Source organism: Glycine max, chromosome 4 (genome assembly GCF_000004515.6).
Source record: "Glycine max cultivar Williams 82 chromosome 4, Glycine_max_v4.0, whole genome shotgun sequence".
In the NCBI taxonomy this organism is placed as follows: domain Eukaryota; kingdom Viridiplantae; phylum Streptophyta; class Magnoliopsida; order Fabales; family Fabaceae; genus Glycine; species Glycine max.
This window is the reverse complement of record NC_016091.4, coordinates 34,442,927-34,587,105: the sequence shown is the minus strand read 5'-3', so window position 1 is coordinate 34,587,105 and position 144,179 is coordinate 34,442,927. Positions and strand designations below refer to the sequence as shown.

The 144,179-nt window shown below is 39.8% G+C and overlaps 3 protein-coding genes across 3 annotated transcripts; 1 reads left to right on the top strand and 2 right to left on the bottom strand.

Annotated features, from left to right (window-relative positions):
* The first annotated feature begins 56,110 nt into the window (after positions 1-56,110).
* Positions 56,111-60,924, top strand: LOC100800976 (methyl-CpG-binding domain-containing protein 10). Its single transcript, XM_041014556.1, has 3 exons — positions 56,111-56,248; positions 56,363-56,454; positions 59,869-60,924. The coding sequence occupies exons 2-3, from the start codon at positions 56,368-56,370 to the stop codon at positions 60,643-60,645; spliced, it is 864 nt and encodes a 287-aa protein (XP_040870490.1). The 5' UTR covers positions 56,111-56,248; positions 56,363-56,367; the 3' UTR covers positions 60,646-60,924.
* Positions 60,925-75,223: 14,299 nt separating this feature from the next.
* LOC102659704 (uncharacterized) lies at positions 75,224-76,504 on the bottom strand. The gene has a single exon (XM_006579152.1). The coding sequence runs from the start codon at positions 76,502-76,504 to the stop codon at positions 75,224-75,226; it is 1,281 nt and encodes a 426-aa protein (XP_006579215.1).
* Positions 76,505-82,952: 6,448 nt separating this feature from the next.
* IQD11 (protein IQ-DOMAIN 11) lies at positions 82,953-86,204 on the bottom strand. The gene is made up of 5 exons (XM_014774691.2): positions 85,299-86,204; positions 84,862-85,221; positions 84,284-84,502; positions 83,981-84,112; positions 82,953-83,676 (listed from the first exon to the last, which is right to left on the bottom strand). The coding sequence occupies exons 1-5, from the start codon at positions 85,344-85,346 to the stop codon at positions 83,083-83,085; spliced, it is 1,353 nt and encodes a 450-aa protein (XP_014630177.1). The 5' UTR covers positions 85,347-86,204; the 3' UTR covers positions 82,953-83,082.
* Between the last annotated feature and the right edge of the window lie 57,975 nt (positions 86,205-144,179).

Genomic DNA, 144,179 nt, shown 5'->3' with positions numbered 1-144,179 from the left:
AGATCCTGCAAAAATTTCTGTTATTTCACAATTGCCTTACCCCTCTTGTGTGCGAGAGGTGCGATCTTTTCTTGGTCATGCAGGATTCTATAGGCGCTTTATAAGGGATTTTAGCAAAGTAGCCCTTCCACTGTCCAACTTGTTGCAAAAGGAGGTGGAGTTTGACTTTAATGACAGATGCAAAGAGGCTTTTGATTGCCTCAAAAGAGCGCTGACTACCACCCCCATCATCCAGGCACCCAATTGGACAACCCCTTTTGAGCTTATGTGTGATGCATCAAATTATGCATTGGGGGCTGTCCTTGCTCAGAAAATTGATAAATTGCCCAGGGTGATATATTATGCTTCTAGGACTTTAGATGCTGCCCAAGCGAATTATACTACTACTAAGAAAGAGCTTCTAGCCATAGTTTTTGCTCTTGAAAAATTTCGATCTTATTTGCTTGGTACCCGCATTATTGTTTATACTAACCATGCAGCTCTAAAGTACTTGTTGAAGAAGGCTGATTCTAAGCCTAGGTTGATCCGATGGATGCTCTGGCTCCAAGAGTTTGACTTGGAGATCCGTGATAGGAGCGAAGCACAAAATCTAGTTTCTAATCAATTGAGTCGGATCGAACGTGTATCAGATGCGGATTCACCCATTCGGGATGATTTCCCGGATGATCATTTGTATATACTGTATAGTATTTCTGACTCTCTTTCTACTCCCTAGTTTGCTAACATTGTCAATTATTTAGTTGCCTCTGTTTTTCCTCCCTTAGCATCTAAGGCCCAAAAAGATAAAATTAAAAGTGATGCTAAGCATTTTATTTGGGATGACCCCTACTTGTGGAAATTGTGCAGTGATCAGGTAATTAGACGATGCATTCCAGATCATGAGACTGACTCAGTCCTACAGTTCTGTCATTCTTTTGCACCGGGAGGTCATCTGGATGTTCAAAGGACAGCTCGCAAAGTGCTTGATTGTGGTTTTTATTGGCCCACCATCTTTAAAGATGCGTGGAAGATCTGCAGCACTTGTGAGCAGTGTCAGAGAGCAGGAAATACACTTACATGGCGACAACAAATGCCTCTGCAACCTATGCTATTCTGTGAGGTATTTGATGTCTGAGGTATAGATTTCATGAGCCCTTTTCCTGTCTATTTTGGTTATGTTTACATTCTCCTTGCAGTTGACTATGTTTCAAAATGGGTGGAAGCCAAGCCCACTAGAACTAATGATGCTAAAGTTGTTTCAGACTTTGTCAGGTCTAATCTATTTTGCAGGTTTGGAGTACCTAAAGCAATTGTTAGTGATCAAGGAACCCATTTTTGCAACAGAACAATGCATGCCCTGCTTAAAAAGTATGGGGTGGTACACAGGGTATCCACACCATACCACCCCCAGACCAATGGACAGGCAGAAATTTCTAACCGGGAAATCAAGAGAATTTTAGAGAAGATTGTGCAGCCAAGCAGGAAAGATTGGAGTACCAGGCTTGATGATGCTCTCTGGGCACATCGGACTGCCTACAAAGCACCCATAGGAATGTCTCCTTATCGGGTTGTCTTTGGAAAGGCATGTCATCTTCCAGTGGAAATTGAGCACAAAGCTTACTGGGCAGTGAAGACTTGCAACTTCTCTATGGATCAAGCTGGTGAGGAAAGAAAGTTTCAACTGAGTGAGTTAGATGAAATCCGCCTAGAAGCCTACGAGAATGCCAAGTTCTACAAAGAAAAGACCAAGAAGTTCCATGATAGCATGATAGTTAAGAAGGACTTCATGGTTGGGCAAAAAGTGTTATTGTATAATTCTAGGCTTGGACTCATGAGTGGTAAGTTGAGGTCTAAGTGGATTGGTCCTTTTGTTGTTACTAATGTTTTTCCTTATGGTACAGTTGAGATCAAAAGCGACTCCACAAACAAGAGCTTCAAGGTCAATGGACATCGACTTAAGCCATTCCTCACGAACCCTTCTTTAGTGGACGTAGTGGTGGAAGAGACTTCCTTACTCCACCCTACTCTTCCTCCACCATGACTTAGGGAGTTTTTCTTTTCCTATCTCCTTCTTTGCTTTTATTACACTTGTCCGATTCTATTTGATGATTTAATTGTTTTTAATCTTTTAATTGTGCTACATTGAGGACAATGTGTTGTTTAAGTATGGGGGGGAGTGTTCTTTGGTTTTGCGTGTTCTTTGGTTTTGCTAGTTTTGTTGGTTTTGTTAATTTGTTAGTTGTGTTAATTTGTTAATGTTGTTAGTATCGTCGGATTTTTAGTTTAATATTTTGGGTCAATTTTGTGTGCATGTACGACTTTGCATGTTTTTCTTTGAATTATAGGATATGTTCAAGAAATTGGTAATTGTTTTGAAAATAAAAGTTCTTGACATTTTGTGACTTGAAATCCTTGATTCTCCTCTACATGTCATGATAGTTTTGAAAGCTCCATTTGAAAGTGATGAGTTTACCTTTGTGAGAATTTGAGCCATCCATCATCATAATCATTTGGTGTGTTTTGCCCCATTGATTGCTTGCACAATAGCCTTGGCTTGATTCTTGTTGATGCTTCCTAATTCACATGCATATTTGGAAATGATTGAGGCAATTTTGTTCTTATAAGCTTCTAGCCAAATGGACTTACCTTGAATTAATTCCTTTGATAGCCCTTCTGAGCCTTGTTTCCCTTTCCTTGTTTTGAAGCTCACTACAAGCCTTAAATGAAAAACCATGATATCACCATATCCTTAAGGAATTTTGGAGCTTTGGAATTGTTTTGGGAATAAGTGTGGGGGGGGTTTTGTTTCATTGGATAACTTGTTTTGTTGGCTATGCTTCATGATGTATTTTGGGCCATACTTGATGTACATTGTATATTGGTTAAATGTTGGACATGCTGAATGAAATGTTGTTTCTCAAAGGCTATAGAGTAAAAAAAAAACAAAAAAAAAATCGAAAAAAGAAAAAGAAAAGCAATAAAGTTGAATAAGATCTTAAATGGCACAAGAATGATGAAACTCTTGGTTCTACTCTTTATGTTTAAATTTTATCTTTACTTCTTTTTATTTTCTTATTTTTTCTTAATATGCACTTATTCCCCATTGCTCCTCTATTCCTTTGGGATTTAGCCACTTATTCCATATTTTTCCATACCTTGTCCTTGGCCCCATTACAACCTTAAAAGTCCTTTTGATCCTCATGTGCTTGTGTTTATGGGGTGATTGTCAATTTTAGAATCTTGCCAAGTTTATGTGGTGTTTGTTTTCATGGGTGCTTTGAGGGTAAATAGTAGCCTAGACACTTGAGAGATAGAGTGTATATCTTGTGAGGCTTTATCACTTTTCATTCTTGAGCTGATTAACTGTTTTGCCATGATTGGGTTGCTTGGATGATTTTCATGAATGTCTTGACTTTTTGGATCTCCTTATGTTAGATGTTACCCATTCCTTTCATTCCTTGATGTTCATTGAGAAATATGTGAATGTTTTTGTTTGTCTCTCTTTGATATCCTTGGATTTTGTTCTTTGTTTCATTTTGCCCAGGAGTGCAAAAGGCTAAGTATGGGGGGTTTTGATGTGCCATCATTTTCTTCTATTTTCTAAACCCTTTTTGCACCATTTTAATTACTGATTGGTCTTAATTGTCAATTAATCAGGCAGTTTTATTATTTGGGCTCATTTAGCTAATTTGATGTTTTTAATCTAATTTCAGGAATTAATGAAACATTGGGCTTAATCCAGATTTTGGTTATGGACTTGAAGAGGGCAAATAAAGCAGCGCTTACCTTAGTTAATTTCTAATTAGGAAATTTCGCAATTTTATTTTATGTTGTTCAGTGTTTATTTCGTTTTGGGCCAGAGTATTGTAATAGGGCCCAGTGACTTTGAGTGACACTTTTTAAATAGCAGCCTTGGGATTCGTGCAAGGCTATTCTGTTATGCTATTTTATTATTCAGAGCTTTTGTTTTAGGTTTTTACATTTTTCTGTTCTAAGGCTACTATTTTCGTTCTTAATGCAATTTTCCGTTTTCTGCTTCTAATTACAATTTCGTTCTTGCTTCTTCTTCTACTTTCATTTACGTTTCTGTCTCATTTACGTTTCTGTTTCATTTACATTTCTGTTCATTTACGTTTCTGCTCATTTACGTTTCTGCTTCATGTTTCATTTGCGTTTTCTGTTTGAATCTATGGAAGGCTAGTTTTTCTGGTGTTGTTTCCTTTTGAGGACGAAGCCCAACTCTCTTTGAGGTTTCATTTGTAATGTGGTTTCCTGGCAGTTTTCCCTTCACCAGTTATCCCAAATTCGTGAACATTAATCAGTGCACGCTTCGTGTTCGATTAATTGCCTCTGAGCCTAACTTGCGTTCATGCTTAATGGACGAAGGGCTAACTGGTGTATGTGGTGCCTAATCACGTATTGACAACCCTAAGTTGATTTTCGCTTAGTAAATTAAAATAGGGTTGGATTAAGTGGTTGACTGTTAGGGACGAATTCTCCATAACCCAGGATGCATCGAGAAATCGAGGTCTATGTGGACCAAGTCTAAGACCGAGGAGGAACACCTTGTCAACTTGTGGAAGTTGTTCGAAAGGCTTAGGAAATATCAATTGAGGTTAAACCCTACTAAGTGCACCTTCGGGGTCAAGTTAGGTAAATTGCTAGGTTTCATCGTAAGCCAGAAAGGGATAGAGGTGGACCCCGAAAAGGTGAAAGCCATCCTTGAGATGCCAGAACCGCGTACTGAGAGGCAGGTCCGAGGTTTCCTAGGGCATTTAAACTACATTGCCAGATTCATATCACAGCTCACCACTATTTGTGAGTCGTTGTTCAAACTCTTACGCAAAAACCAATCCATCCGCTGGAATGAGGATTGTCAAGAGGCATTTGGAAGGATTAAAAAGTGTCTCATGAACCCTCTTGTGCTTATGCCGCCAGTACCCGGAAGGCCTCTCATCTTGTACATGACGATTTTGGACGAGTCGATGGGATGTATGCAGGGGCAACATGACGAGTCCGGGAAGAGAGAGTGCGTTGTCTACTACTTGAGTAAGAAATTTACGGCCTGTGAAATGAACTACTCCCTGCTCGAAAGAACGTGTTATGCTTTAGTCTGGGCGTCCCACCGTCTAAGACAATACATGCTGAGCCATACCACCTAGTTGATATCCAAGATGGACCCAGTTAAGTACATCTTTGAGAAGCCTGCTCTCACAGGGCGGATCGCCCGGTGGAAGGTTTTGCTATCCGAGTTCGATATAGTCTACGTTGCCCCAAAGGCGATAAAAGGAAGCACCTTGGCAGATTATTTGGCTCAGCACCCTCTCAACGATTATCAGCCCATGCATCCCGAATTCCCAGATGAGGACATCTTGGCCTTGTTTGAGGAAAAGCTAGACGAGGACAATCAATGTATACCTTTCACAGCCAGGCTGGGGTTCAACTGCACCAACAATAGGGCTGAGTATGAAGTGTGCGCCCTGGCCGTCCAGGCAGCAATTGACTCCAATGTCAAGCTACTCAAGGTGTATGGGGACTTAGCACTGGTGATTCATCAGCTGAGAGGGGAAAGGGAAACTAGAGACCCCAAGTTGATACCCTACCAAGCCTATATCAAGGAATTGGCTGGTTTCTTTGATGAGATCTCCTTCCATCACATTCCCCGAGAGGAAAATCAAATGGCAGATGTGCTTGCCACTTTAGCGTCCATGTTCCAGCTAACACCGCACGGGGACCTACCGTACATTGAGTTCTGGTGTCATGGTAAACCCGCACACTGTTGTCGGGTGGAAGAGGAATGGGACGGTAAGCCTTGGTATTTCGATATCAAGCGATACGTTGAAAGCAAAGAGTACCCACCGGAGGCCTCCGGCAACGACAAAAGGACATTGAGGAGATTGGCGGTCGGCTTCTTCATGAGCAGAAGCATACTATACAAGAGAAACCATGACATGGTTCTGCTACGCTGCGTGAATGCTAAGGAAGTAGAAAACATGCTGGGGGAGGTCCATGAGGGCTCTTTTGGTACACACGCTAATGGGAACGCTATGGCTAGAAAGATCTTAAGGGCAGGTTACTATTGGCTCACCATGGAGAGCGATTTCTGTCTCCATGTGAGCAAGTGTCATAAATGCCAGACATTCGCAGACAATGTCAATGCTCTGCCATTGCCTCTGAATGTCTTGGCCACACTGTGGCCGTTTTCCATGTGGGGGATAGATGTGATTGGGGCCATAGAGCCCAAAGCTACAAATGGACATCGTTTCATCCTAGTGGCGATCGATTACTTCACTAAGTGGGTCGAAGCCGCATCATACGCTAGCATCACCAGGAGTGTGGTGGTCAGGTTCATTAAGAGGGAAATCATCTGCCGATACGGTTTGCCATGGAAGATTATCACGGACAACAACACCAACTTGAATAACAAGATGATGTGGGAAATGTGCGAGGAGTTTAAGATCCAACATCACAATTCCACGCCCTACCGACCAAAGATGAGCGGAGCCGTGGAGGCAGCCAATAAGAATATCAAGAAGATTATCCAGAAGATGACCGTGTCATACAAAGATTGGCACGAGATGCTCCCATTCGCATTACACGGTTACCGAACATCAGTGTGCACATCAACCAAGGCAACACCGTTCTCATTGGTATATGGAATGGAGGTTGTGCTACCGTTTGAGGTGGAAGTCCCGCCATTAAGAATCTTGGCGGAATCCGGATTAAAGGAGTCGGAATGGGCCCAAGCACATTTCGATCAGCTTAATCTCATAGAAGGCAAGCGTTTGGCCGCCATGAGTCATGGGCGTTTATATCAGAAATGAGTGAAGAACGCTTTTGACAAGAAGGTACGTACGCGCCGGTTCAACGAAGGGGACTTGGTGTTGAAGAAAGTCTCCCAAGCTCTGAAAGACAACAGAGTAAAGTGGGCCCCGAACTATGAAGGCCTTTCGTTGTAAAAAGGGCTTTCTCCGGAGGGGCCCTGGTGCTCACCAACATGGATGGCGAGGAGTTACCTTCACCCGTGAACTCCGACGTTGTCAAGCGATACTACGCTTAGGATCTGGGGCAATTGAGGAAGTCGCTGCATGTTCTTTTATTTTTTGTGTGTCCTTCTTGGTTTCCCCCAAGGATTCCTGTCCTCTGTAATTTCTCATCGCAGTCTTTTAAAAGAAAAGAAAGTGGGATTGAGGTTCCGGTCCTCACTTTGTGTCTCATACTATGTCCAGAATTTGATAACCTGAGCCTTTTTACTCAGTCCATGGGATGCCCCAAGCGCTTAATTAAAACTGAACCTGACTAGTTTTCACTAAAAAGATTATTGCATTTGTAAACGATCATGTATACGCATACACATGCATATTTTGACAGGAGCAGAGTCGTCTAAGGCAATGGTCAAATGCTGGGCCGGATCCAAAGGTAGAGACCAATCAAGGTAAACGGTAACGCGGCCACAGTTTGCCGCGCAATGTCGTTTCCTGCTTTCAGGTACTTAGGGACGGACGCAAGTAAAGGCTAGGATCACGATCGATGGATCGTCATCCCATGCCCAGCTCTGGACAAGCGAAAAGCACAGCTGGGAGGCAACCTAGTATCCTTTAAATTCCCAGTAATTATTATTGTTGTGTCTTTAAAGTAAATGTCAGATGCCTAATCTACCCTAATGGGGTTTGAGTAAGCGAACGCCGACCCATAGAGAGCGCATACCTGTGTCTTCCCAAAAAAAAAATAATATATAGGGTTAGCTCGCCTGGCGAGCACCTATGCACTTGGAAACATAAAAATGAGGGAGGGGGAGTTTCTCTCCTCCCTCATTCAAAAAATGCAAATACCCACGGAATTTCTAGATTTTCGCCCCTAGGCCACCTTTTTTGTGCTTTTGCTTCCATTCTTAGTGTTTTTGGTCACTCCATACAAGTAAGTGCACTACCCTTTGGTTTCTAGCTTTCCATTGATACCTTTTATGCTTTGAATGGTACATAATTTTGCCAATTCTGTGAGACAATTTGGGGCAAATTTATGTTTTGTTTCTTTGAATTGAGGGGTTGTAGGGGATGGCCTTAGGCCTAGGGTGTGTTCTGCAATGATGGGGAAAGCCACATTGCCCCTATTCCCTTGTTATTAGTGCCCAATAGTGTGCCCACCAAGTGCTCGGTGAAATGCCTCAATGGAATTTGGGCATGGTTTTGTGAACTTTGGATTGTGGGGCTGACTTGTGTGTATATGGACAGCTTGTAGAGGTTAGAATAAGTGCCAAAATTAAGTACTTAGACCTAGGAATCCAAGCCTTTGGTTTTGAGTGCAAGAAAGCATGAAAATGAAAGCATTGTGATAGGGATTTCCCTTTAGGCCAGCAATCGATTTTTGGGCTGCACCATGATGTTTGCCTTACACCTAGATGTTTGAGAATGTTGTTCATCATGCACATATAGATGTAGAGTAGGTGGCAAAATACCTCACAAGATGTATGTATGTTTCATATAGATAGCAAAAAGATACCTCACCAAAAACCTTGTTGAATTGAAATGTAATTTGGATAGCAAGACACTTGAATACGCATGAAATGTAATGTTTTTTTGGTAGCAAAGACTCTTTGAATATGCATGTGTACAAGTTTATCAAAGACGTGCGTGTATATGATCTTTGGGTAGCAAAAATACTTCAAGTATGCATGTGTATAAGTTTAGCAAGGAAATGCATGTATGTAATTTAGGTAGCAAAATGCTTTGAATGTGCATGAGTATAGTTTTAGGTAACGAAGCATCTTGCGTGCATGTATGATCATAAAAGTATGTATGTGAGTTTGCCCTAAATTGATGTTTGTGTTGGAAGCAGTTGTATGCCATTTTTTACTTGGTCAGTCTTTAAAATGACATTTCCTTGTAAATTTACTTTCCAAACGTTGTCTTCGAAATGGATCCAAAAAAGCTTTCCACGAAGAGCTCTAGAAGAGACACCGTGACAGAAGGGTCCAATGCCACCCCCGAGTTTGATAGTCACCATTTCCGGAGCACCGAGCACCAACAGCGCTTTGAGGCCATCAAAGGATGGTCGTTCCACAGAGAGAGGCGCGTCCAGCTCAGAGAGGATGAGTATACGGACTTTCAGGAGGAGATAGCTCGCAGACATTGGACGTCGCTGGTGACTCCCATGGCTAAGTTTGACCCTGAGATAGTCCTAGAGTTCTATGCTAATGCTTGGCCCACAGAGGAAGGAGTGCGAGACATGCGTTCATGGGTGAGGGGTCAATGGATTCCCTTTGACGCAGATGCCCTCAGCCAGTTCCTGGGTGACCCGCTAGTTTTAGAGGAAGTCCAGCAGTGTGAGTTCGGCCAGAGGAGGAACAGGGCCGACGGGTTCGACGAGGAGGCCATTACCCAGCTGTTATGCACACCGGGGCAGGATTTCGCCCGGACCGCTGCAGGGAGGCGAGTGCGGATCATGTGCACCAGCATGACCACTTTGACCTAGACGTGGATGACACTGCTGCTCAACAATGTCTTGCCTAGCGATCATAACTCCGATCTCCCTCTGCCTAAGTTCCAGTTGGTGTACGCCATCCTGACACGGATGAGCGTCCACGTGGCCCAGGTGATTGTTGACGCCATTTATTAGTTTGCAGGTATGCCACCCACCAGGCACCCTCTGGACCTGGATAAGTCTAACAGGGCCCTGGGGTTTTCGGCATTGATCATGGGCCTCTGCCAGTCATTCGGGGTTCCCGTCACCCCCAGTAAGGTGATCCGACCGCCGATCACCCGGGCCTTCATCGAGAAGTACTACACGCCTAGGCAGGCGCAGGGTGATGCACATCAGGTCGCAGACGCACCGCCACCGCCTCATCAGGTCGATCCCACTGGATCACTAGGCATGGAGTGTTATCTACAGCACTTGGTTCGCCAGCAGGCGGCCAACCACCGGGGGCAGGTGCAGATACATGAGTGTCTCTACCGGTTCAGCCTCAGTCAACAGAGGCAGGGTTTCGCTTCTTTTGCATGCCCTACTCCAAAGCAGTTTGGGGCTGAGGTCGCATGGCCCAGAGACTGGCCCGAGGCCCAGGCAGGGGAGGAGCCCGCAGGATCCCCTGGTGAGGCAGAGGAGGCCCGTATGGATGAAGAAATGACTGACTTGCTCGGTTTCTTGGGAGGAAGCGGAGCTATGTGACCGAGGTCACCGCACTTTTGTTATTGACATTATTGTTTTCTGTTATTGTCTATATTGCTATTGACATTACTGTTTTCTGTTATTATCTATATGGTTACTAACGTTGCTGTTATTATTTTTTGGTTTTTCTGTTTGGCATTATGGCTCTCAATTATTTCGTCACTGTTTTTTGTGACTTATCATTTCGTGCGTTTTGTCGTTTACCTTGTTGTTAGATGTAAGTAGGTAGTGTGCGCCCTCCTCCGCACAACCTTTTCAGAGAGAAAAAGAAAAAAAAAGGGAGAGAGGAAATGAACAAATGATAATAACTTAAAAAGGGAGAAAGAGAGGAAAAAAAGAAAAAAATAATAATAAGTGGTCTAGCTAGAAAACCCAATATGCTTTTGAAAAGAGATAACTTCCAACTTTTCTTTGAAATTTTTTTTTTTATCATAACCAGTTTTTGAAAAAAATGTGAATACACTTGAAGGGTAAATGCTGTGAAAATTTTCTGAACACCCAAAATAGACTCGAATGAATGCATAAATTGATAAAGGAGCATATTTTGGAAACATTGGGTTAACTTAAATAGAGAAAATGAATCCTGAGCCTTAGTGTCACATGACCATGAAAACTTGATGCTTGAGTGTCCACATGGGTGCATGCATGACCAGTTTTGCATAAAATTTCCTAATCATCATTGTTGCATGTGTATCATGGAAATAATGTGAGACATTCCCTTTATCCCCGAACCGCTGGCCAAACCCTGACAGATATCATGTCCAGCCGTTCTACAAGCCTTGAGCCAAAATCCCAACTTACCATAAACCTTGCCCTCGGAAGAAAACAAAAAAAAAAAAAGAAAGCAAAAGAAGAAAATTCTCAATCAAAGAGTGAGAGAAAGCAAGAACACGAAAGAAAGAAAATTCCCGATCAAGGATTGGAAGAAAACAGAAGAAATATGCAGAAAGGTCTTTGGACCAGACAACATCTGAACAATACAGAATTGTCACCAAGTAAACAAACAAGAAAAGAAAGGAAACCACAACCTAAAGTGGTCCTCTCCCTTTGATTGCCAACCAAAATCCTGTGCGTCGGTGGCTTTTTCACCTCACAATAAACAAAAACAGAAAAGGAAAAGGCCAAAAACACTCAAAGCCAAATTTCCCACCAAAAAACCATTCCTGAGGAAAAGTCCTATTGATCCATGATCACGCATGTAATCTTTAATTTGATAGGAAATAATTTGCAAAATCAAGTCATGACATATCTATGGTTCGGAATTAGGATGAAACACTTACCCATGTGAGATTGATACACTTTGAGTCATTTAGAAGCGAAATGCTAACGTCCAAAATCTCGTTTATGGTTATGAGAAAATTTCATCAGCATACTCTCCTTCCTCGGTAGACACATTGCTTTTCATCCAAAAAGCATATGTTGCTCTGATCAGTTGGAAGTTTTGTCTCTTTACTAAAGCATGTTTGCATTTTTAGTGAAGAAAACACCGAGACTATTTTAGTCTCACAGTTATCCAGAACTACGTAGGTCTGAGAACCTCATTGGGGATACGTAGGAGCAAGAGCCTCGCTTTTTTCGGCCGCCCCACAATCTCTATTATATTGATCCTGAGGTCATGTGACATACGGAGACAAATTATGGTCATTCCGCACACCTTTTTGCCATTCAGAGACAATTGTGTCTGATTGCACGCAGAGACAAATTATGGTCATTCTGCGCCTTTTTGTCATCCAGAGGCGGTGAGCCCGATGACATGCGGAGACAAATTATGGTCATTCCGCACACCTTTTCGCCATTCAGAGACAATCGTGTCTGATGGCACGCAGGGACAAATTATGGTCATTCTGCGCCTTTTTTCATCCAGAGGCGGTGAGCCCGATGACATGCGGAGACAAATTATGGTCATTCCGCACCCCTTTTTGCCATTCGGAGACATTCGTGTCCGATGGCACACAGAGAAAAATTATGGTCATTCTGCGCCCTTTTGGCATCCAGAGGCGGTGAGCCCGATGACATGCGGAGACAAATTATAGTCATTCCGCACCTGTTGACATCCAGATACGATCATGTCCGATGGCATGCAGAGACAAATTATGGTCATTCTGCCCCTTTTGTCATCTAGAGGCGGTGAGCCCGATGACATGCGGAGACAAATTATGGTCATTCCGCACACCTTTTTCGCCATTTGGAGACAATCGTGTCCGATGGCACGCAGAGACGAATTATGGTCATTATGCGCCCTTTAGTCATCTAGAGGCGGCGAGCCCGATGACATGCGGAGACAAATTATGGTCATTTCGCACCTTTTGCCATCCAGATAGGAACATACACATTAGAGCCACAACTAACATACACAGTCATTGTTTCACTCAAGCTCAAGTGTTTAGGCTCATTCCATCATAAACAACTAACACAAGTCCCAACCTTTGCATTTCATCTCATATCATACAACAATGAACACACAAAATGAATCTGAAGGACTTTCTAGGCTTGTAATGGGGTTAGGCTGCCAACAAATCATGGTTTTTCTAGGATTCAAAAGCTTAGGTTCTAGGAGAGCATTCATCCATAGATAAACCTTTACTTTTTCATTCATTCACACCCCATAGTTGCCTTTTATTTAGGCACTCAGCTTCATTTCATTATTTTGCAACATACACACTTATTAATTTCATTTGTTCTTACAGTTTTTTTTACACAAGATATACAGAAATATTATGCGTATATACAGCAATAGTGTGTGTATTCTATGTACTTTGACCATTTCAATTCTTACCCAGTGCCTCCCCCAAATTTGGGACAATTTTACCTTGATAATTACTCCCCCAAATTTGGGACAAATTTGCTTTGAACCACATTTCCTGTGGATGAGGCTCTCCTACAACCTAATCCAAGGTAGCAGGATATAACATTGTATAGGCTCAGGGTTCAATCAATCAATAATTCATTCAACTCAAACTGGGAGCAAGGGATAATTCATTCAAGCACGTGGTCAGCTTTTTGGCTAAGTGGCTATCACAATCAAACATGGCCTTGATCATCCTCAATTTCATGCATTCAATCCATACTTCAAAGATTCATGCAAAAATTAGTACTAAATGATAGTCGTTTCTCTTAAAATTTAAGGATCACACTCTCACCGGGATATGGTCAATGCATTCCTTCATAATCAATCTGACAAACTAACTAACATTTTTAGTCATAATTCGAATCACATGCTCATTCTCTTCTAATGGCTGCAAGCTTGATCAAAACAATTATCTAATCATTCCAATCCACTTAAATCATATAGTTGCTCGTTCAAATCATTCATAGACACTCATTTCATGCAAAACAATCCACTACATATCAAATTCAACCAGTTCACTGTTCAAACACGCTTTTTGTATAAGCTATCAACTCAAAGTACTGAAATTTAAAGAACTAAAACATAAAACTGAAATTTAAATGACTGAACATAAATCATAAAATAACTGAAATAAACTAAAATGCTCAAAATGCACAAATTTAAATGTCTTGTTCCTGTGGATCCTCCCGTGCATGCTCATTGAGATCCAACACCTGAGTAGCTGGTGAATCCTGAGGGATAGGCTGCTCTAGCTCATATGCTAGTGCAGATGGTATGGCATCATCAGGTACGGGTACTGGGGATGGCTCTGGGATCTGATCTGTGGAATTCTCCTCGTCTTGAGCCATGTGTACACCTGCATCAAAATAAAAGGGCTCAGGAAGGGTGAGCTAATCCTCCCCCTATGCTGCTGCTGCTGGCTCCTCTGGCTTAGGATCCTGGGCTGTGGAGGCCCCACCCCCTCCAGAAGGAGAAGGCTAGGCTCCGAGCCAGGCCACCTATGCGTCAAACTCATCCATGCTCATGATGGATGCCAAGCCTAAACCCTGAAGGCTCTGCATGATAATGGAGTGCCCCCTGTGTAAGCTCTGGGGCATGGAACGAAGCATTTGTGGTGTAAATGAAAAATCTAAAGGTCCTGTAGATAAAGGAGCTAGAAGTGGTATCTTAGTAGATGGAGGAGGAATAGCTGGAATCTGAATGGGAGGTACTAAAGCTATGGAAGAAGAAGGAGTTGTTGTCTCTGGTGGAGCTGAAGCAGTGAGGACCTCTGATCTCTTGCCCCTAGCCTTCCTTGGCCCTCTAAATGTCATTGTTGGATCATCTAGATTCCAACATTTCTTCTTAATATATGCCAAGTTAATGGCAGGGCTCAAGTTCTCCAGGGATCTAGAATATGATTGGACTCCTCTAACCTTGCATAGAGTTGTGATCAAGGCAGGGAATCCAAGTCTAGATGTATCATGTTGTGCAGTAAAAGAGATCTGGTGGGAGATGAGGTCCCCCATATTCATCTCCATCTTCATAATGATGCCATAAATCAACTTGGCTTTGTCCAAGGTGACATCAGATGTGTGGGAGGTAGGAATCAAGTTAGAGAAGGAAAGAACACTCGTTGTCTGAGCTAAAGTGATCATATTCTTCCTCAATATCTTCAACGGCTGACCATCAGCATTTAGCTCGAATCTCGTCCCTAGGATAAAGAGCTTAGCAGCCAACTCCTGAGGATAAGGCCTCAGGAGTGCAAACCTGGAATAAGCACACAAATTTTCCCCCTCTTCCAGAATTATAGGGGTCTTCAGGAATGTGTTCAAAGTATTCTCATCAAATTTCACTAAGTGACCTCTCACCCTCACCTGCTTAGGTGATTTATCCTCGAGGTCGTAGAGGTTGGTGTAAAATTCCTTCACAATGCCAATGTCTATGCTGCTGTCATTAAAATCAGTCAACTCCTCATCGTAGTCTCTTCTCTCAAGTTCCTCCTTGAACTTGTCGAACTCAGTGTAATAAACTATCACATTCCTCTCTGGTAGTAGTTTCCTAGGCACCACAATATTTGTATACCTCTCACAAGCTTCTTGAGATGTGAACTGAGACAGATCAAATCTGACTTGGGAAGGTGTAGAAGGAGCCCTCCTTTTCTTAGATGCCATCTGCAAAATATAAGACAAAACACAAGAGATTAGCACAGGTTATTTTCACAAAAACATCAAAATAAAACTGAAATTTTGACTGGGCACTTAGCGCAGCAGGCTAAGCTTAGCGCACCTTAAAAAATTTTACTCAGCTGCTAAGCACAGCAGAGTGGCGCTTAGCCTGAAGACACAAAAATTATTTTTTTTGAAGATTAGGCTTAGCGCAATAGCTGAGCTTAGCCTAAGTCTACAATTTTTCAAAATAGAAGAGAGTCATAGCTTAGTGCAGCATGGCGCGCTTAGCTCAGCCTCATCAAAATGACACTCAGGCTTAGCGCACAAGGCGCACTTAGCCTAACTACAAAAACTTAAAAGACAGTGAGAGAGTTGAGCTTAGCGCAGCAGGGTGCTTAGCTCAACCTCCTCAACACATAACAAGGGCTCAGCGCAGCAGCTACACTTAGCCTTATTCAAAGGAAAACTTACAGAAGCATAGTGGCGCTTAGCCTAATAGGTCAGGCTTAGCGCTGAACAGAAAATTCCCAAAATCTTAATATCTAAACACTAGTGCCGCTTAGCGCACATACGCGCTTAGCGGGCTCATCACTTTCGTTCATCAGTAGGGATGAATGGGCTTAGCGCGACATGGTCCGCTTAGTGCGTTCATCTGGAAATCCAAAATTTTAACAGATACGATGAATAGGCTAAGCGCAGCAAGCGCGCTTAGCATGTTCATCGCAATTTCCAAACAGAACCACATGGGTCTTCACCCCTTTCAGCCACATTGCCCCTAATGGGCTTCTAAGTTACCTAAAATCCTACATTGATTAACCCTAAAGCTAGTAACCTTAATCTAACAACATACAACTAACAAAACGAGAAGTCGTCTATCCTAAGGTTTGAAGGATGAAAAATAAAAATGGAAATGTACCCACTTACTTGGATTGTTCTTGAAATGAAGCAAAGAAGATGCAGACAAGCAGTACACACTCGCAGTAGAAATACACACTTGCTCAAGGTTCACAAAGGCAGAAGCTAAAGGTATTTGGGGTAACACCCAAGTGCCTCAGCCTTTAGTTTTTTAAAAAACTGAAATTCGTATGGTGCGCTTAGCGCAGAGCTGCACTTAGCATGCCCATGTGATGTTTGAGTTTAAAAACCCAAGTGCTTAGCCTAGCCTCGCGCTAAGCCCAACTTGAAGGTTTAAGGTCCGGATGTAAGATCCATTGGAGCGTGTAGGCCTAGGATCTTCTTCATCAATGGATTCCATTGCTTCTTGAAAAGATGAATGGCAGCGGAATGGAGAAGGAAGAGAGAGAGGAGATGCCACTTCAAGGAGACGATGAGTCTAGAAGAAGCTCACCACCATAGGAGGCCATGGATAAGAGCTTGGAGGAAGAAGGAGATGCATGAAGGGAGAGGAAGAGAAGAGCATGAAATTTGGTGCTCTAAAAGAGCTCTGAAATTTAAAGTTTAATTTTCAAATGATCAAAGTTCGAAAAATGCACACACAGCCTCTATTTATAGCCTAAGTGTCACACAAAATTGGAGGGAAATTTGAATTTCTATTCAAATTTCACTTGAATTTGTGGAGCCAAAATTTCACTAATTATGATTAGTGAATTTCAGATATGGTTCAGCCTACTAATCCAAGATCAAGTCCAAGATTCTCCACTAAGTGTGCTTAGGTGTCATGAGGCATGTAAAGCATGAAGGACATGCACAAAGTGTGACTATATGATATGGCAATGCGGTGTAGCAAGCAAATGCTCACCTCCCCCTCTAAAATTTAATTGGATTGGGCTTCTCCCAATTCAATTAAATTTATTTCTCAACACACACATCAACTATTCACTTACTGCATGTGAAATTACAAAACTATCCCTAATACAAAAACTAGTCTAGGTGCCCTAAAATACAAGGGCTGTAAAATCCTACATTTCTAAGGTACCCTACCTACATTATGGAGCCCTAAGTACAAGGCCCAAAATTAATGAAACCTTAATCTAACATTTGTAGAAGCAAGCTTCATGATGATGAATCAAGATTGATTCAAGGAGTTTTGATGATAACAAAGATGATGACAAAAAGCCCAAGAGAATGAGTTCAAGATTGAGTCAAGAACACTTCAAGAATCAAGAGAAATTTGATTTCAAGATTCAAGAATCAAGTTTCAAGATTCAAGTTTCAAGAATCAAGAATAAAGAATAATCAAGTTGAATATTCAAGAATCAAGAAAAGACTCAATCAAGATAAGTACAAAAAAGTTTTTCAAAACATTGAGTAGCACACAAATTTTTCACAAAACCTTTTACCAAAGAGTTTTTACTCTCTGGTAATCGATTACCAGTTTATTGTAATCGATTACCAGTAGCAAAGATTGTTTTCAAAAAGTTTTCAACTGAATTTACAATGTTCCAATTGATTTCAAAATGGTGTAATTGATTACCAGATATTGGTAATCGATTACCAGTGTGTTTGAATGTTAAAATTCAAATTCATTTGTGAAGAGTCACATCCTTTCATAAAAAGCCTTGTGTAATCGATTATCAGTGACGAGTTTTGAATAAAAATCAAAAGATGTAACTCTTCAAATGGTTTTCAGGTTTTTCTAAAGGTTATAACTCTTCTAGTGGTTTTCTTGACCAGACATGAAGAGTCTATAAAAGCAAGACCTTGACTTGCATTTTAAGAACATTCATCACTTACTTACAACCTTTACAAACAATCATTACAATCTTTTACAACCTTTGAATCTCTTTGAACATCTTCTTCTTCTTCCTTTGCCAAAAGCTTTCTAAAGTTTTTTGGTTTTCCAAACCTTGAAAACAAAAGTGTGTTATTCATCTTTTTCATTCCCTTCTCCCTTTGCCAAAACAATTTTCCAAGGACTAACCGCCTGAATTCTTTTTGTGTCTCTCTTCTCCCTTTTCCAAAAGAACAAAGGACTAACCGCCTGAATTCTTTTGTGTCTCCCTTCTCCCTTGTCAAAGAATTCAAAACGGCACAGTCTGAGAATTCTTTTGATTCTTCCCTTTCCCATAAACAAAACATTTCAAAGGACTAATCGCCTGAGAATTCTTTTGTTACCCCATTCACAAAGTTTCAAAGGACTAACTGCCTGAGATCTTTGTCTTAACACATTGGAGGGCACATCCTTTGTGATAGAGGTAGAGGGTACATCTACTTGGGTTGTTGTGACTGAGAACAAGAGAGGGTACATCTCTTGTGGATCAGTTCTAGTGGAGGGTACATCCACTAGGTTGTTCAAAGAGAACAAGGGAGGGTACATCCCTTGTGGATCTTTGCTTGTAAAGGAATTTACAAGGTTGAAAAGAAATCTCAAGGACCGCAGGTCGCTTGGGGACTGGATGTAGGCACAGGTTGTTGCCGAACCAGTATAAAACTCTTGTGTGTTTGTCTTCTTCTTCCCTACTCTTTTAATTTGCGCTGTGCACTTTAATTACCGCTTTTACTTTTGGTTAAGTTTATATTCATGTTCTTTACTTTCTTAACAACATAGTAAAAGCCTAAGAAGAATTAGATTTTTAATTAGTAAAGGTTCGTTAATAATTAATTCAACCCCCCCCCCCTTCTTAATTATTCTGAGGCCACTTGATCCAACAAGTGGTATCAGAGCAGGTATCTTGTAGAAAGTCTAACCACTTCAAGATTCATGGCCTCTTCAAATCCTTTGTTTCCTGAAGGAAATTCCATTCATGGACCACCCATTTTCAATGGTGAGGGTTACCATTATTGGAAAACCCGTATGCAGATTTTCATTGAAGCCATAGATTTAAACATTTGGGAAGCAATAAAAATAGGACCTTACATACCCACAATAGTATATGCAAATACTAGCACCACAACACAAAAACCTAGAGAAAAGTGGACAGAGGAAGATAAGAGAATAATCCAGTATGATCTTAAAGCCAAAAACATTATTACGTCAGCCCTAGGAATAGATAAGTATTTTAGAGTGTCAAACTGCACAAATGCCAAGGAGATGTGGGACACTCTCTAACTAACACATGAAGGAACCACTGATGTAAAAAGATCTAGAATCAATACCCTTACACATGAATATGAATTGTTTAGGATGAACCCTAATGAAAACATCCATAGCATCCAGAAAAGATTTACACATATAGTAAACCACCTTGCCTCTTTAGGAAAAATCTTTCCTAATGAAGATTTAATCAATAAAGTTTTAAGATGTATAAGTAGGGAATGGCAGTCCAAGGTAACTGCTATTTTTGAAAGTAAAGATCTTTCTTCTGTGTCTCTTGCTACTTTATTTGGAAAATTGCAGGAACATGAGATGGAACTCCAACGACTTAATCGAAATGAAGAAATCGACAAAAAGAAGAGAAGTATAGCCCTTAAAGCCTCATCATCAATGCAAGAAGAAAATGAAGAAGAAGATTCAAATGATGAAGAAGACTTCTCACTCATTGTGAAGAAGTTTTAGAAATTTGTCAAGAAAAGAAGAATCGAGAGGTGTCAGAACTTCAACAATGGAAGAAAATCACAAGAAGACTCTCAAGTTCTTAGATGTTACAAATGCAACCAACTTGGTCACATCAAGGCTAATTGTCCTTCAAATGAAGAATGTCCTGAGAAAAGTGATAAGAAAAGGTATGATGAAAGAAGGACCAAGAAGGCCTACATTGCATGGGATGACAATGATTCATCCGATGGTTCAGAAAAGGAGATAAATCTTCTAACCAGGGATTATGAGAGTGATGAAAACAGTTCTCAAGAAGGTTAAACAAAAATCAAAAGTATGACTTTCATCTTTGAAGATCTAGACATCTTTAATCATGAAAAAGGTAACATCAAAACCATTCTCTTGTTAAAATTTGTTTTTGGTTGAAATTTTCCTTTCAATTAATTTGATTATGATGACTAACTAATTTTTTATTTTGTTTGTCCTGATTAATTGAAACTGTGAGTATGTGTTTATATGTTCTTGATTGAGTTTATTTTTTAAACATGAAGTCTCCTTTAAAAGTTTTGATAATATTTATGATCTTTATTCTTCATTACTTGAGTTGAGTTGATTATTGTGATATAATTGAATATATAAATATACATATTTCCTTTAAATAATTATGCATGATTTTGAATATGATATGTGAATTATTTGATTAAGATTCATTCATAAAGTATTTTTTAAATATATATTTTTCTTTCTAAGAAAGTATTTTGATACTCATTCAAATCCCTTTCCCCCAAAAAGTCAATCAGCTTTTATTTTTTTGGCTAAAATGCTCTCTGGTAATCGATTACCATATTAGTGTAATCGATTACAGGCAGTTATTTTTGGCTAAAATGCTCTCTGGTAATCGATTACCATATTAGTGTAATCTATTACAATGCATCCCTGCACCTATATATTCAAATTTCAAAATCAGAAATTTGTATCTTCTCTCTTTTTCGAAAACCCTCGTTCCCAATTCTCCCTTCTGTCATATCTCACTCATTTCTTGCCCAAATTACTCCCTACAAAGCCCAAACTTCATCTTTTTTTCATTCTCTTTCATTTGAACCGATTGAAATTTAAAATAATCCCTTCTAATGGCGGAACCATCAAAGAAGTGAAAGGATTCTTCGAGTTGGAGTCAACGACATTCCGAGACTCAGGAAACGCCGATTCATCCCTCTATTCCCTCTTCCTCATTGTTTTCATCCGAAGAACAGCGGATACGGTACACAAATCTCTTCTCTTCTCGTTCCATTATTGATCCAAAATTCATTAATATGGATTTCTTTTCAAATGAGAGTTTTGAATGCATTTAGGCATTTGAAAACTCCAATCTTATTCCTTTCATGTCTTTAAAATTGCCTATTTACTCTTATTTAGTCAAAGCCTTCTATTCAAACCTAGAAATCCAAGAAGGCACTTTAATTTCTGAAGTTTATGGGATTAAAATGGTCATTGACCAATCCCTATTCTATGATTTAACCCAATTATCCAGTGAAGGTGCACCATTTGAAGGTACACTAATTGATGATTGGAAATTTGACTTCTCTGTGCATGATGCCCGTCGGTTGGTTTGCACCAACCAAGCGGATAAGACCGGAAGGCTTCTTGCCGGTTCATTGGCTTTTGAGAGCCGCATCCTTCATTATCTCATTGTTCGTATCTTGCTTCCAAGATCTTCAAACCTTGCACAGGTTTCTGAAGAAGATCTTATTGTTATGTGGGCTTTTCATAAAGGTCTACAAATTGATTGGGCACACTTAGTTCGATATTGCATGCATAAGGCTTTGCGATTAAATGCTCCATTGCCATATCCACACCTAGTCACCCTCTTCCTTCAACACTTTAACATACCTCTTGTTTGTGAACCTTATGTTCCAATCAAGAGATCCTTTCTAATAGGCGTTGTTGTCATTGCATCCTTTGGTTATCAAAAAGAGCATGATGGCTCTTGGGTGAAAAAGGGTGCTCGACATGTTGATGAAGAAGGACATTTACATGGTGGAGAAGATTCCTCGCTTCTTCAAAAGATTTTGGATAGGTTCGATGGTCTTCAAACCTTTGTTGGTGAAAGGTTTGATACTTTGGAGTTACAAGTGGACATGCGCTTCAATGAGATGGAGTCAAGAATCACAAAGGTCGAAGAAGATGTTTCTTACATTCGTACAAGCTTTGATCTACCACCACCGCTGCCACCATCATCTTAGTTTTCTATTATTTTTAATATTACTAGCACTTTGTTTTCTAGCTGTGTATTTGGCTATATTATTATGACATTTGAACAATTTAGTATTTCTTTTATTTGCATGATATGACTGAACAATTATGAATTATGCTATATGAGTATGTGGTTTTTTATATATATATATTTGATCTATTCATGTTTCTTGCTTCATGATTGGCTTATATTCTTCAATGAATGTCTTGTGAATGATTAGTAGTGTATGTATGTTTTATACTTGTTACGCACTTTGGCTTTTTGTTGATGCCAAAGGGGGAGAGAAATAGGGATTAAATCAAGAACTCACATTAGTAATTTACTTAATTTCAAGTGAAGCATAAACTCAAAAACAACGGGGGAGAATGGAAAATTAAGTGAGTGGTCGACTAGGAAAAAGTGTGTGTATGTGTTTCTTGATTTCAGAGTTGTCATCATCAAAAAGGGGGAGATTGTAGAAGCAAGCTTCATGATGATGAATCAAGATTGATTCAAGGAGTTTTGATGATAACAAAGATGATGACAAAAAGCCAAAGAGAATGAGTTCAAGATTGAGTCAAGAACACTTCAAGAATCAAGAAAAATTTGATTTCAAGATTCAAGAATCAAGTTTCAAGATTCAAGTTTCAAGAATCAAGAATCAAGAATAATCAAGTTGAAGATTCAAGAATCAAGAAAAGACTCAATCAAGATAAGTACAAAAAAGTTATTCAAAACATTGAGTAGCACATGAATTTTTCACAAAACCTTTTACCAAAGAGTTTTTACTCTCTGGTAATCGATTACCAGTTTATTGTAATCGATTACCAGTAGCAAATATTGTTTTCAAAAAGCTTTCAACTAAATTTACAATGTTCCAATTGATTTCAAAATGGTGTAATTGATTACAGGATATTGGTAATTGATTACCAGTGTGTTTGAATGTTAAAATTCAAATTCATTTGTGAAGAGTCACATCCTTTCATAAAAAGCCTTGTGTAATCGATTACAAGGATTTGGTAATCGATTACCATTGACAAGTTTTGATTAAAAATCAAAAGATGTAACTCTTCAAATGGTTTTCAGGTTTTTCTAAAGGTTATAACTCTTCTAATGGTTTTCTTGACCAGACATGAAGAGTCTATAAAAGCAAGACCTTGACTTGCATTTTAAGAACATTCATTACTTACTTACAACCTTTACAAACAATCATTACAATCTTTTACAACCTTTGAATCTCTTTGAACTTCTTCTTCTTCACATATTCTTTCTTTGCCAAAAGCTTTGGAAATTTTTCTGGTTTTCCAAACCTTGAAAACAAAAGTGTGCTATTCATCTTTTTCATTCCCTTCTCCCTTTGCCAAAAAGAATTCGCCAAGGACTAACCGCCTAAATTCTTTTTGTGTCTCTCTTCTCCCTTTTCCAAAAGAACAAAGGACTAACCGCCTGAATTCTTTTGTGTCTCCCTTCTCCCTTGTCAAAGAATTCAAAACGACACAGTTTGAGAATTCTTTTGATTCTTCCCTTTCCCATAAACAAAACATTTCAATGGACTAATTGCTTGAGAATTCTTTTGTTTACCCATTCACAAAGTTTCAAGGGACTAACCGCCTGCGAACTTTGTCTTAACACATTGGAGGGTACATCCTTTGTGGTACAAGTAGAGGGTACATCTACTTGGATTGTTGTGACTGAGAACAAGAGAGGGTACATCTCTTGTGGATCAGTTCTAGTGGAGGGTACATCCACTAGGTTGTTCAAAGAGAACAAGGGAGGGTACATCCCTTGTGGTTCTTTGCTTGTAAAGGAATTTACAAGGTTGAAAAGAAATCTCAAGGACCGCAGGTCGCTTGGGGACTGGATGTAGGCACAGGTTGTTGCCGAACCAGTATAAAACTCTTGTGTGTTTGTCTTCTTCTTCCCTACTCTTTTAATTTCTGCTGTGCACTTTAATTACCGCTTTTACTTTTGGTTAAGTTTATATTCATGTTCTTTACTATCTTAACAACATAGTAAAAGCCTAAGAAGGATTAGATTTTTAATTAGTAAAGGTTCAATAATAATTAATTCAACCCCCCCCCCCTTCTTAATTATTCTAAGGCTACTTGATCCAACAACATTTACAAAGATAAGTGGGCTCATACTTAGCCCATGAGCCCGAAATCTACCCCAAGGCTCATGAGAACCCTAGGGCCTTCTCTTGCATGTTTGGCCCAATCTTCTTGGAGTCTTCTATCCAATGCCTTTGGGGGGGGGGGGGTAAGGATTGCATCGTTCCCTCCCCCTTGAAAAGTATTTGACCTCAAATCCAGAGGTTCTTGAAACTCATGGATTCTTTCCTCAACACCTGTAAAAAGAATAAAAACATATGTATTAGTGATGTTGGGTATGTTTGAGTACGGTAAGGACTAAAAACCCTTTTCCTGACCATCTTCCCACGAGAGAATATAGTTCTTAACCAACTCAATGAGTGGTGCTACAAGTATAGAAAAATATGGGACAAACCTTTTGTAAAAGTTTATTAAGACATTGAAGCCCCAAATTTCCCTTATACTTGGTGGAGTAGGCCACTTAGGAATGACCTTTATTCTCTTAGGGTCCATGGGAAGCCCTTGATCACTATTTAAAAAGTTAAGGAAAGTAATGGAATAAAACATACCTTTTTATTAATTTTCATGTTGATTATTCCTACAAAAAATTACGACAAACCTAAGGAGTCCCACATGAGCACCTAGGTTTGCATTGAAACAAAAAATAAGAACAAACCTACCTAATGAGTCCTTACATACACAAATCGTGAAGATGTTGGGTGCATGAGTGATTTTACAAAAGAGTGTTGCAACACTCAACACATTCATCATACCACCTATCATAGGGATTTGGTGCCTAATAATAGCTATTTTAGGCACCAACAAAGCACAAGGATTTAAGCTCTTGCAAACCAAACCCTCATCCAACAACTCCTTTACTTGAGGAATAACCTCAAGCTCAAGAGGTATGGCGGTGCTAAGGAATGTTTCCCTTGATAGGAGAAGGTAGAAAGATTGTTTAAGAAGGAGTGCTCTTTTAATATCACCTTTTGTTGCAAAATGATTTTCCTTCTTAACAATCTTCTTAGAGGAATCCTTTCCTTCCTTTTCTTTCCCCTTGGCCTTTGAAGGCAAGGCGTTACTATCCTTCTTTTTCTTTTGTTTTTCTAGTTTTTCTTCCTCATCCCTCTTATCTTTCATAGTTAGTTGATCTTTGGCCACCTGTGAAGGTGTTTGAGAATGCAACATAAATTTAGTGCCAAGATGGGTGAGGGTAATTTCATTAGTTAGGCCATTGTAAATGATCTTCCTATCAAATTTCCATGGCCTTCCTAAAAGAATATGTCTTGCCTCCATGGGAACTATATCACAATTAACTTCATCCTTAGATGTCCCAATGGAGAAAGGTACCTTCACTTATTGGTTAACTATCATTTCCGCTTGCTCATTGAGCCATTGAAGTTTATAAGGTTTTGGGTGGGGAATAGTGAGGTTCAACTTGGAAACTAATCTTGTGCTACAACAATTGCAACAAGATCCACTATCCACAATGAGAGAACAAGTTTTATCTAAAATTTTGCATCTTGTATGAAAGATGTTCTCTCTTTGGGATTGAGATAGATCACAAGATTGACCTCCAAGGAGCCTTCTAACCATTAGGAGGTCACCTTCTTCATAGGGGTAGACTTCCTCACTAGACTCTTCACCCCTTATTTCATCTTCACTTCCACTAAAGGAAAGGGAAGAACTAGTCTCCTCTTGACTACTATAAATGTCTTGACCCCTCATAATCATGGTTTTCTTTGTGGGGCATTGAGAGGCAATGTGACCTCTCCCAAGACATTTGAAGCATTTAATGTTTCTAGTCCTTTCTTGGGAACTAGTATTAGGGGTGGATTTCTTTATGGTCTTACACCTTATCTTCCTTGGGTTTTGAAGGTGCAGCCCCCAAAATTCCTTGGGCTTGGTCCTTCCTTGGATAAGAGTGAAAGCCATAAGATTTTGAAGAAGGATTTTTTTTTAAGTTTTTGCTCCACTCTTATACAAAGTTGGACTAGCTCATCTAGGTCCCTATATGGAAGGAGTTCAACCTTATCCCTCACTTCCATATTAAGCCCACTAAGGAACCTAGCTATGCTTGTTCTTTCCTCCTCCCTAAGTCCAGCTCTTAAAAGGAGTAGTTCCATTTGTTGTCTATATTCTTCAACACTCATACTCCCTTGTCTAAGCCTTTGGAGTTTTTCCATAAGCTCTCATTCATAGTAGGAGGGAATGTGCCTCTTCCTAAGGGCATTCTTAAGATCATTCCAATGCTCTACTGGAGGATCTCCATGAATCCTTTGCTCCCTAACAAGGGAAGTCCACCAATAGAGGGCATACCCTTGAAAGCTAAGGGTAGCCAATGGAACTTTTCTCTCTTCGCTAATATGATGGCAAGCAAAGAGTTGTTCAACCTTCATTTTCCAATCTAAGTAGGCCTCGACATTATCTTTTCCATGGAAATATGGAAGGCTAATTTTAACCTCTTGAGGCCTTCTATCCTTTTCTCTTCTTTGGGAGTGATGTTTAGTATCTGAACTATGGCGCCATCTATAATAGTCGCTAAGTTCTTCACTTAAACTCTTGAAAGATTCATGACTACTATAGGAGGCATGTTTTTCTCTTTTCATTTCTTTCATTATTTTTCTTCTTTCTTTCTCTCTTATTTTGTTTCTTTCATCTTGACTTATTTCTTCCACTCTTTTTTTACCTTTTTCTTTTCTCTCTTGTTTTTCTTTCCACAACTTAACGAATCTCAACTCATCTAATATCTTATACAAGGGGTCCTTAGGAGTATAACCCTCACCATTAACCCTAGATGAAGAATGAAGACTCATGTTGGTTCCTAAGTTATGATTCTTTGTTGTTGGGGGTTTGAAAACAAAAGGTAAAAGAAACTATGGTTGAAACTAGCCAAAATAAACACTAAAAGAGGTGTGAAAGATAAGGTAAAATCTAATTGCTAAAAAGGTAAGCTATCTAGGCGGTTTGACAATGGAAGGTAAAGGAAATAAGTTATGAAAGTAAGCAAGAAATGTAAACTAGGCGAATTCTAAGAGTGTTTGGATGACCACATTTAAGGTTCCCAACAAAACACTCACAATCCTAAGGGAAAATTGCCTAAAATTATTACACACAAATGGAAGTAGGGTGACCTATTGGAGGCTCCCAACTTACTTCCAATGAAAGGCATTTTTGTTACAAAATTTGAAAGCAATGAAAGTAAGTAAATTGTTAATTACAAAATTACAAAAAGGTCCTCAATTTTGGTGGTTGTGTTCTCTCTTTGGTGATTCAATCAATTTGGAGTGCTTCTTAGTCCAATAGCTCTTAAGGTCATTTTTCCCTTGCTTCTTGACTCAAATTCTTCAAGGGATGGCACCAATTCCCTATATGGAAACTCACAAACAAGGAAGCAAAGAGACAAGAAATAACCGAAGACCAAAAAAATGAGATGAAAGCTAAACCAATATAGTTTTAACAAGACAAATTTTCAAGGATGATTCAACAATTAAAGCAATGAAAAGAACATAAAAGCAAGCTAGGACTCAAAGAGAAACTTAGAATGGCTCTAGATTAAAGTAAAAAAAAAAACAAAAAAAAAAAAGACTCAAGAAACATCTAGTTTTGGCACTTGTTTTCACACTAATTTTCAATTGAAATTTCAAAACTAAGATTGGTATAAACTAGGCACCAATTATAGAACAAATTTTGAGCCAAAACAACAAGCATGTAAATCATGCAGATTTTGATGATGTCAAGAAGAATTTGCTTGAGAAAGGGGGAGAATGTAAATCATGCAAGCTTTGATGGTGTCGAGAAGAAATCACGTGTTTGTCATCATCAAAAAGGGGGAAATGTGAATGTATGTATACATGATTTTGATGATGTCAAAAGAAGAATCAAACAAAGTTGTTTCAAAAGATAAGCATGGCTTCAAGATTAATACAAGATTGCTTCAGCAAACAAAGCCTTGCTTCAAGATTAACTCAAGATCAAGCCTTTCCTTAAAACAAAGTGCTTTCAAGACATTCAAGGCTCTAGTAATCGGTTACCAGGCAGTGTAATCGATTACCAGAAGACAGGGTTGAGAAATAGCTGTTGAAAAGGGTTTTGAATTTGAATTTTCAACATGTAATAGATTACCATATGTCTGTAATCGATTACCAGCAATCAAACTCCTAAAATTCAAATTCAAAAGTCATGACCCTTCAAATTATAATTGTGTAATCGATTACACAAACATTGTAATCGATTACCAGTGGAGAGTTTTTAGAAAATATGCCAACAGTCACATTTTTTCATTGGATTTGTGAATGGTCATCAAAGGCCTATAAATAGGTGACTTGGGCATGAGTTTCATAAGAGAGTCTTTTTGGTCCAAAATGTCTTATCCTCTCAAAAGACAATGAGAGAGATTCCAAAAGAACTTCATTGTCAAATGCTCTCTCAAAAGAAATCCTTGGCCAAACACTTGCAAAATCTATAAGGATTCTTACATGGACTTCAATTGTAATATCCTTCTCTTCAAGAGAGAATTCTTCTTTCTTTCTTCTTATTCAATGAGATTGATTAAGGGACCGAGGGTCTCTAAAGTTGTAAGGAATGCTGAACACAAGGAATGGGTTGTCCCTGTGTGGTTCAGACTTTGTAAATGGATTTTTACAAAGGGAGTGGAAAATCTCAAGTGGGTTGCTTGAGTATTGGATGTAGGCATGAAATTTGCCGAACCAGTATAAAATTGTGTTTGTATTCTCTCTTCCCTTATCTCATTTATTTTATTGCAATCAATTTTGCCTTGCATGTTTAAAGAACATTATTAATTTGATTGTTGCTTCTACTTTTGCATTCTAAGCCTATCATTTAGAAGGGGGTTAAAAGGTTGTTAGTGGAAATTAATTCACCCCTTCTTAAGATTATTGAGGCCACAAGGTCCAACAAAGCACACTTCCCTTTCACTTTTTTTTTCCTGGACACTGATTTTTCTGCCAACTTGTGTGATTTTTCTTATTTTTTCCTTTAATCCAAATCGCTTAGTTCTTTTTTCATAATTTTTGTCCAAATGTCTAGAAAATTCACTAAAAATTTCAGCTCAAAAAACATAGTGACAAATTCCCAGTAATTTATACAAGTTTGTTTGTTCAAGCTGGCAGCACTAGCGATTTCAACCTAGAAATCAAGAGTAGTGTTTATGTTGCTTAAGGCTTGGATAGTTACAATTTGTGTTTGCTTATGCTCAATTATCTTGAATAACACAATTCAAGAGATCTTAAGACTTATTTTGATTCACAAATCCAGCCACAACTTATCACCACAACTCAACTTCATCATAGGCATCATGTAGGAAACTTAGAAAATAAATAAAAAGTTCAACAACAAGACTACTTCAAGGAATTCTTTTAGAACATGTTATGAACTAAATAACATGCATGAATTAGACTAAAAATTCAAAAGATAGGCTAAGAATGACAAGAATATATGAACAAATGTATCTAGAATTCAATCAAGAAAATAAAAATTTAACATAAACTTAGAACATAATGTGATAATTATTATGACTAAACATGGCTCTAAGACAACATGGATTAAGTGATTTACACTTAGATTTTTGTATTTTTTTTTCTAATCAATATTTTGGAAGAAAATTTAGATCTAAAGGTTCAGCACAAGAATATTATGAATGACAAATGATGGAACCAAAAATCAACACAAAAACATGATTCAAGAGTAGATCTACAAAATTTGAACCATAGAAATGCAAGAACAAGTGTAGATCTAAGATTTAATCGATTTATTTTTCTGAATCTACTCTAAACAACACCAAACCACAATACCATAGAGGATATACATGGAGAATAAGATGAAGAACAAGGACTTAAAGAGAATTCACCGAACAAAAAGATAGAGGAAGCAAAAGAACATCACCTAGATGAAGATGCTCTTGATACCACATGATGTAAGCTCCATTGGAGCTTGTAGGCCTAGGATATTCTTCATCAATGGATTCCTTTGCTTCTTGGAAGATGAATGGAAGCGGAATGGAGAAGGAAGAGAGAGAGGAGATGTCACTTCAAGGAGAAGATGAGTCTAGAAGAAGCTCACCACCATAGGAGGCCATGGATAATAGGTTGGAGGAAGAAGAAGATGAATGAAGGGAGAGGAAGAGAAGTGCAGGAAATTTTGTGCTCTAAAAGAGCTCTGAAATTTGAAGTTTAATTTTCAAATGATAAAAGTTGGAAAATACACACACGTAGCATCTATTTATAGCCTAAGTGTCACACAAAATTGGAGGGAAATTTGAATTTCTATTCAAATTTCACTCGAATTTGAAATTGAATTTGTGGAGCCAAATTTTGGAGCCAAAATTCACTAATTATGATTAGTAAATTTCAGATATGGTTCAGCCCACTAATCCAAGATCAAGTCCACGATTCTCCACTAAGTATGCTTAGGTGTCATGAGACATGTAAAGCATGAAGGACATGCACAAAGTGTGACTATATGATGTGGCAATGGGGTGTTGCAAGCAAATGCTCACCTCCCCCTCTAAAATTTAATTGGATTGGGCTTCTCCCAATTCAATTAAATTTATTTCTCTACACACACAACAAATATTAGCTTAATGCATGTGAAATTACAAAACTACCCCTAATACAAAAACTAGTCTTGGTACCCTAAAATACAAGGGCTGGAAAATCCTACATTTCTAGGGTACCCTACCTACATTATGGAGCCCTAAATACAAGGTCCAAAATTAATGAAACCTTAATCTAACATTTACAAAGATAAGTGGGCTCATACTTAGCCCATGGGCTCGAAATCTACCTTAAGGCTCATGAGAACCCTAGGGCCTTCTCTTGCATCTTTGGCCCAATCTTCTTGGAGTCTTCTATCCAATGCCCTTGGGGGGTAGGATTGCATCAGGTCCAGTGAGCATCTCGGGCTTAGCGTAGCAGGCTGCGCTTAGCACTTTCTGCAACACAAAATTTTTTGTAATATGCGCTTAGCCTGAGATGTGAGGCTTAGCGTACCATCAAGCTTTAACTTACAAAGAGTAGTTTAGGCTTAGCGCAACAGGCGCGCTAAGCGCACTTCCAAGAATTCAAAACCCGTAAGAGATTGGCACTTAGCACTTCCTGCCCTGCTAAGCCCAGCGTGAAAGCTCAACTTCCAGAATGGATCTGGGGCTTAGCTCAGGATAGCGCACTTAGTGCTGTTACAATAAAATTTTTCCAGAGAAGAAGTGGCGTTTAACGCATCATCCACGCTAAGCCCACTGCTTAAGGTTCAATTACAGTGAAGATATTGGGCTTAGCGCAGTGATGTGCGCTTAGCTGAACTATTCAGCCAATCAATCAGGGGTCAATGTGCTTAGCACGAGCAAGCTCGGCTTAGTGCATGAAGACTGAGCGCTTAGCGCTTAGCGGATAGACAATTGCTAAAAAAATTTAAGTCTTTTTTCTGTCTATCTCTTCACACAAGCTTAAAACCCCTTGTTCATTACTAAACAAGCTGAAATTAATCACAATCACAAGCAAGGTATCCTAATTACATGCAAGAGATAAGAAGGAAAAATAGGAAAGGGAAAGAAAAGCTAGGTTGCCTCCCAGTAAGCACTATTTTAACGTCACTAGCTTGATGCATCATCCTATTATCCAGGATCCAACAGAGTTCCTACTTCAAGGACCTTCTTCTCATGTCTCCTTTCCTCCATCACATGCACTTTAAGACAGACATTTTGACTAGGGTGATCTCTGTCCTCATGGAACAAATCAAAGCTGATCTTTTGATCTTCTATGCCCATCTGCAGCATCTTCTTCCCCATGTCTACCATGCAGCTTGCAGTAGACATGAATGGGCGGCCACGAATGAGAGGAATGTCAGCATCCTCTTCTATATCTATGACAACAAAATCAGCTGGAAATATAAGGTGTTTAACCTTCACCAAAACATCTTCAATGACTCCATATGGCCTTGTAATGGAGCGGTCAGCTAACTGGAGGGTCATGCATGTGGGCATTATCTCTATCTCTCCAAGTCATCGGCACATGGAGAGAGGCATTAAATTGATACTAGCTCCCAAGTCTATAAGAGCTTTGCCTACAACAACCTCGCCGATAAAACACGATATCGTGACAACTCCTGGATCTTGGTGCTTGGGTGGAAGAATGTGCTGAATAACAACACTATAGTTACCTTCCACAACAATTTTGTCACTATGGATGTACCAGTTCTTCTTGGTTAACATATCCTTCAAAAATTTGGCATAGAGGGTGTCGCAACCTATCCTTCAGCAGGAGGGAGATGCGAGACTCACGGGTGCGTCTTCCATGAGAGGAAAATGCGCGGAGTCGCCACCAACTTTTATTCGAGGAAAACGTCGAAAAAACCGGAAAGGTGTGGTCTACGAACTTTAAGTGTGAAAAGGTTCGGGAGTTATTTTTACGCATGGGGAAGGTATTAGCATCCCACGCGTCTGTCACAAAGGACGATAGCCTTTAACCAAGTGTACAATATCATGTCTTCGATTTGTTTTATTTTCCCTTTTTTACGTTTTTATGTCTTTTTATGCCTTTTGTATTTTTTTATCTTTTTGTGGTCGACAAGGGTGTTCCCCTCGCTCCTACGTATCATCAATTGCGATGAGGAAATCAGACCTACGTAGTTCTTTGAGAACTAAACATTGGTTAAGTTGTTTTGATCTTTTTCCGCAAGATCGATTTTAACCGCACAAAAGTCATTTAAGGCGTTGGACCATTTAAATGATCTTTTGATTCTTTTGAAAGGAGAGAAATGTTAAGGTGTTGGACCATTAACGATCTCTTCGTTTTTGAAAGGAGAGAAACGTTAAGACGTTGGACCATTAACGATCTCTTGGCGTGGTCGACAAAAGCGGGGCTTTTGCTCCTACGTATCCTCAATTACGATGAGGAAATCAGACCTACGTACTTCTTGCAAAAGCGGTAAAGTTACGTGTTGATTTTATGCTTTTGAACGGTCCATGTTAACCGATAAAAGAAAATAGGACCGTTTAAGGCGTTGGACCTTAAAACGGTTTTGAGTGACTTTTGCGGACGAAGCTTGATTTGTGAGTTGATTTTAGCCTTAGTTTCACTTTGGTTATTAGTCAATTCATTCAAGGAAACTTCCAAAAAAAAACGTCCGATTGATTTTTTTGATTATTTTATTCAAAGATATTTTGATTATTTTATTATTATTTTTCAAGATATTTTGATTATTTTATTATTATTTTTCCTTTTTTTGTTTAACCGTGGTTACAGTGTGAACGATCGGTTTGATTTTGTTTTATAGTGATTAAACGAGATTACAACAAAATGATTGGTTGAAATTCATTTTATCATTTATTAGGTGAGAAAACGGCTTAAATAAATAGTTAAAGCACGTTAAAAACGGAAGAAAACAAAATTGAAAGTAAGCGAAATAAAAGTGAAAGTACACCAAACAAGTAGGGACCACTAAGGGTGCATAGAATGAATTGAAAGATTCAATTTCGGGAACTTACCGGTTGAAGACTGAAGAACGACGAATAACGAACGAAGAACGGTGAAGAATTTCCACAGAATCGCTTACGGAAGCACTTTGACTCGATTTTTCTTCATGAAAACGTGTTTTTTGTCCCTTTTTACTTATCTTTCATTGGAGATAAAAGGGAAGTAAAGATAAGACAGTAATTTCGTTCGAGCTGAATCTTTACCCGACTGGCCACTAGCGCAAATCCAAGCAGTAAAACCCGTGAAGGCATGAGGATATTGAAATTCCTTCTTTTCTCATTTAATTCATTTTCATTTTCACTCTCCTTTTTTTTTAAGCGTACAAACATAGGACGTCGAGTCCTACAAAGCACAGGGGAAAAAGATATTGAAGTTTTTGAGGTGAAGACATCATTGTCTTCGAAATGCAAACGAAGACATTATCGCCTTTTGAAGGCATGTGACGACTAAAGACATTTTTGTCTTCGAAATGTGTGCAAATTACCGTATAGCGCGTCTCCGCATGCTACCTGACTTCTCACAGGTCGGGGTAGCAGAACTGTGTGTGTACGGATAACCACTTGGGGTATCTCCACCTGCCACCTGACTTCACGGGTCAGGATTAACATAAGTGTGTTTGTACAGATAACCACTTAGGATATTTTCGCCTGCCACCTGACTTCACGGATCAGGATTAACAGAAGTGTGTTTGTACGGATAACCACTTGGGGTATTTCCGCTTGCCACCTGACTTCACGGGTCGAGATTAACAGAAGTTGTCTTTGTACGGATGACCACTCGGGTACCTCCGCCTGCCACCTGACTTCACGGGTCAGGGTAACAAAAGGGTGAGACTAAAAAAAGTCTTTGCCAGAAGATGCTAAAATCTCCGGGAAAGGTGCAGGTGACGACGTTAATCACTGCATGCTATCAGGCTTTGAGTCTTACGAATAGCAAATGAGACTTTTTCGCAGTCTCGGCCAAAAGACGCTGACATCTCCGGGAAGGGTGCAGCTGACGACGTTAGTCACTACTTGCTATCGTGCTTTGAGTCTTGCGGATAGCAAATGAGACTTTTTCGTAGTCTCGGCCGGAAGACACTGACATCTCCGGGAAGGGTGCAGGTGACGACGTTAGTAACTGCTTGCTATCATGCTTTGAGTCTTACGGATAGCAAATGAGACTTTTTCATAGTCTCGGCCGGAAGACGCTAACATCTCCGGGAAGGGTGCAGGTGACGATGTTAGTCATTGCTTGCTATCGTGCTTTGAGTCTTATGGATAGAAAATGAGACTTTTTCGTAGTCTCGGCCGGAAGACGCTGACATCTCCGGGAAGGGTGCAAGTGACGACGTTAGTCACTGCTTGCTATCGTGCTTTGAGTCTTACAGATAGCAAATGAGACTTTTTCGCAGTCTCGGCCAGAAGACACTAAATCTCTGGGAAGGGTGCAAGTGACGACGTTAGTCACTGCTTGCTATCGTGCTTTGAGTCTTACAGATAGCAAATGAGTGTGTGCGGGTTACCGTCGGGTGTCTCCACATGCCACCGGACTCTTGGGTCACGGCAACAGAAGGTGGGGTGGTCGACAAAAGCAGGGCTTTTGCTCCTACGTATCCTCAGTCTGTGATGAGGAATTCAGACCTATGTAGTTCTTGACTTTGTGAGACTAAAATAGTCTCGGTGTTCTTTCACTAAAATGCGAACATGCTTTAGTAAAGAAACAAAACCTCCAATCGATCAGAGCAACATATAATTTTTGGAGAAAAACAATGTGTCTATTGGGGAAGGAGAGTATGCTGATGAAATTTTCTCATAACCATAAATGAGATTTTGGATGTTAGCGTTTCGTTTCTAAACGACCATTTAGAGGAAACACTGGGTCCAACAAAATAGAAGAAAATCACTCGAAGTGTATCAATCTCACACAGGTAAGTGTTTTATCCTAATTCCGAACCATAGATATGTCATGACTTAATTTTGCAAATCATTTCCTATCAAATCAACGATTACATGTGTGATTATGGATCAATAGGACTTTTTCGAGAATGGTGTTTTTTGGTGGGAAATTTGGATCCGAGTGTTTTGGCTTTTCCCTTTTCTGTTTTTGTTTAGTGCGGGGAGAAAAAGTCACCGACGCACAGGATTTTGGTTGGCAATCAAAGGGAGAGGACCACTTCAAGTCGTGGTTTCCTTTCTTTTCTTGTTTACTTGTGACAATTCTGTATTGTTCAGATATTGTCTGGTCCAAAGACCTTTCTGTATATTTTGTTTTCTTTCGATCTTTGATCGGGAATTTTTCCTTTTTTTTTTTTGCTTTCTTCCAATCTTGATTGGGAATTTTCTTCTTTTGCTTTCTTCCGATCTTTGGTCAGGAACTTTCTTTTCTATGTTTTCTTCCGAGGGCAAGGATGGACATTCTCACCCTGGGTCAAGGTTTATGGTAAGTTGGGATTTTGGCTCAAGGCTTGTAGAACGCTTGGACATGATATATGTCAGGGTGTGGGTTTGGCCAGGGGTTCAGGGATAAAGGGGATGTCCCACATTATTTCCATGACACATATACAACAATGATGATTTGGAAATTTTATGCAAAACTGGTCATGCACGCACCCATGTGGACACTCAAGCATCAAGTTTTTATGGTCATGTGACACTAGGGCTCAGGATTCATTTTCCCTATTAAGTCAACCCAGTGTTTCCAAAACATGTTCTTTTATCAATTCATGCATTCATCCGAGTCCATTTTGGGTGTTCGGGAAAATTTTCACAGCATTCACCCTTCAGGTGTATACACATTTTTTCAACAAAACCCTTTGTTTTGATCGGTGAATCTTTTTCAAAGAAAAGCTGGAAGTTAATTCTTTTCAAATGCGTGCTGGCTTTTAGTCAACCAAAGTATTTTTATTTTACAAAGTATTTTTATTTTACTTTTTTGTTTTTTGTTTTTTTTTCATGAGGTATTTTGCTACCTAAACATATGTATATTTTTGTGAGGTATTTTTGCTATATACATGCGTATCCAAGGTATCTTGCTACCTAAACATACATATATATATATATATATATATATATATATATATATATATATATATATATATATATATATATATGGTAAGGTATTTGTTTGCTACCTAAATTACATACATGCATATCTAAGGTATTTTCCCTACCTAAACACACATACATATATTTTGTGAGGTATGACTACTGATCGAGGTCGTACCCAAATGTTCATAATATACTTGCAGTAACAGTAACAATGGGGGGGGGGGGTTGTTTGTTTTGTGAATTAAAGAACAAGCAAACTGGAATACAAAATTAATAATAGTAAAAACATGTTGTTTCCTCTGATTCAGAAGCCATTCTGTTGTCCTAGGTTATGAAGAATTCATCCCTAACAGTTAACCACTTAATCCAACCCTATTTTAATTTACTAAGCGAAAATCAACTTAGGGTTGTCAATACGTGATTAGGCAACACATACACCAATTAACCCTTTGTTCATTAAGCATGAACGTAAGTTAAGCTCAGAGGCAATTAATCAAACACGAAGCGTGCATAGATTAACATTAACGAATGTGGGTTAATTGGTGAAGAGAAAACTGCCAGGAAGCTACATTATAAACAGAACCTCAGAGAGAGTTAAGCTTCGTCCTCATAAGGAAACAACATCAGAAGAAGGAACAAGAAACGAAATAGCAATAAGAAGCAGAAAAATGGAAAATGCATTCATGTAAAACAGTAACATCAAAACTCCAAAACATAAAACCCTAAAACCTATGCTCTGAATAATGGAATCCCCCTTACACGAATCCCAAGGCTGCTATTTATAAGGGTCACTCAGAGTCACTAGGCCCTATTACATTATTCTGGCCCAAAACGAAATAAACATTGAACACCATAAAAATAAAATTGCAATCTTCTAATTAGAAATTAACTAAGGTAAACGTTGCTTTATTTGCCCTCTTTATGTCCACAACCAAAATCCGGATTAAGCTCAATGCTTCATTAATTCCTGAAATTAGATTTAAAACATCAAATTAGCTTAATGAGCCCAAATAATAAAACTGCCTAATTAATTTGACAATTAAGACTAATCAGTAATTAAAATGGTGCACAAAGGTTTAAGAAATAGGAGAAAATAATGGCACATCACTACCTTCCGAGCTTATGCTTGTTTTATTTAAATTCCTAGGATCATGAGCAACTAGGTGTGTCCTACTATGACTTGAGAAACAAAGGTGATCAAATAACAAGCAGAGATTTAAAAGGTACTAGGTTGCCTCCTAGTAGCGCTTCTTTAACGTCTTGAGCTGGACGCGTGATGACTTGTTGGTCACGGACCTAGTACTTTTGCTTACCTTTGGCTTTGGACTTGGTCGCCTGCCAGTCGGCCACGGGTCATAGGCAACGCTCCAGCCTTTGTAGATGAGATGAGGGGCTTTGGAGGTGGCGCCAGTGCGCCTGTTGCCCGCTGTCGGCCATCCCCAGGCTGTTGTGGTGTCTCGCCCTACACCTGCCTGGGGGCGTAGTACTTCTTGATGAAAGCTTGGTTAGTAGGGGGCCTGATGACCTTGCTGGGGGCGACGGGCACTCCGTATAACTGGAAGAGGCCCATAATCAGAGTTGGAAACCCCAGGACCCTGTTGGACTTCTCCGGGTCCACTGGGTGTCTTGCGAACGTGATCCTTGCAAACAATAGATGACATCAGAAATCAGTTGATGATGTGCATACTTACCTATGTCACGATGGCATGACCTTCATAGGGGGGACGGGCACCCTATAGGACTCACAGAGGCCCGTAACCAGAGCTGGAAACCCCAGGACCCTGTTGGACTCCTCCGGGTCCACTGGGTGTCTTGTGGGCGCGATCCCTACAAATAGTGGATGGCATCAGAAATTAGTTGAGCCACGTGTATACTTACCTATGTCATGACAGCACAGACCAACTGATAATTGTGGTCGCTGGGCAAAATGTTGCTAAGTAGCAACGTCATCCATATCTGTGTAAGAGTGGTCATGTTGGTGCGCATGATCTGCACTCCTCTCTTTGCAACGGCACGGGTGAAATCTTGCCCTGGTATGCATAGTAGCTACGTGATAGCCTCCTCCTCTAGTTGTGCTCGCACAGTTGGCCGCCCTCCAATATTAGGGGGTGGCCCAGGAACTGATAAAAGCAAACTACTAGCCCCAAACCCGGGAGCATAGGCCTCGATTAAGCATTAAGGGTGGAGGACCTTGAATTCTCTGAAGGCGCAAATGTGGAGTCCTATAAAGGAGAGGGCGTGCAGCCCTACAAAGGCGAGGTGTTGGATCAAGTGGCCTCAAAATAATTAAGAAGGGAGGGTTGAATTAATTATTCCTAAACCTTTACAAATTAAAAATTACTCTTCTAAGGCTTTTACTATGTTGTTAAGTAAATGAAGAATAGAAAGGAAACTTAACCAAAAGTAAAAGCGGAAAATAAAGTGCACAATGGAAATTAAAAGAGTAGGGAAGAAGGAGACAATCACACAAGAGTTTTTATACTGGTTCGACAATAACCCGTGCCTACATCTAGTCCCCAAGCGACCTGCGGTCCTTGAGATTTCTTTTCAACCTTGTAAAAATCCTTTTACAAGCAAAGATCCACAAGGGATGTACCCTACCTTGTTCTCTTTGAACAACCTAGTGGATGTACCCTCCACTAGAACTGATCCACAAGAGATGTACCCTCTCTTGCTCTCAGTCAAACCCAAGTAGATGTACCCTCTACTTGTACCACAAAGGATGTACCCTCCAATGTGTTAAGACAAAGTTCTCAGGCGGTTAAACCTTTGAAACTTTGTGAATGGGGATACAAAATAATTCTCAAGCGGTTAGTCCTTTGAAATCTTTTGTATATGGGAAAGGGAAGAATCAAAAGAATTCTCAGACTGTGTCTTATTGAATTCTTTGACAAGGGAGAAGGGAGACACAAAAGAATTCAGGCGGTTAGTCCTTTGTTCTTTTGGAAAAGGGAGAAGAGAGTCACAAAAAGAATTCAGGTGGTTAGTCCTTGGCGAATTCTTTTTGTCAAAGGGAGAAGGGAATGAAAAGATGAATAGCACAGTTTTCAAGGTTTGGAAAACTAGAAAACTTTAGAAAGCTTTTTGGCAAAAGGAAGAAGAAGAAGAAGAATAAGTATCAAAGGTTTCTCAAAAATGGTTCTAAAGAATTGTTGGAAAAGTTGTTGTTTGCAAATCAAAGCCTTGCTTTTATAGACTCTTCAAGTCTAGTCAAGAAAACTATTAGAAGAGTTATAACCTTTAGAAAAACCTTAAAAACCATTTGGAAAAGATATAACTTTCAGAAAAGCTTGAAAACTATTGGAAGAGTTACATCTTTTGATTTTGTTCAGAAACTATCACTGGTAATCGATTACCAAATAAGTGTAATCGATTACACAAAGCTTTTATGTGAAAGGATGTGACTCTTCACAATTAAATTTGAATTCCAATGTTCAAACACACTGGTAATCGATTACCAAAACATTGTAATCTATTACAACATTTTGAAAATAATTGGAACGTTGTAAATTTATTTTGAAAGCTTTTTGAAAACCATTTTGCTACTGGTAATCGATTACAATAAACTGGTAATCGATTACCAGAGAGTAAAAAATTCATGTTGAAACTCTTTGTTAATAGGTTTTGTAAAAAAAATTCATGTGCTACTCAATGTTTTGAAAAACTTTTTAATACTTATCTTGATTGAATCTTCTCTTGATTCTTGAATCTTGAGTCTTGAATCTTGATCTTGATTCTTGAAAACTTCATTCTTGAATCTTTGGAATTTGCTTGACTCTTGATTCTTTGGCATCATCAAAACTCCATGAATCAATCTTGATTCATCATCATGAAGCTTTCTTCTACACGAGGGCGTGTAGCCCTCTGAGGGCGAGGACGTGTAGTCCTCTAAAGGCGAGGGCGTGTAGCCCTCTAAAAGCGAGGACATGTAGTCCTCTGAAGGTGAGGGTGTGTAGCCCTCTGATGGTGAAGGCATGTAGCCCTCTGAAGGCGAGGGTGTGTAGCCCACTGAAGGTGAGGACGTGTAGTCCTTTGAAGGTGAGCGCTTGTAGCCCTATGAAGGCAAGGGCGTGTAGCCCTCTGAAGGGGAGGATGTGTAGTCTTCTTAAGGGGAGGACGTGTAGTCCTCCGAAGGTGAGGACGTGTAGTCCTCTAAAGGCGAGGACGTGTAGCCCTCTGAAGGCGAGGATGTGTAGTCCTCTGAAGGCGAGGGCATGTAGCCCTCTGAATGCGAGGACTTGTAGTCCTCTGAAGGCGAGGATGTGTAGTCCTCTGAAGACGAGGGCGTGTATCCCTCTGAAGGCAAGGACATGTAGTCCTCTGAAGTTGAGGACGTGTTGTCCTCTGAAGGCGAGGGCATGCATCCCTTTGAAGGTGAGGGCGTGTAGCCCGCTAAACGCAAGGGCGTGTAACCCTTTGAACGCAAGGGCGTGTAGCCCTCTGAAGGCGAGGATGTGTAGTCCTTTCAAAGGGAGGGCGTGTAGCCCTCTGAAGGCGAGGACGTGTAGTCCTCTGAAGGTGAGGACGTGTAGTTCTCTCAAGGGGAGGACATGTAGTCCTCTGAAGGCGAAGGCATGTAGCCCTCTGAAGGCGAGGACGTGTAGTCCACTAAAGGCGAGGACATGTAGTCCTCTGAAGGCGAGGACGTGTAGTCCTCTGAAGGTGAGGGTACGCAACCCTCTGAAGGCGAGGACGTGTAGTCCTCTGAAGGCGAGGACATGTAGTCCTCTGAAGGTGAGGACGTGTAGTCCTCTGAAGGTGAGGGTACGCAACCCTCTGAAGGCGAGGACGTGTAGTCCTCTAAAGGTGAGGACGTGCAGCCCTCTGAAGGTGAGGGTACTAGTACCCAAGGGTCCACCCTTATGAGAAAGCAAGAGACTGACTCATTGAGAGGGCCGGTCATTCCAAATTCAAAAAGATTGGACAGTAGATGTAGGTAATCTATGCAGTTAACATGATTTTTATGGATCCAAATGCATGCAACCTTTGTCTTGAAATGCGGTAAATGCGGACTTCGTATGCACAATGCAATGTAATGGAAATTTGTACAATGTTCATGACATTCTTTCCCTATTTTGTGATTTGGATTTTTTTGGAAAACACATATTGACTGTCCTTTTGAAAGAGGTGATAATTCATGCAACCTTATCCTATCTTTTGCAAATCTCTCCGAGAACTCCCTCAGAGTATATGCCCTATTTGATTTACTCACTTGATAATTTTGGAGTGACGGTGATGGAGCCGTTTAATCAATCCACTGAAATCCCAGGGTTTTTCACTCCCCCTTTTTTGTTTAAAAACATCGACGAGTGAGAACTTTTGATCTGCCCCTAGGTTCACTTGAGGCTCATGCACGGTGCCCCTCATTTCCCCAGTGTAAGGCTTTGAGGTACCAATTGTTATCTTTCGTCATGACCTTGTGGGAACCTATTGGGTGAGAACTTATAATCTGCCCCTAGGTTCGCTCAAGGTTTATGCATGGTGCCTTTCATTGCCCCAGTGTGGTGCTTTGAGGTACCAATTGTTATCTTTCGTCATGACCTTGTAGCTGGGAACCTATTGGGTGAGAACTTCTAATCTACCCCTAGGTTCGCTCAAGGTTTATGCATGGTGCCTTTCATTGCCCTAGTGTGGGGCTCTGAGGCATCCATCGTTGTTTTGTTTTCACAACCTTGTAGCAAGGAAGAATGAAAGAGGCGGTCTATTCTCGCAAAAAGAATTTTTCAAGGACGAGAAATAGTTGAAGGATTTTTTTAGTTGACAGGTTAAGTCAAATGACTCTTATTCTTGATAACTCACTTCTCTCTAAAAAAGACAAACTTTCCAGAATGATAAAATGAGGTCACATGAACGTCTATATTTTACTTGAAGACACCGTCAATCAAATGCCTTTTTTCTTGAACTTTTTTTTTGCTTTACTCATCGTTTTACGGCACCCCCACCAACGTGTAGAACGAGTAATCTCTGTTTGAACAGTCTTGGAAGTCAACACTCAGGAGCGCAGGTCGCTTTGAGCAAACAAACCAATGGCTTACACTCATATTCCGGTGGAGGTTGAATAAGCAAAGATGTGTTTGTGAGAGGATGAGAGAGACAAGGATGTCAAATTTATCCATATTATTTAGCATTGTAATTGTGGTTTACAATAATGGCATAAACTTGAAAATCCTAATGAGTCATTAGAGACATCTAACAATAGCTTTCAAAATTGCCCCATGTGTGGTTTCGCTTGTCAATGTTAGGATTCACAAGCGGTTCTTTTCAAATTTCAGCCAGCCCGCATCAATTAGACTTTGCAACTTACGCTTCGAGGTTATACAGTGCTCAATGGAATGTCCCAGAACTCCTCCATGATATGCGCATGTTGCGTTCGAGTCGTATCCTCGGAGAAATGGCGGTTGATGAACCTTGGCTGGGGTTATGGCTACCATTGAATTATCAAGTAGATATGGGAGCAAGTCATCATAGGACACCGAAATTGGGGTGAATTCTACAGGTTTTTCGCTGTAAAATTCATTTCTTGGTTGGTGTTTTGGTTTATGCAAAAGGTGGTGTTCGTCAATGGAAGTGTGGTACACGGGCTTTATGGTTGATTTAGGGATGGCCTTTGTGGATGACTGGGTGGTGGGTAATAAGAAGGGCTGATATTGGCTGAGTAATGATGTTGTTGAGCTAGTGGGGGATTTTCCATGTAGGAACGGCAGTCGCAGCATGGGTTTCTCCTTCATTCTCACCCTTTTCATTTGCCCCAGTTTTCTCATTCGTCCAAGCAGGATGATTAAATTTGCCTCTTTTCAGACCCACTTTGATCCTTTCGCTGGCGAAGACCAAATCCGTAAAACTTGAAGGTGTGTAACCCACCATTTTTCATAGTAGAACACTATTAATGTGTCTCCTATCATTGTTATCATCTCCCTTTCCGTCATTGGGGGTGCCACCTGGGCTACCAGATCCTTCCACCTTTGGGTGTATTCTTTGAAGGATTCATGCTCCTTTTTGCACATGTTCTATAGTTGCATCCTATCTAGAGCCATATCAGAATTGTACTGACACTGCCTAACGAAGGCAACCATTAGGTCCTTCCATGAATGGACTCGGGAAGGTTCCAAGTTAGTGTACCAGGTAACAGCTACCCCAGTAAGACTTTCTTGGAAGAAATGTATCAGCAATTCCTCATCTTTTGTGTATGCCCCCATCTTCTGACAATACATCTTTAGATGGTTCTTGGGACAAGTAGTCTCCTTGTACTTGTCAAAGTCTAGCACCTTGAACTTGGGAGGGGTGATGATATTGGGTACTAGGAACAACTCTTCTAGGTTAGAAAAGGCATAATCTTCGCCTCCTTCAATGGCCCTGAGCCTTTCGTCTAGATGATCCAACTTTCCCATTTCTGCCATAGCATGAGGGTTTTTACCAGTTGTGGAATGCAAGAGGTGTGGTTGTGGGTGATACTGAGGGCCCTCCAAAGTGTTTTGCAGAGGTTTATCACCAACTCCTTGCTCTTCAGTGGCATATCCGAGGCAAGGCTCGAAGTCGGCTAGATTGTGGTGGGGCATTTCATGCGTCTCCCCCATGGGTTGAGAGACATGTGCATGATCAGATTGAGGTTGTTGGCTCTGAATGAGTATAGGAGCGGAGTTATTGACATTCTCATTGGGAGTGTACGCCACATTGGGTGGTGTATAGTTGGGAGGCAAGCCATATGGCGGGAAGGCGTGCTTATTTTGAATTTGCACATCATGTGGGCCGCCCGCACTTCCCAAATCTTTGCCTACCATATCTGAGGTTGGAGGATTCATTTGGTTGAGGCCAGATGGGGGCATCAGGTTCACCTCAGCAATAGCGCTGGTAGCGGCAACTGTAACCGCATTGGCTTCCATTATCTTTTTCATGCTCATCATGGCCTCCATCATTATGGCCATTTGCTCTTTCATGGCCTCCATGTCGGCCTTCATCTGCCCTTGCACCTCCTCTACTTCACCCATTACTCTAGCTCTAGCATGGGTTTGGTAAGGGCACCGTAAAGCGTGTTCTTTTCTTTTTAATAACAATGATTAAGTTCATTTTTTTTCAAGGAAAGAATGCAATAAGCAATGCAACCAATGAAAAACATGGATGTATGCAAATGATACACAATAGAAGTATTGCAAATTTTTACGCAGGACATGGGGTTGAATCAATTTAGATTTTCAACATGGTCCATGACATCTTGGTCAAAGTGAAACTGGAAGTAACAGGGACATCAACAGTCCTAAATGTGTTTGGCAATAAACAAAGTAGAGATGTAACTCAATTCATCTTTTGCCCCAATTTTTTGCAAGATGGTTACTTCCATACTTCAAAGGAGGAAAGATGCGCGGAGTCACTACCAACGTGCCCTTTTGCGGGGAGCGAGGCGAGGCTCACAGGTGCGCTTTTCAAAGGAGGAAAGATGCGCGGAGTCGCCACCAACGTTTATTTGTGGAAAACGTCGGGAAAACCGAAGGAAACCGGTCAAAATGAAAATTCTAAGTTCGGGAGTTGTATTTACGCTTGAGGAAGGTATTAGCACCTCTCACGTTTGTCTCAAAGGACAACAACCTATTTTTTAGAATTGTGGAAATTGTGTTACCTTAACTTTTATTTCTTTTTATTTTTTGAGGTCGACAAAAGCGGGGCTCTTGCTCCTACGTACCCTCCATCAAAGAGGAAATCAGACCTACATAGTTCTTCCTTAAGCGTGAATCAAGCGATTCTTTTTACTTGAAAGGTGATCACTTAAAGGTGTTGGGCCTTTAAAAATGATCCATTTAACTTGGTAAGAAAAGCTGAGATAAAACTTTCAAATCCTATTTTTTGTGGACGAGCTTGACTAGGCGAGTTGATTTTAGTCTTAGTTTCACTTTAGTTATTAGTCAATTCAATTAAGAATGAGAAATCCCAAAGATAAAATGTCCGATTGATTTTTCCGCTTCATTTTACTAAAAGATATTTTTTATTATTATATTATTATTTTACCTCTTTTTTGATTTCCGACGTGGTTACGGCACGACCGAACGGTCGGAATTCATTTTAACATAAATTAACGGATGATACAATTCAAATAATCGGTGGAAATTTATTTTATTTTTAGATTAGGCGAGAAATGACTTAAATAAATGACTGAAGCACGTCAAAAGGGGGTATAGAAAGCGAATGAAAACGAGAATAAAAATACATGAAACAAACTGTGGACCACCATGGGTACATAGAATGAATTGAAAAGCTCAGTTTGAGGTACTTACCCGTTGAAGACTAAAGAAAACGAAGAACGAACGATGAATGTTGAAGAACGGTCGAGAATCTTCGCGTAATTACTCACGGAAACATTACGGAAGCGCCTCGGCTTGGATTTTCTTCACGGAAACAATTTTCCTCAGCAATTTCGAGAGAATAAGAAGTGCCAAGAAGGCTGAACCCCTTCTCCCTTCACTCCTCCCCCTATTTATAGCAAAATAGGGGAGGAGCTTGCCACCCAGCTCGCCCAGGCGAGCAAGGTTGCTTCCTCCAGAAGCAACAGCCTTCTGGAGGAAGAATCTGGAAGGGCCAAGTGGGTCTGATTGCTATTTGTACCCCCCTTTTTACTAAATGCACCCCCTTTACCTTTTATGGTAATTCTTTTTCCGTAACGTTACGAAACTTTACGAATTTCGTAACGATACTTATTTTCCTTCCGCAAGGTTATGAATCCTTACGGATTATGTATTTACTCTTTTTTAGCTCTTGAAGAAGTTACGAAAACTCACGGATTGCGAAAAACACCTCCTTTCGACTTCCGTCACATTAGGGAATTTTCACGGATCGCGTAAGCCTGCTTCCTTTTAATTTTCGGCACGTCTCAGAACTTCACATATTGTACAACAAAGGGCGCCAAGTATCTCGAAGCGGCCAATCAAAGGTTGTATATCATCAAATAATAACCCCTGGACGAAATTAGGGTATGACAGTATTTTTTATCTTTTTGTGGTCGACAAGGGTGTTTCCCTCTCTCCAACGTATCCTCAATTGCAATGATGAAATCAGACCTATGTAGTTATTTGAGAACTAAACGTTGGTTAAGTTATTTTGATCTTTTTCCGCAAGATCGATTTTAACCGCACAAAAGTCGTTTAAGGCGTTGGACCATTTAAACGATCTTTTGATTCTTTTGAAAGGAGAGAAATGTTAAGGTGTTGGACCATTAACGATCTCTTTGTTTTTGAAAGGAGAGAAACGTTAAGGTGTTGGACCATTAACGATCTCTTGGCGTGGTCGACAAAAGCGGGGCTTTTGCTCCTACGTATCCTCAATTACGATGAGGAAATCAGACCTGCGTACTTCTTGCAAAAGCGGTAAAGTTATGTGTTGATTTTATGCTTTTGAACAGTCCATGTTAACCAATAAAAGAAAAGAAGATCGTTTAAGGCGTTGGACCTTAAAACGGTTTTGAGTGACTTTTGCGGACGAAGCTTGATTTGTGAGTTGATTTTAGCCTTAGTTTCACTTTGGTTATTAGTCAATTCATTCAAGGAAACTAACGTCCGATTGATTTTTTTGATTATTTTATTCAAAGATATTTTGATTATTTATTATTATTTTTCAAGATATTTTGATTATTTTATTATTATTTTGCCTTTTTTTTTGTTTAATCGTGGTTATAGTGTGAACGATCGGTTTGATTTTGTTTTAACAGTGATTAAACGAGATTACAACAAAATGATCGGTTGAAATTCATTTTATCATTTATTAGGTGAGAAAACGGCTTAAATAAATAGTTAAAGCACGTTAAAAACGGAAGAAAAGAAAACTGAAAGTAAGCGAAATTAAAGTGAAAGTACACAAAACAAGTAGAGACCACTAAGGGTGCATAGAATGAATTGAAAGATTCAATTTCGGGAACTTACCGGTTGAAGACTGAAGAACGATGAAGAATGAACGAAGAACGGTGAAGAATTTCCACAGAATCGCTTACGGAAGCGTTACGGAAGCACTTCGACTCAATTTTTCTTCACGAAAACGTGTTTTTTGCCCAAAACAGCCGAAATGCATAGCCAAGGGGTCATGAACATTTTGAAACAGCCCCCCGCCTCCCCTATTTATAGGAAAAATGGAGGTGCTTGCCGCCCAGAGACTTAATGAAGAAGATTTCTAAGCGCACCCGAATTACTAAGTTCACCCCCCTTTTTGTATTTTATGAAAAAGTTACAGAAGCCTTACGGAAGTGTTTCGAATTTGATTTTCATCTTTTTTTCTCTTCCCTTTCACCAATGTTAAGTGAAATATGCTTACCCAAGGTTTTCAGAAATTCTACGAAAGCATTACGGAAGCCACGGAAGCCCCAAAAACCATTTTTTAACAACGTGGAGGAGCTTGCCACCCAGTTGCTTCCTCCGTAAGCAACCCAACTTCCAAAATAGTCTGGAAGGGCCTAGATATGAATTGCTATTTACACCCCTATATTGGTATGTTCACCCCCTGTTTTTGTGTTTTTGTTGTTTTCTTTCTGAAATCTCACGAAACTTTACGGATTCCACCGCGATGAGTGTTAAGCCTTCCGAAGCGATCAACAATGGTCCTCGGATGAAATTAGAGTGTAACAGTTTATTTACACACACCCCACTTTGCTAAATACACTACCGTTCTCGTGTTCTTGGCCGGTTTCTTCCCGAAACATCTCGGAAATTGACGGATTCCACAATGATGGGTGTTAAGCATTTTGAGGTGGTCAAACGAAGGTTGCATGCCGACAAAAAATGGTCCCCGAATGAAATTAGGGTATGACAGAAGGGCATTTGCTGAAGTGCTTCTCCAAATGGCAAGGTAATTTCCAGTTTCTTGAAGATATCAAGAAATCTGGTCTAATGTCGCTCTTTATCTTTCTAGGAGGGTACCAACGGATATGGTACCTCCTTGCATTCAATAGGAGTAGCCTCTTTCTTCTTTTCTAAGTTAGCCTCACTCTTGCCCTTCTTCTTCTCAATCTCAACAACCTTCTCTTTTTGTTTTTCATTTTTCAACTTTTTTTCTTTTTCTTTTATTTCTTCTTCTTTTTTTTTTTTTTCTTTTTCTTCCTTCTTCTTTATTCTCTCTTGATAGTCTTTTATTGGTGTCTCTCCTTCTTCATCACCTTCTGCTTCCTCAACAATTTCTTCAAGTTCAACTAAATCATCAACCAATTCCAACGCCAGTTCATCAGCCAACTATTGTTTAAATCCCTCCACCTTCTTATCAGCTCTACTTTCCTCCGCTTGAATTGCCATTCTGCTTCTAGTCATCACAGCTTTGCACTCTTCTTTAGGATTTTTCTCTGTGTTTGTTGTAAAGTTGTTGGATGGTCTTTCAACTAACTGCTTTGCAAGCTGGCCCACATGGACTCCCAAATTCTTAATTGCAAACTCGGTGCTCTTTTAGTTAGACATTGATACTTGCATGAATTGAGCTAGAGTCTCTTCTAGCTTTGTGGTTCGGTCATAGAGACTTGGCATCTATTTTTGTGGCCTTGTAGATGAACCACCCTGGTCTCTATTGAATTGGTTACCAGGGTGATTTTACCATTGTCTCTGCTGTTGATACTGTTGGTTGTTCTGAAATCCTGGAAAGCCACTTGTATTGAAATTGCCTTTGGGCTGATTCCCCATATAATTGACTTCATGTGCAATTTGTTCTTCATTAGGGATACAACACCCAGATTCATGAGCTCCACCACAAATTATACATCCTACAACCTACAAAATAGAAGAATGTGAAGTTTGTGCAGAATGAACCTGAGTTGGCAACTTACTGATTGTTTTTGTTAATGTCTCTAGTTGTTTGGATAGCAACTTGTTTTGTGCCAATAGAGCATCCTGTGAGGTTAGCTCCAATAAACTCTTCATGGTAGGAATGTGGGCTCGGTCTCTCAAAATGGCAATGTCACTAGCAGCCATGCTTTCAATTAAGTTCATTGCTTCGTTGGGGGTCTTTATTTTGATCTTACCCCCAACTGAAGCATCCAAGAGCTGCTTAGATTGTGGTATCAATCCATCTATAAATAAGTTGAGCTGTATTAGTTCAGAAAAATCGTCAGTGGGAGTCTTCTGCAATAAACCTCTGAATCTTTCAAGTGCCTCACTCAACGATTCATCTGGAAACTGATGGAAGGAAGAGATGGCAGCTTTGCCTTCTACAGTCTTCAATTCAGGGAAGTATTTCTTTAAGAACTTTTCTACTACTTCATCCCATGACTTCAGACTGTTTCCTTTAAAAGAATGAAGCCATCTCTTAGCTTCTCCAGCTAAAGAAAATGAGAACAGACTCAATCTGATTGCATCCGCAGGCACACCCGCCAATTTGATAGTATTGCATATCTCTATATAGGTGGCCAAGTGAGCATAAGGGTCTTCATTGGGTAGACCATGAAATAGATTATTTTGAATCAGTTGTATCAAAGAAGGAAGATATGTAATTGTCTGAGCTTGAACTTCTGGCTGTGCAATACTAGGGAAAATTTGTGGCACAGTAGAACTTGAATAATCTTCCAGGGTTACTCTTCTTGGCTCTTTAGCCATGATTGGGTCTTCAACAAGTTCTATATGAGAGTGCCCTATAATAGGAAAACTAGAAGATGCATCGAAAGCTCGAGGTTCTTCTTCTGGAGTTGCAGCTGCTTCTAAATCCTGAAAAAAATTTCTGATTCTCTCTGAATTATGCCTTCTACAAGTGGCGTTAATCTCCAAGTCAATGGGGAGTAGATCTTCTTTGCATACAAGAAAACATAATAGCAATTATCCAGCTCAAAAGAACAATGAATGTATAGTAACTAAAATATGTACAAAAGAATCAATGAATCAAAGAGAAAAAAAATATAAAGCAATGTCGTAAAACTGAACTAAACTCTTCTTGAATCTAGTTCCCCGGCAATGACGCCATAAATACTTTGTTAGATTTCCCCTGCAGTTACTTTTTGGTCCATTTTTTCTTTATACAAATATGTTCAAGGGAAATCTGGTTTGCCGAAAAGTGCACCGGGTCATCAAGTATTTAAAATTTAAAACAGATGAATCCGAGTATCGAACTCAGGGAACTAGTGTTAGATAGGGTTAAATTTAGAAATAAGCATTGTTGAAAGAAACATTGATAATTGATGATTTAGAACATAATTAAACTAAGTCTAGGCTAAAAACAGTAAAAATGCAAGTAAGTAAGATTGACAGCAGTAGGTAAAGGTGTTGGGTCTTTCTAACAAACCAACTGATGTATATAAAGATGTTTCTCTAAGCAATCATGCTTTTATGTTCTATGTTGTAGCCTAAATTACTAAACCTCGATCCCTAGTTAGACTGAATTAATCCAAGCTTCATCCTCAAATCCCTCTTGTTGGACTAGGCTTAATTTAGACATCCCTCCTAGGTTTAGACTAACTTAAACTAAGTTTCATCCTCAGATCCCTCTTGTTGGACTAGACTTAGCTTAAATAGCTTACGACAGTTTATACTAATTTAGCCTAAGCTTTGTCCTCCGATCCCTCTAGTTGGACAAGACTTAGACCAAACAGCATTATTGTAATAACGTATATAAAACCAAAACTTAATCCGCAGATCCCTCATTTAAGACTAAGTTCCAATCCTGCTTCATTCAAGTTCTAAGGCAACAATACATTTCCCAATGCTAAAGTCACCTAACCATGCACACAAATGGTTGATCAAACCAAGAGCATACAAAATTTAAGCACTAGAAGAATCATTGAACACAAGAAACACAATCAATTAGATATTAAAGTAATTACATTAGTTGTTCTTTAGAAATCCCCAACAAGGGTGTTTAACCAGCCATTACAGAAAAACCCTAACAATAATGAGATTAAGAGTAGAGAATAATTGCTCCTTACACAAGAAGGGGATCCCTCCTCCTCTTCTCAGCATTTCATAATCACTCTACAACTCTCTAATCTCTCTCTAATTACAAAACCTAGGTATCTCTGCAAAAGCTACTCCTTTTGCTGCCTCCAGAGCTCTATTCCCGAAATAGGCACTACGGTGGGCTCTGGAATTCTGTGCAAATCCTCTATAAAAGTGTGTGTCTAGGGGTGTACCCTAATTTTGCACAAGACAGGCTTTAAATAGGCTCTGAATTCGCGATGTTGCGCTTAGTGCCACCATCGCGCTTAGGGCGAGTAAGTGGATTTGAGCTTAGCGCTAGTCGTGCGCTAAGCCTGGCTGAAGACAATTGTTGCGCTTAGCACACTGATCTTGCGCTTAGCGTGCGGCCCTGATATTGATGCTTTGCCAGATTCTTCTGTCACGCTAAGCGCGCTGAAGCTGTGCTTAGCGGTGGGTGCGCGCTTAGCCCAACTGATGAGCTCAGCTCAACTGTCACTTTTAGCACTTCATGACTTAGCCTCTTTTCACCTGAAATTGCACAGATTTCATCATTAAATCCAATGGAAATATTCTAGAGACAACATTAACAATAAAACAAGATTTATTTACAAAATTACTACAAAATAACCATAAATTGGGGACTTACACAAGTTTTGGAAAATGCTTTCTATACAAAAGTTAGTCGTATAAGACGACTAAGTCATAAAGTACTCCAGTGTGGGTTCTATTTACCTACCACCCATGCAAATGCTCATGCATTTGTGGTAGCTTGTAATAAATTCCAACTCACATGGGGTTTTGTTTAAGAAGATGGAAATGTCCTGAAACAACATGCTTGTGATTGAAGTGTTTGATGTTTGGGGAATAGACTTCATTGGTCCTTTCCCTAATTCCTTTGGCAATGAATATATTTTGGTGGATGTGGAATGTAGGTCTAAGTGGGTGGAAGTTGTGGCATTTCCCACTAATGATTCTTGGGTGGTTGTCAAGTTTTTAAAGAAAAATATTTTCACAAGGTTTGACACCCCCAGAGCAATCATTAGAGATGGTGGTTCTTATTTTTGCAATAAACTTTTTGATGGCCTTTTGGGCAAATATGGAGACACTCATAAAGTTGCTACTCCTTCCCACCCACAAACTAGTGGCCTAGTTGAACTTTCCAATAGGGAGTTGAAGAGAATTTAAGAGAAAACAGTAAGGACGCCTAGAAAAGATTGGGCAATGAAATTAGATGACGCCCTTTGAGCTTACCAAATTGCTTTTAAAACTCCCATTGGAATGTCTCCTTATAGAATTGTGTTTGGGGAAAATTTTCATTTACCTGTTAAAATGGAACACAGAGCTTTTTGGGCTCCTTAACTTTGATTTTGAGCTTGCAGGAAACACCAAGTTGATGCAATTGAATGAGCTAGATGAGCTTAGATTGACAACCTATGAAAATGCAAAATTGTACAAGGAGAGGACTAAGAGATGGCATGATGCAAGGATTAAACAAAGAAAATTCCAAGTGGGGGATAAGGTGCTTGATTACAACTACCACTTCCATCTGTTTCCTAAGAAGCTCTGATCAGGATGAGGTGGTCCATTTGAGGTAAACAAGGTATTCTCTTATGATAAATTTTGATGCAAGGTAGTGATCAGATGATCAAGGCCTTGATGAGTTAAAGCCAAAAGCTTGTGAGGTCATGATCAAATTATCATGGTTGTGCTAAATTATCATGTCCTCTGGCATTGTAGTTAAAAAAATGATCAAGGGAAATAGGAGTCATCACGACTTGCTTTGTTGTAGAAATCTATTATAAGTAAATTACAAATTGGAAGTTTTCTTTCTCTTTATAATGATTTTTTTCTTTGAATATGAGTTAATCCAATCCTTTAGAAATATGCTATAAATAAATTAAAGGTCCCAATACGACTAAACTCATTTTTAAAAATAGTTAAAAAAAATAGTTTGAAAATCAATTTATAAAACCAATTCAATTCTTAAAATTGGTTTGAAACCAGTCCAGTTCCAAACTGGTTCAGAATAGGTTTTTTAAAATTAGTTTAGTTTCAAACTAATTGCCAAACCAGTTCTCATATTCAAGTTAAAATTTAACATGTTTAAAGGTTCAAAACTAATTCAGTCCGATATTTTCAAAAATTGGTTTTTTGCATAGGCCTAGCCTCGTTCCTAGGAAGGCTTTTTGCCTTTCACAAACTTTTATAGTTGTCCCATTTGTATAGGTTTTCAATCTTGTCCTTCAACGTAGTTCACTCTTCTGTGTTGTGACTATGCACTCGGTGGTATCAACAATATTTGGACTTATATGCTTTGGGTGGAGAGCGGCTCCAAGTTGAGAGTTGTATTAACTCCACACTACATGCTTCCTTTAGAACTCAGCTCTTGCTCTCTTTTAGGGGAGTATATAAGCTAAACTTTGGTCAAGGTGGCCTATCAGTAATTTACTTCCCTATACTTTGACTACTTTCAGCTTTCTCTTGTTCAACCGCTTTCTTAGGTGCTTCTATGTGAACCTGTTCTTTGAAATTAGTCATCTCTTCCATTTGGATGAAACAAAAAGCCTTTGCTCTTAACTCGTTCATATCTTTTGGCAGTATTTTGCATAAGCTGTTTGAGAAGGGTTCTGACTTTTTGACCATGATCATGTATGTGAGATACTTGAGGGTTTAAGTCTTGACTCCAGACTAATATTGACGAGAATCTCTCCATGAAGCCACTGCAATCAAGTTGTGGGGTCTGCTCGTCACATATTGTGCTCCGAAGTGCGCTATCAAGTTGGCGAAGGAGTCGATGGAATTTCTCAACAAACGAGTATGTTACTAAAGTGCTGCCACCTTTAGGTGTTGGGTTTTTCCATAGGTGTTGGGTTTCCTCATTTGGGGATATCCTTGATGGGATTCCCCACATTAGTGGACTCATGTGCATGTGGATGTTTTCCTTGATTGTTAACAGCGGTCTTGTCATTGGTTGTTGCCATTGTTGTTTGAATTATCGTTGAAGGGAATGTTTTCCTACGGTTCCATGGCAAGCGCCAAATGTTCTTACATGATTTGGCAGAATCTTCTTACAATGATACTCCTCCATAAGCTCCTCCTAATACAGTGGTGGGGCGTACCTGTGAAGACACTCTGACACTTAAGTTAGCAACATAGAGGTAAGAGCAAATATCAAGATAGATTAGAATTTAGCTGGTTACCTGAGACCTTGGTGACCCCTTTTATAGAGGTGAAACAAAATCTATGATCTCAATTTCCCTAATAAGATTACATGATTAAGGTAAATATAATCTTATCTTATCTTACCTTGAATGATAAACCCTTTCTAGATTTATAGGTTATCTTAATCTTCCTTGTATATAAATCATTAAAGATATAGTTTCCCTCTTTCCTAATTTATTCGAACAAAATTTTTTTATCATTAAGTGATTTACTTGGCCAACCAACGAATATGAATTTGTTTGTTGTGTTTGAGTAGTACACTTATCATAAAGTTTACTTATGATAAAATTTAATATTAGAAGTATTTAATTTTACTAACACCTAAAAAATTAGTCGTTGGAACAACAATCGCAGATTGGATACAGCTAGTACAGGGAAGCCGATTAGGGCGATTAACATGGCTAAGTTAGGGTATATTGGTAAAATGACTGGGGCAAAATGCTTTGAATAATCCACAGACCATTTTAGAGAGCGTGGAAGTCAGCTTAATAGACAAGGAAGCAGTTGAAGGGATGATAGTCATGATCTCCTAGATTCTAGGTATTTTTAATAGTGTTTCAACTAATGTAACCGTTAATTGATCATTATAAATAGGGCCAATCACATTGTAGCATACACCCAAACATCAATACAGAAAAATCCAATTCATTTAAGTTTTTTATTACTTTTAGTCATTTATCATTTTCTTTTACCGTAATTTCACATAGGAGTAGCCTAATATAGAATCTTGAGTTCATCTATTGCTACAAAGCTCTTAGGAGTGGATTGAGAACCCAACCAATGAACATAGTCCTTTTCCTTGGGTCAATCGCCTAAAGAAATTCATTGCTTGATACTTAATTGTCACCAACAATGTTATAAAAATTAGTCTGATCATTGACCCGGGTCGAGATAGTGTGTCAGTGGTCCAATTGGTGAATCAGTAATTGGTCCGGTTTGACCCAATATATATTAAAAATTCAAAATTATATATGTATCTATTATATATAAGTATATAACTAACATTATTTGATTAAGAAAAGTCCATCCATACTCCAAAATAACAATTAATAATAATGAGACATCAAAATAATATCGTAGAGATAATCCATTATTTTTTTTTTTGCTTCCATAGCCCAGGCTGGGTTTGTAAAAGGGGGTCGGGTTGTTGGGTTCCCTCAAAATCGGCCGAGTTTGGCTGAGTCATTCCGGGTCACATGCATGAACGGTCCAATAGTAAAATCGGCTCGATTAAATCATTGTGTCTCGATTGAATTATTCCAATCAACCGGACTAAATTAGATTTCATAACATTGGTCACCAAGACCAAGGAAGTTTCACACAAACAAATTTATTTCAAATTTTTATTATATAAAGAATTATTATCCTATCCTATACAAGTTAAAAAGCTAGGACTTGAAATATAGAAATAATAAGAAAAAGGACAGTTGACAGGATAAAAGTTAAAAAAATAAATAAAGAAATAATGCAGAAAAATAAGGAAAAAAAATAAGAAGAAGGGACAGGTGGCAGGAGGATAGAGCACCTTGACGCTAGTAAGTGCCTAACACACAAATCGAATCGACCTGAACTGCTTCTTCACATTTTTTTTCTAGTGATTCCACAACGTGTCCTAACTCTGAAGTCCCCTTACTCTTGGTTATTCTACTCTTCTTTCTCCTCCTCAGAACCTCAAACACCAAAACCAAGCATTACAATTCCCAATTTCACAGAAACACCAGAATTAATAAAACACATAACAACAAAAGAAGTTAGTTTTCTCTGTTCCTTTTAAAATTTCCCTATCCGCGTTCATGTTTTACCATTTTCTTCTATTTTTTTTATGTTACAAATAAGGGGAAATTTCTCGTGTTGAATTTTGCAGGTGAAAAATGGCGAGCTCAGTGGAGAAGGAGGGTGGCGCGAGCGAGGAAACTTTCTCTGTGGAGCTTCCTGCTCCACCTGGTTGGAAGAAGCTGGTTTGCCACCGTTTCTTCTGTTTCTCCTTTTCTGCGTTTTTTTGCACTGTTTCGCTTTAACTATTTCATTTTGTTGAAATTCCCTGCTTAAATTACGGTAATTCGTTTGTTTTGTTGCGTCACCCTTCTTGCTTTGGCGTCGATGTGGGCCTTTTTTTCTTTCTCGCGATATTCGGTCTCCACCGCTTGATTCCGAGCCTCGGTGACCATACATGAATTAGGGCTTTTTGTGGATTTCGTTAGTTTGTGTTAAATTGTGTCATGTTGAATTCACGTGCTTCGAAATTCACATTCAAGTGTCCGTTAGGGTTTTGTGGTCGCGCCCAATATTTTTGTATCAAGAAACGCGTTTTGATTGATTCTGTTGGGTCTTACGTAAATATATCCGTAGACACGTTTATCACCTTTATTGGCGAAGTTGGTAATATATTCCAAGATATTGCTGCCTTCCCTTCTGTACTTTTTTTTTTTTTTTATCAGCTCCTTCCCTTCACTACTACTTGACTTTTAATTATGACTGCTCAATTTTTCAGGCCATAAATTTAAATTTGACATTAATATATTTTAGCTTACTTTAGTTTTGTATTTTTTAAAAATAAATCCAGTAATAAGCGGTTATTGCTGGATTGTTCTTGTTCTAGCGTATGTGTTTATTGCATTAAACTTGTTTGAATATGGCTGCCTGCATATTAGCTGCTGTTGTTTGATTTACCCTCCACAAACAATTATAGTGTGTATAAATTGCCAAATAAAGTACTTGTTCATAACGATAAGTGAATGTGCAGAACAGCTTTTCAGAGAAACAGAAAAGTGTTTATGTTGAATTGCTGGAATAAAGTCATTATTTTATGTTTTCCTGGATGCTTTTTTCAAATACGTAGTTTTGGGGGACTGTGGTTAGCTTTCAAAAGAGGAGAAAAGAAGAGAAGTTACAAAAATTTGGAGATCCAACGTAATTTTGCATTCTCAGAGTCTGGTTGGTCAAGATGTCTATCAAAGGTAGGGGGTGGAATTTTTCCTTGTTTAATAATATTTAAAAAATTTATTTTTAATAAATAATGACTTTTATAGAAATATTTAGTATTTATAGTTTGTTTAGTGGAAGTCACATTTACAAATTTATTACAAAAAGATTTTTATTAGTTCTCATTAAGTTTCATTAATCTTCATTAACTCTCATTATATACAAACCACCTAAAAGTGTAAAAGTCCAATGCGGGATGCAAGGCATTCAGTCATGCTAATTCAATAAAAAAGTGTCACAGTTCAAGTTTGCTGTGCATAAGCAAGATCAGCCTGTTATGAACACAGCAGGACCATATATGTATATATGTAAAGCCTGAAGAAGGGGACCAGGACTCCTGCCTGCCCCCTCTAAATGTCTTTATGTTTTTATGATGTTCTACTACCGCTATTATGCTGAGCTGATTATCTGATTTTTTTGTAGCGTTTATCTCACTTGAAATCACAGGGCATCAAATAATTCAGCAGATCATACTCTTGTTGTTGACTTTAGTTGTTTTGAATACATTGCATTACTGGTTGTGCTGAAAAGCTGTGTTACTCTAGATTTTCTCTTTCAAATTGGTGAGGTTAGACTCCAAGCAACTGTTGTTAAGATCACGATTTAGATCCTGTAATTGCACGATCTCATATACATCAGGAGCCCCCTTCCTTGCTAATTCATGCCACAGATTGTGAAGGAGTGGGATCTCAGTGGCATTGCAATCTTCATTGCTCAATTGTGGGATCAACGATCCCCTGCGAGTAGAAACAGAAATATGGGTCCAGTTTGCATAGTAGTCAATCATACTGTAATTACGGGGTGGTGGAGTGGAACGGCCCCCCACTGCTCTTGAGGCACTTGTTTCAGAGTGCCTGGCCATTGCGCTGCCATTTGTGGCGCTAATCATGGTGTTTTGCATCTGCTCATCTTGTTTGCACTGTTGCCAGACAGCCATTGTCATCTCTGTCTGTGTTCTCTTCTCTGCCATCTTCCATAGGAAATTAGGGTTTCAGTTGCACTTTGATTACAGCGGTGACACTCCGCTAACACTTACCAGAGAAGTTGATGGGTCCTAGGGTTTCAGGGGACTTGAGCCAAACATTTTTCTGTTCTCTTATTTTCTGGTTTGATTTGTTGGGCCTCAATTCGAGCCCTATTTTGCTTCTCTTTTGTTGTTTTTTTATGTAAAACATTACATAATATAATAAACTAAAGAATAACAGTAATAAAAAATATAATAAACTAAAAAAAATATATGATATAATAAATTAAAGAATAATATTATAATAGTATATAAAAGTATGTATTATATGCAAGTGTTTTAGGTAGGGAAACGTAGAAAGATGATCCTAGTTACTAACCCTGAGGTATGAGTTTCCATCCCCCTCCTGATCCTATGTACGATCTTGATTTCAACAACCTCGCTCCAAGCTGTGAGTATCTTTCTATATTATCCGATATAGCTTTTACAAATTGACATTCTTCTCAGAGTATTATGACTTGTTTTATTTATCAGAACCTTTCCCTAGTCCCTTTTCTCAAAAGAGGTTGAAAAATAAAAATTGACATGGGTTATAGAAAAATTGTGATAAATTGACATTTGGTGCCTTAGATGCAACAGAATTTGTCATTCATAATTTATGATTTCAAGATGTTATCTGATTTTCTTTTTCACAACTAATGTTCAAAACTTATTGGGCATCAAATCATTCAACTGGTCATTCTTGGCAATGATGTTTTAATGCTTCATGTCATTAATGAATTGGTTAGATTTAAACTTTTTGGGGATGCTGTGTGCCACACTGTTATTGTAATGTTTAATACAGTATCATAGAATCATGTATTGCCATATCATTAAAATGATTACACAGCCCACATCAGATTGACCTCCAAGCCTCATCTACAAGGGACAGAAATGCGAATAAGAATTTAGTTAGAGAAGAAATAAAGGATTCTAATGTCATGAGGAGAGATTGGTGGAGAGCCGGGATTCTTTTTTTTTTTTTTTGAGGGGGGGGGGGGGGGGGCGGGGGGTTCTATGTAATTTGATGAAACTGAACATTGAAACCAAGAGTCAGACAGCTCTGTAAAACCATGAAAGTCACTAAAATGTGGCTGTCATATCTTAAAAAGCTAATAAAACTGATTAGAAAACAATAATTTTGTCAAGAGATTTGCTCTTTATATCTTTAGATGTTACTGTAACTTTCTATCTGCAAGAGTTTCATACTATGGGATCTAAGTGTAATTGTGATGTGAAAGTAGTGAATATAGCTTTATTCTTATCGTTAGGGTCTACTTTAAGAAGTCAATAACAACCAAAATCTTGTATATGTTATGATTGTTGTTTTGTTGCTTGCTTTCTCCTGTAAGATGATTCACAAATCACATACTGTATTTCATTGCAGTTCATCCCAAAGAAAGCTGGTACCCCAAAGAAAAACGAGATTGTGTTCACTGCACCAACAGGAGAGGAGATCAATAACAGGAAGCAGCTGGAAAAATATTTGAAAGCACACCCTGGTGGTCCAGCTGTATCAGAATTTGACTGGGGCACTGGTGAGACCCCAAGAAGATCTACAAGAATCAGTGAGAAGGCAAAAGCAGCTCCTCCAATAGAAAGCGAGCCCCCAAAGAAACGTACTAAAAGATCATCAGCTTCACAAAAGGAAACTTCCCAGGAAGAAAAAGAAGAGAAGACAAAGGAAGCGGAAATGCAAGAAGCTGATTACACCACTAAGGATGATAATGATATAGAGAAGGAAAAGGATGTTGTAATGGAAAATCAAGATGTCAAGAGTGTGGAAGATACAGATGTCAACAAATCCACTCATTCTGGAGAAGCTAAAGCTGGAGAAAATGTTGAGGTACCTATTGAAAAGGACAAAGGAATTGAGGTCTCTGAAGTTTTTCTGAGAAAGGATGAAGAAAAGATTGAGCAACCACAGGAAGAGACAAAAGAATATCGTGGATCTGGGGAGCCAGAGAAATTGGAAACATGCACTATTGCTGACAAAAAGGTTGAAGTGGAAGGAGTGAATAAAGAGGAAAACATCAAAAGTACTCGTGAATTTGAAGCTGAGGAAATAGAAGGAACAAAAGTGAATAGTGAAGAATATCACAAGCTTGATGAGATAAACAAGGCTGAAGCAGAGTTGACCATGAATGGCAATCATGGGAGCTGAACTGGCGAGGTCAAAAAGCCTGGAGCAGGGAATAGATTAATAAGTTCTCGGCATCTCTCCTCTCATTCTGACCCCTTTGGATCTGTGTTTGAAGATGACTTTAGTTTTTGTTAATGTTATTTATCTGATTGTTTATTGAAACAATATACAATTTTAGAGCATAGACCTATAAGGTACCATCCATGGGTGTATTGGACATACGTGTAGCTTCTAGTTGCTATTGTAACATTCTGTTGTAAGATATGTAATATGGACCAGTAATGGATCAATTTCGTAAAAGAGCTTACTCGTTATTATATTAACGTTTACCACTCTAGTTAAGTCGCGTCCATACTTAAAATGGAAAATGATTTTATTATGATATACTTAACGTCTAACGGACTGTCAAATCAATTGCCATCCCTTATTGAAATTAAATAGTTAGTTTTCAAATAATTTGATTTGTGTGAATTAAATAATTTACTTATTTTTATTTTTTATCTATTTTATCTTAGTTTAAATTCTGAAATTTTATTGCAATTTTTAATTTTTAATTTTTTTTTCCTTATTCTGCCAATTCTGTTTTAATCCTTATTTTGTGTTGATAGTTTATGCTAATTCGATCTCAGAGGCCAACAAGCCAACATTTCTAAACAATCCTGAGATCAAAAGAGCTTGTCGCAAGAACAACACTAACACAAGGAAAAGAAGGATGGCTTGAGCAAATTGTGGAAACAATGGTAATGATAGAAATGAGGAGAATGGAGACAATGTGGTTGACATGATAGAAATGAGGAGAATGGAGACAAGGAAAAGCACACTTACACGACTATCTCACCCCCCCCCCCCCCATGGTGAGGATCACTACCAATATTGTGCTCCCTTACACTGGGGACCAAAATTGTGAGTTGAGGCATAGGCTAATCCACATGATTGAGAGAATGGAGTTCCATGGCTTGTGTTTGAAGATCTTGTTCTTCATCTAAAGAAATTCCTAAGGCTCACGACATAATCAAGAGACCAACTACAGCGCTAGACTACGTCAAATAGGTTGCCTTCCCATTCTCACTGATAGGAAAGATTGAAGACAGGCTCTATGACCTACCAGACCGAAGCATTAACACTTGGGATCAGTGTTCAACATAGTTCTTGAAGAAATTCTTCCTAGTAGCAAAATCTGAGCAACTGGTAAGAGAAATTGAGAATTTTGCTCAATATGAGCAAGAGTCCTTATCAAAAACTTGGGACAATTTAAGGGATTGCAAAAGAGTTGTGCATACCATGGCTACTCACCATAGAGGCCAGTCCACATTTTCTAGGGAGGCCAACAAAACTGGACCGGGCCCTGATGTTGTTATAGGGGAAAACCTCGTGCATAAATTAACTAATGTAGCAGTAGAAATTATTGAGGCCATGGCTTCAAATGCCTGTAAAAATACAGGAGATAGAAGGATTCTCAAGAGGCCAATTGGAGTGCACCAAGTGGAAGCCAGTTCATCTAACACAACTATTCATCAAAAGTTGGATGTTCTGGCAAAGCATATAGAAACCTTAATGAAGGCACTGATTCAAATGATGACACCTGCTCCCTTACCCTGTCTGTGATCAATATAGGGAGACGGGTCATACAAGAGGATATTGCTCATTTGCCAAGGCAGTTTAGGAAATGCATTATGCAGAACACTCCAATAGAAACAATTATGATCCCCACTCCAACACTTTCAATTCAGGATGGAATTGAAGGATCACCCTAACCATTTTTGGGGAGAGCAGAAGAACCAAAATGTGTACAAACATCTTGATAAACATCAAATTTATCGTATTTTCATATGCAATTTGAGACGTTTATTTGATACTTTAATATACTTTAGGCTTTGTTTTGAATCAAATTCGTTATGCTTTCAATTTTTAATATATTTTAGATTGGAATTACAATTTTTAAAGTTTTAATATGATTTTGTGAGTTTTTATAGAGAAATAGGGCAATTTTACAAAGTAGCCTCACTCAAGCCAGCTCAAACAGAGGAGAAGATGAAATTTTATAGAAGATATCTCGCTTAAGTGAGGAGCGCCCAAAAATTGAATTAATTCAAAAAAAAGATAATTGTGGAGATGTAGCTCGAAGATAAATCAAGAAAATCACTTGAAAGATAATTGCAACAATTAAAACAACTTATATCAGTTAAAGAGATAATTTCCTTGTATCGATTATATTATTTTGTAAATTAAAGAGATTATTTTCCTCTACTAAACACATTTATTGTTCTATAAATAGGGACGCATAGGCATCAACAAGAAAAATGCTTGTACACACCACCCTTCACTAAAAACCCTCTTCTCTTCTGTTTTCTTGTATTTCATGAGTGACTAGTTTCTTTCTTAACTAGAAGAGGAAAGGATTGAATCCTATTTGATGTAATTTTTTCACATTAATATATTTTTTATGTTCAATAATATATTTTTTTATGTTCATTATACTTAATGCTTTATGAGTCTGCACACCTCATAGATGATTCCAGGAACTGATGTGCACTTTGATGAGTCTCGTTGAAACCCGAACAAAATCGAATAATTAATTGGGGTTATCTCTAGGGATAGAATAATCTTGGTTAAGCCTCACTAATTCCCAAATGATAATGTTGATTGCTTGTGAGGGTTTGCCAATGGATTGAGAATCAAGGAAAGTGATTTAGGGTTTATCACCTAAGAGATTAGGGATAGAATACATTAGTGAATTGGGGATGAATGATATAACGATGTAGAAGTGTGAGGAATTGCATCAAATAGGGAGATTCTGAGTACAATCTTAACATCTCAACATTATTGTTTCCATCTACAATTATTATTGCGTCAACAAGTAACTTCTTAACTTGTCTTTTGATTTATGTTATTAAATTTTCAATACATTAATCTCTCTAGAAAAATATATATTTTATTTTCTGTTTTGATTAGTTTTAGATTTAGGTAGTTTAAAATATACAAATACAAAAATATCTTTATCTGAAAGGTTTTAATTTGAATATTCATCCTTGCATTATTCCCTTGGGAGATGACCTCAGCTTTGGTTTAGTACTACAATTGGGATTCGGTTATACTTGGATGACGTAAATCCTAATTAAAACGTTAACACATCCTCACCTACAAAAAAAAAATTAGAATCAGAGGCTTAGGCAGGATAAGAGGAGGCCAACTATGTAGGAGACGATGATGGAGCTTATGTCCAAGAGTGATCAAAGGATTAAGTCCTTGAAATCAACAGTGTCAAACCTTGTCACTCTTATGTCTCAAAGGGCTCATGGTACAATGCCTTCTCACACTAAAGCAAATCCCAAGGAGGAATTGAATGTTCTAACTACAAGGAATAAGAGACCAATTGCCAAGCTGAAGAAGAAGGACAAAGTGGCTCTGCCACCTTAGAAGAAAATTCTTACAAAAGAGAGTCCATAAAAAGAAAAGGAGAAGAAAAAAAAGATACTAACAACTCTTCAGGTAAGTGTTCCTTTCCTTCAAAGAGTAGAAGACAAGAGTGAGGATAGGCTATTTTCAAAATTTGTGAAAATGTTGAAATATTTGCACATAAATATTCCTTTCGTTGAAGAAATTGCTAAAATGCCAAAGTATGCCAAATACTAAAAAGAAATCATTTCAAATAAAGGAAAGTTGATGAAATTTGCAACAATTATCCTCAACAAGGAGCGCTCTGCTATGAGTTTAAAGAAGTTACCTCCTAAGCTTAAGGATCCAGGGAGTTTTTCAATCCCTTGTGTCATTGGAAACTTGTCCTTTTATAGAGCATTGTGTGATTTTGGTGCTATCGTTTGTCTTATTCTGTTTATAAGAAGTTGGGGTCACAAGAATCCCAACCCACTAACATTTCCATTCATCTTGTAGATAGGGCACTTACTTACCCGGGGGGAATAATGGAGAATTTTTTGGTGAAAGTCGGAAAGTTCATCTTTCCCATTGACTTTGTAATCCTGGACATGGAGGAGGATGAAGAAGTCCCAATCATTTTGGGATGACCTTTCCTAAACACTCGAGGGGCCTTGATTGATGTCAGAGAAGGGAAATTGACTTCGAGGTTAGGTGATGAGGTGGAAGTGCTTATAATACTTGGTTCTTCACAAAGCTCTTCCTCCTCCTGTAATTTTGTGCAAGCTAGACCTCACCCAAGTGTGGGGAGGAAAAATCCTCTAATAGATAATGTCACTCCAAAGAACCTAGAAAAGGAAAGAGGAATAAGAAAAAGAAAGATGACACCACCACTCAAGCACCTAGTTGTATAGTGGATGATCTTGCTAAGGGATTGTTGCGAGAAAGGGACATCAGCCTATTCAAAGGTGGTTGATTTATCTCCTTTTCGACTGCCAAGCTTGGGATGTTAAACAAGTGATATCCAAGAGGCAACCTGTGAATGCACTGGCCTTTGAGTTAGACGTATCCTTTTTATTTTATTTTTTCTACCTTTTAATTTTGCACAAACAAGCTTAGACAATTTAAAATCTTTGTCCTTTTGATAATTCTTATTTTTTGTGTTCCTTCTCTATTTTCAGGTTATGCTTCAGTTTACGCTTTTTGCATTTGGGGGCACTACATCTCTTAAGTGTAGGGAGGGGTTTTCATTGCGCACAGTTTGTACCACCCCATGACTTGTATTATTGTGGTGCTTGTGTATTCATGTGTCAATGTAATTGTTTTCATTCTATGATGTGTTTTATTTAATTCAAGAAATTTGTTTTTAAAGAGCCCCATAAAAAATGTGTGTTTTGGACTTGCAATTAGTTGATCGGTGTTCTCCTTGGGTTTTTGGAACATTAACAAGAAAATATATGGATGAATAGTTCTTCTTTGAGCTAAGCCACTAGAAATGAGAGTTTTGAACCTTATTTTATTCACTGTGTGATGTTTGGTTTGCCTGGGTTCTCTTGCACTTGGTTATTGTCATACCCTAATTTCGTCCGGGGACCATTTTTTTGGTGGGATGCGACCTTCGCTTGACCACTTCAGGGTACTTGGCACCCATCGTTAGACAATCCGTGAAATTCCGCAACATGTCGGGAGTTGAAAGGAAGTGTTAATGCGCAATCCGTAAAGTTCCCTAACATTCCGGAAGCCAAAAAGGGGATGATTGCGTAATCCGTAAGGTTTCGTGACTTTATGGAAAGAAAACAAGTATCGTTATGTAATTCGTAAAGTTCCGTAACTTTACGGAAAAAGAATAAGCAAAAAAAGGGGGCAGAGGGGGTGTATTTAGTAAATAGGGATGTGCAAATAGCAACCACCTTCCTCTTTTCCCCGGGGAAGGAAGGCAGAACAAATTCGTTCAACCCTCCTGGTATCTGAGAATCACTTAAAATTAGTGAGAAAAATTGTTTCCGTGAAGAAAATCCAAGCCGAGGCGCTTCCGTAACGCTTCCGAGAAGTTTCCATGGGCGATTTCGCGAAGGTTTTCCACTGTTCTTCATCGTTCTTCGGTCTTCAACCGGTAAGTTCCCAAAATCAAACCTTTCAATTCATTCTATGTGCTCTTAGTTGTCCCCACTTGTTTCGGGTGCTTTTATTTTTATTTCCTTTACTTTCTGTACCCCCTTTTGACGTGCTTTAGTCATTTATTTAAGTCACTTTCTCGCCTAATAAAAAAATAAAATAAATTTCCACTGATAATTTGAGTTGTAATATCTTTTAATTTCTGTTAGAATAAAATCCGGCCGATCTTTCATGCCGTAACCACGTTTAAAACCAAAAAGAGGCAAAATAATAATATAATAATAAAAAAATGTCTTTTAATAAAATAATCAAAAAAATCAATCGGACGTTTTTCTTTGGGATTTTCTTTCTTAATCGAATTGACTAATAACCAAAGTGAAACTAAGGCTAAAATCAATTCATAAACCAAGCTTTTGTCATCACCTAAAAAACCATTTTTTAAGGTCCAACACCTTGAAATGGTCTTTTCCGCTTTTATTGGTTAAACGTGGATTTTTAAAAAGCCTAAAATCAATACATAAGCTTTGTCACCTCTTTCAAAAAAATCCAGAGATCATTAATGGTCCAATGCCTTAATGTTTTCTCTCCTTTCAAAAGAATCGAAAGATCGTTTAATGGTCCAACGCCTTAAATGAGCTTTTATTCAATCAAAATATGTCTTGCAAAAAAAGGATAAAAACAACTTAACCAACGTTTAGTTCTTAAAGAACTACGTAGGTCTGATTTCCTTATCACAATTGAGGAATATGTAGGAGCAAGGGAAACACCCTTGTCAACCTCAAAAAGATAAAAAAATATAAAAGGCATAAAAAGACATAAAAAGCGTAAAAAAGGGAAGATAAAACAAATTGAAGTCATATTTGCACACTTGATTAAAGGCTGTCGTCCCTTGTGACGGACGCGTGGGGTGCTAATACCTTCCCCGTGCGTAAATATAACTCCCGAACCTTTCACACTTAAAGTTCGTAGACCACGCCTTTTCCGGTTTTTCCGACGTTTTCCTCGAATAAACGTTGGTGGCGACTCCGCGCATTTTCCTTCCTTGGAAGATGCACCCGTGAGTCTCGCGTCGCCCTCCCGCCGAAGGGTAGGTTGTGACAGTTATATTTTGAAATGCATATCCTTGAATGATTTTTCTTGTGTGCATGAATTGATGAGGCTATTTTTAGGCATTTATTATTGAACTCGGAATTTTGTTTTAATAGAACCCTTAGTTGCCTATGTTTGAGCCTTGTTGAAAAGGAAGATATTTAGGTTACTCAGAAAAAGCATTTGTCTCCTCAGTTAGTGTCATCATGTCTGGGGTGGGGTATGTGATGCGCCTTTTTGCTATCATGTTAGCTCTTTACCCGCCTTACATTGCAGCCTAGCCCCATTACACCTTGTGATGCCTCACTTTCATACTTGCTAGATTATTGTTTGAGTTGAGTTTATTGACAGGTATATTGAGTTGCATGCTTCCTGAGTGTGGTTAGAGTGCTTATTGTAATGCCCTAAAATTTCCCTAATTGTAAATTGATGTTTAATGTATTTCTTATGTTCTTTGATTATTTGATTGATTTGGATGAGTCGAGGTGTTGCGTGAACTAGCCATGCTGATGTTGAGTTATGTGGAGTTTTATTGACTTAGGTTGAAATTATGAGATTTCAAGTTTTACCTTAACCGTTCTTTGCTTTCAAATTTGGACTCTAGGTTCCTAACCCACTTCCCCACGGTTTAACCATTGGTTATAAAAAAGATGCCTCTTCAACACTATATTTGACCCCCAAATGTTATTATTAACCTTGTTTTTGAAATGTATATTAAATTCCCTTCAGTTTGGTATATGGAACACTATGTGATGTGATCCTGACTAGGAGCGGATCGCTTGATATAGGCTACGGAGATTTAGATGACGCCACTTCCAGTGAAGGAAGATAAGTCTGGGTAGATGCCACAAGGATTACCTTGATAAGTCTGTGATTGGTTCAACAAGGAACCTAGAGAGAAGCTCTCACCAAATTTTATGAAAATGCCAAAAGTCCCTTCATTGAAAACAAAAACCAATACTTATAGTGTATCTGAACAAAAAGATAAAAATAGACACGAGCCTTCTAAACAGTTTGGGCCAAAATTACAATAAATAAAAATGATAACTAAAAAAACATATTTAACTTGGGCCTTCAAATTAGTTTGGGCCTTCAGCAACAATTAATAGTCTTGGTAGTGCCTCTGCCTCTGGGCCTTCATCTTTCTCCACTTGGGCCTTCAATCATCATCAATGGCAGCTATACAAATGACTAGCCTTGTCTCTATGACATGTTAGGCCTGTTTAAGTCTGCCTCTGGTCATGGGCTCTTCAAGTGCTTCATGGTCCTTGCCCTTAGTTGTGTCCTCATCACTGTGTTGGGCTTGTTTAAGTCTGCCTCTGGTCATGGGCCCTTTAAGTGCTTCATGGTCCTTGCCTTTAGTTGTGTCCTCATCACTATGTTTAGACTGATGAACGTGAATGAGAGAGGTCTCTGAGCGACGTAGAGAGGAGATGATGGGGAGCTCACGATAGGTAAGGGAAGTTTATTATAATTTGCAGGTTTTGATACCATAGTTAAGGTCAAGGAACCTAACTATGGGGATGTATAACTATCCCTGTTGCATGTTGGTTTTCAAGAAAAATTGTGTTTTTGACTAATGGGATGTCGTATATTTGTTATTGATGAATGAAATTGTGAATGATGTTGTTGTTGTAACAATTGAATTTTTTTTGGGAAAAGTCTTAATTATAGAGGAGACTCTACCCAAAATTTGATATTTGTTCTTCTATTTACTTCTTTTTTAAATTTTTAATGGGCTTAAGAGTTTGTTTTGTAAACCACAGTTCCCATCTTTAATTTAGAATTTTTCCCTAAAATACTTGTCTTGCTATATTATGGATTGTGTTGTCTGAAGACTTAGGGAGTGTGAATCCCAAGCAAGAAATTTATATGCATATATATGGAATGTGATTACGGATGATGTTGTTATCGATGATAATGTTGATATGAGGTGGTGTTGTTATTGATGATAATATTAGTAAAGAATGATGTTGTTATTGTGATAATATTGATATGAGAATGATGTTGTTATTGATGATGTTGTTGATGTTGGTAACGTCATTGAGATGAAATGATGTTGATGATGATAATGTCATTGAGATGAGATGATGTTTATGTTTAAAATGATATTGAGATGACATGATGTTGATGTTGGTAATGACATTAAGATGAGATGTTGTTGACATTGAAAACGTCATTGTGATGATGTATGTTATGTATGTACATGGGGAGTGCAGTGGCCATGATGTGGTGGGAGAAATAGAGTAGTTAAAGAGTTTTAAGCATCTATGAAGAAGTTTTGGCTTTTACATGCCCAACTCCCTTGAGTGACATTTGTATTGGTTGTTATCTTGGTTGTTGCATCTTAGTACATTTGATATCTGTTTTGCATTGTGTATCATTATAGTGTGTGTGAAGAAAAGTTTCTAAGCTAGAAAAATTTCTTTAGAGGCAAAAACTCTTTGTTTTAATCGATTACAACCTCATTGTAATTGATTACAATAAGCTGTTTGAAGCTTGTAGAGTTAAGTCTCGTATCGGTTTAATCGATTACTGATATCTCGTAATCAATTACACTATTGTTTGAGACAATGACTAATGACTGATTTAGTCAAGAGTCTCTACTTTAATCAATTACCTAGTGGATTAATCAATTACTTCTCTCTCATTCATGTGCTCAGAGATGAACAAGAACACTTTAATCGATTACATTTTTCTTGAGTATTTTTCTAGATGTTGGATGAACACTTTAATCGATTACTTAGATAATCTAATTGATTACTTTGTTAAAATAATCGATTATCTTATAGATTTAATTGATTATATACAGTTATAACTAATTTCTCTATAAATAACAGTGTTCACATATACACATCATGAGATCATTAGAGAATACTCAATACATCTCGAAAATAATTTCTTAGTCTCAGAATGAGCAAGATTTCGTGTTTTCATTAGTGGATAATAGAAGAAAAGAAAAGAGCTATATAGTAACTCACAACTTCTTAAACATTTGATTATGAGGATATTTTCTTCAAAGTGAGTTGTGTCTTTTGAGTATAAGAAGATCAACTTCTCAATCCAACAAGGTTTTTGTGGAAATATTGGTCAGGTTGTATTTCTCCTACTTGGTTTTTCTTGTGTATGGTTTTTACATGGTTTTTGTTTTTATGTGTGAATTGCTTACAACATGCTAGAATATGGTTTTCTAGTTTGGGCTAAATGGTAGGGTTCTCTTAGGCTTATATTCACAAAGGATCCTAGTGTTGGGTGCCTTAGTCTCTTTTTTTGGGGTGGGAATTGTAGATTGGTTGTGATTTCTTGTAAGGATTCTTGATGCATAGTGGAAATCTAACTCGGGTTGTGGATTAGATAACTGGATTAGCTTCTTTAGAAATAGAGAGTGAACCAATATAAAAGATTATGTCTTTCTTCTCTTGCTCTAATCTTTTTCTCTCATTCAAGGTTTAATCAACTCATTCATGTATTAAACAAGTTTTTCACAAAGATTCAAGTTTTATAATTGTGAAAGAAAGGATGTTAACAAAGGATGATGTTTAAGAAAGGATTGATTAAGTATTGATTACGTTCGATTCATATTTGTTTTGTGATACGATCCAAGTAAAAAGTATTTGTTTACTATGTTTTTTTTAAAAGGTATATTTTGTTTTGAAAACTAATTCACCTCCCTTCTTGGTTTATTGAGTTCCATCATCTTTTTCAGATATGACGACAGGCACTCGACCCTTGGTTGAGTGAACGATACGCGATACCATGCCCAAGACTATAACAACATTGTACATCCTCCCATTTCTTTGGATGTGGGATAAATAGCTCCACACATTTCTCTACACAAATGTGTTAAACATGTCAAACCCTAGTTGTACAGGCCAGCCCGATCAAGATCTATTAACAAGGATAGATACATTAGGTGAACTTTGTTCCTTGACTTTTCCAGCATCAACACCCCATCAATCATTCCTAAAATATATGCCCCACAATGGGCTGCTAGTTGTTGTGGTGTAGGTTCTGCTGGTCAAAAAGGGAAGCAACCCTTATAGACTAGTTACAAAACTTATAGACTAGTTTATTTTTTCCAAATTTGAGTTTCGGAAGACCAATTACCAAGTCTTTCCTAACTAGATGATTTAAATGATGCATGTTAATGTGTGCAGCCCTACGATGCCACAACCAAGAATCATCTATTTTCTCACCAAGCAACTTAGCTCATGAAAAGATGCATGCTCAACATTCAACATAAAAATATTACCTATTCTCTTACCAATGTGGACAACTTTACGGAATATGGCTTCACTTATAAGACAACAATTTTTGTTGAATTCAATCTTGAAGCCTTTATCACAAAGTTGACTAATGCTAAAAATGTTATGCTTTAATCCATCCATATATAACATTTTTTATTTGAGTTTTGTGTTGATTCCTGATATTTCCTTCTCCCATTATTTTTCCTTTGTTATTCTCTCTAAATGTAACGACTCGCCTCATCGCAAAATAATCTCAACGTCATCACGTCGGCTTGGCGGCTCCACAAAAAAATCTCACTTCATGTACTCTACTCTCTCATTCTGCTCCCACGAACAAAGGTTCATGATCATCACAGGTACCAACCACACAGTACAAAAATTGCAAAGGTGAGTTTATTATAAAAGAAATTAACACAAAAATCAAATAAGCATAATTAGCGAGAAACATTAACAAATACCATAAGCATACACAAACATCCATTAGTCTAACATACACTCAACAAGTAGTCATCATCCATCCATAATTCCAATCAATCATGCTCAATATGATGCATGCACCTAACCTCAACTCTTAAATGCAATGTGGTACCATTCATCAAGGAAATATCTTAAGCGTGTCCACACGACACTCTTACTTTGGAAAACTAGGCAGTAAGTGTCGAGGTCACCCTGTCGTGCACAGGAAACTCCCCCCCCCCCCCCCCATAGTGATTAGCCTGAGTCTCAAGGGAGTTCCAAATCGAGTGACACACCCCCAAGTACAAGTATTCCCCCTCATGAGAAACTACAAGTACTTACTGACAAAGTTTATACTATTTCCATGCAATATGAAGTACGAAACATGGGCACCATTAATGCACTGACCGTAGATAATTAAAGATTCTAAGCCATCCCCCTTCAGAGATGTTTAAAACTCTTTAACCACTATATTTCCCCCACCAGGGATATCCAACATGGTCACTGCACCCCCCATGTACATACACATCACACATTATCACAATGACATTTTCAACATCAACAACATCTCATCTCAATGTCATTATAAACATCAACATCATCATCTCAATGTCATTCTCAAAAATCAATATCATCTCATCTCAATGTCATTCACAACATCAACATCAACATCATCTCATCTCATGACATTATCAACAACAACATCATCTCATATCAACATAATCATCAATAACAACATCATCTCATATCAACATTATCATAAACACCAACATCGTCTCATATCAATTATTATCAATATCATCTTCAATTACAACATCATTTTCTATCAACATTATCATAAGCATCAATGTCACCTTATATCAATTAATATCATCAATAACAATATCATCAGTAAATCACATTTCGCATATACACACATATGTAGTTCATGTCATGAGGCATGTAAAACATGAAGGACATGCACAAAGTGCGACTGTATGATGTGACAATGGGGTGTAGCAAGCAAATGCTCACCTCCCCCTTAGGCTGATCCAAAATTTAATTGGATTGGGCTTAATCCATGTGAAATTATAAAACTACCCCAAATACAAAAACTAGTCTAGGTGTTCTAAAATACAAGGGCTAAAAAATCCTACATTACTGGGGTACCCTCCCTACACTATGAGCCCTAAATATAAGGCTCAAAAATAATGAAACCCTAATCTAATATATACAAAGATAAGTGGGTTCATACTTAGCCCATGGTCGAAAAATCTACCCTAAGGCTCATGAGAAACCTAAGGCCTTATCCTACATCTTTGGCCCAATCTTCTTAGAGTCTTCTATCCAATGTCCATAGGGGGTAAGATTGCATCACCTTTATTGACATTCTGACCCTCATGTCCTCCATAAAACCTAGATAGATGATTATGACAACATCATAAACTCCTTCCTTCTTGCATCATCAACACGGCCTGCGCTGCGAGGTGCATCATGTGTGTCAAAGCTTTGGAAGCTGGCTTGACGATGGATCTTGGCAGAGGTGCGGGCTTGCTTCTCCCACTAGATCCCACCCAAGGAGGTGAAGAGGTAATGACTGTTGGAATCAACGAAGCCTTGGAAGCTGAGATATGAAGCGGAGGATGCAGAGTAGGGAGAAGTCAAAGCTGGGGAACTTGAAGGAGAGGACTTTGGTGGTGACAATGAAGCATAAGAGGGAGGCGAGGGTTTGGAGGAAGTGAGAGTGAGAGAGAGAGAAGGTTTGGAGGAAGTGTGAAAAGTTAGAAGGGAGCAAGAAAATTAACCTTTAGACAATGATGGTCTTGGTAAAAACTGTTGTCATTCATCTCCTTTTAATTACAACTTTGCCACCATATGTTATTTTAAGACAGTTTTCGAAAACCAACTTTAATTTGATGTCATAAAATATTATTATTATAGTAGTGTCACAAGAATGAGCTAAGAAACTTGTGGCAATGTGTATGGAGAAGGCACGCCGTATGTTATATTCTTCAATTTTATTTTGGCAACCTTCTGATATTTCTTTTGTCTGTTAGTGTGGGATTACTAATTTTACTTATATTTAATTTTCTTTTCTTATTTCAATTTTATATTTTTTTATACAGATAAGCAAGTCTCCTCAAAATTTTACAGTACTTGAGATTGAACTTGGTTTTGTTGTAGAAAACCATGTTGCAGGCAATGACCCTAGTGGTTATATTTCTCCCTCTTATCTCCCAAAATTTCATTCCTTTCTCTCCCTCTCCTTCCACTCATCTTCTCCTACCTTCAAGCTCTTATTCATGGCTTCTTATGGTGGTGAGCTTGTTCTTGACTTATATTCTCCTTGAAGTTGCATCTCCAATCACCTTTCCTTTTTCTCCATTCCGTGACCATTGATCTTCATGAAGCAAAGGACACCATTAATGAAGAAGGTCCAAGGCCTACAAGCTCTACATGGAGCCACATTAAAAGGTTTGTTCATTGTTTTATTTCATTTCACTTTCTGCCATGTTGAGGAGTTAAGTACCAAGCTTTAATGCTCTACATCGATCCCTCCTCTCTTATTTACCAAAATTTTCTATTAATTAAGTTTGTTCCAAGGCAAATTAATGCAGTAACTTATTCCCTTGCAAGGGTCGCTGCATCTCACGCTAGTCTTTTTTTATTATCATACCATTCCCTAATGTATTGACTAAATTCTTATTAATGATACGAGTTAAGTTTTGTTCTCTAAAAAAAAGGTAATATGGGTTTAGAAAATTTGCTAGTGTTCCATCGTGTTTGTTGGGCGTTGGGTTCATTTCCTTAGTTATGAATATTATAAAGTATTGTTGGTTATTTTTAGTAAGGGGGGAGAAGGGTATATACTTGGTTCACTATGTATTTATGTCTGAATTTTATTTGTTAGTTGTTATTGTCTTTTGGTCTTTACATTGAGGAAAAACAAGAACTGTTTTTGGAAAACCCTCTTAGATTGTAGACATTCTAAGATAGTTTTTGGAAAAACTGTCTTAAAATTCTTTTTCTCTCTAGCACACTCACTCTTGCTTTTTCTCTTCTCTTTTTTTTTTTCTCTCTTTTTCTTTTTCATTTTTCTCATTTTTTTCATTTTCTTCTTCTTTTTCTTTTTCCTTCTTTTCTTTTTCATTTATTTCTTTTTCACTCAAAATTATTGGTGTCTCTCTCATCTGTTCATCCTCCTCCTCCTCTTCTTCTTCCTCTATAAGTTCACAAAAGGGTGGCACTGGTTCAAGTGTTGGTTTAATTACTAGCTATTGTTTGTTATCCTCCACCATTTTCTCCTTCTTCTTCTCCTCCTCCATGGTTACCTTCCTTCCTTAGGTCATCACAGCCTTGCATTCTTCTTTTGGATTATGCTCAATGTTAGCTCCAAAAGTACTAGAAGATTTTTTTGCAAGCTGTTTAGCTAGTTGCCCTACCTGGACCTCTAGATTTTTGATGGCTAACTCTGTGCTCTTATGATTAGTCAATGACACCTGCATAAACTGAGCAAGAGTTTCTTCCAACTTTGTTGTTCTCTCATATAAGCCAGACCTTTGTTGTTGTGGCCTGTTAGGTGGCCCACCCTGGTCTTTATTGAACTGATTACCAGGGTGAGTTCTCCATTGATTCTGCTGCTGGTAAGGTTGGCCATGTTGAAATCCAGAAAAGCCACCTACATTAAAATTTTGTCTAGGCTGGTTTCCCATGTAATTTACTTCATGAGATGTTTCTTCAGTGGGAATACACAAGCTTGACCCATGAGCTCCACCATAAAGTGTACAACCTGTAACCTGCAAAACAGATGAGGGTAAAGATTGACTAGCATGCAATTGAGTTAGCAACTTACTTAGTGTTTCAGTTAAAGCTTCAAGTTGCTTGGACAACAACTTATTTTGGGCCAACAAGGAATCTTGTGATGAAAGCTCCAATAAACTCTTCTTATTAGGAATGTGAACTCTATCATGCAAAATTGTGTGGTCACTAGCAGTCATATTTTCAATTAAGTTCATGGCTTCTTCAGGTGTCTTCAACTTAATTTTTCCTCCTACAGAAGTGTCGAGTAACTGCTTTGACTGCGGCCATAACCCATCAATGAAGATGTTCAGTTGTATAGGCTCTGAAAAACTATGAGTGGGAGTTTTTCTCAGCAAGCTATGGAATCTTTCTAATACCTCACTCAAAGATTCATCGGGAAATTGGTGGAATGAAGAAATTACAGCTTTTCCCTCTGCAGTTTTAGACTTTGGGAAATATTTTTTTAGAAACTTCTCAACAACTTCATCCCAGGTCTTTAAATTGTCGCCCTTGAATGAATGCAACCATCTCTTGGCCTCCCCAGATAAAGAAAATGAAAACAGGCTGAGCCTAATAGCATCTACAGGTACACCGGCAAGCTTGACAGTATTACAAATCTGAATATATGTTGCCAAGTGTGAGTATGGATCTTCATTTGGTAACCCATGAAACAAATTGCTTTGTATTAGCTGTATCAATGAAGGTGGGTAAGTTAAGTTTTGTGCTTGAACCTCTGGCCGCGCAACACTTGAGAAATATTGTGGCACCATAGTACTTGAGTAATCTTCCAAGGTCACTCGTCGAGGTTGCTCTTCAGCCATGACTTCGGCTTCAAGTTCTGCTGTTTGAGATTCCTTGGATGTAGGTGAACTAGAAGATGATGACTCAGAAAAGTGAGCCTCTTCAAGGATTGATGCTACTGTCCTGTCGTGCAAAAGCTTTCTTTTTCTCTTTGCGTTGTTTCTTCTAAAGGTGGCTTCAATTTCTAAATCCAATGGAACCAATTCACCTGCAGAAGATCTACGCATACAAACACTAACAGGAACAGCAGTTAACCAATTCAAGAAGAAAATAAATTCTGAACTAAACAAATATTAACAAAAAAAAATTAATAAATCAAAGAATAATGAATTAATGCCTTCAAACTGAACTCAACTTTCCAAATGGAAAAAGTTCCCCGGCAACGGTGCCAAAATACTTGATGTTCGCCCCTAAGAATACTACTTATTTGTGTGGGCGCAAAATCTACCGGCAAGTGCATCGGATCGTCAAGTAAATAATTAAAACGAAATAAGCCGAATATCGAACACAAGGAACTTGTTCATTTAGCAAAGTTTTGTTAAGTAAGAAGACATTTGCAAACAGAAATTAATGATTGTGAATTAAAGCAAAAGTATGTTCTATCCTAAGTAAAAGCAATAAACGAGAACAAGTGTGGGAACAGATATCTAAAGGCGTTGGGTCCTCCTACTAAGTAAGTTGATGCAATTAAAGATGCTTTTCTAATTAGAGATGTTCATGTGTTCTATGCTGAGGACAAAAATACCAAACACCGATTCCTCCAGCATTTGGATTAATTTAAATCAAACTTCGTTCGCAGATCCTTCTTGTTGAACTTAGCCTAATTTAAATTGCATTATACTCACAACATAATAAAGAAAACTAAAACCCTACACACTATCCCTAGCAATGCAGTTATTCAGTCCCTGCTCTATCAAGTTCTAAGGAAACAGTACATTTCCCAATGCTAAAGTGCCTAACAGCACACACAAATGGGTGATCAAGCCACAAGCATGCATATAATAAGCATAGATAGAAGCAGTGAACACATAAAAAAACCTTAATTAGATATGAAAAAGAGTTTACATCAACTACTCAGTAAGAATCCCCAACTAAGGGTTTTAGCCTTTCATGGAAAGGAAGCTCCTTTTACATTGAAGAAGAGGAATCAAGAGAAATTGCTTGCTTACAAAGGTTTGGGGATGTCTCCTCCACCTCTTAGAATCTCACAATATCTCAAAAACTCACTAATCTCCCTAAAAGATGAAAACTAGGCCCCTTGCTCTGCTCTGTGCTCTCTGATATTCACACTCTTCAGGCCTCTGAGGGCTTTTCAGCTCTCCCTTAATTCTGTGCAAATCAGGCTTAAAAAGGGCTTCCTGATCTCGACGTCGCGCTTAGTGCGAGTAAGTGAATTTGAGCTTAGCACCAATCTTGCGCTAAGCCTGGAAAGCAACAAACAGCTCGCTTAGCGAGCTAATAACACGCTAAGCACGTGCTTGCAGAGCAGATGCCTTTCCAAATTCCCCTTTACTCGCTAAGCGCGCTGGTGCTAGGCTTAGCCTTTGATGTGCGTTAAGCGCATTGAGCTCGCTTAGCGCGATGACTCCTTTGGCACATCTTCAAAATAGCTTCTTTTTGCCTGAAATTAAAGAAAATTTAACATTAATTCCATGTAAAGAGGTTTCTACTGAGTAGAGATCAAAACAAAGCAATTTTATTTACAATCCTACCAAAAAGAACCATAAATTGGGAGATTTATATACATTTTGAAAAACTTTTCTATGCAAAAGTTAGTCGTAAACAACGACTAACATTAATTAAAGAGAAATAGGAAATGTTGTTCTAGAGATAAAAGCAAGCTTGATTTCAGAGAAGTCTATCTAATCGCTTCTCAATATGCTTGTTTCCATTTATACCATTTGATCACGTATATTCAGCACCCAAAATTTGAACATTCTCCAACGTACAACTTTCACTCCGTGTGCGAAATTCTTCATAGGAAATTTGAGATGGAAGAAGCCCTTCTCGTTTTTCACATGAACCCAACACAACATAAAAATTGTCAGGATAACACGACGGCCCATCCTTACTTTGCTACAACGAGGCAAGATCAAGACAAAGTTGTCTATGCTTCACATAATTAGTACTAGCATTGATAGCAGCAAGATAAAACTCTATATTACCTTGCATCAAAGAAAAAGCAATAAACTGATCTAATGATTGTAGAAAAAGAGAAAAATGATTAGCACAAATCACCCAAAGATTAGGAAGAAGATGATTTCTATCATCCGTAGCAAAGAGCTTGTAATGCAACCTTGTCCAAAACACTAAGAGATTGTCAAAAGACTTTCATGGCTCTGCCAAAATGATCAAATCAGGTTGTGATCTCTATAGACTTGTTTTAGAAATAACTATGTGTCTTGATTTTCCATGCCTCTCGCATTCCAAAAGAATGTTTTCATCAAGTAAGATTTGAAGGATTAACCAAAAAGCGAGCTTATGTTAATATTTGTTATTGTTTTTGCTTCTTTTTCTTTTTTCTTTATGATTTTTGAGGTCACCAAAGTAAACCCATCATTGTTATCATCCCCTACTCCAGCAGCATCCGCCTAAGAAGTGCCTATATCCTCCTCTTCAACCTCATTAACCCAAAGTCGAGACACAATTCTCAAGTCTTGTTGAACAATAGGAGAAACAAACTCATTGTTGTTGACTGCCCCATCCTTTTCAAGTGAGATAGTTCCCAAATTATTATCTATTACAACATCAATAGGGGGATCCTGTTACTATCAAACCCAACCTCTTCGTTCTCGTTATTATACAGGGAACAACAAACATATTCTTCAACATTATCCTTTTCACCCTAAGGAGACTCAGTGTGTAGGGGTTCGTAACAATAATTGCTAAGATCTCCATCAACATGTTAACTACCATCAACATGATTCTCCGGTTCAAGACAATCCATAGTACTTTATTATTGGTTTTCTCCATTTTGTCCAGAAGACGTATCCTCCACAATAGGCTATGCTCCTTCCATCTCGGATTGAACTTCTTTGTTTATAAAACTAGGACAAGGTGGTATGACGCCATCACTCTAAATATCCATTGGCTTATTCTTTGGTATGTATTACCAATTTTTTCTTTATTATCTCCTTTACTCATGTTAGACTCTAGAGGAAAAACACCTTTGTGTTTTTGATATTATCATCTAAATGCCCTATGGCTTTGCATCCATGATAGAATATATGCAAACACTCTTAAATATTATCAACAAAAGAAGCATTGCATGTCCTTTCCACCAAGACTTGATCCCTCAAAGTTTCAGCAAGATCAACATCCACCAGAACCCTAGCGAAGTGTCCAAAAGAACGATTTGAAGTCATAATGTTTGTAACCAAAGGAATATCCACACCTCTGGCTATGTAAAAAACGATAGTAGGTCTCCAATATTCTTGGGGGAGTCCAAAAATTCTAATCCAGCATTACACGTTAGTTTGACGTACTGTGCTAGGATTAAAATCCAACGACAAAGTGAAGAGCCACAAAATTCCTGGCTTTATATCCCAAGCCCCAACTGCAAGCACCCTACGTCAATCTTCAACGGAAGAAAACAAAAATTCAAAAAAAATCCCTTCCAATTAGAATCATCTTCGATTGCCCTAGCAATTTCTATAAAGTTGATAGCTTGGCCCCAAGTTTTGAAACCTAGATGGTTGATCACCCATTGAAAGAATAATTCTCCCATTCAAGTTATTCTTGCACTCCTCCAAACCTTCCTTGTACTCCTCCTTAAGTATAGTAACAGCAATAGCATCTTCGTTGATGCAAGGCACTGGGAGTTGACTCAGTGGGATATCACAAGCTTTGTTCAAAATCCGAGCAAACAATTTCTACATCTTGTTTGTTGGTTTCATAGGTTGGGGTTGCGAGGGAGTCTTGCCAAGGAAAATCCAGGGAATGTATGTGGTACCAGGCACCATGACCATTGAAACACCTAGGGTTTATGAAGATAAACTACTAAACCTTAATTATACATCTTCACCCCATAATTGTTTTTCTGATATGGTTTAGTTGTTTCTATATGTACAATGTTAGAACCAAAGTCATAGATGATGTTTAATCCCTCAATATCTCATAGTTTTAATGATAACAAAGATATTAAAATTTGATGGACTAATAAAGTTTATTGAGTATTACAAGATTACAAGTATAAGGTATTGAATTTTATAACTTAGACGTAAAAACAACTTAACTATACATGTGTCCTATTAGTTAAAATTGAACTCAATCCAAAGTTTTCTAAAGCTAAACTTAGGGTCCAAAGCACTACTAATGAATCAGTACCCAAATGTTTACTAGCATTCAACATGCTAAATCTTTTCTTCATACAAATAAGATATAAGAAACTTAGACTCTGATTTAAACTAACACTAAAGTTTCTTATGTCTAACAGTATGGTTACACACGTGCTTTGAATGAGGATGATTATATGCAAAAGTTTCATGTTCTTTTTGTTCCCTCGCCTTTTTGAAAATATCTCATCATTAGAATTTCAAGTGTTATTTATAAAAGACAGGACAAAAGCACAATTAGGATATTCTTTGGGCAAATCATTTTTGTACAAGTAGTGAAGACCAGATAAATGTTGCTTAGCAAAAATGAATGTATCTTTTTGTATTTTTCTCTTTATCGTGAGCTAACACATAGCAAGAAGACAAGAATATAAATGGGAAAATTAGAAGGCTCTAATCCCTAAAATAGTCATTTCCATTGAAACCTATAAAAGAAAGATTGAAGCTTTGAAGGAAAGACTTGCTATATGTGAAAATGAAGTGCAAAAAAACTATACTCAAAGCTCTCATCTCTAGACAATCATTTGCTTTGATAGTTCTATTCTTTGCTTTACAAAGTTGCTTTTGTATTTGCGTTGCAATTACTTATCCACCTTGTTGTGTGCTATCATTCAAAAGAATTTGAAAAACTAGGAGAAATGCTTGCCTCATGTTGAGTTTGCTTATAATAGGTCTGTTCATTCTACTACTTCTTATTCTCCTTTCAAAGTTGTGTATGGTTTTAATCCTTTGACTCCTTTAGATACCTTACCTTTGGCTTCTGATGAGTATGCTAATTTTGATGGTAAGAAAAAGGCAAATTTTATCAAGGAGTTGCATGGAAAAGTTTGTGCCATCACTAAGAAGAAGAATGAACAATATGCAAAGTAAGCAAATAGGATCACGTCAAAGTTATTTTTGAACCAGGAGATTGAGTCTGGGTTACTATAAGGAAGGAAAGGTTTTTTGCTCAAGAGGAGATAGGCCTTTTCAAGTTCTAGAAAAGATAAATGATAATGCTTACAAGTGAGACTTGCCAGGAGAATATGATAACATAAGTGTTACCTTTAATGTGGTTGATCTATCTTTATTTGATGTAGGTAACATATAAGATTTGAGGATGAATTCTTTCCAAGAGGGAGAGAATGATAGAGGTGCAATTAACCCGTCTAATGATCTTTTACATGGGATTGGAGGTCCTATGATAAGGTCCAAGACTAAGAGGATGAAGCAAGCAATGCAAGGTCTGATTCTAAAGATCAAAGAGAAAGAATACCAATGTGAATTAAGGCTTGCACCTAAGTGGATCACTTTCCTACAAATCGATGAAGATGCTTTGAGGCCAATTTACAAGACAAGAAGCACCCATGAGCTGAGTTGATCAATTTTGATAGACTATCCGTATTAGGCTGATTAGATAATAACTAAGTCCAATTTTTTTCATTTTATTTGTAATTTTTGTATTATTTGATTGGCTGAATTTTCTGGTGACTTTTCATTTTCTATTAGTTTTACTCAATGTTTTCTAGAATGCTCCAAGTCATTTAGTAGCTAGTGGGAATTTATTTCCATGTTTATTTTCATTTATTTTTACTTAGTGACATGCAATTATCAATGCATTTGGTAAATGCATATTTGTGGGAATTTATTATAGCATTTCAAGATTAGCCTATAAATAGGAAACTTTTGTACTCTCTAAAGGCAGAATTTGAAGATTAATGAAATTTAAGAGTTTTTCTATTGTGAGAATTTTTCTTTTGTTCTTGGTTAAGAATTTAATAATGTTGGTTCTACCAGTATGTCGCGGTTAGGGTCACACTCCTTTTGATAACTTTGATTGTATTGGCATGTTGCGGTTAGGATCAAGTTCCTTTTTTTTTATACTTATTTTCAAGACGATCCTAAGTCTTCTCTTATCATAAACATAAATACGATTTTAGTCATAACTTGACATTGTGGGAAATTGAGAACAAAAGCAAAGGTGATGCACTAAGAGTGACCTCAAAAACCTTGACGTTACCGCTAAAATTGTTGTCATGGACTGTTTTTAAAATCTTAACTAACACCATAAGATGCTTCTGATATGGTTTAGAACACACAAGTCATGAACTATTTGGTGAAGAAATTAACCACTTTATGTCACCTTGAAGTCCAATTCTCAACCAAAAAGAATATAAGTTTTATTCCCATATACACAACAAACAAACAATTTTCAAGGGCGATTAGGAATAATGGTAGTAACGCAAGAAGCATAGTATCTATCATTTGAAGGAACTTTGTTGATCTCAAATTGGCACTGAGCAATCTGAATTAATGCTGAGATCCCTCAATGTCTGACTCAATTTTACAGGACTTGGAAGGCCCTTTAAGCTAGGAGATCTTTGCTGATTACTACTGAGTTTGCCCATCCTACCATTACTAAACACTTCACCATTAATAGAAGTCACAATAGGCAACTTTTTCTTGCATAGTGAATAGCTATCAGAGTTGATGTCAAAACTCCCTCCTATCCTTGCTCTTGGGGAGCTTGTTGATCTTGCTTTTGCTTGTGTTGATTTTGTTGCAGCCATGTATGTAGGAATTGCAGGAGAGCTTGGAACTGAGTGATCTTCTGCCTCTGAAGTTTGGCTCCTGTGGGGAAAAGAGTTCCTTGAAGCAAGTGGTGGAGAATCGAATGCTTCAACCTGATTTTGTCTATGAACATTTCTAAGCTTTAGTTGACTCCTTTCACATTCCTCCCCTGGTCTAGAATAATGTGAGCTGAAAACTGAGTCTAAATCTTCAAGTTCTTTACCCTTAGAAAGTTGTGTGTCTACCCACTGCTCCATCCAGTATCTCCATCTTCCATTTATTTTATTTCTTTCTGATTCAGCTGACCTCTGAAAAGTATCTTGTAAGTTAGAATCAGAACAATCAGGCCTATTTGGTTTATGACATGTTTATGTTTTCATTTCTTCTTTTCACAAATAATTATTGAAGTAACACATCATTTTCTCTTTAAGTTCTAATTTGAAGGATTTATTTAAGAAAAAGTGAAAATAACAATCTTAATTTTACTATTTCTTAAAGAAATTGCGGGAAATATGAAACAAAGTGACCTTTTTATAATTACTTATAAAAATATAATATATAAAGAGAAAATGTTTTCTCAAACTAAGAGCAAAAACTGGTTTAAGAGCTTACTCTGTGGTTAAATGAGTATTCTTTTACTTTCTCTCTCTTAAGAACTGCTTCTTTCTTGCTTATGCAAGAGGCTTTTACCTCTTCCTTCAACAAAATGCTGTCATCCCACCTTCTCTCACTGTTTGAGTCCATCTGAAAATTAAAATATGAAAATCATGTTTCAAATTCTAACCGAGCAAGGGATAAAAAGTGAGAAGGTAAGCTTCCATTATAACATGTAGATTATGACATTAGCAGTGAAATTTTATTTCTGTAATGTGGTGAGAACATAACTAATGATCAAAAGTAACATTTTATCCCTACCCTTATTATCTTGTCTCTTGAACCTTGCATCTCTTCATGTTCACCACAATCCCATCTTCCTTCAACCATTTGGAGTTTCCTTGCAAAGACCTGTGACTGGATACTTACTATTGACTCCAAGCACTTTAGAGTATTCAAAGCTTGGCGTCTCACAGCTCTTCCACGAATGATAGCTTGAAGCTTAACTATTCCCTTCAATGCTCTCGAAGCTTTCCTTGCCTGTAAACTCTTACCAGTTAGTGAATGGTGTGCAAGAATCTACAGTAAGGTGGCTTCAGTTTCTTATTTTCATCTACCGTCACTTATGTTTCTTTTCCCTTAAAATATAGTTCCAGTTCAGAAGTTACCATACTCTTGATTTTGGGAAATCACTAATTGGTTGAAGAATTCTAGTGAAGTAGTATTTATTTATTTTATAACAAAGTCATAGTTCTGAAATTTGGTTGTGCTTCAGTTTGTGTATCCTTTTATGTTTGGTTTCTCAAATTTAACTGAGCCTATCAGTGATCACCTAGCTAAGAAAAGTGAACAAGGTGGAAAATGAAAGTTGAATGATGAGAGAGATTGGACAAACTCACTAGGTAACCTCTAAATGCTATTTGAATTTTGATGGCTGAAGATTCTTGAATCTTCCTCTGGCATTGGTGTGTGGAATGAGGAACATCATGGCTAGTTTTAACAGGTTGAAGTTGTTCTTGTTTTTCTTTAAGTTGTTGATGAGCAGCAGATTGGAGCTTAACAACCTCAACAGCAACTTGAGCAGCAGTAATAGCAGCTTCAGCAGCAGCAGCTGAAGCAATGGCCACTGTTAAAGCATGCTTGCTGTGTTCTTCCTCAACTTCACTTAGTCTTGTTTCTTTTGAAGGTGGTGGTGGAGCTGTAATTGAAGGCAATCTCTTGGTCTTAACTCTCCCAAATATCCAAGCCCTTCTTTTCTCCTGAAAAAAATAAGTTTTGTCTCTTGAGCAGCTCAATTTTCTTAAAAAGAATTAGTCCAAGAGGCAGAAACATTTACCTTCTCTTGCGAGGAATGTGTATCCCATAAAAAAAGCTTCTTAAACATGCTAAACCAACCCTTCTTAGCTATTTCACAATATCACATTGACCAACTTCAGTTTCTGTGATCTGAGACAATGCTCATAAGAATCTTCTCTTATACAGAAGATATCTTGGTTTTTGATTATCTAATTGTCCCAGGTCAGCTTGAACAAGTAGATGGGTAAAACGTACAAATTGATTTGTAAATAGACACTTAACTAATGGACTTGTTGAAACCTAAACATTAGCCTAGTCCGAAAAAGAAGGAACAATTTGCAGAGTTTGTCATAGAAGTAGCTTCTTATGGGCACTAATAGTCGTTAAAATGACCAAAACATGCACATTAATAAAAACTTTGCTTTCAGAGTAATTTTAACATCAATGCACATAAATCAAGATAGTTAAAAAAAATGATGAATGTGATGCAGATTGAGTTTGATTCAACATCCCAGTATTTTGCATACCCATCTTATGAAATCTCATTAACTCTTTAAAAAGAACAAGAATCACCGTTTAAGAGAACTAGGAGCCTGGGAAAAAAGCATTGTGTGGTCACTAAAATCAGATGGGATAGCTTTGAAACCAGCAAAACATTCTTTATTATAGTATTGGATACGGAAGAATGTGGAACTTTGGATAGATTTTACAATGAGCACCGATATCAAGATTTTTTATATAGTGTATTATTTTTCTTCAATAGTTAAAAATCACAAGCTTGCAACTTTTGGTGAAGAGGGTATGATTTTTATGTGGGTGCAGCTACAATCATTTCCCATTTTCCAGTTTTCATCTTTCTCATCCATGATGAGCTTTCCTCTGTTCTAACTTCTAAGTGTGGGCCTTCAAGAGCAAGCATTCCACAGGAAAGAAACAGACCCACTTTGCTTTCATTAAGAAAGCCAGTGATTAAGTAATAATGAGCCAGCTGCTCTCAGCTTCGTGGGCCCGCCTCCAATTTTTTCCAACTGGCACATCTTCATATGCAAGTTGAGTCTAAAATAGTGTAATGACACAACTATCCCCCACTCAAGTGTATATGTGATAGATTTACAAAACATAGTGATGCACGATTTTTATATGTTTAGAATTCCAACACACGAAACAATTATTTAGAATGTAAAAAATGTTCATATAAAGGAAACACTTGACATCCTGTCAAAAATCAAACATCCTACTTATTATATTTAAAAAAAGGAAGAGGTTGAATTCATCAGGTGAAAAATAATGTTTGGCAAATATAAAAAGAAATTTTCTGTTATTTTATTGTAGAAAATGATGCTTTTATATCTCAGTTAGATTGGCCAACAGTAAAATAATGGAAAATTTCCTTTTATTTGGCAACTAGATTTTCTACAACATCGAACACCAGAATACTATTTAATTGGGCAACAGTTTAATAGACTTAAAAGATAAGTAAGAACCCTCATTTAGAAATCAAGTGAGAATCCAAATTATTATGAGTTTATTAACATTACAATTTCAAATAATAAATATTTATTATCATAATTAAAATAATAACTAATAATCTTGAATTTGAGTCATGGGTATACAAATGCATTAAATATTTAGAGAAAAACTGTCACCTACATGTAGTCTATATAAAAATAATAAAAATAACATAGTATTTAATCAATATTATCCAATAATGAAAAATTAATCTAATAATTCAACATAATTTAATCAAGAAAAAGAAAATATATATAAAAGCAACAACAAATCCTTCATCATAATAACGGGATTGTCAATTTTTTGGAGGGTTCAGCGTGGTCTACACATGGATAAAACGCACACCCAAGAGTATGGCATTTCCTTGAACCAGCTTTAATTTGATATGGCATTGCACGAAAAGTCAAATTTATTTTATATATTAAAGTGGAAACTAAGAGGGTACTGTTGCTCACTTTTAATAATGGCTCTCATATCGGCTAAACCATCGAAATGGGGCATTTTTTTTCTTAATTATGATTTGGGAGTTGATTTTAAATTATTATCTAAAATGTGATTTTGAGTTGAAAGTGTTAATTGATGTTATCATTTTTTTTTTAATTGAAGTTGTAATTTTTTTAAAACTTTAGTTTTTTTTTTTAATTTTATAACTTCTAAGTCGTAGGACTTTTTTTTACAACTTTAAAATAATTTTTTAGAAGTTGCAAATTTATCTATGACTTCTATTTTTATATATATTTTTAAAAAAATTGTAAATAATTTTTTAATAAATAAATGTTTTTTTAACTTTTATCGTTGTATTTAATATTTTGTATATATTTTTTATTTAAGTTTTTTTTTTAATTTACAAAAACAAATAAAAATCTTTAACATTAGTAAAAAATATAGAAAATATTAAATAAAGAAATATTTTAAATAAAATAATATAGAAAAAATATAGGTAATATAGTAAAAAATTAAACATAAAATATATTAAATAAAATAACATATGAAAATTTTAAATAAAATCATTTAAAAATATAAAAAATATGTTAAATAACAAATATTAAAAAAATATATAAAATATTAAATAAAAAAAGTCGTACAACTTAGAAGTTGTAAAATTAAGAAAAATTCATAAAAAAATTTACAGTTAAAAAAAAATTGAAATTATAACATTGATTACGACTTTCAACTCAGAACTTATAATAAATGTTACAACTTATCCTGATAATAATCTAAAATCGATGTTAAGTAATAATTAAAAAAAATCCCTGTTTGGATCGTTTAACTCTTTCACATCATCCACTAAAGGTAACTAACCATTTAGATGGTTGTAGAGCTATCACATCAACAATTGTATATATAATCTAGTAACTTTTTGCACTTGAATGCATTAATATTACAATGTTACACAAGCAAAATGAGACACAGTGCATAACTTTTTTTTTGGTATTGAGACACAATGCATAATTGAACATGTGTGGACACCTAATATGCAAAGGGCATAGAATGTGAGGAAGAAAACAAAGGAGATTTGGGTTATATGGAGTAAAGACAGCTGTAAAAGGACCCAAAGACTGGAAGTGTCATAATACATTCTCTCATATCTCATCTTTTAATAAAGAGTGAAGTGAGGCTCTGGTCGGCTATTTGAAAACCAACAGCACTGACTTTGTCACGCTGTGTTTACTTTAAAATGACTTCCGAGGGTTGAATCCTTTGAATCATAAAGATGTTTGTCTAGTAACAAATAGCTACTCAAGCAAGGTTTGGTTAGCTTTGTCAATTAGGGCCTACTCTGAATGATGCAATGAACGTTTAAGGGGAAGCAATCTGAAAGCAAAATTGGGAGTATTTTTTATTGTAACTATTTTCAGTCTATTCAATTGAATTATCCTCAAGAGACATAACTATTAGGTTAAACCACCGATCAATAATTATGACTAGGTAAAGTTGTCTCTAGTATAATGCATATCCATGATTCGATTTCCTGCTATATTTTCATGTTTATTACAAGTTTTTAAAAAGTATTTCTAAGCACTATTGATTCCAGATAATGTTATAATTTTCTTTTTTTTAGCATCATTTCTTATATTATATTCCCTTATGAAGGGTGGAAAAGTAATATTCTAATGAGAATGTGAAAATTGTGTCTAGTACACCTATAACTTTCTTTTTTATTTAAATTACTTTAAATTTTAAAAACTATTTCTAGGAATATTAAAATGTAATTAGATATATTTTTTTTAAAAATATTCAAGAATGATATTCTAATATTATATTCCGAGGAATAATATTACCAGGAATGTAATAAAATTTCTTGAAACAAATGCCCCCTCAGAGTCTATTTCCTTAATTTGTAGTGACCTTTATTAATTTATTTAGTTTTAATTTCAAATGACCTATTTTATCTTTTATTTTATTTTTTTGTTCACTTCGATCTTTTATCTTTTAAAGAGTTCATTTTGGTTTTTTATTTATTTGAAATGTTCAAGAACAATTCCACATCTGTTTCGTGGTTTATCAAGTCATCAATGATCAACCATTCCGTTTGTTATTTGTTTGTGTTGCATTTTCAAGATTCTATCAAGAAGATGGTTAACACAATCAAGATTGGGAAATTCACAAGGAAGAATAGCTTAAACCTTTAGCGCATCAAGATGCGAGCCTTGTTGAAAGAACAAGGCATCTGGGCTCCTCTCTTTGGTCAATCATCAAAGATAGATAAGTCAGTGCTTTAGTTACAAGAGGGAAAGACGCATTCACTAATTCTCTTATCTCTGTTTGATGAGGTTCTTTATGAAGCTTCTGAAGAATTGATTGTTGTTGGGCTTTGGCTTAAATTGGAGAAACTCTTCATGACAAAATCTATCTGCAACAAGTTGCTTCTGAAAAACCTTTTGTTTGGCCTCTGAATGAGGGATGGTAGACTACTAGAACATCTTGATGAGCTAAACTTTGTTATGATGAAGCTACGTGACATTGATGTCAAGATGAAGGATGAATATTTGACAATTGTTCTGTTAGCCTCTCTTCATCCCTCCTATGAGAATTTTGTGAGTTCTCTTAGTGTATGCAAGGACTCCATCACACTTGAAGAAGTGAAGTCTAGTCTTTATTCTAGAGAGCTTTAACTAAAGGCATCTAGGAATGGTGATGAAGCCTCTATGTCTGGATTATCGATGACTAATTCTGCTAAAGTGTAGAAGAAGAAGAAGAATAAGAAAGGAAAAGGTGGTAAGAAGAAGAGCAAAGCTGATCCTAAGGACACCTGCAATTACTCCAGAGAACCAAGTCAATGGAAGATAGATTGTCCAAAGAAAACAAAGAAATTTTTTTGTTATTGCTCTTGTTAAAAATGACTCCTTATGGAAAAGTGATTTGGTTCTGGCTGTTGGTGAACAACTACAACAACATTTTGAACAATGGGTACTAGACTCAAGTTGTTCTTATCATATGTGTCCACACAAACATTAGTTTGTGACTTATGAAAAGAAGTATGATGGTAACATGCTCATGGGTAACGATACTCCTTGTAAGTCTATTCGTATAGGTTCTATACAAATCAAAATACATGATGGTATTGTTAGAACCTTAATTGAAGTTTGTCAAGTTCCAGAACTTAAGAAAAATCTTGTATCTGTGGGTGCCATGGATTTGAAAGGTTTTTCTTGTTGGGTTGAAGGTGGAGTTATGTAGATCAGAGGGAAAGGGAAGTTTGTGATAATTGATAACGATTATCGAATCGCTCCAAAACAAATAAAACTAGGAAATTCTATAATACAAGATTAACCTAGGTCAACTCAGAGATACAATTCATTTTGGTTCCTTCTTCAATTCACTTGTAAATAGCAAGGGGAATTTCATTGAATAGTTTGTAGGCGAATGTAAAGGAATGAAAAAACACAAAAACAAAGATGAAGAAATAGAACAGAAAAAAACAAAATACGAATCAAGTTTAATATCATCAATCCAATTCACCAAACTAATGCAAATAAAATTATCATAGTTACTATGAATGATATTCAGAGTGTAAAAGTTTAGTCAAATGCATTAGAGATAGTTTAATCGAATCAATCCCTAAATTGTTTGAGATCCCAAATTAGGTTGGATAATCATCCAAACAATCTGTGATTAAATTTCAAAATTAGGAAATGAATCCATAACCTAATCCATTTTTTAATCCTAAAGCTTGCACAACAAGTAACTAAATCTGTTTTTTACAAAATGAAATAACTAACTAAATTCCACTAACATGTAGAGTGACTACTTAGAAGGAAGGGATGGGCCTTAATTAGGCTCATCTAATCTATCTAATTAAACTAATTACACAAATCAGAGCCCACATTCGCAGCCTAATTATTCAAGTGCAGAGATTCTAACTTCTAAGCCCAATTTGACCCTCGAAATGGCAGAATTACCCCAAGATTATGTGTGACAAATTTGAAGATCTTTTTCTTAGCTTTCCGGGGACTACTCACATGCTCCATTTGGAGTTCTGTAGTGTCATATAGGCCCTGCACAAGGAAGATAGGTCAAGTAAGTGCAAAAATCCAAAAATAAGCCACAATTATTAATTAAGCTCAATCATTTGCCTAAGACCAAAAGTAAGTTAAAGTGAGAAAATAAGGATGAAAGAGATGTTAATTTAGCTAAGAAGAATAGAAAAATACTAAACTACGAATGCTCAATCAGTAATTCAAGGAATCAAATAAGGAGATTTGTACATCCTTCAGGGGTCCACTACGACAGGTTGTGTCATACCCTAATTTCGTCCGGGGACCATCTGTTTGTTGGGATGCGACCCTCGCTTGACCACTTCGAGGTACTTGACACCCATCGTTAGGCAATCCGTGAAGTTCTACGACATGTCGGGAGTTAAAAGGAAGTGTTAACGTGCAATCCGTAAAGTTCCGTAACATTCCGGAAGCCAAAGAAGGGACGATTGCGTAATCCATAAGGTTCGTGACATTACGGAAAGAAAACAAGTATCGTTACATAATTCGTAAAGTTCCGTAACATTACGAAAAAAGAATCAGCAAAAAAGGGCAAAGGGGGTGTATTTAGTAAACATGGGTGTACAAATAGCAATCAGGCCCACTTGGGCCTTCTAGGATGTTCCAACAGAAGGCGGTGCCTTCTGGTGGAAGCAACCTAGCTCGCCTGGGCGAGCTGGGCGGCAACCACCACCCTCTTTTCCCCTATAAATAGGGGAAGGAGGGCAGAACAAATTCGTTCAACCCTCCTGGTATCTGAGAATCACTTAAAATTAGTGAGAAAAATTGTTTCCGTGAAGAAAATCCAAGCCGAGGCGCTTCTGTAACGCTTCCGAGACGTTTCCGTGGGCGATTTCGTGAAGGTTTTCCACCGTTCTTCATCGTTCTTCGTTCGTTCTTGGTCGTTCTTCGGTCTTCAACCGGTAAGTTCCCGAAATCGAACCTTTCAATTCATTCTATGTGCCCTTAGTGGTCCCCACTTATTTCGCGTGCTTTTATTTTTATTTCATTTACTTTCCATACCCCCTTTTGACGTGCTTTAGTCATTTATTTAAGTCACTTTCTATACCCCCTTTTGAGTTGTAATATCTTTTAATTTCTGTTAGAATAAAATCCGGCCGATCTTTCATGTCGTAACCACGTTTAAAACCTAAAAGAGGCAAAATAATAATATAATAATAAAAAAATATATATTTTAATAAAATAATCAAAAAAATCAATCGGATGTTTTTCTTTGGGATTTTCTTTCTTAATCAAATTGACTAATAACCAAAGTGAAACTAAGGCTAAAATCAATTCATCAACCAAGCTTTTGTCATCACCTAAAAAACCATTTTTTAATGTCCAACACCTTGAAATGGTCTTTTCCGCTTTTATTGGTTAAACGTGGATTTTTAAAAATCCTAAAATCAATACATAAGCTTTGTCACCTCTTTCAAAAAAACCAAGAGATCATTAATGGTCCAATGCCTTAATGTTTTCTCTCCTTTCAAAAGAATCGAAAGATCGTTTAATGGTCCAACGCCTTAAATGACCTTTCATTCAATCAAAATATATCTTGCAAAAAAAGGATAAAAACAATTTAACCAACGTTTAGTTCTCAAAGAACTACGTAGGTCTGATTTCCTTATCACAATTGAGGAATACGTAGGAGCAAGGGAAACACCCTTGTCGACCACAAAAAGATAAAAATACAAAAAGGCATAAAAAGACATAAAAACGTAAAAAAGGGAAAATAAAACAAATTGAAGTCATGTTTGCACACTTGATTTAAAGGCTGTTGTCCCTTGTGACGGACGCGTGGGGTGCTAATACCTTCCCCGTGCGTAAATACAACTCCCGAACCTTTCACTTAAAGTTCGTAGACCACGGCTTTCCGATTTTTCTGATGTTTTCCTCGAATAAACGTTGGTGGCGACTCCGCGCATTTTACTTTCTTGGAAGACACACCCGTGAGTCTCGTGTCGCCCTCTCGCTGAAGGGTAGGTTGCGACAGTTGGCGACTCCACTAGGGATGATTGTTAGAGAGTTAGGCCAATCAATCAGTGTGCTTTCTTTACTATGACTTCTCTTCTGTTCTTTTTCTTTGTCTTTTCTTTCTTATGTTCTTGTGTATATAAACTCTTTGATGCTTTTAGTGTGCTTTAAAAGGTATGCATGAGGTAAATATTTATTAATTTGATGCACACAAACACCAACACTATTTGCACACATGGTGAGTTGAAAAAGGGCCCTATACCCGGGTTTGTGGGAACATAAGGAGTAGAGGTGAATCTGTGGTCATGCTAGGTCTCTGACTTGCTTGATTACAGTGAACCCTCATCTTGAGTTTTTCTCTTTGATAACATATTGTTGCTAGTAGTCCCTAATGCCGCAATATGTTCTTCGAAGGGGATGATACCTCTAGAGACCATCAAGAGAGATATGACCACCTTGGGAATTATCACTAAAAGCCCTTTTAGCTCCCTCCCATGTAGGTCCCTAAAATAGGGGCACGGAGCAAACATGTTGCGTGCCACTTTTTACACTGCCATGCATGTAGTCCTAAGTGTCATGTACCCCTTTGCTTATATTTGTTTGTGGATATTGCCATACTATGTACATCCCCGTGTTGTGCCTTTCACATATGCATCATGCACGGGTTTTCGTTTTGATCCCCTCACTTTGGCAAACCAACGGAGGGTCCGTGTCACCTTCTTAAATACATATGTCGGGCGCCGTGCTGCCCCAAACGTTGTATCTAAGAAGGGGATAATTTCCCGGGCTCCCGTATTCATAAATTGCATCTGTGTCATATGCATTCCTTCATGCATTCATCCATTCCACCCATGATAGATGTCGGAGTTTTGATTCGCACTGGGTTTTGTTTCACTTTAGTAAAACATGGGAACAAATCAAACTGGAAAAAGATTCTATCAAGTCAAGATTAAGGGCCTAGATGTCACCAGCCTTAAGGAGTTGGGGCGGTTGATGGGACCTCTCCAAATGCAAGCCTTCCGCAAGGCGTACGGAAAGATTTCAGATTTAACCATAGCGGAGATATCCACAGAAGCCGTTGTATCCCTCAACCAATACTATGACCGGCCTTTGAGATGCTTCACGTTTGGAGACTTCCAATTAGTACCGACTGTTGAAGCATTTGAGGAGATTCTAGGATGTCCTCTTGGGGGAAGAAAACCGTATCTTTTCTCCGGGTTTCTTCCCTCCTTGAGCAAGATTGCAGTTGTGGTCAGGGATTCGACAAGAGGTTTAGATCGTGTAAAGCAAACTCGAAACGGCGTAGTGGGCCTACCATGGAAGTACTTGGAAGGCAAGGCAAGGGATATGGTGAATCAAGAGGAGTGGGTCCCGTTTGTGGACATATTAGCATTGCTAATCTTTGGGGTTGTCCTCTTTCCAAACGTGGACGGTTTGGTGGACCTAGCCGCAATTGATGCTTTCCTTGCATATCACCATAGCAAAGAGAACCCGGTGGTAGCTATCTTGGCAGACTTATTTGATACATTTGACCGAAGGTGCGAGAAGAGTAGCGCACGGATCATCTGCTGCTTACTCGATCTTTGTGTATGGTTGGTTTCGCACCTATTCCAACAAGACATAAGACACCCATGTCCGCTCCGAAGCCATCGCTCGTGTGTCGAAAAGAGAAGAGTAGATTGGGACCAACACTTGGCTGGGATAGGAGGCAGAACAATCAACTGGTTTCCTCAATGGAAGGAAGGAAAGGAGGGAGTTCTCTTCTCATGTGGGGATTACCCAAACATCCTGTTGATAGGGACGAGGGGTTGTATTAACTATAATCCCACACTTGCTATAAGACAGTTAGGGTACCCCATGAGGGGAGCACCGGCGGAAGAAAGCCTCTCTCCCTTCCTTGTGAGAGATTTCGGCGCGCAAAGTTTCAAGATTATACAAAGAGTCCACAAGGCGTGGGAAAGCACGTTAAGGAAAGATAAAGAACTTAGGGGCATCTATAATGGCATCATCGGTGGATATCATGAATGGCTGAAAGTTCGTACACGAGGGTTAGATTGGCTCTCCAAATTGAAAGTTATCAACGAGGAGAACTTTGAAGCTCCGGAAGAGGATGAAGAAATCCAAGCTCTAAAAATAGAACTAGGAAAAGCAGGACTTGCCAAAGAAAAATTCAAGTTAGTCGCTACAGACGTCCGGAAGGAGTGTGCCGGGTTACAAGAAGAAAATGCAACTACCGCAAGAGCCCTTGAACAAGAAACCAAGAGGGCTCGCAAGGAAGAGCATGGCCGATACAAATTTCGTGGAGCTTTGTGGGGCAGCAACAGTGAGATCAAGCTTCGAAGGGAAGAGAGAGACCAATCACGAGCACATAGCATGGTCTTGAAAGAGGAGTTAGCTGCTTGCTCAAGGTCCAAAAGAAACTTGTCTCAGCGTTTATGCGAGACAGAGCCCAATATGTTAGCCATCGTCAGCAAGTACCAAGAAGAATTAAATCTAGCCACGACCCATGAGCACAAAGTGGCAAACGAGTATGCCCGAGTGTATGCGGAAAAGGAGGCTAGAGGAAGGGTGATCGACTCATTACATAAAGAGGCAACAATGTGGATGGACCGATTTGCTCTTATTTTGAACGGGAGTCAAGAACTTCCCCGATTGCTAGCCAAGGCCAAAGCAATGGCGGACACCTACCCCGCCCCCGAGGAGATCCACGGACTTCTCAGCTATTGTCAGCATATGATAGACTTAATGGCCCATATTATTAGAAACCGCTAGGAAGTTTGTATTATCGCTCAAATCTTGACTAGTTATAAACTTTCTGAATAAAATGAGTTTATCCCGTGTTTTTACTCCAAAGATCAGTGCAAATCAAATCACTCCCGCATTTTATCTCTAGCATGCATTCATTTTTCTTTACCTACTCCTCACGTTTAGTTTTTTAGGAAAAACGTCATGACTAAACGTGCCCCAAGGCATCCCTATCGCACCAGATCCAAATCTAGGACGATGGGTGACCAAGAGGAGATACAGGAACAGATGAAAGCCGACATGTCGGCTTTGAAAGAGCAAATGGCTTCCATGATGAATGCCTTGTTAGGAATGAGACAACTTATGGAGAATAACATGGCCACCGCTGCCGCTGTTAGTTCGGCTGCCGAAGAAAACCCATCTCTCCCAGCTACCACGCACCATCCTCTCCCAAACGTGGTAGGACGAGAAAGAAGCACACTGGGGCACATCAGCAACCCCCATTTAGGATACAACCGAGTGGCTTACCCTTATGGGTTACCACCTAATTACACGCCACCAGTCATGCATGATGACGCGGGTCATGTCCCTTCCCCTATCCTTGAAGGGGAGCCTCCTCGACAGTCGGACGAGGTTCACGAGGATCATGCCCAAGGAGACGTCAATTTCTACCCCCCGGTCCTCGTCGAGGGGCCGACACCCAACATACTGCCTCAGCCCAACCTCCCAGCACAGCCAATATTCTTGTCCATCGAAGGACCACCCTCGGCAGCGGAAGAAAGAAGGAAACTCGATCTCATTGAAGAGAGATTGAGAGCTGTTGAAGGCTTTGGCGACTATCCGTTCGCGGACATGGCAGATCTTTGCTTGGTACCAGACGTCGTCATCCCCCCAAAATTCAAGGTACCTGATTTCGACAAGTACAAAGGGACGACTTGTCCTAAGAACCTTCTCAAGATGTATTGTCGCTAGATGGGGGCGCATTCTAGGGATGAAAAGTTGTTAATGCACTTTTTCCAAGATAGCTTGGCTGGGGCCACGGTCATTTGGTACACTAATCTGGAAGCTTCCTGCACCCGCACTTGGAAGGATCTGATTACTGCCTTTCTTAGGCAATATCAGTACATTTCTGATATGGCTCCCGATCGCACTCAGTTGCAGAACATGGTTAAAAAGGAAAGTGAGACCTTTAAAGAGTACGCTCAGCGATGAAGGGACCTGGTAGCACAAGTGGCCCCTCCCATGGTCGAAAGGGAAATGATTACCATGATGGTAGACACCTTGCCGGTGTTTTACTATGAGAAGTTAATGGGCTACATGCCCTCCAGCTTCGCAAACTTGGTATTCGCCGGGGAAAGAATTGAAGTAGGTTTGAAGAGAGGGAAGTTCGATTACGTCTCCTCCACAAGTACCAACGCTAGGAGGATCAGAGCAACTAGGGCAAAAAGGAAGGAAGGAGATAACCATGCTGTCACTTCAGCGCCCGCATGGATCAAGCCACCGCAGACCTCTCACGGAACCCATCAGTACGCGCAACATCACCCGAACTTCTTGGCTCGCGCCGGGGACTCTTCCAATTCAGCACCCGTACAACCTAAATTGCTCGCACCCATCCAGAGGGAGGCCCCCCAACTCGCCCGGCCGACAACGCCCACTTTGGCGCTGGTTTCAACGCGATAAGGAACTTTCCCCCGAGGCCAACTCCAGAATTCACCCCGATCCCAATGACGTACGAAGAGCTTTTGCCATCCCTCATCGCTAACCAGATGACTGTGATATCTCCCAGGAAGATCTACCAGCCTCCTTTCCCAAAGTGGTACAACCCTGACGCAACCTGCGCATACCATGGGAAAACCCCGGGCCACTCCACTGAAAAATGCCTGGCCCTTAAATACAAGGTCTAACATTTGATAGACGCCGGATGGCTGATGTTTCAAGAGGACCAAACCAACGTGAAAACGAACCCGCTCACCAATCATGGAGGGGGAGCAGTTAATGCCGTCGAGTCGGGTAGGCCGCGCAGGTCCAAGCCTTTAAAGGACGTGAAGACCCCCAGGAGATTTATCTACAAGGCCCTACAAAAGGGAGGCATAATTCCCCACGGTGGGCACGAAAAAGATTCCTGTTTGATGCATCTCGGTGAGCTACATAACATGGAAACATGTTTAGCAGTGGAGGACCTATTGCAACAGATGATAGATCGAGGCCGGCTGGAAGTCGGCGATGAGGGGAGTGAAGAGCAGCATATATGTATGCAGTCCACAGAGGAGGGAAGTTTTGGAAGGCCTAAGCCTTTGGTGGTATATTTCACCAGAGACGCAACTCCCCAAACACCCCGATACCCCTTGATAGTTAGACCTATTCCATTTCCATACCAAAACAGCCACGCAATTCCGTGGAGGTATGCGCCTCCAAGCGAAAGGAAGGAAGAAGCCACCGACATCAGCTTGTTGTCGGCCAAGGTAACCAATATCATGGGGCTGAGCGGCGTGACCCGCAGCGGTCACGTGTTCGCACCTCCTGACCTGCCGACACAGCCTGCAAACACTAAAGGGAAGGCAAAGATAGCAGAAGAACAAAATGACAAAGTGATCCCTGCTCCGGACGAGGATATTCCAATGAAAAGTCCTTCTGAGAAAAAGGATGGCTATGGCAAGAAAGAAGTATCGCTAGAGGAGGCAGGCGAGTTCCTCCGCATTATTCAGCAAAGTGAGTTCAAGGTCATTGAGCAGCTTAACAAAACCCCGCCCAGAGTCTCTCATTTGGAACTACTCATGAGCTCTAAGCCTCATCGGGCTTTGCTAGTAAAGGTCTTGAACGAAGCTCACGTAGCCCAAGATATCTCTGTAGAAGGCTTTGGAGGAATCGTCAATAACATCACCGCCAACAACTATCTCGCCTTCGCTGAAGAAGAAATCCCTGTCGAGGGGAGAGGGCATAACAGGGCTTTGCATGTGTCAGTCAAATGCATGGACCACGTCGTGGCCAAGGTACTCATCGATAACGGTTCTAGTTTAAACGTAATGCCCAAAAGCACGTTGGAGAAATTTCCGTTTAACGCTTCCCATCTAAGGACAAGTTCCATGGTGGTCCGTGCCTTCGACGGCAACCGCCGAGAGGCGAGGGGAGAGATCGACCTCCTTGTACAGATAGGCCCCCATACCTGTCAGGTTACCTTCCAAATAATGGATATTAACCCGGCTTATAGCTGTCTTTTGGGACGCCCGTGGATCCACTCGGTGGGAGTCGTTCCCTCTACACTCCACCAAAAACTGAAGTTTGTAGTAGAGGGACATTTGGTCATTGTGTCGGGGGAGGAAGACATCTTGGTAAGTTGCCCGTCCTCTATGCCATATGTGGAAGCCGCGGAGGAATCATTGGAAACAACCTTCCAATCTTTTGAGGTAGTAAGCATTGCCTCCGTAGATTCCTTTTCTGGGCAACCTTGCCTATCCGATACGGCAATGATGGTGGTTCGGGTAATGTTGGGGAATGGCTACGAGCCCGGAATGGGTTTAGGCAAGAACAACGGCGGCAGAACTAGCTTGATAAGCACCAGAGGAAACCGTGGGAAGTTCGGATTAGGCTATAAACCCACGCAAGCGGACATAAGGAAAAGTGTCGTGGGAAGGAAGAGCGGAAGCCAAGGTTCGCAGTTGGGATGAAAAGTCGAAGGGGGCCCGCCCTGCCACATCAGTAGGAGCTTTATAAGTGCGGGTCTAGGACACGAAGGCCAAGTCGTTGCGATATGCGAGGATGACTCTCTGGGTGGGTCAGATTTGGTACGACCATGCCCTCCTGGTTTCCGACTAGGAAATTGGCGAGTGGAGGAGTGCCCAGACATTTATGCGACAAGCATAATGTAACCCTTTGTGGCTTTTAAACTCTACGGTTGGGCCTAGGCTTTAGAGTTTCCTTTTGTTAAGGCTTTGTGTCTTTTGTTCCTAAGTTTATAATATAAAGATCTTTCTTCATCTGTTCTTGCGCCTCTACCCATTCTCATTCATTTGCATGTTTATTTCTTTACGCTTAAAATGCCAGATCCGATGACGAGTCCCTCGAAGGTACTAATACCTGGGACCCGACCATCGATTTCAAGCAAGAAACAGATCAGACGGAGAGTGAAGAAGACGAGAATGTGGGACTTCCCCTTGAGTTGGAGAAAATAGTTGCCCATGAGGACCAAGAGATAGTGCCTCATCAAGAAGAGATGGAACTAGTAGACTTAGGAACCGGTAGTGGGAAAAAGGAAGTGAAGATAGGCACGGGTATGACCGCACCCATCCGTGAAGAATTGATGGCCCTGCTAAAAAACTACCAAGACATCTTTGCCTGGTCGTACCAAGATATGCCTGGTTTGAATTCTGACATCGTACAACACAAATTACCTCTAAATCCTGAGTGTTCCCTGGTAAAACAAAAGCTGAGGAGGATGAAGCCCGAGACATCCTTGAAAATAAAAGAAGAGGTAAAGAAACAATTTGACGCTGGTTTTTTGGCTGTCACTCGGTACCCAGAATGGGTTGCCAACATTGTACCAGTCCCCAAGAAGGATGGGAAAGTGTGAATGTGTGTAGATTATCGGGACCTGAATCGAGCCAGTCCCAAGGAAAATTTTCCTCTACCGCACATCGATATCCTCGTGGATAATACGACCAATTTCACTTTGTTTTCCTTCATGGATGGGTTCTCCGGTTACAATCAGATAAAAATGGTGCCGGAGGATATGGAAAAGACTACCTTCGTCACCCTGTGGGGGACGTTCAGTTATAAGGTGATGTCCTTTGGACTCAAGAAAGTCGGGGCAACTTATCAACGGGCTATGGTGGCTTTGTTCCACGATATGATGCACCGAGAAATCGAGGTCTATGTGGATGACATAATTGCCAAGTATAAAACTGAGGAGGAACACCTTGTCAACTTGCGGAAGTTGTTCGAAAGGCTTAGGAAATATCAATTGAGGTTAAACCCCGCTAAGTGCACCTTCAGGGTCAAGTCAGGGAAATTGCTAGGTTTCATCGTAAGCCAGAAAGGGATAGAGGTGGACCCCGAAAAGGTGAAAGCCATCCTTGAGATGCCAGAACCGCGTACTGAGAGGCAGATCCAAGGTTTCCTGGGGCGTTTAAACTACATTGCCAGATTCATATCACAGCTCACCGCTATCTATGAGCCGTTGTTCAAACTCTTACGCAAAAACGAATCCGTCCGCTGGAACGAGGATTGTCAAAAACCATTTGGAAGGATCAAACAGTGTCTCATGAACCCTCCCGTGCTTATGCTGCCGGTACCCGGAAGGCCTCTCATCCTGTATATGACGATTTTGGACGAGTCGATGGGATGTATGCTAGGGCAACATGATGAGTTCAGGAAGAGAGAGCGCGCTGTCTACTACTTGAGTATGAAGTTCACGACCTGTGAAATGAACTACTCCCTGCTCAAAAGAACGTGCTGTGCTTTAGTCTGGGCGTCCCACCGTCTAAGACAATACATGCTGAGCCATACCACCTGGTTGATATCCAAGATGGACCCAATTGATATCCAAGATGGACCCGATTTAAGTACATCTTTGAGAAGCCTGCTCTCACAGGGCGGATCGCCCGGTGGCAGGTTTTGCTATCCGAGTTCGATATAGTCTACGTCACCCAAAAGGCAATAAAAGGAAGTGCCTTGGCAGATTATTTGGCTCAGCAGCCTCTCAACGACTATCAACCCATGCATCCCGAGTTCCCGGATGAGGACATCATGGCCTTGTTTGAGGAAAAGCTAGATGAGGACCGGGACAAGTGGATCGTGTGGTTTGATGGAGCGTCAAATGTTATAGGCCATGGTGTTGGGGCAGTATTGGTCTCTTCGGACAATCAATGTATACCTTTCACAGCCAGGCTAGGGTTCGACTGCACCAACAATATGACTGAGTATGAAGCGTGTGCCCTGGCCGTCCAGGCAACAATTGACTCCAATGTCAAGCTACTCAAGGTGTATGGGGACTCAGCACTGGTGATTCACCAGCTGAGAGGGGAATGAGAAACTAGAGACCCCAAGCTGATACCCTACCAAGCCTATATCAAGGAATTGGCTGGTTTCTTTGATGAGATCTCCTTCCATCATGTTCCCCGAGAGGAAAATCAAATGGCAGATGCGCTTGCCACTTTAGCGTCCATGTTCCAGCTAACACCGCACGGGGACCTACCGTACATTGAGTTCTGGTGTCGTGGCAAACCCTCACATTGTTGTAGGGTGGAAGAGGAACAGGACGGTAAGCCTTGGTATTTCGATATCAAGCGATACGTTGAAAGCAAAGAGTACCCACCGGAGGCCTCCGACAACGACAAAAGGACATTGAGGAGATTGGCGGCCGGCTTCTTCATGAGCGGAAGCATACTATACAAGAGGAACCATGACATGGTTCTGCTACGCTGTGTGAACGCTAAGGAACCATAGAGCCCAAAGCTGCAAATGGACATCGTTTCATCCTAGTGGCGATCGATTACTTCACTAAGTGGGTCGAAGCCACGTCGTACGCTAGCGTCACCAGGAGTGTGGTGGTCAGGTTCATTAAGAGGGAAATCATTTGCCGATACGGTTTACCGAGGAAGATTATCACGGACAACGGCACCAACTTGAATAACAAGATGATGGGGGAAATGTGCAAGGAGTATAAAATCCAACATCACAATTCCACGTCCTATCGACCAAAGATGAACAGAGCCGTGGAAGCAGCCAATAAGAATATCAAGAAGATTATCCAGAAGATGACCGTGTCATAGAAGGATTGGCATGAGATGCTCCCATTTGCGTTACATGGTTACCGAACCTCAGTGTGCACGTCAACTGGGGCAGCACCGTTCTCATTGGTATATGGAATGGAGGCTGTGCTACCATTTGAGGTGGAAGTCCCATCATTTAGAATCTTGGCGGAATCTGGATTAAAGGAATCGGAATGGGCCCAAGCATGTTTCGATCAGCTTAATCTCATAGAAGGCAAGTGTTTGGCCGCCATGAGTCATGGGCGTTTATATCAGAAATGAATGAAGAACGCTTTTGACAAGAAGGTACGTGCGCGCCGGTTCAGCGAAGGGGACTTGGTGTTGAAGAAAGTCTCCCAAGCTTTGAAAGACAATAAAGGGAAGTGGGCCCCGAACTACGAAGGGCCTTTTGTTGTAAAAAGGGCTTTCTCCGGAGGGGCCCTGGTGCTCACCAACATGGATGACGAGGAGCTACCATCACCCGTGAACTCCGATGTTGTCAAGCGGTACTACGCTTAGGATCTGGGGCAATTGAGGAAGTCGCTGCATGTTCCTTTATTTTTTGTGTACTTCTTGGTTTCCCCCAGGAATTCCTGTCCTCTGTAATTCCTCATCGCAGTCTTTTAAAAGAAAAGAACATGGGATTGAGGTTCCAGTCCTCACTTTGTGTCTCAAACTATGTCCAGAATTTGATAACCTGAGCCTTTTTGCTCAGTCCATGGGATGCTCTAAGCGCTTAATTAAAACTGAACCTGACCAGCTTTCACTAAAAAGATTATTGCATTTGAAAACGCTCATGCATATGCATACACAAGCATATTTTGTTATCTTATGACAGGAGCAGAATCGTGTTAGGCGATGGTCAAATACCAGGCCAAATCCAAAGGCAGAGACCAATCAAGGTAAACGGTAACGCGGCCACAGTTTGCCGTGCAATGTCGTTTCCTGCTTTCAGGTACTTAGGGATGGACCCAAGTAGAGGCTAGGATCACGATCGATAGATCATCATCCCATGCCCAGCTCTAGACAAGCGGAAAGCGCCGCTGGGAGGCAGCCTAGTATCCTTTAAATTCCCAGTAATTATTACTGTTGTGTCTTTAAAGTAAATGTCGAATGCTTAATTTACCCTAAGGGGGGTTCGAGTAAGTGAACGCCAACCCGTAGAGAGTGCATACCTGTGTCTTCCCAATATATATATACAGGGTTAGCTCGCCTGGGCGAGAACCCCTGCACCTGGAAACATAAAAACGAGGGAGGGGGATTTTTTTCTCCACCCAAAACTCCCCTCCCTCATTCAAAAATTGCAAACACCCACAGGATTTGCAGATTTTTACCCCTAGGCCACCATTTTTGCACTTTTTTTTCCATTCTTAGTGTTTTTGGTCACTCCATACAAGTAAGTGCACTACCCTTTGGTTTCTAGCTTTCCATTGATGCCTTTTATTCTTTGAATGGTACATAATTTGACCAATTCCGTGAGACAATTTGGGGCAAATTTGTGCTTTGTTTCTTTTAATTGAGGGGTTGTAGGGGATGGCCTTAGGCCTAGGTTGTGTTCTGAAATGACGGGGCAAGCCACATTGCCCCTATTCCCTTGTTATTGGTACCCAAAAGTGCGCCCACCAAGTGCTCGGTGAAATGCCTCAATGGAATTTGGGCATGGTTTTGTGAACTTTGGATTGTGGGGCTGACTTGTGTGTATATGGACAGCTTGTAGAGGTTAGAATAAGTGCCCAAAATTAAGGACTTAGACCTAGGAATCCAAGCCTTTGGTTTTGAGTGCAAGAAAGCATGAAAATGAAAGCATTGTGATAGGAATTTCCCTTTAGGCCAGCAGCCGATTTTTGGGCTGCGCCATGATGTTTGCCTTACACCTAGATGTTTGAGAATGTTGTTCATCATGCACGTATAGATGTAGAGTAGGTGGCAAAATACCTCACAAGATATATGTATGTTGCATATAGATAGCAAAAAGATACCTCACCAAAAACCTTGTTGAATTGAAATGTAATTTGAGTAGCAAGATACTTGAATACACATGAAATGTAATTTTTTTGGTAGCAAAAATACTTCAAGTATGCATATGTACAAGTTTCGCAAAGACGTGTGTGTATATGATCTTTGGGTAGCAAAAATACTTCAAGTATGCATGTGTATAAGTTTAGCAAAGAAATGCATGTATGTAATTTGGGTAGAAAAATGCTTTGAATGTGCATGATTATAGTTTTTAGGTAACGGAGCATCTCGCGTGCTTGTATGATCATAAAAGTATGTATGTGAGTTTGCCCTAAATTGATGTTTGTGTTGGAAGCAGTTGTATGCCATTTTTACTTGGTCAGCCTTTAAAATGATACTTCCTTGTAAATTGACTTTCCAAACGTTTGTCTTTGCAGGAAATGGCTTCGAAAAAGCTTTCCACGAAGAGGTTTAGAAGAGACGCCGCAACGGAAGGGTCCAGTGCCACCCCCGAGTTTGATAGTCACCATTTCCGGAGCGCCGAGCACCAGCAATGCTTCGAGGCCATCAAAGGATGGTCGTTCCACAGAGAGAGGCGCGTCCAGCTCAGGAAGGATGAGTATACGGACTTTCAGGAGGAGATAGCTCACAGACATTGGACGTCGCTGGTGACTCCCATGGCTAAGTTTAACCCAGAGATAGTCCTGGAGTTCTATGCTAATGCTTGGCCCACAGAGGAGGGAGTGCAAGACATGCGTTCATGGGTGAGGGGGCAGTGGATTCCCTTTGACGTAGATGCCCTCAGCCAGTTCCTGGGTGATCCGCTAGTTTTGGAGGAAGGCCAGCAGTGTGAGTTCAGCTAGAGGAGGAACAGGGCCAACGGGTTCGACGAGGAGGCTATTGCCCAGCTGTTATGCACACCGGGGCAGGATTTCGCCCGGACCGCTGCAGGGAGGCGGGTGCGGATCATGCGCACCAGCATGACCACTTTGACCTAGACGTGGATGACACTGCTGCTCAACAATGTCTTGCCTAGCGATCATAACTCCGATCTCCCTCTGCCTAAGTGCCAGTTGGTGTATGCCATCCTGACACGGATGAGCGTCCACGTGGCCCAGGTGATTGCTAACGCCATCTATTTGTTTGCAGGTATGCCACCCACCAGGCACCCTCTGGACCCGGATAAGTCTAACAGGGCCTTGGGGTTTTCGGCGTTGATTACGGGCCTTTGCCAGTCATTCGGGGTTCCCGTCACCCCTAGTAAGGTGATTCGACCGCCGATCACCTGGGCCTTCATCAAGAAGTACTGCATGCCTAGGCAGGCGCAGGGTGATGCACATCAGGCCGCAGATGCTCCGCCACCACCTCATCAGGCCGATCCCGCTGGATCACTAGGCATGGAGCGTTATCTACAACACTTGGTTCGCCAGCAGGCCGCCAACCACCGGGGGCAGGTGTAGATACATGAGTGTCTCTACCGGTTCAGCCTCAGTCAACAGGGGGAGGGTTTCGCTCCTTTTGCATGCCCTACTCCAGAGCAGTTTGGAGCTGAGGTCGCATGGCCCGGAGACTGGCCCGAGGCCCAGGCAGGGGAGGAGCCTGCAAGATCCCCCGGTGAGGCAGAGGAGGCCCGTATGGATGAAGAAATGACTTACTTGCTCGGTTTCTTGGGAGGAAGCGGAGCCACGTGACCAAGGTCACTGCACTTTTGTTATTGACATTACTATTTTCTGTTATTGTCTATATGGTTACTAACGTTGCTGTTATTATTTTTTGTTGTTTCTGTTTGGCGTTATGGCTCTCAGTTATTTCGTCACCATTTTTTTTGTGACTTACCATTTCGTGCGTTTTTTCGTTTACCTTGTGGTTAGGCGTAAGTAGGTAGTGTGCGCCCTCGTCCGCACGACCTTTTCAGAGAGAAAAAGAGAAAAAAAGAGGAGAGAGGAAATGAACAAATGATAATAACTTAAAAAGGGAAAGAAGAAAAAGAAAAAGAAAGAAAAAAGAAAATAATAAGAAAAGGTTGTCTAGCTAAGAAAACCAACATGCTTTTGAAAGGAGATAATTTCCAGCTTTTCTTTGCAAATTTTCAATAATCATAATCAGTTTTTGAAAAAATGTGTATACACCTGAAGGGTGAATGCTGTGAAAATTTTCCCGAACACCCAAAATAGACTCGGATGAATGCATGAATTGATAAAAGAACATGTTTTGGAAGCATTGGGTTGACTTAAATAGAGAAAATGAATCATGATCCCTAGCATCACATGACCATAAAAACTTGATGCTTGAGTGTCCACATGGGTGCATGCATGACCAGTTTTGCATAAAATTTCCAAATCATCATTGTTGTGTGTGCATCATGGAAATAATGTGGGACATCCCCTTCATCCCTGAACCGCTGGCCAAACCAACACCCTGACAGACATCATGTCCAGCCGTTCTACAAGCCTTGAGCCAAAATCCCAACTTACCATAAACCTTGACCCAGGGTGAGAATGTCCATCCTTGCTCTCGGAAGAAAACAACCGTTCTACAAGCCTTGAGCCAAAATCCCAACTTACCATAAACCTTGACCCATGGTGAGAATGTCAATCCTTGCTCTCGGAAGAAAACAAAAAAAGAAAAAAAGGGAGAAAAGGAGAAAATTCCCAATCCAAGAGTGGGAGAAAGCAAAAAAAAAAGAGAAGAAAGAAAATTCCTGATCAAGGATCAGAAGAAAACAGAAGAAATATACAGAAAGGTCTTTGGATCAGACAACATTTGAACAATACAGAATTGCCACCAAGTAAACAAAAAAAGAAAGGAAACCACGACCTAAAGTGGTCCTCTCCCTTTGATTGCCAACCAAAAATCCTGTGCGTCGGTGGCCTGTTCACCTCACACTAAACAAAAAAAAAGGAAAAGGTCAAAAACACTCAAAGCCAAATTTCCCACCAAGAAAACAAACCATTCCCAATAAAAAGTCCTATTGATCCATGATCACACATGTAATCTTTGTTTTGATAGGAAATGATTTGCAAAATCAAGTCATGACATATCTATGGTTCAGAATTAGGATGAAACACTTACCCGTGTGAGATTGATACACTTTGAGTGATTTCCTTCTATTTTTTTTGGACCCAGTGTTTCCTCTAAATGGTCGTTTAGAAGCGAAATGCTAACATCCAAAATCTCATTTATGGTTATGAGAAAATTTCGTCAGCATACTCTCCTTCCCCGGTAGACACATTGTTTTTCATCCAAAAAGAATATGTTGCTCTGATCAGTTGGAAGTTTTGTCTTTTTACTAAAGCATGTTCGCATTTTAGTGAAAAAGACACCGAGACTATTTTAGTCTCCCAGTTATCCAGAACTACGTAGGTCTGAGTTCCTCATTGAGGATACGTAGGAGCAAGAGCTTCACTTTTGTCGGCCGCCCCACAATCTCTGTCATACTGACCCTGAGCTCATGTGACATGTGGAGACAAATTATGGTCATTCCGCACCTTTTCGCCATCCGAAGATGATCGTGTCCGATGGCACGCAGAGACAAATTATGGTCATTCTGCGCCTTTTGTCATCCAGAGGCGGCGAGCCCGATGACATGCGAAGACAAATTATGGTCATTCCGCGCACCTTTCGCCATTTGGAGACGATCGTGTCCGATGGCACGCAAAGACAAATTATGGTCATTCTGTGCCTTTCGTCATCCAGAGGCGGCGAGCCCGATGACATGCAAAGACAAATTATGGTCATTCCGCACACCTTTTCGTCATCCGGAGACGATCGTGTCCGATGGCACACAGAGACAAATTATGGTCATTCTGCACCTTTTGTCATCCAGAGGCGGCGAGTCCGATGACATGCGGAGACAAATTATGGTCATTTCGTGCACCTTTTCGCCATCTGGAGACGATCGTGTCCGATGGCACGCAGAGACAAATTATGGTCATTCTGCGCCTTTCGTCATCTAGAGGCGACAAGCCCGATGACATGCGGAGACAAATTATGGTCATTCCGCACACCTTTTTGCCATCCAGAGACGATCGTGTCCGATGGCACGCAGAGACAAATTATGGTCATTCTGCGCCTTTTGTCATCCAGAGGCGGCGAGCCCGATGACATGCGGAGACAAATTATGGTCATTCCACACCTTTTCGCCATTCGGAGACGATCGTGTCTGATGGCACGCAGAGACAAATTATGGTCATTCTGCACCTTTTGTCATCCAGAGGCGGCAAGCCCGATGACATGCGGAGATACCTTATGGTCATCCGTGCCTTTTGTCAACTGAGAGGAATGAATTCGGCAGTATCAGGATGATGTTGGTCGTTCGGTGCTGATCATTTTCAAAATTTTTGCAGGTTCCGCTGGCGGGGAGATTGACCGACCGAATGGTGTTCCGCTCGAACGAAATTAGTGTCTTATCTTTACTTCCCTTTTATCTCCAATAAAAGACAAGTAAAGAGGGGCAACTGTCATACCCTAATTTCATCCGGGGACCATCTGTTTGTTGGGATGCGACCCTCGCTTGACCACTTTGAGGTACTTGACACCCATCGTTAGGCAATCCGTGAAGTTCCGCGACATGTCAGGAGTTAAAAGGAAGTGTTAATGCGTAATCCGTAAAATTCTGTAACTTTCCAGAAGCCAAAGAAGGGACAATTGCGTAATCTGTAAGGTTTCGTGACATTACGGAAAGAAAACAAGTATCGTTATGTAATTTGTAAAGTTCCGTAACGTTACGGAAAAAGAATCAGCAACAAAGGGTAGAGGGGGTGTATTTAGTAAATATGGTGTACAAATAACAATCAGGCCCACTTGGGCCTTCCAGGATGTTCCAACAGAAGGTGGTGCCTTCTGGTTGAAGCAACCCAGGTCGCCTGGGCGAGCTGGGCGGCAACCACCACCCTCTTTTCCCCTATAAATAGGGGAAGGAGGGCAAAACAGATTCGTTCAACCCTCCTGGTATTTGAGAATCACTTAAAATTAGTGAGAAAAATTGTTTCCGTGAAGAAAATCCAAGCCGAGGCGCTTCCGTAATGCTTCCGAGACGTTTCTGTGGGCGATTTCGCGAAGGTTTTCCACCATTCTTCATCGTTCTTGGTCGTTCTTCGGTCTTCAACCGGTAAGTTCCCGAAATCGAACCTTCAATTCATTCTATGTGCCCTTAGTGGTCCCCACTTGTTTCGCGTGCTTTTATTTTTATTCCATTTACTTTCCGTACCCGCTTTTGATGTGCTTTAGTCATTTATTTAAGTCACTTTCTCGCCTAATCAAAAAATAAAATAAATTTCCACCGATTATTTGAGTTGTAATATCTTTTAATTTCTATTAGAATAAAATCCGGTCGATCTTTCATGTCGTAACCACGTTTAAAACCAAAAAGAGGCAAAATAGTAATATAATAATAAAAAATATATATTTTAATAAAATAATCAAAAAAGTCAATCGGACGTTTTTCTTTGGGATTTTCTTTCTTAATCGAATTGACTAATAACCAAAGTGAAACTAAGGCTAAAATCAATTCATCAACCAAGCTTTTGTCATCACCTAAAAAACCATTTTTTAAGGTCCAACGCCTTGAAATGGTCTTTTCCGCTTTTATTGGTTAAACGTGGATTTTTAAAAAGCCTAAAATCAATACATAAGCTTTGTCACCTATTTCAAAAAACCAAGAGATCATTAATGGTCCAATGCCTTAATGTTTTCTCTCCTTTCAAAAGAATTGAATGATCGTTTAATGGTCCAACGCCTTAAATGACCTTTCATTCAATCAAAATATATCTTGCAAAAAAAGGGATAAAAACAAGTTAACCAACATTTAGTTCTCAAAGAACTACGTAGGTCTGATTTCCTTATCACAATTGAGGAATACGTAGGAGCAAGGGAAACACCCTTGTCGACCACAAAAAGATAAAAATACAAAAAGGCATAAAAAGACATAAAAATGTAAAAAAGGGAAAATAAAACAAATTGAAGTCATGTTTGCACACTTGATTTAAAGGCTGTCGTCCCTTGTGACGGACGCGCGGGGTGCTGATACCTTCCCCGTGCGTAAATACAACCTGCGAACCTTTCACTTAAAGTTTGTAGTGTGACATCCTGGAATTTCTACCTGGAATTTTGTAAGTATTACATTTAAATAATTATATAAATATATATTATTCAGTGTATATATATTCTTGGTAGAAGTATGTACATTGGGGGAGAAATACGCGGGTTAGACTAATTAACGAAGAGTAACCCATAACTGGAAGGTTATAGATTAATTCGCAATTAATTAGTCTAAAAATTATCGTTTTGCGTGCAACTTAAAATTTAACAAAACGCGAGGAACTTAAAATTCTGAGTGTTTTGATATATATATTGCCTATCTTCGAAAATGGGCCCCGACGGGTGCAGAGAAACGCGAGGAACTGGAACCCGAGAGGCGGCACACAAACCGAGGCATGATTTCAGCATCCAAAAAGGTCCATTTTTTTTTCTTCTTTTATGGCTGAGTATGTGGTCAAATAAAAGGAAAAGGTGGGCCCTTTTTGCTCCAATTAAAATAGGACATGTGGCATTTGCTTTTTTGAAAAGAAAATGAAAAAGAAAAGAAAACCCTTTTTTATAAAAAGCCAAATCCGCTCTCTTTTTTTTTTAGAAACTTCCAGCAGCCCCTCTTTCTCCCTCCATGTTGCTTTTTCTTCCTCTTCTTCTCCACCATTGTTGTCTCTCTTGAAGCTCCAAATTCCCCTTCATTTCCACACCAAATTGCAAGGAAAAGCTATTTTCGGAGTCTAGGAGCCTACCTCTACTTCGTGGGACCTTAAATTTCAGGTAAGGGTGGACTTCTTCTCACTTGAAATCTGTGGGTGTTGGGTTTTTGGGAGCTATAATGGGTAGTTCTACTAGGTTATTGCTTTAGGGTAGTTGTTTGTGAAGGAAATTGTTGAAATTATGCTAAACTTGACATGTTTGATGTAAGCAAAACTACCCATGTTGATTTAGGGTTTAATAATGATGCTTTGAGATATATGTATGCTTAAAATGTAGATAGAAAACTGGTAGAGAGGATGGGGAGAGTTAACTTAGAGTTAAATGTGAGAATGGTAGTGTTGTAGGTGGAAAAGTGTGAGATTTTGAGGGTTAGAAAGCCAAATTTGGGGTTAGTGGAAATTTGAGTCTAAAGTGAGTTGATTCTAGTTTAGAATGTCAATTAGGACTTGTAGGAAAGCTTGGTCAGAGAAAATGAGGAAAATGAGTGACAAATGTGAAAGAAAAGAGCCATTTATAGGGTAAATTGGGTGCTGAGAGGTCAAATTTTGAATAGGTGGAGATTTCACCTTAAAATCAATTTGAGCAAGTCTAAATCAATGTTAAAGACTTGATGAAGATGAGAGTTTACTCCAAAATTACCCAATTTTCATTTTCACCTTTCAAACCTTGAAAATTCACTAAATTGGTGGGTTTTGGATACCTATGTTTTGCTTTACCTTGGTTTGAAGTTTATTTTTGGCTTGAACATGATTTATACATGGTTTAGGACTTGTAGGATCCAATTTGAGTGGAATTGGATGCATGTAAGCTAGATTTCGAAAATCTGCAAAACTATGCAGAAAAGCTGTCCAATTGTGCACCAAATCTGCCAATTATGCAGAAAAAATGGTTGTGCAGTGTTGGTTTCTGCTGTCATGGGAAAGGTAGTATATCTTGCGTTCTAGACATTCTTTAGCAGATCCCAACGGTCAAAATTTAGATTTTTGTATTAGGAACCCCCAGTTAAATTTTCAAGGCAATCCAATGGTTAATGAATCGGAACGAAGAGGATTTTACTGAGGTAGGAGGGTAGGAAAAACTCTGTGGAATTTGAATGAATCTTGTGCAAAGATTTCTGCCTCCACTCTATTTTTAAGGTAGTTTCATGACAAATGGAATTGAATTGTTTGGATATTGTGAAAGCTTGGAGAGGTTGATGGGGACCCGGTGATGAGAGGAACGAGGAGAAGGCTACGTACGTGTACGTGAGCTAAATTTAAAGGTGGGCAACTGGGGATGGTGTGCTTATGCCTGGGCTTGTGGAAATGAGATGTTTGTTTTGCACCATCGCCCGATCACCACCTAGTACCACATATGACGGGTGCCCCATAACCCAATAAGCTCGGTGTGAGAAAGCGTGGAAGAGTCAGTCTTCCAACTTTTATTAGTTGACCACAGAGTGGTACCTGGGGATATGTCGCGGGGGTCAGGAGACCTTGGGGACGCCAGGTGGGGTGCTATTGCCCAAAACCAAGCTTGGCCAATCCCGACCCAACCCAGGCATAGTCAGTCAGTGAGAACCTGTGACGTACCTAAGCAGGCGAGCTCCAGGCAGTCGACCAATAAAAGAACAAAAGTCCACGAAGCAAAGAGGCTTGTGTGGCGGCTAGCCAGCTATCTATTTTGTGTTATATATGAAAAATCCCCTCTGGTAATCGATTACCATTCGTGGGTAATCGATTACAGGGTCTAAAAATTGAAACAAGACATTCAATAGCCTCTAGTAATCGATTACCAATTGTGTGTAATCGATTACACAGTGTTATATGCTACTGGTAATCGATTACCAATTGTGTGTAATCGATTACACAATGTTATATGCGACTGGTAATCGATTACCATTTATGTGTAATCGATTACACAGTGTAACTTTTAGGTTCCAATGTACAAAGGCTGTGGTAATTCGTTTTTGGGCATCGGTAATCGATTACTTACTTTGGTAATCGATTACTAGAGAGGAAATCCCTTGAAAAAGACATTTTGACTATGCGTAGCCGTTATGGGACGCATTGTATTGTTACCTGTGTAGTTAGATTTCTTGTGAAAGAGTCTACCCTCTTTCTTTTATCTCTTGTAGATCGCGATGGCAGCACAGTTGATCCATGATCGCGTTGTGATGGAGTGCCTAAAGGGTGTTTGGGAGACCCTCGAAGGCAATGAGAGGTGCCGATTCCGTGGCACAATTCGACTCACTGCTACTTCGCTAGTACATCCGGAGCAACCCGTACGCACACTTCAGCAGCCTGTGGAGTGGATACTACCTACACCTACTCCATATCGATTAGTTGAGCCAGTTCAAGTGATAGAGGTGTCATCCTCTGAAGAGGATCTTGAAGAGGACCCAGAGGAGTTACCTCCTGAACCTGCTGTGGATGCCCCTGACTTCCCAGAGGATGATGAGGACCCACTCCCTGATGTTGATTCTCCAAAGGATATTATGTCAGCATTTGAGGCAGACTCTATAGAGGAGAGTGGCCCTGGAGGGACAATGAATAGTGACGACTCTTCGTCATAGCAGACGACTCCTTAGATTAGGCGTACATACTTTTTATGGATGGGTGTATCTAGTTCAGACTGCTAGGTTTACTCTTTTGATTTTTGGGTGGGTAGACCTATTGTATAGAAATTTTGATGATTGTATATATTGTGGCTGAAGCCACCACAGTTGTTACCTTTGCTCTGGATGTCACTGTGCTATTTTGTAAACTCCCATATTTTGGACAGTTTTTTATGATGAAAACAAATATGTTTTATCTTATTATTTGAAAAAGAAATGTTAACGAACTTTATTTGAAAAGAGTTTACCGACCGCACCTGATTATTTCTCACGTGACGACCTAAAATGATGGCTGGTGTATTTTTTTGAGAGAGAAAAATAGTTTGGAGGTTATGAGTAGAAATGGATCCAAATAGAGTTGTGAACTGACCATTTAGGACTCTATAGTGATAATTTTCCTTCTTAAATTAATTATCGTGAAATGAATAACAGTGCGAAAAAAAAATTTCCATGGTTTTTGCTATTTAATTTATTACTATTAAACCAATCATTATTTAGGGACCACGTCTTTCCGGTTTTTCCGACGTTTTCCTCAAATAAACATTGGTGGCGACTCCGTGCATTTTCCTTTCTTGGAAGACGCACTCGTGAGTCTTGCGTCGCCCTCCCACCGAAGGGTAGGTTGCGACAGGCTGTTTCTGCTATTTCACAATCTAGAAGCCACACGTCTAATGGGTTGTCTGATAATTCTCTGTGGCATCTACGTCTGGGCCACATGAGTGAAAAAGGTCTAGATATTTTGAGAAAGTGAGGCTTACTTGGAAATCACAAGATTCATACATATATAATATCAAAAGGGATAAATAAGGGTACAAAGATTACATCCAATTCTTAAGAAAAACTAACCGGTCATTGCCCAGAGCATAATACTAACAAAAGAAATGACGAAGGAAGTGATCCATGGTCACAACTCTACAGTGCCTTGGCTCCACTATTCCTTTTCTCCTTCTTCTTCCTCTTTCTCTGTGTTTTTCTCTCTTCTGGTTCTGTTGCAATCGAATTTTCCTTCAACATGCATGGCTATTTATAGAAAACAGCCTAGGAGAGCAGACAAATTTTCCCAAGCAAGCTGCTGCTTGCCCAGACGAGTTGCTTGCTTAGGGCTGAAGTTAGATCTTTAGCCCAGGCGAGCTGGATGCTAGCTTGGGCAAATTTGGGGTTAGAAATCTTTGTGAAAAGACCATTTTGCCATTCTTTTTGGCTTTGTTTCTAGATCTAACAAACAACCATCAAAACCTACAAAATCATGGATGCATCTTTCATATTTAAAAAACAACATTAGTAAATGTACAATATATATATATATATATATATACACACACACACACACACATATAAACAACTAGATTTAAGGATAGTTTATAAGAAAAATATTACAATCAAAGGATAAGTGCTAAGAATTTAATCCTAAAAATAACTGAAATTTGGCACTTATCAATCGCTCATTGTAACGACCTAAAATTTCGATAACTGGAAATGGATGTATGATATATTCCTTGTATTATTTGATTATTTGATTAATTTGGATTATTTGAAGTGTTGCATGAATTATCCTTGTGCAACTACTTGGCGTGGATATTAGGTTATGTGGAGTTTGATTGATCTTTGTTGGAAATGTTTGACTATAAGTTTGACCCAAAACCCATTTCAATAAAACCAAGATCATGGACTCGTTAAACATTGGATCACCTTTAAACTTGGACTGTAGGTTCGAAACCCATGTCTTCATGTTTTGACTATTGGGATTTGTGAAATAACATCTTTGGACAGCTCGATAAGCAAGACAAGCACGCTGAGTGCAATTCCACCCAAAGGAGATAATTTGCTCAGCAAGACCAGCTCACTAAGCGAGGCTTGCAAACTATAAATACGTCCATCAGCATGGAGAAACATGTTTTTCACCTCTCTCTCTCTCTCTCTCTCTCTCCAAACTCTCACCCAAACCCTAGAAACCCCTCCTCCACCACCCACTGCATGAAGAGGAACACTTTAATGGGAGCGGAATCTTCAAAACTCAACTCAAGGATTTGATAGAGAACAAAGCCTCCAATCCTCCCTTCGCGGTTTCTTCGAGGTAACTGTGATTTCTATGCCTTCTCCTAGTTAGTTTGAACCCTATTTGTACCTCTTGTTATTTGGGTACCGTTATTATATTTTTTACACTTCCTTTGGAAAACCTTTGAATACGAGACGTTGGAAATGTTGCCTTTTTATAAAATAGACTTCATTTTTGTAAGCTTCGCTGAACCCAGGTCACAGTGGCGTGATCAAAATTTGAAAATGACGCCTCTTTGACGTGGATCTCAAAACACCCCTTTAGCTCCTTTTTAAATTGAATGGGTATTTGACCCCAAAAGTTGATATTAAGGTTTTCTTTGAAATCTATACTAAATTGTCTTTGATTTGGTATATAGAGCTTTGCGTTTGGATGAGCAGATGTGAACCTAAGAGATCTGATAACAGCGTCGCAAATACCTAATAGAGATATAGATAGGTGAGGGGAGTTTATGGTTTTTTATAGTTTTTGATACCATAATTGGGGTTAGGGAACCCAATTATAAGATTGTATGTTTGTCCAAATTGCATGTTGATTTTCAAGAAAAAATGTATTTTAAACTAATGGGATGCAAAATATTTGTTGTTGATGAATAAAACTGTGAATGATGTTGTTGTTGTATTGATTTGGAATTTTTGGAAAAAGTCTTAACTACAGAGGAGACTCTATGGTTTTTATATGTGATTTATATGGTCTAAAGACTTGATGAGTGTGAATACTAGACACAAGTTTATATATGTATATGTGTGATAGGACATAAAAGACCGGACCGAAGCCTAAAAGGAAGCCCAAGACCCAATGCATGGCATAGGAGGGTCTACGGCAAGAGCAAGAGCTAAAAAGACCCAAGAAGCTTTGCAACATATAGTGGCTAATCGGAAAGCAATCCAATTGTATAAGGGGACCCAACATCTAGAGGCCTGCATGCGTGGGTTGCTAGTGACATGTATTGCTTGCTTGGAGTGAGAATAGAAGACAATTATTGGCTGAGGCATTTAATAAATAATAATAATAATAATAATAATAATAATAATAATAATAATAATAATAATAATAATAATAATAATAAAGTGTGTCGCAACATGCCCTTCGCGGGCGAGCGAGGGCGAGGCTCACGGGTGCGCTTTCCAAAGGAGGAAAGGTGCACGGAGTCGCCACCAACGTTTATTTGTGGAAAACGTCGGGAAAACCGAAGGAAACCGGTCAAAATCAAAATTCTAAGTTCGGGAGTTGTATTTACGCTTGAGGAAGGTATTAGCACCTCTCACGTTTGTCTCAAAGGACAACAGCCTATTTTTTAGAATTGTGGAATTGTGTTATCTTAACTTTTATTTCTTTTTATTTTTTGAGGTCGACAAAAGCGGGGCTTTTGCTCCTACGTACCTTCCATCAAAGAGGAAGTCAGACCTACGTAGTTCTCTCTTATGCATGGATCAATTGATTCTCTTTACTTGAGGGGTGATCATTTTAAGGCGTTGGACCTTAAGAATGACCTTTTTTACTTAGTAAGGAACTAAAATGATGAACCTTCAAAAAACCTATTTTTGTGGACGAGCTTGACTAGGCGAGTTGATTTTAGCCTTAATTTCACTTTAGTTATTAGTCAATTCAATTAAGAATGAGAAATCCCAAAGAGAAAACGTCCGATTGATCTTTCGCTTTTATTTTACTAAAAAGGTATTTTTTGATTATTATATTATTATTTTACCTCTTTTTTGATTTCCAACGTGGTTACGGCACGACCGAACGGTCGGAATTCATTTTAACCAAAATTAACGGATGACACAATTCAAACGATCGGTGGAAATTTATTTTATTTTTAGATTAGGCGAGAAATGACTTAAATAAATGGCTTAAGCATGTCAAAAGGGGGTATAAAAAGTAAATGAAAACGAGAAAAAAATACATGAAACACAATGTGGACCACCACGGGTACATATAATGAATTGAAAAGCTTGGTTTGAGGTACTTACCCGTTGAAGACTGAAGAAAACGAAGAACGAACGATGAATCTTGAAGAACGGTCGAGAATCTTCGCGTAATTACTCACGGAAACGTTACGGAAGCGCCTTGGCTTAGATTTTTTTCACGGAACTAATTTTCCTCAGCAAATTCGAAAGAGAGAGAAGTGCCTAAGGGGCTGAACCCTTTTCTTCTTCACTTCTTCCCCTATTTATAGCAAAATAGGGGAGAAGCTTGCCGCCCAGCTCGCCCAGGCGAGCAAGGTTGCTTCCTCCAGAAGCAACAGCCTTCTGGAAAAATCTTCTGGAGGGCCCAAGTGGGCCTGGTTGCTATTTGCACCCCCCTTTTACTAAATGCACCCCCCTTTCTATTTTTTTGTAATTCTTTTTCCGTAACGTTACGAAACTTTACGAATTTCGTAACGATACTTATTCTCCTTCCGTAAGGTTACGAATCCTTACGGATTATGTATTTACTCTTTTTTACCTTTCGAAGAAGTTACGGAAACTCACGAATTGCGCAAAAACACCTCTTTTCGACTTCCGCCACATTACGGAATTTCACGGATCGCGCAAGCCTGCTTCCTTTTGATTTCTGAGACATCTCGGGACTTCATTTATTGTGCAACAAAGGACGCCAAGTATCTCAAAGCGGCTAACCAAAGGTTGCATGTTATCAAGTAATAATCCCCGGACGAAATTAGGGTATGACAGTTGCCCCTCTTTACTTACCTCTCATCGGAGATAAGAGGAAAGCAAAGATAGGACACTGATTTCGTCCGCCCTGCCTTTCCATGATGACGACTCTCGTCTCTACTTCTTCTTTTTTCTTCTGCACAAAACAAAATACAAACAACAACCAGAACAAACGAATATAATACATATATACACATATACACATACTTGGCGAAGGAACCGATCTGGAAAACAACAGAATAACGTGGTTCCCAGTCACCAGAAGCTTCGTACTTGATAATGGAGAACACATGAACAGCGCTAGGCAATAACATTCATGGTATTCTGAACAAAGGTGGAGTATGGAGGATTGCCTTGAGGGTCCGCACTTAGGCAATCATGAAACTCAGCTCCAAACTCGAAAGTGGAGGACACATGAACAGCCCTAAGCAATAACATTCATGTGGCTTTGGAACAGGGTGAGAATGGAGGATTGTCTTGAGAGTCCTCTCTTAGGCAATCATGGAACACAGCTCCAAACTCGAAAGTGGAGGACACATGAACAGCGCTAGGCAATAACATTCATGTGGCTCCGGAAAAGAATGAGAATGGAGGATTGCCTTGAGGGTCCTCTCTTAGGCAATCATGAAACACAACTCCAAACTAAAAAATGGAGGACACATGAACAGCAATGCAATTCATCCATGTGGCTCCGGAAAAGGATGAGAATGGAGGATTGCCTTGAAGGTCCTCTCTTAGGCAATCATGGAACTCAGCTCCAAACTCAAAAATGGAGGACACATGAATGACAACGCAATTCATCCATGTGGCTCCGGAAAAGGATGAGAATGGAGGATTGCCTTGAGGGTCCTCTCTTAGGCAATCATGGAACACAGCTCCAAACTCAAAAATGGAGGACACATGAACAGCCTTAAGCAATAACATTCATGTGGCTCCGGAAAAGGATGAGAATGGAGGATTGCCTTGAGGGTCCTCTCTTAGGCAATCATGAAACACAGCTCCAAACTCAAAAATGGAGGACACATGAACAGCAACGCAATTCATCCATGTGGCTCCGGAAAAGGATGAGAATGGAGGATTGCCTTGAGGGTCCTCTCTTAGGCAATCATGGAACTCAGCTCCAAACTCGAAAATGGAGGACACATGAATGACAACGCAATTCATCCATGTGGCTCCGAAAAAGGATGAGAATGGAGGATTACCTTGAGGGTCCTCTCTTAGGCAATCCTGGAACACAGCTCCAAACTCGAAAATGAAGGACAGATGAATGACAACGCAATTCATCCATGCGGCTCCGGAAAAGGATGAGAATGGAGGATTGCCTTGAGGGTCCTCTCTTAGGCAATCATGGAACTCAGCTCCAAACTCGAAAATGGAGGACACATGAATAGCCCTAAGCAATAACATTCATGTGGCTCCGGAAAAGGGTGTTGGCGGGACCGAACGGTCCACCGGGTTTCTCCACCTAACAGGATAACATACTTTTCGCAAAGAAAAATAAATCATTCGCGAGAGCACCACATCTTAGAGAAACAATATACTTGTGCCAAGGGTAATCTTCCTTGCAACCGAGAATGAAGGGTAGGACGTCAACTTCTAGCTTTCAAATGAACATGCAGGGGAAACATGAGGCTAAGCTAAAAATAAATCACTCATGGTGTATAAAACTCACAAGGCAAGTGTCTTATCCTATTCCCAAACCATGACTGGACCATAACTCTATTTTGTACACGACATCCTATCGAATCATAGATCAAACGTACGATCACAGACCAATAGGATTTTCTCGAGGTCAGCGTTTTTGGAGAGGAAGCTGGGTGTTTTGGTCTTTTCCTCTTTGTTCATGTGGGGCGGGATGTTGCCAATCAAGAATGATTCTGAGTGGCAATCTGGCTTTGAAGAATTTCTGTCTTCTTCCTTTCATTGATCGAGAATTGCTTCTTTTCCCTTTTCACTTTCTTTCGATCCTTGATCGGGAACCCTTCTTTCCTTTCTTTTGTTCTTTTCTTTATTTTTATTTTTTTTCTTTTTTCTTTCCTTCCATTTCTTCCTTCACTTTTCCTTCCCCATCCCTTTCTTTGGGAAATCGGGTTTTAGCATTCCATTCGCTCTCCCTTGAGGAGATTTCACTGTCATTTGCTTCGGGGGAAAGGAGGAGGATTCTTTTGATAGGCCAAGGTTCAAAAAAGTCCAAGGTTGATAGGCCAAGGTTCATTTGCAATAACATTCATGTGGCTCCGGAAAAGGGTGTTGGCGGGACCGAACGGTCCACCGGGTTTCTCCACCTAACAGGATAACATGCTTTTCGCAAAGAAAAATAAATCATTCGCGAGAGCACCACATCTTAGAGAAACAATATACTTGTGCCAAGGGTAATCTTCCTTGCAACCGAGAATGAAGGGTAGGACGTCAACTTCTAGCTTTCAAATGAACATGCAGGGGAAACATGAGGCTAAGCTAAAAATAAATCACTCATGGTGTATAAAACTCACAAGGCAAGTGTCTTATCCTATTCCCAAACCATGACTGGACCATAACTCTATTTTGCACACGACATCCTATCGAATCATAGATCAAACGTACGATCACGGACCAATAGGATTTTCTCGAGGTCAGCGTTTTTGGAGAGGAAGCTGGGTGTTTCGGTCTTTTCCTCTTTGTTCATGTGGGGCGGGATGTTGCCAATCAAGAATGATTCTGAGTGGCAATCTGGCTTTGAAGAATTTCTGTCTTCTTCCTTTCATTGATCGAGAATTGCTTCTTTTCCCTTTTCACTTTCTTTCGATCCTTGATCGGGAACCCTTCTTTCCTTTCTTTTGTTCTTTTCTTTATTTTTATTTTTTTTCTTTTTTCTTTCCTTCCATTTCTTCCTTCACTTTTCCTTCCCCATCCCTTTCTTTGGGAAATCGGGTTTTAGCATTCCATTCGCTCTCCCTTGAGGAGATTTCACTGTCATTTGCTTCGGGGGAAAGGAGGAGGATTCTTTTGATAGGCCAAGGTTCAAAAAAGTCCAAGGTTGTGTTTCAATGGGGTCTTTTATCGTGGGAACCCAATCTTGATATCTGGGGCAAAACAAATTTGGGTGTCAAGGTGTCGCTCTCGGCCCGAACTTCCGTATTATTCCATAAGGCACACTTGACAATGATGATTTGAAAATAACCTGCAAAATTAGTCATGGCTACAGCCAGGTGGGCACTTAAGCATCCCGTTTATGGCATTGTGATACTATGGTTTAGAATTTATACAGGCAGACCCAACGTTTCCAAATTATGTTCTTTCATCAGTTCAATGCATTCATCCATCCTTATCTTGGTTCATTCCGGAAAATAAACTCTTAGCATCAGTCCCTTGTTTCCAGAAGATGCGTTTGCTCTTTACGAATGATTTATACTTCTTAATTATAACATGTCGACCTTCACGGTCTTTCTTTCTCTTTACTTTTTGTTTTATTTTTATATATGTTCACTAAAACTATACACCTGTGGTCCTTTATGAGGAAAACCTTTCTTTATACATCTATATGACAAACTTTTTCTGTACACGCATTAGAACTCTTCTTTTTACGTCACACGATCTATATACAAACCCTACTTACATTCAAAGATTTTTTTTCATTTTTCCCAACACACACTTATGGCTCACACAAAAGTTTCTTCATATACACTCATTGCTCACACACACAAGAATTCCTTTCCACGCATCATTTACACACAAAGATCTTCTATACACATTTCCTTTTACATACATGTATAAATAAAAACCTTTTTCTTTTCTTTATGAACATGACTTTTATTCACAGCGCTTTTTTTCTTTTTTCTTTTTTAGGATTTTTGGTCCATTTTATTTTATCTTTTTTAGGACGACGTTCCTAAATGAAAAACTCTACACGGTTCCGGCATTTCAACAAACACTATTGACAACAACGAAACAAGTATCGACGTAACAACTCAAGTGATATGTATGTACAAAACAAAAGTCAAAACATGAAACAAATGTCAGTCCCTTAGTCAAACACAAAGTAAGATGATATATAACAGAAAAAACAAATGGAAACAAAAAGAAATATGGATCAAGAGATCTCCCAATCATGTGGCCCCGCTCCCTCCTAAGAAATCAAGTAAATCAGTCATCTCTTCGTCCTCGCGGGCCTCATCTGCCTCGTCGGGAGCCTCTACTGGTGCCCCTGTTGGTGCCTCTCCTGCCTAGGCCTCAGGCCAATCTCCAGGCCATGCGACCTCTGCCCTGAACTGGTCCGGAGTAGGTGTCGCAACCTACCCTTCGGTGGGAGGGCGACGCGTGACTCGCGGGATGCGTGTTCCACGAAAGGAATACGCGCGGAGTCGCCACCAACGTTTATTTGAGGAAAACGTCGGAAAAACCGGAAAAGACGCGATCTACGAACTTTTAAGTGAAAGGTTCGGGAGTTGTATTTACGCGCGGGGAAGGTATTAGCACCCCACACGTCCGTCACAAGGGACGGCAGCCTTTAATCGAATGTGCAAACATGACTTTGATTTTTACGTTCCCTTTTATGTCCTTATATCCTTTATACCCTTTTTATATTTTTTCTCTTTTTGTGGTCGACAAGGGTGTTTCCCTTTGCTCCTACGTATTCCTCAATTGGGATGAGAAAATCAAACCTACGTAGTTCTTTCGGAACAAAGTGTTTGGTTTAAGTTTGTTTTTTGTCTTTTTTGCAAAATATGTTTTTTATTTGAACAAAAGGTCATTTAAGGTGTTGGACCATTAAACGGTCTTTTGATTTTGAAAGGAGAGAAACGTTAAGGCATTGGACCATTAATGATCTCTTGTTTTTGAAAGGAGAGAAACGTTAAGGCATTTGGACCATTAACGATCTCTTGGGGTGGTCGACAAAAGCGGGGCTTTTGCTCCTACGTATCCTCAATTGCGATGAGGAAATCAGACCTACGTAGTTCTTGCAAAAGCGGTAAAGTCACATGTTGATTTTATGCTTTTGAACGGTCCATGTTAACCGATAAAAGCAAAGAGGACCGTTTAAGGCGTTGGACCTTAAAACGATTTTTAGTGATTTTTCGGAAAAAAACTTGATTTGTGAGTTGATTTTAGTCTTAGTTTCACTTTGGTTATTAATCAATTCATTCAAGGAAACTTCCAAAGAAAAACGTCCGATTGATTTTTTTAATTATTTTATTCAAAGATATTTTGATTATTTTATTATTATTTTTCAAGATATTTTGATTATTTTATTATTATTTTACTTTTTTTGGTTTAACCGAGGTTATAGCGTGAACGATCGGTTAGATTTCGTTTTAACAGTGATTAAACGAGATTACAACACAAATGATCGGTTGAAATTCATTTTATCATTTATTAGACGAGAAAACGGCTTAAATAAATGGTTAAAGCACGTTAAAAACGGAAGAAAAGAAAACTGAAAGTAAACGAAATTAAAGTGAAAGTACACAAAACAAGAAATGAAATGAAAGTCTCGGATTCGAAAACTTACCCGTTGAAGAACGAAGAACGAACGAAGAACGGATGAAGAACGGTGAAGAACAACGAAGAACGATGAAGAATTTCCACAGAATCGCTTACGGAAGCGTTACGGAAGTACTTCGACTTGATTTTTCTTCACGAAAACGTGTTTTTTGCCCAAAATAGCCGAAATGCATAGCCAAAGGGGTCTTGAACATTTTGAAACAGCACCCCCCTCCCCTATTTATAGAAAAAAAGGGAGGTGTTTGCCGCCCAAAGACTTAATGAAGAAGATTTCTAAGCTCACCCGAATTACTAAGTTCACCCCCCTTTTCGTATTTTACGGAAAAGTTATGGAAGCCTTACGAAACTGTTTTCGAATTTGATTTTCATCTTTTTTCTCTTCCCTTTCACCAATGTTAAGTGGAGTATGCTTACCCAAGGTTTTCGGAAATTTTACGGAAGTATTACAGAAGCCGCGGAAGCCCCGAAAACCATTTTTCAAAAATGTGGAGGAGCTTGCCGCCCAGTTGCTTCCTCCTTAAGCAACCCAACTTCCAAAATGTTCTGGAAGGGCCTAGATTTGAATTGCTGTTTACACCCCTATCTTGATAAGTTCACCCCCCTTACCTTTTTTGGTGATTCTTTTTTCGTAAAGTTACGGAAACTTACGAATCTCGTAACGATACTTGTTTTCTTTCCGTAATGTTACGGAACCTTGCGGATTACATAATCATCCCCTTTTTGACTTACGGAATGTTACGGAATCTCACTTAATTATGCAACGATGCTTCCATTTGATTTCCGGTGTGTCACGGAAACTTACGAATTGTGCATCAATATTTTTTGGTTTTCCGGCATGTCCTGGAATTTCACAAATTGCCTAATGATGGGTGCCAAGCACCTCACAAGGACCAAAGAAAGGTCGCATGTCATCAAGCAAAGGTCCCCGGACGAAATTAGGGTATGACAGTAGGGCACGGAAAAGAAGTAAAGCCCTGGCTCTGCAGGCTGAGACTCATCTGATAAAGACAATCATGAGTCTGTACATGTGCCCGGTGGTTGGCCGCCTGTTGGCGAACCAAATGCCGCAAATACTGCTCTGTATCAAACAATTCGGCTGGGCCAGCCTGATGAGGTGGCGGCGCGTCCGCGGCCTGTGGTGCATCACCCTGGACCTTTCTCTGCGTGCAGTACTTCTCAATAAAAGCTCGGGTGATGGGCGGCCGAATCACCTTGCTGGGTGTGACGGGGACGCCGAACAACTGGCAGAGTCCCGTGATCAAGGCGGGAAATCCCAGGGCCCTGTTGGACTTATCTGGGTCCAGAGGGTGCCTGGTAGGCGCCATACCTGCAAAAATATAGATGGCATCAGCGATTAACTGAGCCACATGGATGCTCATCCGCGTCAGGATGGCGTACACCAGCTGACACTTCGGCAGGGGGAAGTCGGAATTATGATCGGTGGGCAGGATGTTGCTGAGCAGCAAAGTCATCCATATCTGAGTCAGGGTGGTCATGTTGGTACGCATGATCCGCACCTGTCTCCCGACAGCAGTCCGGGCAAAATCTTGCCCCGGTATACACAGCAACTGGGCGATGGCCTCCTCATCGAACCCATCGGACCAGTTCCTCCTCTGGCCATACTCGCACTCCTGGCCCTCTTCCAACACTAAAGGATATCCCAGGAGCTGGCCGATAGCATCTGCATCGAACGGGATCCACTGACCCCTCACCCAGGACCTCATATCACGCACGCCCTCCTCTGTTGGCCAAGCATTGGCATAAAATTCGAGGACTATTTCTGGATCGAACTTGGCCATGGGGGTAACCAGTGATTCCCACCGCCGGCGACCTATCTCCTCCTGGAAATCAGTATACTCGTCGTCCCTGAGCTGGACGCGTCGCTCCCAGAGAAATGACCATCCTTTGATGGCCTCGAAGCGCTGCTGGTGTTCAGCGCTCCTAAAATGGTGACTATCATACTCGGGAGCGGAACTGGTTCCTTCAGCCGCTTTATCCTTCCTAGATCTCTTCGAGGCGAGCTTCCTCGGGGCCATTTCCTGCGTGAACAACATTTAAAAGTTAGTTTTACAAGATAACGCTTATCTTAACGCAAAAAGGTCGTGCTAATCCCTCTGATGGAGAACGGACTCATGTAATCCATTTACGCACACGTGTATGTATAGAAAATATCCTATTATTATATCAACATACAAGGATATTCAAAACATTCTAGTTACCACACATATACATTTTTTGGAAAGAATACTTACATGCATGCTCAAGGTATTGTGCCAAAATTACATATGTTCATATCCTAACTATTTTGCTACCACAAACTACCCACACACATTTGAAGTATTTTATTAACATACAAATTTTTGCTGTTTCATTCATATTTATTTATACATATATGCACATTGGAGAGCCAATCTCACGCCACCCACACACACACTTGCATTTGAAAAGGAACTTTCATGCCATTTATCTACACTGGAGGGGCAATTCCACATCATATATTCATTTGGGAAGCATTCTTGTGCCATTTTGGCATGGGTACATTTTTTTTAAAAGCCTCTTATGCTACCTATCCACAAATATACATTTTTTGAAATGCATTATTTACTATTCATTCACTTTGCAAGGTATTTTTATGCCATATATTCACACACTTTGCAACATATTTTTATGCCATATATTCACACACTTTGCAACATATTTTTATGCCATATATATTTACACATATATCTACACACCATTGAAAAGCATCTCCCACGTTACTTAGGTGCAAAGTGCCAATCGTGGGGCAGCCCAAATTCTTACAAACAAGTCCCTATTTTCATGCTTTTCTAATCCTAAAACCAAATTTTGGATTCCTAGCTATAAACATGTTTCCTTGCATGGAAGCTACAAGTTTAGGCTCCTAAGCTTGGGATTGCATTTGGGCATCTATTTTGACTTTCCTATGCTGTCTCTACATATAGAAAACAGCCCCACCATCCCAATTTTGCAAAATCATATTCATTCATCATTGGGGCATTTCACCGAGAACTTGGTGAGCGCATGTTTGAACACAAATTGCAAGAGGATGGGGACAATGTGGCATGCCCCATTGCTTCAGAATACAACCTAGGCCTAAGGCCTTTTCATCCAAATCCTCAATTTAAGAAAACAAGCACCAAAGCAAACCGAAACTGCCTCACAAATATAAGCATGTTCTCACAATTTAAGGCACCAAAAGATGAAGAAAGCACATCAATGGAAAGCAAAAACACCAAGGATGGAATACTTGTTGGAGTGAATTGAAATACCAAAAACGAAAGCAAAACGCGATCAAAAGGCTTAGGGGAGCAAGAAACTGCAAGCCTTCGTGTTCTCTATCTTTGAATGAGGGGGGGGGGGGGAGTTTTTGGATGCCCAAACGTTCCCCTCCCTCGTTTTTTATAATTTGGGTGCAGGGGTTGCTCGCCCAGGCGAGCTAACCTGCCTCTTTTTTTTTTTTTTGAGGGGAACATTAACCATGTCCCCTCCTCCGTTACGGGCTAGCGTTTGCCTAACTTGAACCCACTTAAGTTAGAATTAGGCGTCGATTACTTATTTAAAACAAACAAATAGTAAAAGGAACTGCGAACACAAAGGATACTGGGCTGCCTTGCAGCGACGTTCTCAGCTTGTTTAGCGCCGGGAAGGGGCAACGATCGGTCGATCGTGACCCTAGCCCCACTTGCATCTGTCCCTATGTACCTGCGAGTAAGAACCAAAATGATATGCGACCAATCGTGAGCGGTCATCATCTTACCTTGGTTGATTTCTGCCATTGACTTGTCTTGACTCCTGACCGTGACCTAAGACTATTCTGCTCCTCGCTATCACAAGATATGCATGTGCATGTGCATGTATGAATGTTTCTAATGCGATGATTTTATTTTAGTGAAGGCTGGTTAGATTCAATTTTAAATAAGCATTTGGGGCACCCCCATACACCGAGCGAAGAGGGCTCAAGTTATAACAAATCTAAAACACAAAGTTTGAAACACCAAAGGGAGGACTAAAACCCCGCCCATCTTTTCTTTTCAAAGAAACGAGACAAATACAGTGAATGGGAATCCCTAGAGGAAACCAAGAGGAACAAGAAAAACTCAGAAATAAAAACGTGCAACGGTCCTCTCGATTGCCCCAGACTTCAAGCGTAATATCGTTTAACTACATCGGAGTTCACGGGCGAAGGCAATTCCTCGCCATCCATGTGGGTGAGTATCAGAGCACCCCCAGAAAAAGCTCTTTTCACCACGAAAGGTCCTTCATAATTCGGGGCCCACTTGCCTCGATTATCTTTAACAGCGTGGGACATCTTCTTCAACACGAGGTCCCCCTCGTTGAACTTGCACGGGCGTACCTTCTTGTCGAATGCGTTCTTTATCCTTCGTTGATACAAATGCCCATGGCTCATGGCGGCCAAACGCTTACCTTCAATAAGGTTAAGTTGGTCGTAGCGTACTTGAGCCCATTCTGACTCTTCTAGGCCCGACTCTGCCATTATTCTCTGAGAAGGTACTTCTACCTCAAATGGGAGTACTACCTCCATCCCATAAACCAAAGAATACGGTGTTGCCCCAATAGAAGTTCGTATTGAGGTTCTGTATCCGTGTAGGGCGAAAGGCAACATCTCATGCCAATCCTTGTATGACACCGTCATTTTTTGAACAATCTTCTTAATATTCTTATTCGCAGCCTCTACAGCCCCATTCATCTTTGGCCGATAAGGGGTAGAGTTATGATGCTGGATCTTGAAGTCTTCGCACATCTCCTGCATCATCTTATTGTTCAGATTGGTGCCATTGTCAGTAATGATCTTCCTGGGGAGTCCGTATCGACAAATCAACTCCTTCTTTATGAATCTAACCACCACATTCCTTGTGACGTTAGTATAAGAAGCTGCTTCGACCCATTTGGTGAAGTAATCTATCGCCACTAGAATGAAGCGGTGACCATTCGATGCCTTGGGTTCGATGGCCCCAATGACATCTATTCCCCACATAGAAAAAGGCCAAGGGGCGGACATAACATTCAGAGGATGTGGCGGAACATTGACATTGTCTGCGTATGCTTGACAATTATGACACTTCCTTACATGAGCGCAGCAATCACTTTCCATGGTGAGCCAATAATAACCGGCCCTAAGGATTTTTCTGGCCATAGCATGCCCATTGGCATGTGTCCCAAAGGAACCCTCATGGATCTCCTCGATCATGAAGTTCGCCTCTTTGGCATCTACGCATCGTAGGAGAGTCATGTCGTGGTTTCGTTTGTACAGGATGGTACCACTTACAAAGAAACCAGTAGCCAATCTCCTCAACGTCCTTTTGTCATTGTCAGAAATCCCGGGTGGGTATTCTTTGTTCTCGACATACTGCTTGATGTCGAAATACCATGGTTTCCCATCCCGTTCTTCCTCTATTGCATAATAATATGCCGGTCTGCCTTGAGATTTGAATTCGATGTACGGCAGATCCCCGTGTGGGGCAAGTTGAAACATGGATGCCAGGGTGGCTAGTGCATCAGCCATTTGATTCTCTTCCCGAGGTATGTGGTGGAAGGAAATGTCGTCAAAGTACTTGGCTAACTTCAAGATGTGAGTTTCATAGGGTATCAGCTTCGAATCCCTAGTTTCCCATTCTCCTTTCAACTGGCGTATCACCAAAGCTGAGTCTCCATACACCTTGAGTAGTTTTACATCAAAATCAATGGCCGCCTGAACCCCGAGGGCGCACGCTTCGTACTCGGCCATATTGTTGGTACAATCAAAACCTAGCCTAGCCGTGAAAGGAATACACTGATCATCCGAGGATACAAGGACTGCCCCTACTCCGTGGCCCAAAGCATTTGATGCCCCATCGAAGCAAACAATCCATTTGTCTAGGTCCTCATGCGTCCGCTTCTCTTCAAACAGGGCCATGATATCTTCATCTGGGAACTCGGGGTGCATCGGCCGATAATCCTGGAGGGGTTGCTGGGCCAAATAATCCGCTAAGGCACTTCCCTTTACCGCCTTTTGGGTGACGTAAACGATATCGAATTCAGACAATAGTACCTGCCACCTGGCGAATTCAGACAAAAGAGGTCTTCCTGTTACAGGCGGCATGAGCACCGGGGGATTCGCGAGACTCTGTTTGATCTTCTCGAAGGCCTCTTGGCAGTCACTGTTCCATAGGACTGCTTGGTTCTTACGTAACAGCTTAAAAACGGGCTCACAGGTAGGGGTGAGTTGCGAGATAAATCTCGCGATATAATTCAACCTGCCCAAAAATCCCCGAACCTGCTTCTCCGTGCGTGGTTCCGGCATTTCAAGGATAGCCTTCACTTTCTCGGGATCTATCTCTCTCCCTTTCTGACTTACGATAAATCCTAGCAGCTTCCCCGACTTCACCCCAAAGGTGCATTTGGTTGGGTTTAGTTTTAATTGGTATTTCCACAACCTTCCAAACAGCTTACGCAGATTGACAAGGTGTTCGTCCTCAGTCCGAGACTTGGCAATCATGTCATCTACGTAGACCTCTATTTCCTTATGCATCATGTCATGGAATAACGCCACCATGGCACGTTGATAGGTTGCCCCAGCATTTTTCAATCCGAAGGGCATCACTTTATAGCAAAAGTCCCCCAGAGAGTGACGAAAGTGGTCTTCTCCACATCTTCGGGTGCCATCTTTATTTGATTATATCCCGAGAAACCATCCATAAATGAGAAAAGGGCGAATTTGGTCGTATTATCTACCAATATGTCAATGTGTGGCAGGGGAAAATTGTCCTTAGGACTGGCTCGGTTCAAGTCCCGGTAGTCTACACACATTCGAACCTTGCCGTCCTTCTTCGGGACTGGGACAATGTTGGCCACCCACTCCGGGACCGGGCATGTCTTGATATGACCACGCAAAGACATCTTGATACTCTTCAAGGAGGGTTATCAAGCCTTGGCGGATAGGCGCGGTCATACCGGTTCCTACCTTTACTTCTTTTTTTTCCTCCGTGGTCCCCAAGTTTACCAATTCGGTTTCTTCTAGGTGAGGCTTCATTTCACGTTCTTCCTGAGTGACCAACCTCTCCAACTCTGGTGACAGGACGTCCTCTTCCTCTTCCTCGTTTACCGTTTGGCTTATATCACGATCGAAATTGATTGTCAAACCCTCGTTGTTAGGTTCCTCAAAGAATCGACCCTCACATCTATACCAAACAAGACAAAGAAACAAAAACATGCAAAAAGATATGAGAAAGGGTGGTATTGCAAGAACAGATGAAACAAGATCTCTTTGTTTATTTAATAAGGTAGGTTTCACAAAACAAAAGAGAACGGAAATCTATAGGCACTAATTACATTGAATCAGCGGTATAGACTTCTGACTGGCTTATTACGCGCCAGTTCCCCACTTGGGAATCGGGGTGGCAAGGTTGCACCAAACTTGGTGGGTCTTGAGGGAACTCCTCTTCTATTGCGGCCACCTCCTCCTTGGACGCCATTCCAGCGCTGGTGAAACACTGGCTAATACGGTCAGGCCATACCCTATCCGCCCGAAACCTTGACGGCACGTTCCTCCTCCCCGGCATCCCGGGTTCGTATCCTAATCCATACTTGTATGGATTTCCTTTGATATCGACCACGTCAGCATTCCTGAGGCAGTCCTTGCCTAAACCCATTCCGGGCTCAAATCCATTCCTGAGCATAACACGCGCCACCATTATGGCCGCTTTGGAGAGAGAAGGTAGTGACGGACTTGGTTCTACCGAGGCACAGCTCACCACCTCAAAGGATTGGAAAGCCGTTTCCAATGATTCTTCCGCCGCTTCTACGTATGGTGCGGAGGAAGGGCAGCTCACTAACATGTCCTCTTCACCCGACACTATCACTAAAAGTCCACCCACTGCGAACTTCAATTTCTGGTGAAGCGTTGAAGGGACCACTCCCAGGGCATGAATCCACGGTCTTCCCAAGAGGCAGCTATAGGCAGGATTTATATCCATTACTTGAAACACCACATTGCAAGTGTGGGGGCCTATCTGAATGGGAATGTCGATTTCCCCTATCACTTCCCGCCGAGTGCCATCAAAGGCTCGCACCACCATCGAGCTCGGCTTTAAATGTGACGCACTAAAAGGAAGCTTTTCCAAAGTGGTCTTCGGCATTACATTTAAACTCGATCCATTGTCGATAAGTACCTTTGCGAAAACGTGGTCCATACATCTCACCGACACATGTAGAGCCTTGTTGTGTCCTCTCCCCTCAACGGGAATCTCTTCTTCCGCAAACGCGATGTAGTTGTTGGTGGTTATATGATTAACGATTCCTTCGAAACCCTCCACTGAGATATCATGTGCTACATGCGCATCGTTAAGGACCTTTATCAACAGCGCACGATGAGGCTCGGAGTTTATGAGTAGTTCAAGCAAAGAGATCCTTGCTGGAGTTTTGTTTAGTTGCTCGACTACCTTAAACTCGCTTTGTTGGATGAGGCGGAGGAACTCATGGGCCTCTTCCAAAGTCACTGTTTTTCCTTGAAGACCTTCTTTCTTTTCGGCTCCTCTTGCCACGGGAGGATCTACTTCCTTCGAGGGGGTGGCTATGTCTGTGGGCTCTTGGACCATGGGCGCCTTCCCTTTAGAGGGAAAATCCATCGGGTGAGGGGAAGCGAACACCCGACCACTGCGGGTTACGCCACTGAGGCTGGTGATGTTGGTTACCTTAGCTGATAGGGAGTCAACTTCGGTTGCAACTCTTTCGCTGGACGCGGGAGGGGTATACTTCCATGGGTGTGGAGCAGGTCCCTTTCCTAGTAAAACATATCACTAGAGCCTTGGGGGTTAAAGGAACCTTCTTCTCTTCCGACTGCATGCAAATTTGTGGTTCTTCCTTCCCTCCTATGAACACTTCAAGCTGCCCGCAATCCATGAGCCGCTGAAGCAATTCTTCCACCACGGGACAGGTTTCCATTTCATGCGACTCTCCAAGGTGAAACAAACATTCATCCCTTTCATCTCCACCTCAAGAGACCATGCATGCCGCTTGTAGTGATTGATAGATGAAGCGTCTAGAAGTAGCCACATCTCCTAACCTCTTTGTCCGTGGTGGCCCGTCCTCTTCGACGGCGTTCACGCTAGCACCTCCATGACTAGCTAGCGGGTTGGGGCGGTGGTGACCGCGTGGTATGAGCTTTGGATATTTTGGGGTGCTTTCATCCATGTTGGGGCGGTGGTGACCGCGTGGGCGTCTCTTTCCTTTTTCCTCGCGCCCACTGCTGGGGCTCTTCTGTTGTTGTTGGGGGCCATGTTGGCAGCATATTCAAACTTGCCTTTTCGTAGCCCGGATTCAATCCTTTCTCCGGCGAAGACGAGATCCGCAAAGTTAGCTGGCATGTAGCCTATCAGCTTTTCATAGTAGAACGTGGGTAACGTATCTACCATAATTGTGATCATCTCCCTTTCCGTCATGGGCGGTACGACTTGGGCTGCGAGATCTCTCCATCTCTGGGCATATTCCTTAATGGACTCATGCTCTCGTTTAGTCATACCCTGAAGTTGGTTCCGATCGGGAGCCATGTCCGTATTGTACTGGTACTGCCTAATGAAGGCAGTTGCCAAGTCCTTCTATGATCGGATTTGGGAAGCTTCCAGATTGGTATACCACGCTACAGCTGCCCCGGCCAAGCTGTCTTGAAAGAAATGGACCAACAACTTCTCGTCCGCGGAATACGCGCCCATCTTTCGGCAATACATCCGAAGATGCCCCTTCGGACATGTCGTACCTTTGTACTTATCAAAGTCCGGTACTTTCAACTTGGGAGGTGTCATACCCTAATTTCGTCTGGGGACCTTTGCTTGATGACATGCGACCTTTGTTTGGTCCTTGTAAGGTGCTTGGCGCCCATCATTAGGCAATTTGTGAAATTCCGGGACATGCCGAAAAACAAAAGAAAATATTGATGCACAATCCGTAAGGTTCCGTAACACACCGGAAATCAAATGGAAGCATCGTTGCATAATTAGTGAGGTTCCGTAACATTCCGTAAGTCTAAAGGGGATGATTATGTAATCCGCAAGGTTCCGTAACATTACGGAAAGAAAACAAGTATCGCTACGAAATTCGTAAGTTTCCGTAACTTTACGAAAAAAGAATCACCAAAAAAAAGCAAAGGGGGGTGTACTTAGTAAAAATGGGGGTGCAAATAGCAACCAGGCCCACTTGGGCCCTCCAGAAGATTCCTCCAGAAGGCTGTTGCTTCTGGAGGAAGCAACCTGGCTCGCCTGGGCGAGCTGGGCGGCAACCATCTCCCCTATTTTGCTATAAATAGGGGAGGAAGTGAAGAAGAAAAGGGTTCAGCCCCTTAGGCACTTCTCTCTCTTTCGAATTTGCTTGGAAAAATTGTTTCCGTGAAGAAAATCTAAGCCGAGGCGCTTCCGAAACGTTTCCGTAACGTTTTCGGTGAAGAATTTCGCAAAGGTCTCGACCGTTCTTCGACGTTCTTCATTCGTTCTTCATCGTTCTTCGATCTTCAACGGGTAAGTACCTCGAACCAAGCTTTTCGATTCATTCTATGTACCCATGGTGGTCCACATTGTGTTTTGTGTATTTCTATTCTCGTTTCATTTACTTTTTATACCCCCTCTTGACGTGCTTAAGTCATTTTATTTAAGTCATTTCTCGCTTAAACTAAAAATAAAATAAATTTCCACCGATCGTTTGAATTGTATTATCCGTTAACTTCGGTTAAAATGAATTCCGACCGTTCGGTCGTGCCGTAACCACGTTGGAAATCAAAAAGAGGTAAAAAATAATATAACAATAAAAAAAAACATCTTTTAGTAAAATAAAGCGGAAAATCAATCGGACGTTTTCTCTTTGGGATTTCTCATTCTTAACCGAATTGACTAATAACTAAAGTGAAACTAAGGCTAAAATTAACTCGCCTAGTCAAGCTCGTCCATAAAAATAGGTTTTTGAAGTTTTTTCATTTCAATTTCTTACTAAGTAAAATGGATCATTTTCAAGGTCCAACGCCTTAAAATGATCACCTCTTAAGTAAAAAAGAATCACTTGATAAGAAAGAACTACGTAGGTCTGATTTTCTCATCGCAATTGAGGAATACGTAGGAGCAAAGGGAAACACCCTTGTCGACCACAAAAAGAGAAAAAATATAAAAAGGGTATAAAGGATATAAAGACATAAAAAGGGAACATAAAAAAAATCAAAGTCATGTTTGCACATTCGATTACAGGCTGTCGTGTGTGGGGTGCTAATACCTTCCCCGTGCGTAAATACAACTCCCGAACCTTTCACTTAAAAGTTCGTAGATCGCGTCTTTTCCGGTTTTTCCGATGTTTTCCTCAAATAAACATTGGTGGCGACTCCGCGCGTATTCCTTTCGTGGAACACGCATCCCGCAAGTCTCGCGTCGCCCTCCCGCCGAAGGGTAGGTTGCGACAGGAGGGATGACGATGTTGGGCACAAGACATAAATCTGCCAAATCCGAGAATGGGTAATTGCCGAGGCCTTCGACTGCTCTTAACCTCTCTTCAAGCGCCTCAATCTTTCCCTTATCTTCCGCGAAGGGAACAGATTCTTTTACGGGTGTGGGTGAGGCCGGGGTATGGCGGACTATGTTCGGCTGGGGTAGTTCATGCGGGGATGGATCTTTGAGGTGGAGCAGGGGGCCAAGATGGGTATCTCCTTCCCCATCGTCTTGCCCAGGATAGTCTTCATAGGGTGGGAGTTGCCCCTCAAAAGTAGGGGCTTGGCTTAAATCTTCCGGGGTGGCATGGGGGGTGAAGTCTGGAGGCAGGCCATAAGGATAAGCTTGCGGACTATACCTTCGACCGAACACGGCCATGTTTCTGTCTAGGCCCGGATTCAAGGCGGGCTATAGCACCGGCTCCGCTTCCCTAACTGTACTGGAGGCGGTTGCGGTGGCTTTATCCTCTATGGTTTTCTGGAGTTTTAACATGACCTCCGAGATGGAAGCCATTTGATCTTTTAAGGCCGATAGATCGGCCTTCATCTGTTCCTGCATGCCCTCTTCATTATCCATTTTTCTGGATCGAGTGCTAGAGGGGTGCCTTGGTGTTTTCTTAGTTATGATGAAATTCCTAAAGAAATAAACAACGGTGAGTATGCCACCAAAACATGAGTATGCAAATGGATGATCGGAGCACTTGGATCCACCCCAAGATTTTTAGATAACGTAATGAGTCTAGAACTTCTCATTTTATAAAAAGAACAAAGCTTTCATCTAGCCAAGATTATACAAAGGTGTTACAAAAGAACCTAACGATTCCTAATTATATGGGCCATCAAATCTATCATATGCTAACAGTAATTGATTAGCCCATGAATCTCCTCGGGGGCAGTACACACTTCGACCATGGCTTTTGCTTTGGCTAACAGACGCGGGAGGTCTTGACTTCCATTCAAGGTCAAGGCGAACCTATCCATCCACATAGTCGCTTCTTGATGCAACCCATCAATCACTCTCCCTCTTGCTTCTTTTTCGGCATACACTTGTGCAAAATCCTCCACTAGCTTTTGTTCATGGGCCATGGACTGGTTCAATTCTTCCTTGTATTTCCCTATGATAGCTAGCATGCTTTGCTCCGTGGCTTCCAAGTGTTGAGCCAAACTCCTTTTGGACCTCGCACAAGCAACTAACTCTTCTTTTAAGGTCATGCCATGCACCCATGGCCGATCTCTCTCCTCTCTTCGGAGCTTGAGCTCATTGTTGCTACCCCACAATGCTCCTCGGAATTTTTCTCGGCCATGTTCCTCCTTGCGGGCCTTTTTGGTTTCTTGTTCAAGAGCTCTTGCAGTGGCCACGTTTTCCTCTTGTAACTCGGTGCACTCCTTCCGGATGTGTGCAGCAGCTGACTTGAACTTCTCCTTGGCGAGTCTCGCCTTCCCTAACTCTAACTTTAGAGCTCGGACTTCTTCATCTTCCTCCGGAGCTTCGAAATTCTTCTCATCGATAACTTTCAATTTGGAGAGCCAATCTAAGCCCCGCGTGTGAATTCTTAGCCATCCATGATAACCTCCGATGACACCATTTCGGATGCCTCTAAGCTCCTTGTCTTTCCTCAACGGACTCCTCCACACCTTGTGGATTCTTTGTATAACCTTGAGACCTTGCGCGCCTAGATCCCTCACAAGGAAAGGCGAGAGACTTTCTTCGGTCGGCGCTCCCCTCATGGGATAAGCTAGCTGTCTTATGGCGAGTGCGGGATTATAATTAATACAACCCCTAGTCCCTATCAGTGGAACATTAGGATAGTCCCAACACGAGAAAAGAACTCCTTCCTTGCCTTCCTTCCAACGAGGAAACCAATTGATCGTGCTGCCCCCTATCCCAGCCAAATGTTGGTCCCAATCGTCTCTTCCTTTTTCGGCGCATGAGTGATAGCTTTGCAGCGGACACGGGTGTCTCGTGTCTTGTCGAAATAGGTGTGAAATCAACCACACACAGAGAGCGGGTAAACAACAGACAATCCGCGTGCTGTTTTTCTCACACCTCCGGTCAAAGGTGTCAAATAAATCTGCCAAGATAGCCACCACTGGACTTTCCTTGCTATGGTGATATGCGAGGAAAGCATCAATGGCGGCTAAGTCTACCAAACCGTCGACGTTCGGGAAGAGGACAACCCCAAAAATCAGCAAGGCTAAAATATCTGCAAACGGCCCCCACTTCTCTTGGCTCGCCATATCCCTTGCCTTTCCTTCCAAGTATTTCCGAGGCAAGCCCACTACACCGTTCCGAGTTTGCTTTGTGCGATCCAACTCCTTTGCTGAATCCCCAACCACAGCCGCAATCTTGCTCAAGGAAGGAAGAAAACCGGAGAAGAGATACGGTTTCCTCCCCCCTAGAGGGCATCTTAATATTTCCTCAAACTCTTCAATAGTTGGGACCATTTGGAAGTCCCCAAACGTGAAACACCTCAACGGCTGGTCATAGTATTGGGCGAGGGATATGACAGCTTCCGTAAATACCTCCGCTACGGTCAAGTCTAGAATCTTCCCGTAAACTTTGCGGAAGGCTTGCCTTTGGAGGGGTCCCATCAATCGTCCCAATTCCTTGAGGCTGTTGACATCTAGACTTTTAACCTTGACTTGATAAAACCTTTTGCCGTTTTGATTTGTCCCCATCATTTACCTAAAAAAAGGGGTGGATCAAGACTCTGACATGAATGATGCAATGCGGATGCATGAACAAGAAAAAGGGGTAATTCATACACACAAGACCACAGAGACCCCATTTTAATGCTACGTTTTGGGGCACGATGGCCCCTCAACGTAGCATTAAAAAAGGTTACGTATTACTCTAAAGAAACCAAACATCACTAGCAAAACTATATACTAGTGGTATTTACCAAAAAAAATGCATGAGAACGAATGGCACGGAGCGTGTTTGCTCTTTGCCCCTATTTGGGAATCTATAGGACAATATCTAGGGGTCTCTAACCACTACCCTTCCCCAACAATTTATAACTCACACGGCTTTTTTCTAGAGGTATCAACACTCAAGATAATAATGTTGTGGCGGTATGGAATACCAGTGATAACACATTATAAAGAGAGAAAGCTCTAGACGAGGTTTCACTATTATCAAGCAAGTCGGAGACCTAGCATGATGATAGATTCACCTCCACTCCTTAAATTCCCATGAACCCGGGTGTAGGGCCCCCCTTTTTTTTTACTCAAACCCGTGGGTGCTTAGAATGCAGTGTAAAGAATGCGAAATAGACAACATTTATTTATATTTACACAGTTCAAAAAAAGCACACTCAAAGTTTCACAATTCCTAAAATAGGCCTAACTCACAAAAAGTTCCCCAGTGGAGTCGCCAACTGTCGCAATGTGCCCTTCGCGGGCGAGCGAGGGCGAGGCTCACGGGTGCGCTTTCCAAACGAAGAAAGGTGCGCGGAGTCGCCACCAACGTTTATTTGTGCAAAATGTCGAGAAAACCGAAGGAAACCGGTCAAAATGAAAATTCTAAGTTCGGGAGTTGTATTTACGCTTGAGGAAGGTATTAGCACCTCTCACGTTTGTCTCAAAGGACAACAACCTATTTTTTAGAATTGTGGAATTGTGTTATCTTAACTTTTATTTCTTTTTATTTTTTGAGGTCGACAAAAGCGGGGCTTTTGCTCCTACGTACCCTCCATGAAAGAGGAAGTCAGACCTACGTAGTTCTTTCTTATGCATGTATCAATTGATTCTCTTTACTTGAGGGGTGATCATTTTAAGGCGTTGGACCTTAAGAATGATCTTTTTTACTTAGTAAGGAACTAAAATGATGAACCTTCAAAAAATCTATTTTTGTGGACGAGCTTGACTAGGCGAGTTGATTTTAGCCTTAATTTTACTTTAGTTATTAGTCAATTCAATTAAGAATGAGAAATCCCAAAGAGAAAACGTCCGATTGATCTTTCGCTTTTATTTTACTAAAAAGGTATTTTTTGATTATTATATTATTATTTTACCTCTTTTTTGATTTCCAACGTGGTTACGGCACGACCGAACGGTCGGAATTCATTTTAACCAAAATTAACGGATGACACAATTCAAACGATCGGTGGAAATTTATTTTATTTTTAGATTAGGCGAGAAACGACTTAAATAAATGACTTAAGCATGTCAAAAGGGGGTATAAAAAGTAAATGAAAACGAGAATAAAAATACATGAAACACAATGTGGACCACCACGGGTACATATAATGAATTGAAAAGCTTGGTTTGAGGTACTTACCCGTTGAAGACTGAAGAAAATGAAGAACGAACGATGAATCTTGAAGAACGGTCGAGAATCTTCGCGTAATTACTCACGGAAACGTTACGGAAGCGCCTTGGCTTAGATTTTCTTCACGGAACTAATTTTCCTCAGCAAATTCGAAAGAGAGAGAAGTGCCTAAGGGGCTGAACCCTTTTCTTCTTCACTTCTTCCCCTATTTATAGCAAAATAGGGGAGAAGCTTGCCGCCCAGCTCGCCCAGGCGAGCAAGGTTGCTTCCTCCAAAAGCAACAGCCTTCTGGAGGAATCTTCTGGAGGGCCCAAGTGGGCCTGGTTGCTATTTGCACCCCCATTTTTACTAAATGCACCCCCTTTCTATTTTTTTGTAATTCTTTTTCCGTAACGTTATGAAACTTTACGAATTTCGTAACGATACTTATTTTCCTTCTGTAAGGTTACGAATCCTTACGGATTATGTATTTACTCTTTTTTACCTTTCGAAGAAGTTACGGAAACTCACGGATTGCGCAAAAACACCTCTTTTCGACTTCCGACACATTACGGAATTTCATGGATCGCGCAAGCCTGCATCCTTTTGATTTCTGAGACGTCTCGGGACTTCATTTATTGTGCAACAAAGGACGCCAAGTATCTCAAAGCGGCTAACCAAAGGTTGCATGTTATCAAGTAATAATCCTCGGACGAAATTAGGGTATGACAAAGTGCTTGTAGCTAATTTTGAGACATAGACCTCAAGCTTTAGTGTGGCTCACTTAACCACTAAGGCATTTTAGTTATGCTTACAATGTTGAGATTTTATTTTTCTTTTATTTTCTACCAAGTATATGAGAACTAATTTGTATAAGTCAATTGTGAAGTGAATGGACAGGGACTTTTGCTGGTTTTATCATTGAAGCGTGAAAATATTCTCTGCTAGGGTTCTTCCTTGAACCGTTTGATCATATCAAGAATTGCTCAATTCTTATGGCGATCCTCAAGGATTATCAAACATCTTTTTTTGTGGCACCTATCTTGTTCTTCCTTTCACATTTTCTGTTTCCTTGTTTAATTTCCACAATGCTAATTCTATATGAATTTCTTGTTTGCTTATATCTCATTTTGCTTAACCTTTTTCGGTGTTTTTTGTGCTTAATTTATGTTTTAGAACGTCCCCTTTCACCTCATTTTTGAATCATTCTAATCAAAGTTCTGTAGGCTAAAAAAATGAATAAAAGTTAAAATATGTTTCTGGCTCAATTGGTGTGCGAATTCCATCCTAGAATTGATCCTAATTGAAGCAAGGCAAGGGGGATTCACATCATTTGGTATTCAGAGCAAGCTTCTAGGTTTAGAAATAAGGTTGAGTTCATTCTTCGTGTTTTGCATTTTTGGGTAACCCTAAACCCCTAAATTTTGTTTGCTCAATTTGAATTGTGCAATTTTGTTACAACCTTGTGTTTGGTCATAATTTATTCTTTCAATTTCCTAGTGTGTCTTTTTCTTTTGTTCTTGTTCAATGATACAGTCCTGTATTTTGTGTTCTTGGAGTTCATACCATGTTCATTGTAACGGCCCGCCTCGTCGCTACGATATCACCACTCTAAGCCACAAAAATTTCAATTTTTTAAGGAAATCTCTGTTAATTTGCTTATGAAAAATGAAAGTAAATTTTTCACGATATAAATTCACCAAACTACACACAATTACTTAAATGAATACATATATAGATATAGTAACTCAGTACACATCATCCACATAAGGGAAAGTAAATTAGCTTATACATATAACTAAATATGTGATTTACATCCTCAATTAAAAAAAAAAGAATTATAGAACCAGCTACAAAGGAGTTGATTAACAAAATATAACTCTCTCCCAAAATAATCCCATCGCTATCACATCGACTTGAAGACTTGACAAAAGAATCTCACTTCACATACTCTACTGCTGCTCTTTAGCTCCCACAAACAAAGGTTCGCGATCATCACAGGTACTAACCACACAGTACAAAAATCGCAAGGGTGAGTTTATTATAAAAGAAATTAACACAAAATCAAATTACCATAATTAGTAAGAAAACATTAACAAATACCATAAGCATACACAAGCATCCATTAGTCCAACATACACTCAACAAGTAGTCATCATCCATCCATTATTCCAATCAATCATGCTTAGTATGATGCATGAACCTGACCTCAACTCTCAAATGCAATGTGGTACCATTCATCAAGGAAATAGCCTAAGCATGTCCACACGACACTCTCACTTAGGAAAACTAGGTAGGAAGTGTCGAGGTCACCCTGTCGTGCACAGGCAACTCCCTCCCTCCCATGGTGATAAGCCTGAGTCTCAAGGGAATTCCAAACCGAGTAACATACCACCAAGTACAAGTATTCCCCCTCATGAGAAACTACAAGTACTTACTGACAAAGTTTATACTATTTCCATGCAATATGAAGTATGAAACATAGGCACCATCAATGCACTGATCATGGATAATTAAAGATTCTAAGCCATCCCTAATGCAATTCTCCTAAGGAGGGGACCTATCACCAGAGCCATGGCTAACAGACTCCAAGAAGATTGGGCCAGAGATGCAGGAGAAGGCCCTAGGGTTCTCATGAGCCTTAGGTTAGATTTTGGGCCCATGGACTAAGTATGAGCCTACTAATCTTTTTCATATTAGATTAGGGTTTCATTATTTTTGGGCCTTGTATTTAGGGATCCATAGTGTAGGGAGGGTGCCCTAGTAATGTAGGATTTTTCAGCACTTGTATTTTAGGGCACCTAGACTAGTTTTTGTATTAGAGGTAGTTTTGTAATTTCACATGCATTAAGTGCACTATTTGATGTGTGTGTTGGGAGAGAAATTTAATTGAATTGGGAGAAGCCCAATTCAATTAAATTTTGGACCATCCTAAGGGGGAGGTGAGCATTTGCTTGCTACACCCCATTGCCACATCATATAGTCACACTTTGTGCATGTCCTTCATGCTTTACATGCCTCATAACTCCAAAGCACACTTAGTGGAGAATCTTGGACTTGATCTTGGATTAGTGGGATGAACCATAGCTAAAATTCACTAATTATAATTAGTGAAATTTTGGCTCCACAAATTCAAATTCAAGTGAAATTTGAATATTTTTCTATTCAAATTTTCCTCCAATTATGTGTAACACTTAGGCTATAAATAGAGGCATTATGTGTGCATTTTTTCAACTTTGATCATTTGAGAATTACACTTCAAAGTTCATAACTCATTTGAGGCATAAAATTTTGTGCTCCTTCTCTCCTTCTCCCTCCACTCATCTTCTCCTACCTTCAAGCTTTTATCCATGGCTTCTTATGGTGGTGAGCTTGTTCTTGACTCATCTTCTCCTTGAAGTGGCGTCTCCAATCATCTTTCTTCCTTCTCCATTCCTCTGACATTGATCTTCAAGAATCAAAGGACTCAATTGATGAAGAAGATCCAAGACCTATAAGCTCCACATGGAGCTACATCAATCCCCCTCCAGAGATGCTTAAAACTCTTTAACCACTCTATTTCCCCTACCAAGGATATTCAACATGGTCACTACACCCCCTATGTACATACACATCACACATCATCACAATGACATTTTCAACATCAACAACATCTCATCTCAATGTCATTATCAACATCAACATCATCTTATCTCAATGTCATTCTCAACATCAATATCATCTCATCTTAATGTCATTCTCAAGATAAGTGGATGTTGCCATTGGTGTCATTGCTTCCTTGCACTTTTCCATATTGAACTTCTTAATCAATTATGCACAATACTTTGCTTGGCATAGGAAGGTTCCATGCTTCATTTGCTTAGCTTGAAGTCCAAGGAAAAAAGTCAATTCTCCCATCATAGACATATGAAACTCTTTGAATAGATGATAAGTGCCAAATTTCAGTTATTTTTGGGATTAAATTGTTAGCACTTATCCTTTAAATGTAATAGTTTTCTTATAAACTACCCTTAAAACTAGTTGTAACTATATATTGTACATTTACTAATATTGTAGTTTAAATAATAAAGATTCATCCATGATTTTGTAAGTTTTGATGGTTGTTTATTAGATCCAGAAACAAAGCTAAAAGGAAGGCCAAAATGGTCTTTCCATGAAGATTTCTAACCCTAAATTTGCCCAGGCTAGCATCTAGCTTGCCTGGGCTAAGAGAAAACTTCAGTCCAAAGCAAGCCACTCTCCTAG

Excerpts from the sequence above, each read along its gene's own strand:
- LOC100800976 (XM_041014556.1), top strand. The coding sequence starts at position 56,368 with ATGGCGAGCTCAGTGGAGAAGGAGGGTGGCGCGAGCGAGGAAACTTTC. Across the intron at positions 56,455-59,868 it reads CACCTGGTTGGAAGAAGCTG|TTCATCCCAAAGAAAGCTGG; the intron begins GTTTGCCACCGT and ends ATTTCATTGCAG.
- LOC102659704 (XM_006579152.1), bottom strand. The coding sequence starts at position 76,504 with ATGGCTGAAGAGCAACCTCGACGAGTGACCTTGGAAGATTACTCAAGT.
- IQD11 (XM_014774691.2), bottom strand. The coding sequence starts at position 85,346 with ATGTTTAAGAAGCTTTTTTTATGGGATACACATTCCTCGCAAGAGAAG. Across the intron at positions 84,113-84,283 it reads CAAGAGACAAGATAATAAGG|ATGGACTCAAACAGTGAGAG; the intron begins GTAGGGATAAAA and ends TTTAATTTTCAG. Across the intron at positions 83,677-83,980 it reads AATACTCATTTAACCACAGA|AGGTCAGCTGAATCAGAAAG; the intron begins GTAAGCTCTTAA and ends GATACTTTTCAG.